The following is a 144,179-nucleotide window of genomic DNA, read 5'->3' as shown; positions in this document are numbered from 1 at the left end:
TGTAGTCGGTACTGTAAACGATTAGCAAATGTGGCTATCAGGCCATCTATTATTTTGCTGCTAATGTATGGATTCCTAAGCCTAGTGTCTATACCTAAAAAGATGTCAAGTTTAAAAACTTTGCCATAGTTACAGAACCCTGTTCATGATCACTTCCCTTTCCTCATTACCACTTAAATCAATATGGTACTAATGATAAAAAATATGTTTTCTAGAAAGTTATAACAAAAACTATATTCTGAATATTTTCATATATCACCATTAATAATTAAAACTGTAAGTGAAATAATTGGTTATCTGTCCATAGTGTTTGAATGTACTCAAAGTGCCTTTCTCCTTATATAATGTGTTTACAGTCAAAGGAGGGATTTAAACTGAATTGTTTCCCTATGGAATGTAAATGTTGACAACTGGTTATTGCATTTTCCCTCATTTCCTTATCTTTTCACAGCACAAATATTCTGTGTACAGTTTCTAACACATTGTCCTCACAAATACTGTCAGTTTGATTTAAGAAAGGAAAGATCTTTTCAACTACATTGCCTGGAATAATATAGAGGGATTTTTTCCATCATGTAAAAACTTTAAACTACAAGGGAATGCAGCTGTGTCATATAGTAGAACAGAGCAACTACTTAGTTGCAAGACCAGTAATGCCTTAATATTATGGTCAAAGCTCCATTTTCCCTACTGTCAAGGGCAGAAACATTTGTGACCTTATTTTAATGTCTGTTTCAGGTGCACTACCTTGATATTGAATAACTTGACCACAAATTTATTCAATAAACAAGTCTGCATGAGCAACAAATTCTTTCTGAAAGTGGGTGAGATTAGAATTTCTCTCTTCAGTATTTTGAGAAATTATCTCCACCCAGTCACTTGGTAACACATGAAGAATTTGGGAAAGGTGAAGGGGTAGAGCACTGTGAATACAAACCTGCACCTTTCAGCTGAGAACTTAATAAACTGAATATAGATTACCCCAGATAAAATGGAATCAAGCTTCCTAACTGCCTATAATTTTCTAATCTGTATTAGAAAAGAACAGAGAAAAACAGGAAGTTCGGTGAGAAAAGACATAAATGAATGAAAAGAAAGAGGGAGGGAACAAAACATACATCAAATCTCAGCTGGCTTGACTTCATGCAGATCCACTGACATAAATGAAGTTTCTTCACTTGAAGCCAGCAGACAAATTCCAAGACCAGATAATAATGATCTTTTTTATTCTTGAGTAGTTAAAAGAGATGTTGGTGTTTTGTTGTGATTATAGGCATTTCTAAGCAATTCATAGAGTTTAAGGCCAAGCAGAATAATTAGGTCTCCTACTCTGACCTTCTGGATAACCCAGGCCAGAAAATTTCATTCCATGCTCCCTGTATTTAGCCCTACTCAGATGGTAAAATATTTGAGAATCATATTGACCCTTTGCCTTAGCTTAGCACTAGGAGCTCACATTGAGCTGTTTGCCATTATGGCCCCTAACTCCTTTTCAGTTACAGAATATTAGAAATGTAGAGTTAGAAAGGACTTCCACAGGTCATCCAGTCCATTCCTCTGCTCTGAGGAAGGATAAAGGGATTGAGTATGCCTAGCCTTTCCCTGGGTTATGTTTTTTCTAACACATTCTTGAAATTCTCTAATGATAGGGATTCTATAACCTTCCAACACAGCCTATGCCAATCTTTGGCTATCCGTATAGATAAAGACTTTCCTAATATCTAACATAAAACTCCCTTGCTGAAGATGATGATGATGATGATGATGACAACCTCCATATTCAGTGAAGGTAAGGCAGGAAAACAAGTAATTGCCTTTCTCTTCATATCAACCATCTTGTCCTGCCCACCCCACTCCCCAATCTTTTCCAGATTAAACAAGTCAGGTTCTTTTAACCTGTCCTCATAGGTCTTGTTTACTAACCTCTTGTCATTTATGCTGCTCTTCTCTAGACTCTCCAATGTTTCTACATCCCTCTCAAATGTGGTACCTCAAAACTGAACACATTACTCTTAATAAGCCTCACCCATGCCAAAAAGAATGGAATAATTACCTTCTACTTAATACATCTCAGAATAACTTGCATCTTTTTTTCAATAGCATCATACTGTTGATTCCTATCCAGTGTTATCCATTATATCTCCCAGATTATTTTCTGTTCCCTACCCAGTTATTCCTCACTGTGTATTTGTGCATTTGATTTTTTCTTCCGAACTGTAGCACTCAGTATTGTCCTTATTAAATTTCATCTTGTTAATTTAAAACCATCTCTTCAACTTATCAAGGTCATTTTGAATTCTAATCCTGACCTCCCAAGTATTGGTAGCCCTTCCCAGTTTAGTATAATCTGTGTAACAGGCTTCCAGTAAACACTGTTAGAGGGTAGAAAGGGCCCTTAGAGACTAGGAAGGGCCACTGCCTAGTGGGGAGAGGAGCAGAGGTTCAAGGGTGGGAAAGGACAGCAGTTAAGGATAGCCAGCTATGAGGATTACACACCAGCATAGAGTTAAGGATAATGATGCAGAGGCAAGGGATGGTGCCAATAAAAATGGACAGCCAAGAAGAGAAGACTGCCCCCAAAGGGCACAGAGAGAGAGGGAGCAAGAGGACAGTGAGGGACAGGAAAGAGCCCTGACCTGGAGAATAAGGAACATAGAACTGATTACGACACAGCTCCACTGCACTGGGAGCTGAGAGCAAGGATTCTACTTACCGTGGTGGCTGGCTGTGGTCAATTTTCTCCCATCAAAGGCATGGCAAGTGAGTTGCTGAATCAGTCAGGGAGAGACAACACCCTGTAACAATCTGCAAATTTTGTAAGTGTACTCTATCCCCATAACTCATCCAAATCATTAATGAAATTATAAAGAGTACTGGATCCAAGACAATCCGCTCTTGAACATAACTTAACATATCTTTCTGTTTGACAGTGAGATACTGGGTGCGTTTTCATGTGTGCATTTATACATGCATATCTACACATGTGCATCTACATGTGCATGCCCATAGTGCACAGTACATATGGCGACCTATACTGACTTGAACATAAATTTGATACCTGCATTATGCAGGTATCAAATTACACCTGATTAGTTACTACGCCATAATGCATGTGTAGATGCCTTACTGTGCAGTAACACTGTGGTTGAGGACTGACTTGGGACTAACTTTAATCTGAAGTTAGTTTACACACAGTGTTAATGTGATTTAATGCCTGCACGTCTAGACCCTGGTCTATTCTTTCTTACTGCAAAGTAAATTTAAGTCAGAATAAATGCACGTGTAGACATGCCCACTGACTAGTTTTCAACCAATTGTGCATATCCATCTTGCGATAATGTCATCATTTGTTAGGACAAAATCCCCCTCACTCATCATTTCATCAGTCATTGAACTGCTTAATTCATATAATAAAGGGAAAAAAGACACAAAGGGAGTGTCTAGACAAGTGCACACGTACCTTTTACAGCATCTGAAGCTACTTTAAGAGGTGGGGATGGGCTGTGGATATGTGGGAGAACTGTAGGGAGGGGGGGTTGGTCAGGAGGCATGGGTACCTTGCAGGGCCAACAGTCCCCGCCCCCTGCCCACAGCAGCAGCAGCCATTGGGCCCTCAGGGCCCACTGCGGCTAGAGCCCCACATGGTGTGGTGAGGCCCCAGCTACCTCAGAACCAGTGCCACCTGTGCTGCTTGTTGCGAGTCCATCCCAGCTCGGTGTGACATGGCATGGGGCTGTATGCCTTCAGACAGTCCCTGGGCCACTTGGGCTGTCACCTGGGGCCTGGGGCCACTTGCAGGGACTACGTGTCACACGAAGCTGGGTCCTGCCTCCACAGGCCCCATTCACCAATGGGCTAGGCCAGTTCCATAATCATTCTGAATTATTATAGAATTTTAAAATAAATAGTATATTGCTTTCGTTCCAAAATCTCAGTACACAGGGCACAGAGATGCATTTTTGTGGCTGTAGTAGTTGGGCCTCTTTAACACTGGAAGGATAATGCATTTATGGCTCCACTTGCAACAGGGTCTATAGGAACTGGGGAGCTAGCAAGAGAGTTTAGTTGGCTTCAGGTACTTTAGGATGTAGGATTTCCTATGAATTTAATATTGGATGGTTCCTAGTGGGAAGAGAGGCTGAGCAGTGATCCAATAGAGGGCTAATGAATGCAGAACAGCTGTCTGAGACACTGTGGCATGGAGGACTGAAACTGAGAAGGCTGGAGACTACAGATTGTGGGCATTGACAAGTAAGGCTGTGGTCCAGGGGTCTTGGAGAGCTGTGGATGAAATGTAGCCTGTAGAGCAATACTTTAGAACCCTACACAGGAAGCTGGTCAAATAGACGAGTTGAGATGACAGCTGGTGCAGTGGTGGGGGGGAATGGGTCACTGACCAGCAGATGTTTGTTTAGATACTATATCACAGGCTGTGTGATATGAAATACAGACTTCTCAGATTTTAGTACTTCTGGATGTTTCAATCTGGTGCAGAACTACTAGGCATTACTACACTGACTTGAGCCAGACTGCTGTGGTGAGGTTATGGGTGGTTATGGTTATGGTGGCAGTGGAGAAGCAGGGAAAGGGAAGAGAGAGTAATCTGAAACATCTTAAATCCTTAATAATTGGAAATGTTCATGTTTTTACTATGTTATCTTTTTATTCATCCATTCCCATTGTATAATTGCAAGATAAGAATTCTCAAAATACACTTTACTTTCTTAACTAAAGCAAAAAAAAGTATTAAAGCTAGTAAAATACAACCTGATCTAGTTTTAAGAAAGGCAAACAATAATATTTTCAAGTATTTTACCACCATTAGTAAATGTTGGCTTTCTCTTTGAATGTATTTTATCTAGGGAACCATCTGGGTATAATAGCTGCAAGGAAATCATTTTCAAGCCATTTAAAAGGCAGCAATGTGCTGCCATCTAGTAGAAGTTAACCAACTACTTTCTTGAAAACTGAGACAAGAACATGGAATTGTGAAGTTACTTTTCTAGTTGATGGCTTCCAAGTATATAAGAGATATGCATCAGGACCTGAGAGAAAGTCTGTTTACCAGGGCACCCCAAGGAAAGACAAGGACTAAGAGTCACAAACTGCTGGAAGACCATTTTAGACTGGACTTAAGGAAAAACTTCTTTACCATCCAAGTCTCCAGAGTCTGGAACAAACTCCCTCTGGAAGTGGTGCAAGCACCTACTCTGGATCCCTTTAAGAAATGCTTGGGTGCTTATCTTGTTGGGGTGATCTGACCCCAGCTGACTTCCTGCCCCTTGGGCAGGGGACTGAACACAATGATCTCGCAAGGTCTCTTCCAGCCCCACTAATGTCTATGAAAATAATGTTAAATCATAAAACCTTACACTTTACAGGACACAAGGTCTTAGCAAATATATGCAAATTTTTAATAATAAAATTACATTCTGAAAAAAGCTAAATGTACAGCAAACTTATGCTTATACCCTCTCCATAGCCATCCAAAATTTATAGGATTTTTTTTGGTAATATTTAGGATGATCAGAGTCTCATTATGTGTGAAACGGCTTTTCCCTAGATGATGATGGCAACGTAAGGGAATGTGAAATAGGAGGTGCATATTTAGCCACAACTATCCATCTCCGCTCTCCTTTCAAAGGAAACCAAAACATTTTGCAAACTGTGGACCTGAGCCCATGTTGAGCTCATTGGCACAGAATTCTCACTGCATGACGTTCAGTATAGAACAGGAGATTAAATGTAACTGGGACAAAATTCAATTCTGCTCCATGATAGCCTGGAGGTTTGAGATCAAACTCTTTACCTTTGTTATGCTATTGGAGTCTGTGGTATGATGCCAGATACTTTCCTATTTGTATCTAGACTCTAACTGGACAATCTATTTAATCTTATGTATTGAATTCTCATTCAGAGTTACTCTGAAGAGAAACTTATTAGTTTTACTGAAGTTACTCCAGGTTTGCATTAATATAATTGGCAGCATAATTTGGCCAGCAGTTTGCATGTAAATAATAAAGTCATGTTGATGATAAATTACCTATACTTCTTAACAGATATAATTTAAATTGGGGAAAAAAATGGATAGGCAGATCAACGATATATATATTTGCCTATATAACTTCTAGCCAGTACCCATCATCAATAGGGAGAGCACTTTAAGCAGCTTTATAGTGAAAGCACATCTCCATACCATGCATGGGAAACAAAAAACAGACATTCAACGGGTCTAGGCAAAGACTATTAATTCTATCCATTTTAATAGCTTGGCTTCCCACTAAACATTCTAAATAATGGATGAGGTCAGGTATGACAGCATACAGATAAAACTTCTATAATTTAATAGAGTCTGAGTACTGGAGACAGTGAAATGTCACTGTAGCTGCCTTTAAACCCCTATAAGGCTGTTAAGTCAGGTCAACACTGCTGCAGCAAAAATCCTGCTTCAGCAAATAGAAGGTAAATAGCTGGAAGCTTTTCCAAGTACTTCTATGATAGAGAGGTTTGCGACTGAGATACACTACTAGCTTTACATGGTGGTCCTTTCCATAATTCAGTATAGTCTCTAGAGTTGGTATTTACAGTATTCCCTCTAATTATCTTCAACAACAAAACATTTTTAAAAATACTTAAAATAAAAGTCAGTGGAATTTGTTCTCTTAACCCAATGATACTATGATACCCTTGAAAATACATCCACTTAATAGTGGAGGAACATCTACGTAGACTTAGTAGCAATTTCTGTAGAAATGAAATTGAAGATGCAGAGTATTTCACAAGAAGCGTCAAATTAAGAACTTTTTCTTTTTTACATCATCTTTCCTCCCATTTTCTGATGTGACACAAAATGGCATAACTGCCCAATTTTTTTTTTTTGTGGGCCAAAATCCAACAACAGGAAAAAGTCTCATGAGCTTCAATTTATACAATCTGCCTTTTTATTACTGACAACATGATCCAATCATATCAAAATCACATGTGCGTAACTGAATATTGATTAATATTCATTCTATCATGTACATTCATTTTATATAAACACATTCCAATGTAATCTTGTTCAAACCCAAAGCCTTTATTTTAAAATAAGCATAAGAGATTTGTGTCTCTTCCTTTACTTCATATTTAGACATCTATTTGGCTACATAGCTGCCTCTTTCTTGAAGACCTACACTGCTAGGGGCTTTCCCCCAACCTTAGACCATTGCCATAGAACTGTCAGGTGCAGACCTTATTGAAGGGAGACACTTTCACAAAAAGAAAAATCCTCTAAACATTTTGCAGTGTTGTGGCCATTCTATTTGAGAATCTCAAGTTGCAGAACTGGATTCTACCTATTAATGGTGGCCTGAAGATACCCCCCGAGTGAAGCTGTCGACACACTATTTAATCTTGCCAGATTACCAGACTTCAGAGCATTTCCCATTGTGTTAGGAGGACTGGCATGGAGCCAGCATCACATCTTACCTAGTCTACCTAGTAGACTGGGTCTCTGCCCACGACCTGTGGATTGTGTAGACTTGGTTTCTTGCTTCCTTTATCTCTCCTTGTTGTGATCATCGTAATCATCCCATATCTCTCAAATTGATCATCAAGGCAGCTACAGCCAGAAAGCAGCTTCGGCAGCATGACACCAGTGGATAGAGTGAATTAAACACTGGATTATTACAGAGTTTCCAAATGGATGGCTCTTGTCTCCTAGGGAGCATCCAGACAAGCGCGCACGTGCCTGTTCCCCACCTCAAACCCCTTTCAGGCGGGGCAACAGGCACATGCGGGAATGAAAAAATGTTTCCCGGGCTGAATAGTGTACTATTCCCAGGTTGGCGATAGGGTACACTTATAAAATTTGCAGACTGTTACAGGGTGTTGTCTCTCCCTGTCCAACTTGGTGACTCATCTGCCATGCCTTTGATAGGAGAAAATTGATAAATGAATCCCACGTGAGTTACAAATCAGGTGGTCCTTGTATGCACTATTTTGATAGCCATTTTGTTTATTAGTTTTTCTAGACCAGACAATGAATAACTGAGAAACAGAAGTAACTGAAACTATCCCTGTCACTGGGGAACCCATCCAGGTTGGGACTCGCTCCTTCCTTACTAATTTGCCTCTTCAGGTGGGTCAGTCTTGTTTCCTGAACTGTCTTTGCCACAGCCAGCCACCACGGTAAGTAGAATCCTTGCTCTCAGCTCCCAGTGCAGTGGAGCTGTGTCGTAATCAGTTCTATGTTCCTCATCCTCCAGGTCAGGGCTCTTTCCTGTCCCTCACTGTCCTCTTGCTCCCTCTCTCTCTGTGCCCTTTGGGGGCAGTCTTCTTGGCTGTCCATTTTTATTGGCACCATCCCTTGCCTCTGCATCATTATCCTTAACTAGTGAGCCTTAGGGATCTGGGCCCAGCCAGGCTGGGCTGCAGAGGGGCCCCAGGACCCGGCTGGGCCTGGAACACAGTCCCTGCATGCCACATTGGGTCCTGTCACCATGGGCCCAACCGGGCTGGGCTGCAGAGGGGCCCAGGACCTGGGGCCCTGTGGGGGATACCGGCTGTGGCCTTCCATGGTATAGCTGGGTACCCTGAGCAAGGGGGCCTCCAGGGTGCCTGGGTCCCTGGGCAGGGGTCTGGGACCCTGTGGGGGATAGGGGCTGCGGCCCTCCAGGGGGGAGCTGGGACCCTGAGTGGGTGGGGGGGGCATTCCATGTGCTGCCCCCACAGGCAGCAGCCCCCACACAAGGTCCCCCACACCCACAGTGCCCCCAGCAATTGCCCCACTCCTACCCACAGACCAACCCACATCACTCCACATCCATCCACCCACCTTCCCCCACACCCCTTATCACCCCCTTTCTACAAACACCACATCCCCCATCACACATCCATCATATATGAAGAAAATCAAAAGCACAGATCAACACATAAGTATTTAGATTTTAATTTTTCATGATGATAGAGACACTGGTAGGCTTCCAAATTGCTTTAACACTGTAAATATACCAATAAAGCATTACCCAACTTATCAATGTCTCTCTCTCTCTAGATATATGTATGTGTGTTTGTAGCTTTTTTTTTGTTTTAAATGTGGAAGAACATGGATTTGGGGGTATTTTAAAAAATGGATTTGGGATGGTGCTGTAGCAGTCCAGCTGGCACAAGGGGTAGTGTCCACAGGTATCAATTGGCCAGGCCCCAGAAGCTCCAGAGAGCGAGTAGCCCCCAGTTGCTTGCCAAGGCAGCTTTTTGTATCGATGGGGCCAGGACAGGGTAGTTTTTTATACTGCTGGGGACACCACAGTTCAGCACTCTCACAAGGTGCATGGTCCCCCAACAGGGGGTTCATCCCCCACACAAGAGGCACGGCCCCCCAACAGGGGCCAAATGGCCCCCACTTGGATACCACACCCCCTGCAAGGCCCACATGCCCCACCCCAGAACCCTGATTGCTGTCCCACCTGGTCCCATCCCCTACCAGCTGCTGCAACCCCACCCAGCCCCAACCCCCAACTCCCCCAGACCCCCCCAATGGCTTCCCCACCCAGCACTGCCCCCCAACCTGCACCCCCAGGCCCCCAAGGCTAATCCCACAACCCCAGGCACCATCACTTAAAAAAAACGCAGGGAAAAACATGGAAATAATAAGCCTCTGCTTATCTTAGAAGTGGGAGGGGGGCTCCAGGGCCTCCTGGGAGAGCCCCCCAGGCAGCACAGGACAGTGAGGGGCAGCAGAGCCCTGGCTGGGGCCACTGGGGGTGTCACCCTGGCCCACACTCTGTGGGTGGGGCCCCAGTCAACAGACAGCAGCTCCAACTGCCAGTAAGTACCGGATTTTCTTGTTTTGCAGGGGGCAAGATGGGGGAGGTTTGGCGGGATGGGGCCAGTTCCGGCAGGGCTCAGGGAGTTTGTGGTGCAAGTTTGCAGCATGGGGAACATTGTTTTGTTCCTGCACATGCCTGTTGCCCTGCCTCAAAGGGGTTTGAGGCAGGACAACAGGCACGTGTGTGCTCATGTGGACGCGCCGATGGAGTCTTCTCCCCTCAAATTCTAAGCTGTTTAAAACTATTCAAGCTGATTAGTGAGTGCTTCAGTTCTGAGTTCTCCTTGGATTACTTGGAAGTGATCCTATGTGATCTTTATTTGCTCCTTTAAAGTCTGATATAAGATCCAGATTGCTTACAAAATCAAGAATTCATTGGTTCAGAACAGTCAAACATTTGAAATTATCATACCTTTTGGTGTCATGATGATAACTTTGTTTTTGCTAACGTGTCACTAACTTTTATTTCATCTTGGCATGTTATAAACTACACCTTCTCCCACCCGCATAGGGAGCATAGTTTTATGATGCAAAAACAAACTATACAATACAGTGTTTTTTCCTCTCTTTAGTTGAATCCTTTTATTCTAATTGGTGACAGGTATTACATGAGACCATTTAAACTAATAACTGTCAAAGAGAAAGTTGGATCAGCATGGAAAGAGAGCTCTCTTGTAAGAAAATGACTTCTTGTCAATGGCTTCGTTTCAACATTTAATGTGCACGAGCCAACAATCAATCAGGGATATCTCTCAAAAGCATATAGCTGTCACTGAGGACACCTCAACACCTGGAAAATCATTGAGCCATAAGTTTCAGTTGTTTGTATTACGAATTGGAATAATCAGTCTACCTAAAACGACCTTTCTTAGCATGATTTGAATATGAGGGGCAACATCATTTTTTTCTCTTGCTTTGGACACTATTCATTTGGCATTATTCATCTCAGACCATAAAGAGTGCAATATTAATACTTGTGTATTAAGTAACTATACACCAGCATAGTTTTCCACATGACATATAAGTAACTAATATTCATATTTCCACATAGCATCTTTTAATGGCTGAATGGTTCAGAAAAGATGAACAACAGCAATAATGAAGCAAATTTCAGTTAAGCAATAACTTTTTAAAAAAAAAATTACAACAGGGTTTTTTGCTGTCACATAAGTAATTATTTGTAGACGTTAACCTTATACTTAATATATATGACTAATTGTGTTTTGATGTGGCGGCTGAAACAAAAAACATGTTTGATTTTTTTTTTAAATCAGCACAGCTAAGTACAGACAGTTAAGATGCACTAGAGGGAATGGCTTCAATCTATGCGGGTTTCTGTAAGCTACGTAGACTGGATCAGGAGAGAACACACACTTCTCCTTTGGTGCTGCGGGCAAGGGGCAGAAAACAGATGCCTGCACTGGTCAAGGCCAGAAGCCGGGATGTGCTCCCACATACTTCCCAGTGTTCTGGACATTGCTAAGGGTAGCCGAGACTAGCCGAGCCAAGGCCACCCCCAATTGACTACAGGAACATGCCCCCACCTCCTTGCTGGCACCGTGGACCCTCCTTGCACCAAGGCTTAGGCTTCCAGAGCAGGTCCTGGCATACCTGGCAGCCTGGCCGGTGGCAGCATGGGAGAAGCCAGAGCTGGGAGGAGGGGAGTGCAGGGAGGGAACTGAGGCTTCAGCTTTGTCAGACCTCAATCTCTCTGTCCAGCCTCAGCTTCCAGCTACAGCAGACCAGGGGGTGGTGGAGGGGATTGAGAGCCCACATAAACCCTTCCCTCAGGGTCTGTTCAGTCCTGGCTGAGTTAGCATTCAGCCTGGAGCTAGTTGTGGTGCCTGAGGGAAGCCAAGCTGCCCACTTCCCGCAAGGTTCACACAGCTTTGGCTGGGCTAGCAGGCAGCCTAGAGCTGGCAGGGGTCGTGTGGGGAGCCTCAGGGTCCACACAGCCCTGGCTCAGCCAGCAGGAAGCCTAGAGCTGATGGGGGAAGCCAACAGGGACCATGAGGAAAGTGTCTGTATTAGCTCTCCCCATGCTCCCACCCTGCCAGCTCTGGGCTGCATGATGGCCAAGCTGGGGCTACACAGACTCTGAGGGAGGGCTCCCGGTTGGCTCCCCCTCTGCCCTCCTTCCCCCTGCCCCCAGCTCCTGGCTGCATGCTGGCCAAGCCAGAGTTGTGTAGTCCCTGAGGAAATGGTCGGTGTTGGTTCCCCACACTGCCCCCTGCTGTTATCTTGTCCAGCACTGAGTTTGTAGCCTTATATTGCCCATTTTAAAAGTTCATCAAACTTGCTATCCATGGCACTACCACCAAGATACGTCCTAAGTTTCAGAGTCATTTTTTTTACTATAAGGGTTCTATGAACTCTCTAACATTAGAGTCAGGGGACACTCAAGCTAAACCAGAAAAAAACCGGAAAAAAACAATTCTAAAATAACTTCCATTGTCCTTTTAGTCAATCAATTCCTTATCTCCATTGGGAGTCCAGCAAAATCTGTATCATCCATGCATTCCTGCACAATGTCTATGATATCACTTACTGTATATCCTGAACTTCCTCTGGAAAAAATCACTTCAGCTAACCAGGCAATGGCTGATTCCTTCTTAAAAGGCCCTACTCTCTTTTAAATAGCACAGACTCATTCTGCTATCAAGGGAACAATAGTGTGGGTGTCTCAATAACATGGGCATTACCTCTTGTCCCAGGTCTGACAACCTCCTTGCTCTGAATCAGAGTTATAAATGCTCCCATCACTTTTACTGGCACCTGCGATTGCAGTATAAGAGGCACCATCTCTTTGCAGACAACTGGATCACCACTATGCTTTGTCTTATAGCTGAAGCTGCTGCCACAACTTGCAACATACTCATCCAAAGATTCCTCATCACTACTCATCAACCTTTTCCTTACTTCTTCAGCTATTACCTGCAAGCCTTTAAAAACTCTAACTTCTTTTTGTAACCTCCTGGCTTTCTTATTGCAGTTACAATGATCTCACTTGCAAGACCTAAACGTCTTCTCTTTTCTCAACCAGTGGCAGTGTGTAAGGGATGCACGTGCACCCCATGACAGCCAGCATTCCCCTAGTGCCCCCCCGAGCGTGCCAGCCAGGGAGTGGGAGTGCCAGGAGAAGCACCCCTGGCACTTCTAGGCACACCCCTGGTCCTTCTAGGCATGCCGCTGGCACTTCTGGGTGGGTGCGATCAGCCACAGGTGGACCACCTCCCCGGTCGCTGACTGGCCTCTGTGAGGGTAAGTGGCCCCTCCTGACTCAGGAGGCACCAGTTGCCCATGTTCTCAACTCTCTATATGCTGTTTGCATGTCTTCATTCTGTGCCTTCCAGTGAGCACAGTCAAACTCTAAGATTTCAGCTTTCTTTTGCAAACCTCTCACTTAATTTCCTAATTTTACTATCCTATAGGCTGCTGCCCTGTAATGAGCTCACCTTGTTCCTCATCCTCTCAATTTCTACTTCATGCTCCCTTTTACCCAACTCTAATCTCTCTTCAACTTCACCAACCCTATCATGCCTCCTTTTAACTTCCTGAGCCATGCTCACCAATACCAAAACATCAGTCTAAAGTGAACACCCACAATCCTAAACCTTTGCACAGAATCAGCACATCTGGCTTACTGCCAACGCTAATTATTATGCAAATAACCTAACGTTAATAGGCCACACCCACTCAGGGGACACCAGTCTATTAACTCATCAATATTTAAACTAGAAATCACTAATGAATTTATATTGGACTGGACTGGCAAGTAATTAAAATACTAAGGTGAAAAGAGTGTTCAAGAGTGATAAACCATCTCATCTTACTCATCCACTCCCTTCATGCTCCAGCCTCATCAAGTTTTGTATCAAGCACATACTTGGATCATATAATGTCCAATCAAATTCTCTTTTACCTTATGCAGCCTGCAACAATTCCCATCATCAAACTTTGCATCAAACACTCGCTCAGACAATGTCCTATCCAATCAAATGCCTGTGCACATGCTACCACACTACTGCAACCAGCACCATACCTTGCACTTAGCAGTCAACACACAGATACTTGCCACTACACATGCTCCACAGCAAAACAAGGTCACTTGTGTCAGCAAAGGGCAAGAGTTCACTTTTGTTAGAATAATCTTAACTGAACTGACTACTGCACATGCACAGTAGAAAATCTTACATACTCAAACAGCACCTATAACAACTTAGGCAGGGGATTTCTCCAGTGGACTAAAAAGTGCTCTTATCACTGGGGGCTGCAAGGTAACATAAGTCAGGAGGAGATGTGGGACAGAAGTTCAATAGACTGGTTTAACCTAAGTCAGTTAAGTCTGATACTACATTCACCCAAGTTTATCTTAAAGTGTGTTTGGCCATTTTGAAACAGGTTTATGTGCACTGAACTTCTGTTCTGTTACCTGTTTAAACCACTTTACAATCACTTATACCAGTTTGTGTAATGTGTGGCTGTAGCCCATGAAACTAATTCTAATCAAACTAAAAAATATCTGCTTCGAATGAAGCATCATTTGACCTAAAACTAAATGTTCCTCAGTAATTTTAATACTAGTGACGGGCAAAATTGACAAGAGTTTGTCCATGGAGTGAGTCTCTGTTTTGTCCTCTAGGTCAAGGAGAGATTAAGCGGAAAGCGCTGCCCCAAAAATGCCTAGAACATGTAAGGCAGGTCTCCTTGCTCTATATCAGGAAGAATAGAAGCTGAAAATGTCTCCCATAGTCTCAATGAGTGTCCTAACTCCTAGGATACAAGACATACAGGAGATGTTTTTTTCCTATCATCTCACCATTATGAATGGTGCACAAGTCCCTCCAAATTTGTTTTGTTAGAAAATTTGCCAAATTCAACCTGAAGCCATGGATACCTCTGTTTCCCAAAAATACTTTCTGAGAGTGAGAAAGAAAGAAATACTTTCTGGGAGGAGTTGAGCAAGGTTCTCTATCTGTTACCCTTTCCTTCAGCTCTTCTGAACCATTAATAAATAAACAATCTAGCAAGCCAGAATGTCTTAAAAAGGCAACTCTGAGAGGCTTCATGAACATTCACTGCATCATGTAGTAACTAGTAAATACTCAAGGATTTAGAGCACTATTGTACTTTTAGTCATGATCTATTCTCAGGTTCCTTGAACTCAATAGGGGTCTAAGGAGAAACTCGTATTTCACTTTGCATGCCTAAGTGGCAGTTACCCAACCACAAAACAGCCAAATTTGAGGGATGTATACACAGCTAGTGATCCAATTCTCTGTTGAGTGTGGATGCATAAATGTCCACATACTCAGTATGCTGTGCTCTGGCCAAGCTGGTACATGACTCAGTATAAAAATAAACCGTGCTTTTAATGATCACAAGATAAAGAGCAGTGGGGGAGTTTGTATTCCAACAGAAAAAGAGGTGTGGGAAGGACATAAACCAGAAACCCCACCATCTCATTGTGTCACATTTTCTAGCTTGTTCTCTTCTTCCTGGTTCCACGTATCTTTCCACGTATCTTTCGCCTGTAAACTTCAAGAGGCTACTAGATAAGGCCTAACCTGTGGCCTGGTGCTTGGAGTACTGTGTTAAGAAATTAGAGACATTCAAGTTCAAATCCTTTCAGGAGGAGGGTGTTAAAAACATATGGAAAGTTGCCCTAGCCACTATGGTATTGAGTTAAAATACAGGAAGGCCATCTTCCTCCTCCAGTATCTAACACCTGCTAGACACAGTTTTTACTGGGTAGAATTCTGTGATTTACTTTTGTCCAGCATATATGCCACATACCTACCCAGCCAGAGTACAGCTTACATGTTTAATAGCCACCCATCATGTAGAATAAGATCACAGATTTGGAGAAGTTCTAAAAACCATGGGTGACTGGTGCCACCTTAGTCGAGGGTGGGGGGGCCCTGTGGCCAATCTCACCAATGAAAAGGGAGGGTCCCCCACAGCTGATCGCAAAGTGCCCACAACTGTTTTTGAGACCACCACGGCACTCCCGCTCCCCAGCCAGCACTTGCAGGGGGGACAACAACGCTCCCACCCGCCACCCCTGCCCATTGCCTGAGCAGTAAGTGCAGGCAGTCAGGAGGTGCACCGGCACTCTCAGGGGGCGCATGTGCACCCCCATGTACCCCCTATGCATTGCCACAGCTAAAAACAGTAGCTACATGGCTGGAAAGCTGTCACTTAGAAGTGTAAAGTGAAATAGCCTTCTGCCTCAGCTGTTCATTTCTATGCCTTCTATGTAAAAGCAATAGCAGAAGTAAAGTGCTTAGGGAATCTTTGATGCTTTTCTTTTTTGGGGGTAGAAATTTTCTACTTAAGAGTTGGTTTAGAAGACTTGTTGTGTATCTATTTTTTTAACATTAAAAATCTCTCACTCTTCCACAATTCAGTTTCTAACCCTTCACTTTGTGGAGAGGGTCTCTCCTCTTCTGAACTATTATAAGTGCCTCAAAGTCCAGATACTCCATCTAGTTTTATTTTTTATGTCATACATTATGTCATTATTTAATATGATACGCATTGTGCTTACAGAGAAAACAATATATTACATTGAGCCTTCTTGGTTTACACAAATGAATCTTCTCTTACGCCTTGGCCCCTCTTCTAGCCTGGGATAGAGCTATACAATTTTTTTCCACTCTTAGATGGAGTCCTATTTTCAATTCCCTGTGATTGACAGTGACTTATTTAGCAACTGAAGTTCTTTCCCCCCCAAAAAACAACAGTGGTAGCAGTAACCAAAGTATGGGAAACAATGTTAAATAAAGCCATAGGTACTATTTATAGTTCCTGTTTTCTCCACAGCCCTTATTGGTGTGTCCAGACGAGCGTGTACGTGCCTGTTGCCCCACCTCAAACCCCTTTGAGGCAGGGCAACAGACATGTGTGGGAATGAAAAAAATGTTTCCCACACTGCAAAATTGTATATCCAGGGCTCTAAAAAAATCAATCCGCAATACGGCAGAGCAAGGCACAGTTCAACACTTGGACTGAGCATCTGGTTTTGGCCCAAGCATCTCTTTTGTGTTTCTGCTGCCCCCGGTGCTGTCCAAGGTAAGTTATGGGAGGAGGGGAATCATGGGTGTTGGGGAGGTGAGGGGTGGCAAGGGAATGTGGAGAGGGGTTTGGAGAGTGGTGGGGAGGGATGTCCTTGGGGCTACAGGGGGTGGAGTGGGGGAGGATCTAGCACAGATCCCTGAGGCTCACTAGTGTGGCTTTGCACTGGAGTGGGTTGCACGGCTCTAGGAGGCGTACACAGGAGCTGTGCCTCCCGAAGCCCTCTGACCCACACCAGTGCAAGGCCAAACTAATGAGCCACATTGGGCTGGACCAAGTCCTTACCCCTCCGCAGGTACAGGGGGCAGAGGCAGGAGCTGGCCCTGGGCCCTGGCCCATGATGACAGGAGCCAGCATGGCATGCTGGGCCCTTCCTATAGATGCAAGACCTGACCCAGCATGCAGCAACCGTGCAGAGATGAGCCAGGTCTTGCTGGCCCTGGGGTGCTTGTGCCATCCCAGGGCCAGCTTATGCTGTCTGGCCCGGCCCGGCCCGTCCTGCCAGCCGCACATAGCTCATGTTCCCGTGCCCAGCCTGGCACACGGAAACTCTGCAGAACTGAGCTGGGTCCTGCTGGCCTTGGGGCTGCTCATGCTGCCCGGCTGCCAGGTGGTATAAGCAGCCCCAGGGCCAGCAGGACCCAGCTCAGCTCTGTGCGGTCACCACACACCAGGCCAGGTCCTGCAGCTATAGGAAGGGTCTGGCCATGGAAGGACCTGGCACGGCATGGGGAAACCACATGCTGCACCGGCTCCTGTCAGCGTGGGCCAGGCCCCAGGGCTGGCTCCCACCTCTGCCTCCTGTACCTGTGGGGTGGTGAGGACCTGGCCCCTCCCCATGTGGCTCAATAGTCTGGCCTTGCACCAGAGCAGGTCACAGGGCTCCAGGAGGTGCAGCTTCTGTGCACACCTCCCAGAGCCATGCAACCCGCTCCAGTGCAAAGCCACACTAATGACCCTGAGGAGGCTGGGCCCAGCCTGGGTGGACTGCAGAGGGGACCCAGGACCCAGCTGGACCTGGCATGTGGTCCCTGCATGCTGCACTGGGTCCTGCTGCCACAAGACCAGCTCAGCTGGGTGGCAAGAGCAGCCCCATGGCCAGCAGAACCAGGCTGGGTTTGGCGCATGGCCTCCTAGCTGCTGCTGTTAAAGGTTAGTTATGGGCCCTGGGCAGGGGAGCTGTGGTCCTCCAGGGTAGACCTGAGACCCTGGGTAAGGGGGCTTCCAGGGTTCCTGGGACCCTGGGCAGGGGGGGCTGGTACCCTGTGGGAGATAGGGGGCTGTGGCCCTCCAGGGGGGAATCTTGGACCCTGGTGGGGGGGCATTCCATGTGCTGTGTGGGGGAGGTTGCACCCTGTGGGGGCCAGGGGACCCACCCCTCCTGAGCAGACCCCACACAAGTTCCCCCACACCCACAGTGCCCCACTTCTACCCACAAACCAACCCACATCCCTCCACATCCACCCACCACCTTCTCCCATATCCCTTCCCACCACCTTCCTGCAAAGACCACATCTACCCATCACACACCCATCATGTGTGAAGAAAACCAAAAGCACAGATCAACACATAGGTATTTAGAATTTATTTTTTCATGATGACAGAGACACTGGTAGGCTTCCAAATTGGCCAGGCCCCAGAAGCTCCAGAGAGAGAGTAGTCCCCAGTTGCTTGCCAAGGCAGCTTTTTGTATAGATGGGGCCAGGACAGAGTAACTTTTTATACTGCTGGGAACAGCGCAGGTGCTGGCCCTGGCCTCTAGCTCCCCCTGGCTGCAGATCTGAGAGGAGCCAGGCAGGATTTTTTTACCCCAAGTGGCACAATTTGCTCCACACCAAAGTGCATGTCCGAGCACATCCACTGAGGCAAAAAGCCCTGGCTCAGATTTGCATCACTTCTATTTGAGTTGCTACAAACGCACATGCTTGCATGTGTGAATGCACCCCCCCAATGGCTGCCTCACCCAGCCCCACCCCCTGCTCCCCCAGACGTCCCAAAGAGTGCCCCATCCTCCAACTTGCAACCCCAGGCACCATCACTTTAAAAAAAAAACAGAAAAAGAACAGAAAAAATGGGGGAAAAAAGCCTCTGCTTACCTTAGAAGCAGTGGGGGCGGGCTCCAGGGCCTCCTGGCAGAGCCTCCTGAGGTGGCACAGGACAGAAGAGGGGCAGGAGAGCCCTGCACTGGGGCTGCTGGGGCTGTCAGCCTGCCCTGTACTCTGCAGGTAGGGTCCCAGTCAGCCACATGGCAGTTGGAGCTGTCAGTAAGTGCTGGGGGGGGGGGGTTGTTTGTTTTAAAGTATGGGGTGGTAAGGGGAGGGATGGGGAGGTTTGGGGAGATGGTGCCAGCCAGGGCAGGGGTCAGGGGCCTTGGGGGGGCTGGCAGGGGAAGGGGCCAGCCCTGACAGCGGTTGGGAGTCTTGGGGGAGCTGGCAGGGGGAGGGGCCAGCCCTGGCAGCAATTGGGGGTTTGGGGGGGCTGGCAGGGGGAGGGTTCAGCCTCAGCAGGGGTTGAGAGGGGGCTGGCAGGGGGAGGAGCCAGCTCCGGGGTGGTCAGGAGGCTCAGGGGGTCTGGTGGGGGGAGGGGCTATCCGCAGCAGGGGTTGGGGGGCTCGGGGGGCTGGCAGGGGAGACGCTGGCCACGGCAGGGGTCAAGGGCCTGGGGGGGCTGGCGAGGGAGTTGGGGCTGGGGAACTGGTGGGGCCAGTGGAGGTTCCCCCCACAGTCCCCTCCTCCCTCCTCCAGCCCCCCCTACCCCTTACTCACCGGCATTGGAGCTCTGGTGCTGAAACACGTGGCCTGGTCAGCTGCATGTTTCAGTACCGTGGCTAAGGGCCAACCATAGAGACACTCTAGCGGTCAGAGCATCTCTGTGGAGTCAGATTTTCTCCCTGCGCTGCATATTTTTGTTCCTGCACATGCCTGTTGCCCCACCTCAACAGGGTTTGAGGTGGGGAAGAGACACGTGTGCACTCATGTGGACGTGCCCCATGAGGCTAAAATGCATCCATAGAAAAATGTTTTTCTTTTAACCCAGTAACTTCAACTCATTGACTAAATCACATATAGATTACATAAAAAACTACATGACATTATTCTTAAATTGTTACCTAATATCACTGTATATTACATCATAAACAATAGATTACTGTAGTGTTTTTAACTTTTCGTGATTCTTTTTTAAAGAACTATTTTGGAAACTGTCAAGACTACATAATATGTTATATAAACTTCAAAATTAAAAGTACTGTAATAATTGTGTTTGGAACAATAAATAAATGGAAAGCAAAGGTCTCAATATTGCATCACAGCTAACTGATGATAAAAAATTGTGATCATATCTCTGTATCTATTACAGAGCCCAGTGCAAGGAATGATTTTCTCTTCCAAAGATCTCAGATCTAACAACACTCCCATCAGTATATTTTACATGCTGGATGAGGTTTTCTACTCTGGTACTACAAGCAGCCTCTTAATTCTAACACTGTTTGTCCCTTCTATGTTGTCTACTGCCTGATTCCTCATACCTCTACTCCAGCTGTAAAATGCAACCCTGCCTTTTCCACCCCCTCACTCTTTTCAGTGTATGTGTCAGGTAGCTATTTTAGTCTTTCCCCTGCTTGTCCCTTCTGACTATATTTTTGTGACATCTAAGTCAGGTATCCAATGACCAAGTTACATATTCTTTTACTGATATTTATGCATGTAAACTGTAGTCAGTGGGACTGCATAAGTGAGTGCTACTCAACATAATTATGAGTGGTAGAACTGCAGCCTGAATTTGGAAAATGATGCATGAAAAAAATGTTGCTGAACTAAAGGTCAAGATCTTCTACGTATAATTACCCAAGAGTAACTTAGGGCCCATATATGTGGGATGTTTACTGCACAGTAGATTAATTAGCTCTGCAGTAAACATCTCTTGTCTACATGTGTGGCCTTATTACGCTACAGGAAACCAATTAACTGGGCAGCAGGGTAGTACTTGTAAATACAAGCACTGTCCTGCTGCAGAGTTGTTGTTTTTTTGCACAGCAGTGTATATGTAGACACTGATGGAGCTGGCTAGGGCATGAGGGTACTTCAGTGTGGGTATTGCCTGCTGGCTAGCCCTGTACTGGAGCACCCTTGTGCCACATGAACATCAAAAAATAAAAGTACCCTCTTACCCTCTGCAGCACACTGAGTCAAGTCAGACCAGCCTCAGGCTATCAGGCTGAGCCTCAGGGCCCGCTGCCAGCTGGCATTGCTCTAACCTGGCTCAACATGTTGCATTCCCAGGCACACACTCAAATGGTGCACAGGAGCAATTAAGTCCAGCATGATATACACCAAAGTTTAATGCTGCATGCTAATAGCACATGTAGATGAGCCCTATGATTTAAGGAAATCAGTTAAAATATTGTAAATTCAGATATGTTGTGAAATAGCTCTTTAAAAAAGCAGTTCTAAAAAAACTACAACATTCGCACTTTTAAAATATACATAAGAGCAACAACAAACTTAGTTTTAGAATGAATTAGCTTTAAAGTCCCTCCAAAGTACATTAATTTTTTCTTCACTAAAAATTTACACAAAAGCCACCCTGCATAAACATCAGCTACATTTTTCCCGGAGAAACATTCTTATGGCTGCAGTAGTCAGTCAATTAAAAAGTACACCTACACTTCTAATTCCTTCACTTTTTTCTGTATTTTTAAAGTTTTAAGGGCTTGAGTCTATGCTTTTGGTACAGTCCAAATAGCACAGATGCCAACAAATGACATCTTATTCTTATCACTTTACTATTCTTAACAAGACAAAAGGACAGTCTGAACTAAATGTTGAATTAGTGCCAGAGATGAGTGGGACAGTGTTCTCAACACATCTAAGTACTACATATCAACTTTCCAAAGCTTATTCCTATAATACAGTAGCTGTGGAGATAAGTAAGCAATAAACCTGCTATATTACATCTATGCAACACTTGGTCTGGGCTAGTAAGGTAATCTTCACTTGACAAACTTTCAAATTCTAAGGCTTTTCCTGGAATTCTAGATATCAAAGGATGTCAGAAGTAACACAGTGTTCCACGACTGGAAACATATAATTGTCATGAGCAAGAGCTAAATCATAAAACAGAACTCTTAACTCTTTACTGCTGATCTAAATGAAATAGATAGAAATGAAATAAATACAAAGAAATGAAATTAATAGAAATGAAATAAATTGAATGAGCTTTAGTTCATGCATCCCTGCTGCCATTTTTAAGTGCGGGGACACTGATACATGAGATTCTGTGGTGCTTTAGTTAGAGTGCCTAATTAAAGTGCTGCCCCCGGACCACAAGTATTTCTAATTAAAGTACCATCCCCAGAGCATGTGTAAAAGTGTCCATAGATTCTAAGCAAGGGAAGGAATAACTTGTGAGGACAAGGATTTGGTTTTACTTATAAATCATCTGTTCCATTATTTAGAAAAAGAGAATAGCTGGTCAAGAGTAGTTTCTTCACAAGCCAGGTTTTATGTAAAGTAGTGCTAAAAATAAAAATAGCTCCAAACAACTGAGATAAAAGTAAAACCTAGTCTAAACAATAGTTGCAAAAAACAACTTATCAGCTAACAGGAAAAAAGCTTATTAATAAAAGCACATTTTATTGTCTTAAATACATATACTCCCAGAAAGAACTCTTATAAAATCAAAAATAAATGAGAATAACTGTAAAATGTGCACAACTATAACATAAATTATCAAATAAAAAAATAACAAAGTGAATATATCATTATGTAGTCATTTATGGTTAATGGAGAGTGAGAAAGTGAGAAGAGAAAAATATACACTGGGGAGAGAAATATGTCATTGGAAATCATAGCCAGATTGTCAAAAAAATACAACAGTATGAAGTAGCATGTTCCATAATGACTGATGCCCCTCTTGTGGATGAATGAGGGTGTGCCGAAAATAAATGAGGAAAGATACTTGATCACTTAAATTCAGATTCGTAGGAAATAACAGAATTTGCCAAGGCAAGCACTGGAATTCTGGAATCTGGGTTTGGAACCAGAATTATTAGAAAACTGCTAACACAATAAGTCCCTCACTACTGCTAAGCCCATGTGTAACCTCCTCTCCTGGCAGAAATCCAAATATTCATCCAGCAGCCCAGAAAGGTACTTAATTATGACAATACAGTAACAGGAAGGAATTCTCACAGATCCAGGAAGCATAAGCTATCAGGAGTATCAATAGTAAGCATATGGGAAGACCATAAGAGCCCATTTAGTAGGTCAGACCATAGGTCCATCTTGCCTGGTATCCAGTATCACACTGGCAGAGAGTGGGTGGTGAAAGGGAGAGTGAACAGTGTATGACTATGGCTTTTTCCACTGTTCCTTATTCTGAGGCTGCACCTCTAATTCTTATATTCAGTTAGTTACTGATGTACCTTTTGTACAAGAAGTTGTCCAACCCCTTTTTGAATCTGGTTAAAAGGTATGATCCCTCAAGACCGTCATATTAAGGTAGCTCTGGCAATGTGGCTAGCTATTTTTTTTTAGTACTTCAGGTGCTCCTTTTCTTGGCCAGGCTGAAAGTCCCATCACATTTAGTGCTACCAGAAGGTAAGCTAGCAGTGAACAGACCTCAAGCATCAAGGTGGTTGGCAGCTTATCCATTAGGGCTGTGCAAAGCTTCAGTTGCTGATACAGTTCACCAGAGATTCAGCCCAATTTGGTCACTGAATCTCCAAACCTGAATTGAATCAGGGGGCCCTTTAATCTCTCTGAATCAAACTGAAACCTTCTGAATCAATTCAGAGAGATTTGGAAAGATTCAACAATTTGGACATAGACACAGCTTGAAAAGTTTTTTCTACATACCTCAAGGTACCAGGCAGCTTGTCAAAGCTGTGATGGTGGGGTAGATGGAGCATCCCACAGGAGCACTGGGGGTTCCCCGTGTGCTGAGCAGCAGACCTGGAAGTGGACCAGAAGCACTTCCAGTCCACTTCTAGGTCCACCAGGGAGCGCAGTAGGGAGACCTTCCACCTTCCCCTGCGTTGGTGACTGGTTCCTCCTGGGTCTGGGGGGCACCCAGCCCCCCCCCCCCGTGGCCGATCGCTGAGGTGGGGGGGAAGGGACAGGGCCCAGTGTGCTCAGTGGTGGACCCGGAAGTGGACCAGAAGTATTTCCTGTCCACAGTCTTGAGCACACAGGGGGGGCACACTCCTGTGGGAATCTCCAGCCACCCCACCATTACAGCATTCACAAGTCATGCCTGGTACCTTGAGGTATGTAGAAAAAATATTTAAAGCTGTGTCTATGGCCAAATCTCTGATTCTGTGAATCAGTATCAAATCTTCAAGTTCAGATTTGGCCAAATCAAATCTGGACAGTGATCTGAATCAATTAGTCAAATCACTGTCCCTGATTCAGGCTGAATCCAAATCAAATATGGCCTGTTTTGCACACCCCTATTGTCCATAGTGTCAAGTTTGTCTGCATGTGGATATTGTGTATGGATGAATTACAAGTAGGTTGTTTAAAAATAAGCATATTCTAAGACTAATAAAAAAAGTGAGCAACTGTACAAAACCTTAATAATAAGGCATTTCATGTAATATAATACTGTCACCTAAATATGGTTAATTTTGTGAAAATAAACTAGGATTGTTGAGATTTTTTTAATTAATATGGATTTAAAATTACTTTTTTTCGCTCCCTGAGCCCTTCTTCCATCTGAATGGAGAGAAAAGAGGAAACAGTTCTCTGAATCTCCAAATGATCCTGTCATGAATTAATTGCATAACTGTGCTCAGGCAGGACCCATTGCCATGACATCTGGCCACTTTAACAGTTAAAGCCTATATACAGTAAAATAATCTTTTACAGAGACAATAATGTTAAAAGAATAAATTGCAAGCCTGCTGAGAATCAAAGTTCTGCATAAACAGACATATACCTTGAACTGTGCCCCACTACTTCAAAATTTACCAGGTTAATCAGAACATTTTAAAATTCTACAAATTATACTCTTGGCTCCATGTAGATTATATTAAATTTCATTTAGAGAAATAACCCATGAGTACATGGGTCTTCAAAGAAACTAACCTGGGCCTTGTTGTGAAAATCAGTTAAAAAACTTATTAATCTAACCTTATGTTAAACTTGAATCCCATACCCCATATCCACAAAACAATGTTCAGTGGAAACTTCTGAACAAATCTATTTAGGCAGTTTTTTAAGGATGTATGTAACTGCTAACTTGGAGTATTTAACTGACGAAAACAAATAGATTTGACAAGGAGTACAAAACAACATTTTATTACAGTTGTTAATCAGCTCTTTCTAACAGTCATTATTTACTTCATTTTCTGTTTTACCAAGACCAGTGTAGCTATCATCAGTACAAATGTATCTTTGGAAAGATCTCTATATTCAGAAATTATGGGAGTTCTGTACATCCTGTACTTTCTGAAGATTTTTCAGTCATAAACAGCAAGAACCTAAAAAAAAAAAAAGGATTTAGGTGCCATTTAAACAAAGCAGCCCAAACTTATGATCTACCCAAACTTCAGAGCTTTTAAAATTCCACTTCTCTCTATACCTAGAGATGCTAGGTTTTGACAATGTGGAGCAAATCAGCACCTAGTCAAACCCCTTTGAGGCGGGGCAACAAGCACATGCGGGAACGAAAAAATGTTCTATGTGCTGCAGATTTGCAGCATGGGGAGAAAATTAGACCTCTGGATATCCAGGGGTCTAAAAAAATCAAAGTTTAAAAAACCAGGGCAGGCAACTGGAGGCTGAGTCCTCCACAGAGACTCTCTGGCTGCCAGAGCATCTCTCTGGTTGGCCCCTCACCCTGGTGCTGAAACATGCAGGCCACGTGTTTCAAGACCAGGGCTCCAGTGGCAGTAAGTAAGGGGTCAGGGGGCTGGAGAAGGGGAAAGGGGACTATGGGGGGACCCCTGATGGCCCCTTCCCCCCAACAGCCCCCCCAAGGCTCCCAACCCATGTCCTGCCCAGTCCCACCTCCCTCCAGCCCCCTGAGACCACTGAACCCTGCTCTGGCTGGCCCCTCCCCCTGCCAGCCCCCCCCGAGGCCCCCCACATCTGCCTTGGCCAGCCCCCTTCCCCAATAGTTTAAATCCCTCCCCGCCCCACCCCATAGTTTAAAAAAACAACCCCCGCCTGGCACTTACCTACAGTCTGGCTGCTGCCTGACTGACTGGAGCCCTGCCCACACAGTGAAAGGCAGGGTGACAGCCCCAGCAGCCTGAGTCCAGGCCCTGCTGCCCCCCGCTGTCTTGTGCTGCCCGGGGAGCTCTGCCAGGAGGCCCTGGAGCCCCCCCACCCCTGCTTCGAAAGTAAGAAGAGGCTTTTTTTTCCCATTTTTTTCTGTTTTTTTCTGGGGGGGTTTAAGTGGCAGTGCCTGGGGTTGTGGGGGTAGCCGTGGAGGCTGGGGGTGCAAGTTGGGGAGTGGGGCTGGGTGAGGCAGCCATTGGGGGAATGGGGCCAGCTGGGAGAGCAATTGGGGGGCTGGGGTGAGGCATGAGGGCCTTTCAGGTGCTGTGGTAGCCTCTGTGGGGGCCATTTGGCCCACATTGAAGGACCAAACCCCTTGTGTGGGGGCTGAAACCCCTGTTGGGGGGACAAACCCCTTGTGTGGGGGCCGAATCCCCTGTTCAGGGGTTGTACCCCTTTTGTGGGGGCTGAACCCCTGTTGGGGGTATGAACCCTGTGTTGGGGGGGCTGTAACCTCTGTGTGGGGGCCATCGCCCCTGTAGGAGGGCAGCAAAATATGTATTCATGAATTCACAAAACATGTATTTAGAGTTCACTTTATTATTATAAGAGACTTGTTTTAACAGTGGAGATATATCAATAAAACATTGTCCAACTGATCACTGTCTCTGTCTTGCTCTCTCTTTCTCTTTATAGTGGTCTTTTGTTTTACTTGTGGAGGAACATGGATTTCAGGGTATTTTACAGAGTGACTTTGGGATTATTTTATCAGGTATTTTTCAGTTTTCTAATAGGGAACACTAGAATTCCTGCTAGAAAGGCCAGTGACAGGACCCTACTTGCTCAGAGCTGGCACCTTGGTCCTATCTGGCTGTGGTTGACCTCTTAGCCAGATGGGACCAGGAGGACATGCTTTGACAGTTCAAAGCAGGCCACCACACCCAGAACGTCTTCTGGACAATAGCTGCCCAGATGGCTGGGCAGGCGGTACACACGGCAGCAGTGCCACACAGAGGCCAACCCTGCAACCACAGGCTACTGGCAGCTGGCCCAGAGGGCAGATGCCTCTACTGGCTGTGCAGTCCCCATCCGGGTCTGGCAGGTGCACAACAGGTCACAGCCAGGCAGCAGCCCTCACTGCCAGACTGCTGCAGTGGGTAGAGGGTGCAGGCATCTCTCAGGGCTGCTTCAGCAGTCCAGCTGACACAAGAGGTAGTGTCCCCAGGTACCAATTGGCTGGGTTCCAGAAGCTCCTGAGAGCAAGTAGCCCTGAGCTACTTGCCAGGACAGCTTTTTATACTGCTGGGGCCAAGACAGGGCAGCTTTTTATACTGCTAGGGACAGCACAGGTGCTGGCCCAGGGCTGTAGCTCCCCCTGGCTTCAGATCCAGGAGGAACCAGGAATGGTTATTTTGCCTCAAATGGCACAGTTTCCTCCACAACAAAGTGCATGTCTGAGCATGTGCACTGAAGTAAAAAGCCCCAGCTCAAATTTGCAGCGCTTCTATTTGAGCTGCTGCAAGCACACAGGCTGTATGTGTGGGCGCACCCAGTTTGTGCAAATCTGTTTAGGATCCAAATTTAGGCCTTCCTCAGAATTTTCCCCAAAATCTTGATTCAATAGGCAGGCAAGGTTCTTTGAGTAGATATGATATCCTTTATTAGACCAACTGAGTAGCTGGGAGAAAGTTATTGGCAAGCTTTTGAATGCAATCATCCTTCATCATGCATAGGGAGTCTCTACTGTTCTGAGACTGCAAGAAATGAGAGAAGCTAAAAGTGTGGCAGGATGTCAGTGAGAATGTAATTGGTAGAAATGAGGATGATAAAATGTAAAGCAGAGAAGGGAGGGGGAAGAAAGCAGAGAAAAAAGCTAAAGGGGACATTTCAGTGATAGACTACAAGGTAGAAAAGAGGCTGTCAACTAAAAAGTTAATAGTTGGAGATCTGGAAAACAGGATGAGAGAAGCTGAAAATGTGAGAGGATGTAGTGAAAATATAAATAGGTAAAAAAGGAGAAACAAAAGATAAAGCAGGGGAGGGAGAGCAAAGGAAGTGGTGGTGAGGGGGAACGCCAAAGTGAAACACTATGGTGGTAATAATACAAGGTAAGAAAAAGGCTCTCAGTGAAGAAGGAAATAGTAGGAAATCAGGGAGGCAAACAGCAGAAAAGTAGGGGAAGGGAGAAAAGGTGGGGAAAAAGAAGAATGTAAGAGGTCACATCTGCCAAGTACCTGGTGAATCAGGTGTCAGGCAGGTTGTAGTATGTCATAAAACCAATGTCTGTATTGAGTCCATGATTTTTAGTATCCAGTAGATTTATGAAGTAAAGTTCATAGGCTCATCTACAGAAGGTGTTTTGTAAGTTCCCTTTGAGGATCAGAGCTCCCTTTGAGGAGAGGGAGTGACTGCCCTATTAGAAGTGTGCACCCACAGGTAGTTGGGTATTCTTGTCTCTGATAGATTTTTGATGCATTCATTGTGGTGCGCAGTTGTTGTTTGGTTTCTCCTCCATATTTTCCATCAGGGCATTTGGTGCACTGGATAAGATATATAACATCTCGGTGCAGCTATAAAATCTAGGAATGGTGATGGTTTTGTTGTGGGATGTAGTTTTTGTGGGGGTGGTGGAAATGTGTTGGCAGGTTTTGCATTTCTTGTCCTGGCATAGTCTGGATCCATTCAATGTGGTTTGGGTGATAAGGAGTTTGCTTCTGATGATGAGGTTAGTGAGGTTCAGAGCTTGTTTAAAGGCTGATGATTAAATGGGTGATTTTTGAACAATCTCTTTAAGAGAGGGGTCTTCTAGTATGAGTTGCAATTGTTTGAGGATTTTCTGTGTAGGTTCCAGGGAACGGTGATATGTCACAGTTAATGGTGTACGATTTGCGGGGATTTTCTTTTTGTACTGCAGCGAATCTTCTCATGGTATCCATGTGGTTCTTTCAAAAGTATGATCTATCTCTCTGGAGGAGTGTCCTTGATGGCTGAAGACCCTTTTGAGATTTGAGGTGGCTGTCCTGGGTATTCTCCTTGCTGCAAATTCAGTGGTATAGGAGAGCTTGGCTGTATGTTACAGCTTTCTTGGTGTGTCTTGGGTAATTGCTGGTTCTGTGTATATATGTATGTTGGTCCATGGGTTTCTTATATATGGTGGTTTGAATTTTTCCATCTTGAATATTGAGCATAGTGTCCAGAAAGGAAACGTTGGTGTTAGAGTAGTCAAGTGATAGTCTAATGGAGTAGTGAGGATTGTTGAATTTTTGGTGGAAACTGGTCAGAGACTGCAGAGCTTTGGTCCAAATGACAAAGATGTCATCTGTGTATTTCAGGTATAGTAAGGGTTTGATGGTGCGGTTCTTGAGGAAGTCTTCTTCTAGGTGGGCCATAAAAGGGTTGATTTGGTATTCTCAACGCATGCCAAGGGCCAATCTCCAAGTTCAGGTTTCACATGAAATGCAGTGGCTGCCCCTTTTTTTTTAAATATGGCAGCAAGGGAAGAAGCCAACCCCTTTTATATAATAGCCTAGTAGTTAAAGCACTTATCTAGGATATGAGGGACTGGGATTCAGCCCCCTCCTCAATGTAAGTAGTTCAAACTAGGGCAAGCTCCAGGAGAAGTGGGAGCTAGTAACCACCAGGCTATGAGCTGCTCAAGGGATGGGGTGGGGGTGCAACAAGGGGGTATCCAGTGGGGCAGGCAGTTGCTGGGTAAGGTCTGGAGGAGAAGGCAAAACACAGTCAGCAGGGAAGAGTGGCAGATTGCTCAATCAAGTCTTTAAAGGGGATAATAGGAAACCCCTACACCTAGTGCTAAGCAGGAGTATTGCATGGGTGAATTTTGAGTAGTGAGACTGGTGATGGATAGAACAGCACCTGAAACCTGTTGCAAGGGGAGGAGGAGTCAAGTTACCAGAGGGAAGAGGAATAAAAAGCTGTATGAGCTTGCCTCAAGAGCTAGGGGTTCAGTTTGGCCCTGACCTCTGCAAAGAGAAGAGCTCCCAGAAAACTTTTGTTGTATTTCCTTAACTGTAGGATCCATAGTCTACTTTGGTTTTCCAAATTTAGAATCTCCTACCTTTCAGGTCACTTTGAAAGAAGGTTTGGTGTCCCTCCCCATCCCCAGGCAGAGAAGGGTAACTTGATGAGTTTAAGTGATAGGAGACCTTGAGTTAATTAAGGAGAGTTATGGTTTTTTGTACTTGGATTTCTTTTCTGATGGTCTGCCTGGATTTAAATCATGTTTGAACATGGATGTTATCCTAGCAAACAAAATTAATTATTTTGGGAGCCAGTAGAAATGTATTAGCTTTCTTGAGTAGTTCACACGGACCATAAAGATGCTGTGCCTCCCAGTGTTGCATAGTGTGTTTTAACAACACACAATAAAGACTTTTGTAACATGGTCCTTAATGGAATGAAGAGGACCCTAGAACCTCATTCTGCCTTGATTTTTTTTTTCCAGATTTGTTCTTTACTGCTAAATTAAGAACAAATATGAGCCTGGAACCCTGCAGACTAAAGGGATAGCTCTTCATACAAAATTTAAAAGCATTAACGGCAAACCCTTTACCGCCCTTATGGTACAACTAGATTTGGCAATGGTTATCAATAGGACCATCACCGCTTGATAATATGATACCGTTTATGCTTGTAATCACCACATGACTCTCTCTTGTGGTTGCTATGGTTTTTCTGAAAAAGTAGAAAACAACTTGTACCCAAACAGTGCAAGAAATAATTGCATTAAACCAGGGGGTTTGTAGCTTTTCTACTACATGCTTTTGATGTACTTTATACTATTACATGATGGAGTCAGTTTAATCGGCATTGTAGGTTAATACATTTATTCTCATTCAGAACAGCGATACTTTAAGCATTCAAGTGATTAATACTGCTCATGTTGGGAAGGTATAAGGGTTGGTGGGGTTTTATGGCAGGTGAGGGGTTTAGGTTGCATGGTTCAAGAGTGTGGACTGAAATGCAGACAGGACTTATGCTGTAACACAGAATCCAAATGAGATGGAAAATGTATCCGTGCTACTCTTCAGCTTAGGAAATGGGAATGCCTGGGAATTGATGGAGAGACATTGACCAGTGGTTTATACAAACAACCTATTCTTTGTCCTTATAGGGTTTTCAAAGAGAGAGAAATAGTTAATGGGATTAATGTAGAAAAATACATTCAGTAGTGCTGGCTAAATTGGAATGGAACAAAACTAGACGTTTAAGATGATGTTTTCAGTCCTATTGTTACAGATAGCAAGACTTTTCGAAAGTTTAGATCTATATGGCAAAGTGTATCAACTGTTGAAGGAATACTAGCTGGTTCTCTTCTCAGTTCCACTGTTAGCAGTCAAAAAATAACTCCATCTGAGTCAAGCTTCAAAATAGCATGAGAGGAGACTAAAGCCCTGTAAAGGTGCTGAAGGGTTTCCTCAGAGCTTGCAAGCTCAGTCATGGTGCTTGCACTCTTGGGACAAAGATCTGCAGCACGCTGTGCACACAAAATGCATGCACGTGACTGGACAGCTGTAATGCCAAGGCAGGAAGCCTGGGAAAAAACAGGGGAGACTAGCTGGGGAGAGGGTAGCTGAAGCTGTGTGGAGAAGGGCTGCTTCTGAGGGGGCTGCTACCAGGAGAATTGCTTCTGAGAGGATGACTGGCAGGAGAATTGTGAATGAGTGAGCTGCTGCTGGGGGCAGAGGAGCCACTAGCTGCTAATGAGTACCCAGGATTGCCTGGTGTCCTTTCCTAAAGGAGCAGAGGTTGTGCAAATGGGTTCCCCTTCCCACTCTTAAGATCCCTGGGTGCAGGGAGTCCTTCGGAGGGAATCAGGAACAGGGGTTGCTAGAGGAGGTTTTCTGGGAGAGCTAGAGAAAGCAGCAGGGAATCATGTCTGTGGGAGCTCCGGCAGAGAGCTCAATAAAGTACAGCTGAGAAGGGGCACTCCAGGTGAGCTGCCTTGGGAAGTGCCTGGGGAATGGTGTGATTGATGATCCATGGCAGGCATCCAGGAAGGACTGGACAAGGAAAGAAACTCAGGTCTCTGGAGCAGCCACACCTGAGGTCCTGACAGGAACCCCGTCTTCTGTCCAGATGACGGCATCGCCACCCCACTTCTGATGCAGAGCAAGCGCTGCTCCCCGGGGCTTCACTGCAGCCGCTCCACAGTGGGCTACTTTGCTGAAGGCAGAGTGATTTTGTGGGGACCTGGCTGATTAAGTGTATATACCTGTTATTAGTTGCCTGAGTGTTTAAAGTTGATAATATAATTGCTTTTGTTATATGATAAGTCTTTTCTTTATCTGCTGGTATAGATTATTGAGCTCATTGAAAATATGTTGTTGTTTTGAAAATATGGGATGTTGAATTTGTCAGTCTCTCAGTTATTATTGTAACTAATAAATTATAGTAAACAGTTATTTAATGTGTGGTCTGGTGCGAGGAGGCGCACGGGAGAGCATTCCAATGAGTAGTGCTCCCAGCCTGTAGATGGACTGGGAGTAGACCGAGACCTATTGGCACCCTAGGATCCCAAAAATTTGGACATGGTTGCAAGTAGTGCCACCACCAGGGTTGCAGCCTTAAGTTCATAAAATGTTGCTTGTATTTTTCAGAAGAGCCCTATTTTTCATAAATGAAATATAGTATCACTGGTTTGTAATGTCATGAGAAATAAAGCTAGTGGTAGAGCCACCAAGCATGTGCTGACAGAAGTTATTTATATTTCAGTAATTAACTATGAAGAAGTACAAGTTGTTAGCATTATTAATAGCTCGAATAATTAATCCTTAAATTGTTGCAGCCCTCGCTGCACATATTAGCATATAATAGTGTATCTCAGGAGCCATGTGGAAGTCTTGGACTTGTATGAGCAATACTTGACAGAAATGTTGGATTTTTCTTTGCAAATGAAGTGTCCCCTCAAGTTAATTTAAATACTGCTTGGAAGGAAAAAGCATTTGGATTGTTATGCAAGTGTTAAAGTAGTAGGGATTTAATACAGTGACAGGCCAAAGATTCAGACAACTGAAAAATGGAGTCTACCACTGGCCCAAAAAGGAAAAAAAAAAAAACAGAAAAAGCTGGTGGTTGAGAACTTTGCTATATATTTGCATGACTCAAAGGATAAAAGTAAGAATTAGAGCTGAACAAAACCCACTGAGTGACTTCTCTGTGCTACATGAACTGCAGGATCTGGGGGGAGAACTAAGTCCTTTTGCTTTGCCAAGAAACCACATTTTAAATTTGAGGTATGCATGCAATTATGTCTTCACCTCAGGTCCTGGGATCCAAAACCTTACTGTTGCTATCAGGGTCCTCTCTCCATAGATCTTCATTGCTTCCAGCACCGGTAAGTATTGCACTGACAGACACTATAGAGAAAACACAGGTCTGACAAATTTAAAACTGTACAATACTACATGACTTTTTAGATTCAAGAGCTTTTTAATCCAAAAAGGTCTAAAACATGCCTCAGTAGATGCAAAGCACCTCTTGCAAAGTACCAGCTTTCACTCCATTTTTTGACTATGGAAAAAAAAATACCGCAATTTTTCTGTTGCAAAGAGTTCAGAAAGACCACAATAGATCAGAATGTTTTTGACACTATAGAATCCTGTCTGAAATATCTTGTGAATTGTCTGTTGGTGTTTGCACCCATGGTGCCCTTTAAAAGGAGTTTGCAGCATGTGACAACACCCTGGTTGTGAATCACTGCCTTACAGGGAACTTCAACACATCTGATTGCTACTACTGTAACATACTTCTTGTACCTTGGTACTGCAACTGGATGACTCTGTACTTACTCCAAGACACAGCAGTTGAATATAAATTTGAATAGCATTCAATCTCATAACATTTGAATTCTCAGCCTGGAAAAAAACAGCTCCATTAGCACATTGAGTTAGCATGTGGTACTTACAGACCAGTACTGAGAAAGTGACATGAAAGTTGATAGATCAAACCTCACCTGGAGCATTTGACTATTTGCAGATGGCAAGTGTGAAGTCCTTCACTTGGATGGAATAATCCCATGTATCAGTACAGGCTGCAGGATGACTTGCTGAGCAGCAGTTCTGCAGGAAAGGACCTGTGGGTTACAGTGGACAATAAGCTGAATATAAGCCAGCAGTGTGTCCTTCTTGCCAAGAAGACTGGTTGCACTGGCAGGTGTATTGCCAGTAGCTCAAGGGAAGTGATTATTCACCCTCTACTCAGCACTGTTGAGGCCAGATCTGGAGTCCTTTGTTCAATTTTGGGCCTCCCACTACAGAAAGGTTGTGGACAAATTGGAGAGAGTCCAATAGGAGGGCAACAAAATGGTGAGAGGGCTGGGGGACATGAATTATGTGGAGAAACTGAGGGAACTGGGCTTATTTAGTCTAGAGAAGTGGAAACTGAGAAGGGATTTAATAACAGGCTTCAACTACCTGGTGGGGAGGTTGCAAGAACTCAACTGTTCTCAGTGGTGGCAGATGACAGAACAGGGAGAAAGGTCTCAAGTTGCAGCAAAGGAAGTTTAGGTTAGATATTAGGAAGAATTTTCTCATTAGGAAGTTAGTAAAATACTGGAGCAGGTTACCCAGGGAGGAGGTGGAAGGTGCATCCTTGGAGGTTTTCAAATCCCAGCTAAAGAAAGCTTTGGCTCGGATGGTCTAATTGGGGATGGTCCTGCTTTGAGCAGGGTGTTGGACTAGATGACTTCCCAAGATCCCTTCTAACCCTAACTTCTATGATTTAAATCTTCCTTTCTATGGCTATATACCAACTGAGGGTCTGGGCTGTAGGTGGTTAACTTTATATCCTCTCCTCCTTTTTTCTCTTTTACTCTCCTTCACACAAAACAAGCCTGAGTTATATATTTGCTCTCCCTTCCCTTTAGTTCTAATTTAGAGCAAGGGCTGCACAATGCAGTGGTCTTCTGAATGGGATTGGGTTGCCCAGTAATTTTTTTTGCTTACACTGTGCAAATTTTGGTGGGGGGGTTAGGATTTGTGCATTTGGATTCACTAGCAGTGTGACTGTCAGGTTTTGGGGATTTTTCCTGTTTCTTAAGGAACTGAATGTATCCTTTCAGAACAGAATTTAAAGAGTTTGGCAATACACAATATTAAAGGTGCTAGTAATGAAAAGAAAATACAACATTTTCAGTCTCAAAGAAATTAATTTAGAAACTAAAAACAATTTAATCCTTTAAAATGATTGTTTTTATTTAAGCCTTTTACCTTGATGGCATCAAAGCAAATATTTAATAATTAATTTAGTCTTTATCTCAAAACACTGGAATAAAAATAGATCTGGTAGACAAACTGAGGGGTTTATCAAAAGACAGCATAATTAGACACATGCTCAGAAACACCAGATATCCCAAAGAAGACTATATTGACAAACTATTGTGAAAGTCAGTTGTCAAGATTGTTTATAGATGTATGAAAGGGATAAGAACTGAAAAACCACAAGGGAAAACATTATTACAGTAAAGGAATTAGAGAAATGATAATGGTTTCATACAAAATCAATTTCAAATTTGTTCTTCTGCATATTCTGTTTCTCTCTTCCCTTGTTGGTTGTTATTACTGGGTACATTTGCATCAAAAGTGGATGTTTAGATGAGTTCATCTGTTCCTGCTGTTTATTCTTTGATATACTCATTTCTAAAAAGTGCAATTATGCAGCCATTTTCACAACCACATAACAATGTTACATGTAGCTTCTTGATTCAAGGCCTAAGTACAGACAGTCAGGGGTGTTAGGGGGAGGTTAAATTCGTTCAAAATGGCTGCCTAATATTAGGTAGCTCAGAATAGGGGGGCTAGCAAAGGGGGTGGGAGGCCAGCAGGCTGGAGGGAATTGGGTGTCCACCAACCTATGGAGGCATGACCCATGAGAGGTCATAAGGCATAATCTGCAGGTGGGGTGGAAGTGGCGGGTACAACCTGTGGGGGATGCAGAGAAAGCATGACTTGTGGGTATGGTGGGGGAGGGCAGACAGAACCCACAAGGGGTGAAGAGGCAGGCATGACCCATGGCAGAGGCGGGGACAGATGCAATCCACAGGGTTTTGTGGGGATCTGATGGGGTTGCGGAGGCTCGTGGGCTCCATGAGGGATTGGAATCTGGGGGCCACTTTTAACCCCCCACCCCTGCCCTGCAATACTCCCCTGACAAGTCTAAACCCTCGTTGCTCCCACCCCTCCCCCCACTGGGACTTACTTGCTTGGCTCCATCAGCAGATAGTGGCTGGATTTTCCCAGTCCCAGGGCTACGCAGGGGAAGTGTACAGAAGTGCCATGCACCGGTTTGACCTAAATTGAATAGTTTGATATTACATTGATCCAGGTTTATCTTAATGTAGATTCTACAATTTTTAGACACGTTTGTAAGCATGGCACTTCTGTACAGTTACAGGTAATCCACTTATTGCCAGTCACCGAGACCAGGTCTGTAAGTGTAAGGTCAGCATTGGGACAAGCTAAGTTTAAATCAGGTAGCCATTTTGAACTCGATCTAACCTCCCCAGATGTCTATGCTTATCTTAGATCATTCCATTAATCTGAAGCAGAAACAGTCCATACCTGTCACAGAGTGATGTTATAAATATGAGAACAGGAGAATCTATGAACTTCAGAATAGAATGTTTTATTAAATTAGTTCAGTCCATTACTTACCTTAACTTTGTTAGAGGACCAACACTTAACAATTAACTTTTCATCTTATTCTGATTAATTGGCAATTAATCATGGAGCAATTAATTCCCAATTTTCGAAGACTAAATGTATCTACGTAGGTAATATCCTATATTTATTATAAGCAGCAGGCAAAAACAAAACTGAATAGCTAGAAAGAAAAATGATCTAGGGAAACTTTGCAAAACAGGAAATGGACCACAGAATGAAAAAAAAAAAATTGGAGAAGCCACTCCCTTAAACATAATTTGTTGCTGTTTTATTTTATTGCTGCCATAACCAATGATAATGTAATTGTCTAATATTTCTCTCTCTTGCTGGTTGTTTATCACCAACAATATGATTCCTGCAAAAAAATTTTCAAAGCTGTTACCTCATACTGCAAATACAATGCTAAGAACATATGTCCAGTTTTTCAGTATTACCCACTGTACTTTTGGCAGTTTGTTTGCTGATGATGCATCACTCATGACGATACAATCTTCTTGAAGAATTTTTTTCCCATTTCCCCTTCCTGAAGGTTTTGCTTCCTCTTTCCCTGAAGACTCAAATGGATATGACCTTTTAAGAATTAGGGAACTGCTGTAGTAATTCCTACTACCAGCTGTGAAGTGGATGGAGCCCAAGCATATTAACCACACTTACTAAGAAAATGATGTAGACTACTCAGTGTCATAATTCCTTGCCCATAAGAAAATGTATATTGGGACATATTGAGTAATGGTAGTATGGAGCTTTGAAAAGTGTATGAGAAGGTAAATTATTTGTTGCTGCTACATTGTTTCTTTTGATCCATATAGAATATTTTTTAGACAATTGCTCTGAATGTGTTTGTAAAGGATTGACAAGAAGGGTGTCCAGAGCATCTGGATGCCCTTTTATATTAATCTAGTAAAAATCCATATTTTTCCTAAAATGAATTGCATTGTTTTCAGCGAGACAAAAGGGAGAGTAAGATACAGCTGAACATAAGGGCCATTTTAAAACATGCTCCAGGACCAGGGAGGGGGAGAAAGGGTCACTTTAATTAGAGCAGTTCGAAGAGCTGCTTTAATTAAAGTGCCCAGAGTGTCTTGTACACCAGTGTCCCTGCTCTTCAAAATGGTGGCAGGGGGCACTTTAAAGCTTGTTGAACAAGCTCTAGTTAAAGCAACCCCACCACCGTTTGGAAGCGTGGGGACCTGGAAGCTGGCTGAAGCATGGTAATTATCATGCTCCAGCAGACTTGGTTAATCAAGTCTTCTCCAATGCTCTGTAATTACAGCATGTCAGAGCAACCTCCTGGCTTGTGTCTAGGCACCGAAGACTGCCAGAACTGGGTCTAAGTGAGTAGAATTCTGTCTAACCTTTTATTTCCAACAATTGTAAAAGAAAGCTGAAGGAATGTGCTATCCCTCATCTTCTGAGGAGAGTTTGTTGAATGTCATATTCCAAATGCATGGAAGTGGAAACAGACATCCAGAAGGGGCATAGGGGGCTGGTATAGTAGTGCAGATGTACCCCTTCCTCCTCCCCTACCCCTGCTGTTACCTCTCAGCTCCGTGTTCTTGGGGAACCCAGGCACAGGTCGCAGCCTGACTCACAAAAAACTCTCCCCCTCCCCACCTTGGCCTGAACAAGAACTGATTAGAGGAAGGACTTACAAAAGACAACGAAGATGCAGCGGGAGATGCGCCTAAAGCCCTCCAGACAGGGGTGACAAGAGTGAAGCAGCTCCCCATGTCTCATTTGCATCCAAGATGGACCCAGATGACAACTCATTTAAATGGAAGATGGGACAGGAAAGCATCTTCATTACCATTCAGGGTGGAAAACAGATTTCAAGGCAAGGACTGCACTGAATTCTGGAATCAGAAAAGCAGCGGACAACTGCATGATGGGGAATCCTTGCTCCAAACGCTAATCAACCCACATCTACACACACCCAGCTCAGCATTTATCAGACCGGTTCTAGTAATGACTCCTCTATTGGTATTCAAAACACTGAATCTTCCTGTCTGTACTGTGAGCTCCCTCAGAGTAATGCTACCCATTGCCAGGAGTGATCAGTTCCTATTATCCAGCATAGGAACCAATGTTTACCCCTGAACAAACCTAGGGCTCTCCCTTGAGCCATTGTTAGTTCTCTACAAAAAACCCAACCCAAGCTCAAGTTTCTGTCCTGGTGCTTGGATCCAAAGTTGCACCAGTTCCACTCCTTTTCTGCCTGGAATCTCTCCACTGTTCGTGCTGAGGACTCTGCCTGTCTCCCAGCTCCAACAACACCTGGGAACCTCGACTGGTTCAAGCTTCACTGAGTGGTGAGACCCCAGCTCTCTCTCTTTCTCTCCCTCTCCCTCGCTGACTCCAAGAACCTGATTTTTATTCTCTTATTCCAGGCACAAACATGACTTTTGCTAATTGAACTCAAGCTAGACTTCCCAAAACCCTAATTGAAACTATGTAATATTGTAAATGTTTAGTTGTCTCTGTCTTGCATGGCTATTATTACTGGTATCATAAATTCATATACCTGGCAATAAATAACTTTTATGACCAAGCTCTTGCTATACTTTTTCTACGAACCTCACCTACTCTTTCTTCCCCTCGACCTCCCCACTTGCTCTGCAGCAACGCTTCTTTTATCTAAGCCAAAGATCCCTGTAATGCTCAAACCCACAGTGGGGTCTGATCATCAAGGGGGTTACTACTAGGACAGTTAGGGCAAAAGACTGGGACATGCTGAGTTTGAGACACATAAGGGGATCAGCTTGTACAGGCTGATTGACCCATTTGGCTCAGACATGCACTAATGAACTGATTGCTGGCCCATGAGGGTGTCAACTGACACCAGCCAGATTCAGAGGTATTCTGTTCACCTGTGTGCTTGTGTCTGACTGCATTTTATTGTTACCTTAATGAACTGATTCCTGGAATATGAGGGTGTCAGCCTGTATATTCTGATCAACCCAGCCAGGTCAGGTGTGTCACGTTAATCCCTGTTCGTGTGTGTGTGTGTGTGTGTGTGTGTGTGTGTGTGTGTGTGACTAACTTAGTGGATGGAGGACCCTAGCCCCATTGAAACTGAGTGCTGCAAGATGGTTCCATTGGGGGTGAGGACTTGCAGAAGGGAGAGATACAGCTCCATATAGAAACACAAGTAGCACATTGACAGAATTACAGAGACCCCTGGAAATGTATCCCTAATAAATGAGCACACCCGAACGTGACAGGCAAATCTGGTAACACTGCTTCTTGGCTTTTGATTCCTGTCCACCCAAAGTTTAAAATCTGACAGTGGCAGCAGCACTTTTATTCATAGATTCTAGGGTTGGAAGGGACTTCAACAGATCGTTGAGTCCAACCCCCTGCCTAGGCAGGAAAGAGTACTGGGGTCAGATGACCCCATCCAGATGCCTACCCAGCCTTCTCTTAAAGACCCCCCAGGTAAGGGAAAGCACCACCTGCCTTGGAAGCCCATTCCAAATTTTGGCCTCCCTTACCATGAAGAAGTTTTTCTAATATCTATCTTAAATCTGCTCTCTGTCAGTCTGTGACCATTCCTTGTTCCCCCAAAGGTGCCCTGGTGACCAGAGAATCTCCGATCCCTTGCTGCATCCCCCTAATGAATTTGTAGGTGGGCACAATATCACCTCTCAGCCTTCTCTTGTGGAGGCGGAAAAGGTCCAGGTCCCTCAGTCTCTCCTCACGGGGCTTGTCCTGTAAGCCCCTGACCATATGGGTGGCCCTCCTCTGGACTGTCTCGAGTCTATAAACTTCATTCTTAAAGTACATTACCCAAAACAGGATGCAGTACTCCAACTGTGGTCTGACCAATACCGCACAGAGGGGAGATATCACCTCCTTGGTTCTATTCATCATGCATCTGCTGATGCATGATAAAGTGTGGTTAGGTTTGCTGATGATTTTGTCACGCTGACAACTCATGTTCATCTTGAAGTCCACTATGACTCCAAGATCCCTTTCCACTTCTGTGCTGCTGAGAGGGTCACTTCCCAGCCAGTGGGCATGCTGGATATTTATGCACCCTAGGTGCAGCACTCTGCATTTGTCCTTGTTGTACTGCATCCTATTTTGTACTGCCCACTTTTCTAACCTGTCCAGGTCTGCCTGCAACCGTTCCCTACCCTCCAGAGCATGCACTTCACCCCATAAATTTAGTATCATCCACAAACTTGGACAGAGTACACTTCATACCCACATTCAAGTCACTGATGAAGATATTGAAGAGTGCAGGTCCAAGGACCAAACCCTGCCAGATCCTACTACCTACATCCTTCCAGGTCGATTCAGCTGCAGGGAGAGAGTCATTTGATTTGATGGCTCATAATCTGCCTGATTCCTGCTAAATTCTTCATTTCACAGGTATTAACAACCCTCTCTCCTCTTCTATGTTATTGAGGTTCTACTTATCAAGCTATTCCTTCTTCCGTAATTCTGCTGTCTGTTGCCAGGACTGATATTTGTTCTGGTAATGTAAGTCCAATTTCAGAGCCCTGCAGACTGTTTTTAACTCTAGCTAAAGGATGTGTGTAGACAAAACAGGGGCCATAAATTGAAGTAGTGGGTTTTAAAAAACACCACTTCAATTTAGGGTTTATTAACCCCCTATGTCATGCACACACCCCCTCTGGCTCTGGTCCATTTTAATCTAGCTGGGTTTTTCTGCCCAAGGTCCACTGCACCAAAACCCCAGACTCCCAGGCCACATCTTGCCTCTCAGTCTGAGCCCGCTGGCCCTCTGGATGTACCTTTCAGGGCTTTGGACTTGCAGCCCCTCAGTCTCTGCTGCCAGACACTCAGTCTTCCAGCACACAAAAGTCCTTCTGCAGTGTTTGGGTTTCTGCCCCACACCATCCACTGGGCTTCAAACCCTGGAAATTCCCTGTGCTGGATGCCCTTGTAGTACTCAGTGGCCTCCAATCCTTCCCTTACAGCCAAACCAGTCCTCTGGTGTAAGCATAAATCCATACAGAAGTGTGCACTCCCAAAATCCAAAGTTCTTTGGTCAGGATTAGTCTCACCCCATGGTAGTCCCAACCCAAAGGCCTCATGCACTTACCACTTGCTGCTCACAATGCTGGGTTTCTTCCATTCTTCTGTGGCCCAGTCCTTCCTCTGGAGGCAACCCAGCCCAGCTCCTTCCTGGAGCTCTGCTGCCTGAGACTCCTATGGCCAGACTGCTCCTTCTGAGCCAGGCCCTGGACTTATGGGCCCCTCCGTGGGTCACCTCCACCTAATCATTGCCTGCACGTAGGGTGAATAGCCATTTTTTTAAGGCCCCCTCTGCCATTACAAGTCTGTTCAAGGGGCTGGGGCTGGCCAGTGGGCCCTGGACTCCCTTCCCCTCTCAGTAATGGGGCAAGGACCCCGTTATAGCTCCCACTGTCAAAATCCTAGATCTACCTATGTGAATGAGTATTTCAACACAGGTACACTGTGAACAACTTCTTTTGCAAATCCAATCCTTTGTCTTCACAAGTTGTCTGTGAAGAAAGTGTGATCATTACATGCAAATACATTACTGTTCTCTTGCTTTTGTATATAAAATAGCCATTGCTTCCCATTTTCTTTAAGATACCTGTTGAATCTAATATGGAACATACACATTTATTTACTTATGTAGGTTATTTTTCATGGCAGATTTCCTGTCAACCTGAGAGATTAGGCAAGAAAACCAAAACATCTGTGACATTAATAACTTAGGACCCTGTTCCACCTTGCATTCAGCCACACAAATGTTGTTCCTTGACAATACTAGCTGAGTTGTGAGCAGTCGCACCCAGACGGCAGAGGTGTTGAAGGCCAGGCATGCAAGTTAACCCTTCCCTGCCTGCTTCATCAGGACAGACAGCATGAGCCGCCACAAGTAAATGGGGAGGGGGGCAGCGCGTGGGGTTCTGGGACCTGCAGGAGTGTGGAGAAGTGGGCCTGATCTGGGCCACTGATGGCGGAGGGGAGGAGGCCAGTAAGTGATTAGCATGAATCAAAGTCAGTCCTGCCCTGGGGTGGTATAACTTTCAGTCACATAAGAAGTGCTTTAAAACAGTTTCAGGTGTTAAGAACTCTAAGAGCCACCAAAATTACTGTATAACAAGGTCCTTAATTACTTTCATTGCAGTGCATCCCATGCATTTGAGGCCAGAAAGTGGCTGTTCTCAACAATAATCTGGAGTGTATTTTCAAATAAGGCTTCTAGTGCTATTACCTCAAAAATGTTATTATAACAATAATTACAGTTTATTATAGGTTTTTCATATCTGTTTTCCTCAAATGAATTGTAGCAGGCAGTAATTTTTGTTTCTGCATGTGCACCATAGTAATGTGAACTGATGAATAAAAATGAGAGTATTAGATTTTGAAATCTATGTGAATATTTCTTGTTTCAAGTTGTCTTTAAAAATCTTATTCTGAACAGGCAAATATATTTAAAAAATTGTTTCAGAGGTTATAAAATCCCTTATAAAAGAGAAGAAAACTAGTCTTGGCTATATCAGGTAACAGGAAAAGTTTTTGTGATTCCTTGATACAACACTATGGACCAATATCTGATGCACTTAGGCATGCATCTGGACCTGCTCTGTAATGAATAATGGATCTTGACTCTGTTACTGGGATGTTTAAACTATAAAAATATTGGTTTAGTTTAATAGGATGATATGAATAAAAGCAGGAAGGAAAAAGAAGCATTGTTTTTAAACAGCTCTTGAATCATTGCCAGGAAATAAGAAAAGTATAGAAGTAGAAAAGGACTAGATCTAGATATAGCTATTCAAACAGTAAAAGCATGGAAGACTAAAACTATCTGAAAATTCAAGTTGAATATAATTAATAATCTTGGCTCAAAAAGGGGCGGGGCATTGAGGAAAAGAAAATTCAAGGCATCTTGTTCTGAAAATGTCCAAAACATTTGGATTCAAAAGAATTTTGCATTTTGAAAGTGACCATATTTTAAAAGAAAGGTGCCAAGAGTAAATAATGTGGGAATGAAACAAAACACATGCAATGTTTTAGATGCAACTAACACAAAATATTGAGAGTTATTTCTTTATGATTTGCACATAGCAACCAAATGGAGCCAGGGGAAAGGCAAGGAAGGGAAGAAGACCACATGGTTCACACCTCTTGCTCAGGTTTTTATTATTATTATTGTATTTTATTTATTTCTGTGTCAGGTTTTTAAAAAGGGACAGTCTCTCAAGAGAAGTGGCAGTTGTGTCTTTCTCTCAGACTTGAACACAGAGTACCCACCAGTGGTTTCTATATAAATTGCCCCAGGGGGATGGGAAACCCTTATATGACATTGTCTATATTCATGTCTGTTCTTTTTTTCCTAATACTTTGTTCTAGCTCTTAATTATATAAGAACTCTTTTTTTTTTTCTTTTTTTTTTTTTATAAGGGAAAACGTTGGAGAATACTGAGAATTTCTCCTACCTGGTAGTTGCCTTTCCTAAGTAAACATAGATAATGATATTCAACATCAAATAAAAACTGTTAGTGCTGCCTTTGGCCATCTACAAAATTGTGTTTTTGATCATGACATCTGGATCCAAACCAAACTTCCCATCTGCTAGGCTGTTGTCATCCCTACCCCCTAGTGTGGGTATGAAACTTGGATGGGATATAAGAAGCACCTGAAAACTTTGGAATATTACCATCAGTAATGTCTTTGGAAAATCCTCCATAGCAATTGGAAGGCAGAAGAATGGATGCCAGCATTCTAGCTCAAGCAGACACCACGAGCATTGTAACCATGTTTTAAAAGCACCAGCTCCTTCGGACATGATGTCTTTAGGATCTCTGACAACTGGCTTTCAAAACGTGTCCTATGCTCCCAACTCACCGCTCTAGAGGTGGGCACAAGAAGAAATTCAAGGATGCCTTGAAAGCCAATCTGAAGGAATGCAATATTAAGGTCAGTACCTGGGAGACTGGATCACTGAATTGTCCCCAGTGATGTACAAGGCATTTATCATTTTAAGCAAACTCACCTCACTATGACAAAGGGAGAGACCTGTGATCTGATATTACTGGGATGTTCTTTCTCCTCCCAGAACTATTTGCCATGTCTGCAGTTGAATATGTAGATTTCTGGTTAGCAGGGATCCTGGATTTCTCTGATTTAAAATAATCCACAATTTTTGGTGAATAACATAACCCCAAATCCACATTTTTTTATGATTTAAATGCAACACCTTATATATAAATAAAAATAAAATATTCTAGCAGGACAAAACTCTACTGGAGCCACTGAACTTACTCTTGCCTCCAGAATCTTTGCATAAAAACTACCGCTATACTATCGGAGAAAAACCAACAAAGAACATGTGCTCCTGTGCTCAGCTGGCCTGTGAGGCTAGATAGACCTTCCTTTTGCACTAACTTGTACTGGAAACAGGGGTGGCTCAAGATGGCCCTAGGATCAGGAGACTGCAAATGTGATTTTGTGACCATGCTGGCCTCTACCTCACTCTGTTGTGGCTCACAGCTCACCAAGTGATGGCATCTCCATCCACTGTCCATAGTCCTCATGAGACCTGATGTAGTGGTGCTTTAGTTTAACTCTCTCACTAAGGTACACTTTGATGCCACATTTTTCAGAATATCAAGGTCCCCTAAAACATGAGTCTTTGGTGTAACCCCCAACCTTTTATGTAGGCCCTGTCATCTGGATAGTCTCCCTGGGTGCCTGTGCATGTGTGGGATCCCTGCTCTGACATGTTCTGATTAGACTAGATTAATTGAGTCTGCTGGAGTATTCTAATTAGAATGCTTCAGCAGCCTCACCATCATGTGTACTCAGTGTCCCCACCTTTCAAAATGGAAGTGGAGGTGCTTTAACTAAAGTTCATTGAACAAGTTGTAGTTAAAGTACCCCCTGTCACCATTTGGGCCCAGTTCTGACATTTAGATGTATATCTAACCAGAAGCTGCCTTAATGTCTTTGGCTGCAATCTGGTTTTTCATGCAGAGAAAGAAGCAGAGTCCTGGCTGGGCTAGATCTCTGCTTTGTTTACCTTCCCTTTCCATGTCTGATACCAGTTGCAGGATTAGCAGGATGGGACTAATTGTGCCACATGTTCTCATGACTAGGTCCACCAGGCAGGTGTGAAGCCTACGCCTCCTTATAGGCTTATTTACTTGCAGCCAGTATCACAGATAGCTGCTTGTTGCAGTACTCATGGTACTTAGAGGAGTCTCAGTTTTGCTAGTATTAGGATTTAAACCCCTGATTTAATGAGTAGGTGTAGGAGCAGCTTCTGTCCTGTCATTCAGAATTATGGGAAGAATTAACAGAAAAAACACGGTACCTCTGTGCAGTTGGAAACTGTATAACTCTTGTGCAATGCAAATTGATCCATGGAGCATACAAAATGTTTATACTTTTTATGAAATTATGGTATTCTATTAAATCATTTCACCTAAATTCATCTTACCATTTTAATAATTAGATTCATTAAAAACAATGAGCTCAAAAATTAAATGAAATTTCTTTTTAAAAAGGACAGGTAGGATATACAATTAAATAATGCAGTTAACTAAAACACAGGTATCCACCAACTCCATGCATATGTAATTGGTGATGGTGTCTTCCCCGCCCCCCCGCCACCAAGTGTGCATAACCTTAATATTCAAAAATTTTGTTTTCCACTTTTGATTAAATTAGTTTTAGTTCTATCCAAAACTAGAAGTTATCAGAAAGCAACTTGCATTTAATAAAGAGAAAAACAGATAAAAGTATGTAAGTGCTGAACTCTCCTTTAATGTACACTATGGGCCAGATGCCCAGCTTTTATAGTTCATTAAAAGTCCATTGAAAAGCTTTGTGAAATTGGACCAGCTGAGGGTTGGGGCTTATATCTATTCTGCATCCTTCCAAGCAATTTAATCCAAAAAAAATTAAAATAGTATAGGACAGGAGTGCTTTACCTCTGGCCTGTGGGCCACATATGGCCTCCAGAGCCTTAGAATCTGACCTGCAGAATTCCCCACAGCCTAGGCAACGTGTCCAGGGTACATGGGAGTGCATGTGCATCCCCTGAGAGTGCTAGTGCCCCCCCTGAGAACAAGAGCTTTTGGCTTAGGCAACAGGAGAGGGGGGCAGGCAGAGCACTGGTGACTCCCCCTGAGAAGTGCCCCCCCTACCCGACACCACCATGGCCACCTGCAGATGGTCCCCAGTTGGCCCACGCTTGTCACCAATGCCCACATCACCACCTGTGGGTGGTTGCCCTACCCCTCCAGTCTCAGGAGGCATGAGTCGCCTGTGTCTCACAGGTTGGAAAAGCTGGCAGTTGGGGATCAGTAGCAGTACTGCCATCGCTCCCCACTGCCAAAATCACAAGCCTCACAAAGCAGGGTAGACCTGGGTCATGTCCCTTCCTCCCCTGACAAGACCAGATCAGAGCCAAGCCACACCTTCACACAGACATGTTAGGACTGGGATGACCCACTTCTCCTCACAGACCTAGGCCATGCTCCCTTCCCCCTGCCCCCTCATCCCTGCAATGGAGCTGGGCCACATACCTTTCCCTCTGCATGGCCAGGTTGGACCTGGGTCATGCTCACAACCCCTGCACAGCTGGTTCAGAACTGAGCCACACCCCTTCCCTCCTCCAGCCTGCAGGGCTGGTCCATGCACCCTTCCCTCTGCCTGGCCAGGTTGGGGCCAGCCCCACCCCTCTTCCACCATGAGGTTGGATTAGAACCAGGCTGCCCACTTTACCACCCCCTACCCCCTGCAGATGAGGCCTAGCCTGATCCAGCCCATGGAGGCTTTCAACCAAAAAAGGTTGAGTAGCACTGGTATAGGCTAAACAAGTCCACAAGGTTTTGTTAGCATTCTTAATTCAGGGTTTGTTTTGAGCTGTGTATCACAGCCCTTAAGGAATCACACAATTCTGGAACATCTTGACAAGGAGTAATATACACTACCTGCAATAATAATGGTAACACATCAGTGTACCCATGGCATCTCAAGAGCAGAACCTCTGACTGAGCTGTGTTTGGTCCAAGATTTGAGTGGAATGGACAAAAAAAAATCTTTTATGGACAGGCATAACAATTATATTGATATCAAGGGATACTGATACAAGCCGTTACTGTTATATCTGTCTGATTCTGTAATGATGCAAGTGTAACAAAAGCCCTGTAAGCTTAACCCTGCTTCATTGAGAGCCAAAGTTAGGGTGATTTAGCTAATCACTTCAGGATCATGCCCATCAACAGTTATAGCAGGGTGGGCAATATATGGCTTGCAGGCTGAATCCAACTTATGGAGGGGCTTTGTCTGGACTGCAGCAGGTCCCTTGGTCCCACCTGGTGCAGGCACTATGCCATGGTGCATGGACATGCAGCAGGGTGGGGCAGCTCCGTGGCTGGATGCCTTTCTAGGCAGCTCAGGTGGTGGTGGTTCCTTCCCATTGCCACTGTCACTGGCCACAACCCTGTGGCCCCAGTGGGGACCCATACACACACAGCCCCAACCCACCCTGCCCCTGCTCCAGACATGCCTGCTCACTAAACAGCAGCAGCAGCAGCACTGGCTAAGGAGAAACTGCTCCCAGAGCACGGGGAAAAAAACATCTCCCTCATCACCACTGCCCAGCACTCCCCAAAATATATTTTTTAAAAAGAATTAAAATATACTTTGTGGATGTTTGAGCCTTAGTATATAATTTTTTTTCCTAGTTCCAAGATCGCAAATTCCCTTCCCAAAAGGAGTACGTCTGGGGTGAGGGGAGGGACTTCCAGAAAGAGTGTTAGGGGGCAGGAATTCCAGGCCCAAGATGGTGACCAGGGGGTGGGGCACCTGTCAAGGGGTGGGGCTACCCTTGCAGCCCTCGACAGCTCACCAAAACTCGTTAAGCAACAGAAACAATTGCTTTCCCCTAAGTTATAGCATCACACTTGCTGTGTACACCCCCTCTCCACCCCCTCTTCCCCCCTTTTAAAGCAGCTAGAAACATAGGCTTATCTATACCATGTAGCACACTGTCAAGTATCGCCGTCCACAGTGGGCCTGACAGACGCCACCTAGGCTGTTATCAGCTATAATTGGGGATCTTACACGCGTATGTTTCGCCTGCCATGACTTGATGTTAATGGAGTTGGTTCAGATACCTTCATGTGTAGTCCAATTATGAGTCTCACCGGCGTCCCGCGAGGTCCCAAGTTTCTGAGGGCTCTGCCACCCCTACACCCTCGCCCGTTCCACCGGGAGGTGGCCAGCCAATTGGTCCGGCCACGTGTCCTCAGTTCCTCTCAAACAAACAACAAAAGAAAGGTCAAAAGGAAAACACAAAAATAGAGAAGGCTCTCCTGGCCTGTGTCGCTGCTTTGGCTGTCTGCAGCCACACTCGAAATCAAACCTGACCTTCGTCGGGTCAGTCTCTCTTGTTGGTTCCCTGAGAGCCCCTTGTAGAGCTTGCCATGATTTCTCTTAACAAAATAAGTCTGTACTATTGTCTTGTGCCACTATTACATGTTCTACAGTACCCCAAAGTCAATTGTGCCCTTCTGTTATGGTTATTACGGTACCCTTCTCTGTGGGGCTTAGCCAGCTCCTGCGGGTAAACAAACAGTTCTGCTCCCCTCAGGGACCAGCAAACTGGGTTCCAAACCCCTGCTGGGGTTTTGCGCTCTGCCAGAGGCTCCTACCAGCACTCAACGTTGCTTTTACAGTTCCCTACAGCCTCTACCAGCTTGCTCCACCCCCTCCTCCTCCTCCTCTTTCCGGTTCTGCATTGTTGCTTCCTGCCTGTCCTGGGCTCTTCGTTACACTGGCGGGGGAATTATCGGCCCCTCCCTTCCCGACACACCTGGGTAAGGGGAATCTCTGCTGGGCTCCTTGGGGCTGTAGACCCGGGGCCACTAAACCTTTGATTAGCCCATAAGTCTTGGAGCCTGGTGGCTCCTTCTCTCTCTCACACACACTTTTGCATACCTCTAAATCACAGGGCAGCAAACAGTCAGTTTGCTCCCTGGTTTGAGACATGGCTTCTCTAACCACCAACTACACCACATGCAACAAACCCATGCAGCTCTTTTAACCCTCTGTTATCACAAGAGTTTCTGCCTCCTCTCCCAGCATGACTAATTTTTGTTTATGCATCTGCTTCCATTAGCTCTGTGCCAGTGAGAAAGTACCCCAAAGTCATCAGCTGTTATGATATGGTTATACAGGACATAAAGTGGTGATTTGCAGGTGTGGCAGGAAGCTACATTTGTTTCTCCCCAAAATCTCTGTGCTGTGACAATGTGATTAGGACGGGCCCAGCAGAGGAGACACACCCTTACCCTCTCTCTTTAGGTAACCTGAGCTGGCTACATTCCTGAGTGAGGGGGGAAACCTGCTCCCTCTGCCTATGTGACTGGTATTAGCTACCCGGGTGAGGGGCTTCTACCTGGTGGGCTAGAGTCTGCCTGGCAACTAGTGATGTAGTTCAAATTGGTTGGCCGACAGCCAACCAGAGCTGGCCTCCACTGGACCAGGTGAATGAGGTCACAGGGGCTATAAGTTAAGACTGCCCAGGAGGAGGGGGGCAGGAGCCATGTGGGGGACTCAGACTTAGAGAGGAGCTTTCCCATCTGAAATTGGCTCCCGCTCCCATAACTCATGAGCTGGGAATGGCTTGCCTCCAGACGGGATCTCCAACAGCCTCTGGATGATGCTTGTGAGTAAGCTACTCAAGATCTGGTTAGATATATAGCTGGCAGTAAGTCAGATGCATGATCAAAAGCCAGACTGTTTTGCTGTATGGGATTTCTATGATATTGCTCTATCTTGTACCCTATTTTCACCCTACCCCTGTAATTAATAAAGTTCTCCTTTGTGACCGGTGTAGGAGAGTTATTGAGGTGTGGGTCTAAATTATGCCTAAGAAGCCGCTTAGATCTGCGGACTAAGGGAGACTTTCCTTTTTGGCCCCTGACTTGGGGAAATGCCCCAAGTGCCTGTACTGGGTCAAGTACCCATTGGCCTGTTAGGTCTGTGTTTTCCTGAGGACACAGGGCCGGTAGAGTCCCTTCTCGGGGTGGTGGCAGCTTACGTTAGCCCCAGGCTAGCGAGTGCGCTCCAGGAAGGGGGTCAGCTGGACACGAGTCACCCCTAGGGAGGCACTTGGAGCCTGGAAGGTGGTTGGGTGCAGTGAGGTGGGTGGCTCAATGCAGGAGCACCCCCTACTAGCCCACCACAGCAGATACTACTTTTTGCTTTTTTCAGATGCATTATCAAAAAATCCTTTTTCTAAATAAAAGCTGAAGGACTTAAGCATGTGCCTTATGATCCTTTGCTGAATTTTTGCTTTAGCAAGGGCAGGGAGGAAACTATGCACAGAAAAAATGTTATTCAAAAGGAAGTACTTCCTCCTAAAACAGGCTCAGAATTTAAGACAAACACTCCATCACCCCACTTGTACACTTTGCGCTCAACTTTGCCAGTTTGTGAAAGTGATGAATGCTAATGCACTATGTATTTGTGATTGGCAGCATTAGGAATTAATCTAAAACATGTTTCTAATGCTAAAGAATGTAGATCTCTCTCTGACACATTCCCCAACTACGAATCTGAAGCAATTAAAAATAGCTGATCTTCTATGTAATAAAAGAAAGGATGTATGGTGGAAACTCACATGTGCAGTACACTTCAGTACAATGGTTTTATTTAATTCCCCCAAGTTTAATTATCTGATTTTTGCACTTCTATTGTGCTACTTTTTGCAATCCTTTGTAATAATTTTAACTTAATAAAAGTGATTTTTAACTTAATAAAAGTAATTTTTAAGAATCTTGAGTGGTACTGAACCAAGAGATATAACATCACATAACTTATTTGATAATTTTATCTGACTGAATTTTAACATTTTTTCCCCCTTGCTATTACTGCAGTTTCTGTTCTTTGGGTCACTAAAGGGCAAATTCACCCATCAACTAAATCTATTGGCTTCAGTGTTAGAGAACCCAGGATGAATTTGACTCTATAATTTTAGTTCTCTGTAGCTCATTTTAGAATATAATTGGGCTTTTTACCTTTTTATTGAAGTCCTGCTGTGAGTTAAATTATTGAAATTGTTCATGACTTGAACTGACAAAGCTTTTAAAAAAATGTAGCCATGTAAGTTCATAAAAATACAAAGAAGTCAAACCAGTAGTGTAATTGTATACAAAAAAGCCATGTTTTATATCCAAATACAAATGAAAACTTTTCTGAACTTCTCAGGCTTCCTCAGACTTTTCCTGTTCAACTTACATTCCTCTTAGATTCTTTCTTCTTCTAGACATATTGCTTCACCCTTACTTTTTTCAATTGCTGGTGTCACTGTCAACTGTTCTGTTGTCTGGTGTTAGTCTCCAGCTGTAATGCAGTACACTCAGATAGGAGAGTGGCTCTGCATCACTTCCTGATGAGATTTACAGTCGGTCATAGGGAGCCAAAATCTCAGCTGATGTAAACTCACATCTCATCACGGGGTTAAGCTGAGTAATGCAGACTTACATTAGGATTTAACCTTTTATTTTAAATTCAAATTAGGAATAAGGACATGTATTCATTGCCTCTGGTGTTCTCTCAGGAGCACCATGATGAAGTGAACCTCTCTCACATGTTCCTGTTCTCACAGAAAATCCCCAAAATAAGGCAATATGGCCTCTATAGAACAGAGCTGAGCATGTACCTGCCACCACTCTTAGGTAGGGCCTCTTTCTCTTAGGCATGTTTACTGGCATCCGAAGGAGATTGGATGACTTGTAAAAGATATGTTGTGCCTCAGTCCCCAAATAAATGGAACTGGTAGTGTCCACTTAATTATTAGAGGTAAGAATAAATGCCTCCACAGTGGGAATTCTTGTATAAACTTCTGTAGGTCTGTGTTAGATAGGTGGTCAGATGAGATGATTATAATGGCCCCTGCTGCCCTTTCAAGCTATGAATCTAGAGCATAAGCATTGCCGAAAACATGAGAGAGGTACTTTAATGTAATCTTTTAATTGAATTCAATTTGGTGAATAAATTTTAAGCTGATACACACAGTAGGTTTTGAGATTTACTTTAAAGTGTTCTCCCATGCTAATTAAATCTTAAAAGTATTTGGCTGGTTTTCCTAGAGATTAGTTCTTGGCTATAAGTGCTAACAGGAAATGATTTAATTCCTCTTTCTGAATCTGCTTTAATAATAATGTTACAATTTAACAATATATTTCTGTGTCTAACCTATCCTAAGATGCAGGGCAATGCAGATTGACCTTGAGAAGCAGGGCCATAGCCATTATCTGAGATCTCTCATATTTCTTATACGTCTAGTTTGGGGCATAATGTGCTAATTGCAGTGGAACACTTTATTGGCCTAATATTGAACAGACCTAAGGTGGGCAAGATTAAATTACAAATAAAGACATAATGTATATTTCAAGGAAGTTTTTGAGATGTCCAAGCAGTGGGTCAGTGAAAGCGGCAGCATGTTATTATAGGGACACTCATCAGGCCAATTTGATCTTCATCCATTCTGTCTCTGCTCAGCCAATTTCTGTCGTGAGCAGCTGAGTCATTCCCATGTTAATTTCCCAAATATATCTCAGAATCCTGTATGCTGGCTTCTCTGGTTACCAATTTTGTGGCCAAAGCATAATTGTGGACAGTTCTGAATGGAAAAAAGGGATTTATTACAGTCCTGTGGTCAATTTGCTATAGAAAATTGAAAATACTGCATGGAAGTCAGGAGGCTGCTACTGGGTTTTTTACTGTATTGATAGAGTAGCAAGTTTATACTGTCTACATGTGTTACATTTAAAAGTGTTTTGGAGTGGGAAAAACAATACTGCAAGTTATTTTCTTGGCAAGTTTCTCCTGAAAAACAAGAACTTAAATAAGGCAAATTCAGTCACACGAATGGGAGCTTCAATAATGTACAAGTCAGTTGGTGCAGCAGGTGCTCTGCACGTACAAAAACAAGCTTTCTTTAAGCAGCTTCCATAAGTGGTTTTAACAGTACCATAACTAAGCAGGGGAGAGCTAAAATAGAAACCGTTGTGCTGTGCAGGCCCAGCCATCACCACTTCTGCCAGCATCCTGTCTACAGCTGCTGCCCTGTGAGCTGCCACTGCGCAACATACAGAACTGCCCAGGCATACCTCTGGGTCTCAAGGACCTGGGTGTCTGTGAACAAACTGTCACTAAATGTTTTCTGACACAGCTGCAAGAAGTGCACTGTGGGAGATGGGGTACTAAATAGTAGATCCCCCCGCCATTCACATTGACTGGAATCCTCCTATTTCAGCTTTCCCATCCTTTTATCTGTTTTAGCTTCCTAGTGATTCCACCTAGGAGTGCATCAGTCAGGAAAGGCACACTAATCAAGTCATCAAAACATTCTGTCTTGCTTGTTTTTCATTTACATAGCCTCCAGGAAACAGGGATAAAACATTAAAGGTTGTAGTATACAATCTTTTAGTATCGATCTACTGAGAAGGTCCCTTCTTAATAGGCTGAGGGAGTCAAACATATTTGCAGGCTTTGCCCAGAAACTAGAACGGCTAAAAACCAGGTTTTTATTTTGTTCGTTTTAATTGAAGCTGCATGACCATTTAAAAAACCCAAACTGCTTTACAGGTGGGTAAAAAATCCCAAATCATGCTTGTTCTGGCCAGGTCTACACAAGATACTGACTATGCAGTTGTTACTGTGAAGTCATTTAGTACTTGCATACACAAGTACTAAGTACTAAATGACTATGCAATAACTGGAGTTACTGCACAGCAGTGTCTCCGAATGGCTTTTTTGGTGATGCTGACTGTGTAGTAGCTTGTTACTACTGGGTAGTAGCATTGCATCATGTTTCAAGCCACACAATGCTACTGCACAGTAGTAACAAGCTACTGCTGAATCAGTATTTTATGTAGACACAGCCCCCATGTTCATATTTGATCTCAGGCAGACTGAAATGTAAGTATTTGTGTTGTCTGAAAAAGTTCAATAAGCAAATGTTTTTGTAAACAAGCTTTTGGCAATCACAGTCAACAATTTACTGCCAGCACTTCACTAGATAAATGACCTTACAGTTTGGGTATGGACACATGAAGAATTATGCAATTCAACAAGGCAAATTGGAAAAGACTTACTGCTCGTGAATATGCCACAGCTGATCTGCAGTAGCTGTTTGTGTGTCCAAGACTATCTGAAGCATGTGCAGCTTCCCAGGAGGGCCATAGCCCTGTTAGCTTTCATTTAACTCCAGAAAGAGCAAGCAGATTAAATGGCTGCAGCAGACTCCACTGTACTGTAAAAAATGTTTCCACTTTAAAACTGTAAAAACATTTCTCTGTCTATGCTCTTCAATATTCAACATGTGCAACTAACTCTTCCTCATTAACATCTATATCCAGGTAAACTGACTCTTGATAATAAAATTCATGTGGTATGGGCCAAAACCTTCCCCAGTTAACCAGTACTATAAATGAAAAAATGAAAAATATGAGATCTCTCATATTTCTTATACGTCTAGTTTGGGGCATAATGTGCTAATTGCAGTGGAACACTTTATTAACCTAATATTGAATAGACCTAAGGTGGGCAAGATTAAATCACAGTAACATAACAATAGAACTTGACAAAATAATATTTAAATATCAAAATAAAAAGCAAAGCTAGCTTATTCAGACATGGTTCTACTTGTTTTTCTGCCTTTGAACTTCTTGGGCTGAGGATTTACTTTCATCTTCAATATGCTAACATAGTCCAGACTGTTCTTTTATGCAGTTTCCAAAAAATAAACATCTTTGACTGCTCAGTGAGTGAAGATAAGATTTACATACACTTACATTTTATGGGAACAGGATTTTAGAAAATAACTAGCCAATGCATCAAATTTAGATGATCAGATCAGTGTCAAATCATAATTGTGAACATGGTTTATCTGCTGGCTTTTTGGTTTGTTTGTTTCTTAATAAGGAAAGAAACTGCTCAATAGCACAAATTTATTTAAATCCTCAGACAGTCTGGGGAGTGATAACAAGTAAAAATTAGACTTATGTCAACTGCGTATAGATAAAAAAGAAATATATTTGGATTGTGGTAGTTGGAGACCCAAAATATTTTTAGGTCACCTAATGTAATTCATCTCCTGACAGTGCAAGACGACTCTATGCAACATACTACTGTATATATTCTGTGTCTCTGTACAGTTTAGTTTTACATTCCACAACCAAAAGAGCTTCCATCATTCTTCCAGAGCAAATGGGCAGAGTTTGAATAGCACATTTTTTTTCTTCGTTATTACCATACATTACAGGTATTTTCTATGAAATGTGGCTTGAATCATAGAAACATAGGGCTGGAAAGGACCTTGAGAGGTCATCTAGTCCGACCCCTGCCTCAGGCAGGAGCATTCCTCTTCAAACCATCCTATACAATTCCATTATCTAACCTCTTATCAAAATTACAAAGTCAATCCTGACACAACAAAAGACATAGCACCCTAATCTTCCTCAGGTAAAGCAGGGGTCACAGCACTTCATGCCCTTTTACTGCAAAGCTTGTTTAAAATATGCTCAAGCAATACAAGGAAGAGGACCATGTCCCCTGCTGCAGGCGAAGGTAAAAGCCCCCACAGTCCATACCAATATGACCATGGGGTAAAATTCCTTCCTGACCCTAAATAGGGTGATTGGTCTGACCCTGAGCAGAGGGGCAGGATCCTCTAGTCAGGAATCTCCGGGTTTAAGTCTCGGCAGCAGTATTGGTACACCCCAGTCAAAATGCCCAGCTTTGGCTACAGCCAACACCCAACGTCTCTGAGGAAGGCTTTAAAAAATCCTGCCATATGTAGCAGCAGGAGCTGAAAAAATTCCCTCCTGGCCCTGTACAGCAACCAGCAAAGCCTAGAAGCATGGAAAGTACCAGTAGCAAAACATAGGCATAAATCATATGCTTAGATCACCCCTGACCAATGCCTATCCAGCCTCTTCTTGAATATTCCCAGTGATGGAGATTCCACTTTTTCCCTAGGCAGTCTATTGCACCACCTCACTCTTCTAACAATGAAGAAGTTTTTCTGGGTATCCAGTCTAAACTTACTTCACTGCAACTTCCAGACAATTCCATGTCCTGCTCTCTGCAGCAAGAGAGAAAAGGTATTTTCCCCTCTTCTTGTAAGTATTGTAAAACTGCTGCCATGTGCTTAAGATGCCTTTTCCACAAGCTGAACATACTTAGCTCCTTCTCCTTGTATGACTTGCTTTCCAAACCCTTTATCTTTTTTGTCACGGTCTCCAAACCCTTTCTAACTTCTCTATATCCTTTTTCAAAACTTGGAGCCCAGCACTGCACACCATACTCTAGATGAGGCCCAACCAGTGTCAAGTAGACACTATCAGTTTCCATGTCTTGCACCAAGGATGGCCATCATAGAGGACAGTCTTGTTGTCCTCTGTCCTCTATTGATTCAACAGAAAAATAGGGGACGTAAAGGCACTGGGTTTTTATCAACAGAGGACAAAGTAGCAGAAAACCAGAATGTCCTCTATGATGACTACCCTACTTGCACCTAATGCATCTATTGATGCAGTCCAAAACTTTGTTTGCCTTTTGTGCAAATTCAAGTGGGATTCATTAAGGAGTAGCAGTGCAAATGTAGACACAACATGGGTGAAAAGGCTGCCCTCAGCAAGCTAGGGCTGCGGGCTAGGAATCTTTCCTGCTCCAGGGCTGAGCTGCCCCAGTGCAGATCCTGTCTGCAGGTTATAAAAGTCTTCAGACATTTTGTGCCCTGGGGCACACAACTCAAGCAGCCTGAGGGCACTGCAGGCCTTGTGTGTCCCCCTGGGCAGGCCACAGCCCTGCTCTGCTTGCATGGCTGGACTCATGCACTGCCACACAGCTGCCAGAGAAGTGCTGTCAGAGCCAGCTGTGTGCTGCAGGCTGCTGCAGCCCCTGGCTAGGCCTGTCAGCACCCCAGGGCCACCTGCAGGCAGCTTCTGGGCAGCACAGCCAGTGCCACCTGCCTGCAGTGTGCCCCCGGCAGCCTGCCCTGTGTCTGCAGGTGCTGCGGGGCATTGCATCTACTGCACAGCTGCCAGTCTTTTGCCATGACCCTGTGCTGGGTGGTGCTAGCAGTTGCCCATGGCCAGTAACACCAAGACAACCACATGGGGGCCCAGAGAGCTGGTGCAGGACCCAGCATGGCTTCATCCTCCCCATCCAGGCCTTGGGCCATAGACATGCACACACCCATGCCCTCCAACCAAGGCCCCAACTTGAGCCAGGAGACTGGCAACCTCATGGTGCACTGGGGTAAGATGGACGTGCTATGCCAGTTTGAGTGGGCTGGGTGCTCCAACACCCACATTTATGAGGTCTTCTCAGGCCAGATAAGGAACCGATGGCATTCTCCTGCCCTGGCCCCTGCCCTCTGCCTGTGCCCCTGCCACCCCTCCCTGCCTGACCTATCTGTACTCCCCCGGTCTCATCTTGCCCCCCCACAGCACACAGGGAGGCCGGACACTGTGCAGAACTTTATTGAGCAGCCCATACCCCCACAGCTAGGAAGACATGGGCTTCTCACACACCCAGGCATGCATCAATCCTGGCAGTGATGTCCTTCTTGGCAGTGGGAGGCAGGGAAGTGTAGTGCAGAAACAGGTAGTCCTCAAGGTGGTGGCAAAGGTTCTGGGGAAGCCTGGGCTGTCCCCCATGCTGCCATAGCTTAGGGTCCCACACCAGGTGCACAGGTGCACCCAGGGCACCATGGTGGTCAGCAGCAGAAGGTCATATTGGGTTGGGCACCCCTTAGCCCACACAAACAGCTCATCATGCACCACCTGGACCACAGCAGGGGCACACTTAGCGTGCATCAGCAGTGCAGCGGGGGGCTGGTCTTGGGGCACCTCCCTGGATAGGCCCACTTCAGGGAGGCTTGGGATGTGGTCAGTTCCTCATTCCAATTATCTGGGAGCCCCATCAACCCTAGCCCAGGCACCATGGGTTGGGCAGCATCTCAGCAGAGAGGTTGGCCTGAAGAGAGAAAGAGGGGGCAGTGGGGTCTGGAGCCATAGCAGCAGGTGCTTCCAGAAGCTTGGCCTATCCCACCCTGAGGATGGGGTAGGGGAAGCTGGGTGCCTACGAAAAGCACCCAATGGAACACTGGCCCCAGGGAAGTATGCAGTGATGGCAAGCTTGGCTGGAAAGTGGCCTGGGTCATGTGGAAGCCATTGAGCCACTGCTTATTGTCCTAGGTCTGCTGGACAATGTGCAGCCACCAGTGCTCTTTGTTGTAATAGGACCAGAGGCAATAGAGTTGGAGGCCCAGAAGGGCAATGGTAGCCCCAGTGATGGCATCATAGAACCCCTCAGTATCCTTGGTGGTGACAGCTATGCGGCTGCAGCTCTGGGACAGCATGCTGCAGCCAGGCAGGCAGTTGCTGGTAATGTGGGAGCCAGGAAAAGTAAGGTAGTCATAAGCCAGGTGGTGGTCAGCATGGTGGGCCAGTAGAGCCAGCGTGGTGGCCATTAGCAGTGTAGAACACTAGTCATCATCTCCAGGGCCAGGGGCTGGCACAGCCATAGCGCAGGGAGTCAGAGTGGCCAAGTAGAAAGCTACCATGTGCTGTCCCTGCACTTGGCACGCTGGTCTGAGCAAGGAAGAGGCTGGTCAGAGAACAGAGAACTGGGATGACTTTTAAAGAGGGCTGCTAGGTACTGTCAGCTGCAGCTGGAGCCTAGAGCATTCCCCTGAGTGGTCGCAGGAGCCCCTTGCAGGGCTGCAGGGAACTGGGTGCATATCTGATCTGTAATCCTGCAGATGTAGATACCTACTAAAAAATCCTTACTCCATCTTAGTTTACACCAGAGTAAATCTGGGTCAGAGTAAATGCATATGTAGACATGTCCAGTGTAAGCAAAGCTAAATAGGTACAGATATATATGCAAAAAAATGGTATTTTGTAGCTCTCTTTATATATATATATATATGAGAGAGAGATGCAAAATACCATTTTTTTGCACATAGATGGAATGGATATATAGATGTAAATATAGATATAGCTAAAGATGCAAAATATATAGATATAGATATATAAGCCCACTGGAAGATGGGGAGACTACTGCCACTGCTGGCCTGCTGAGCAACCCTTGCAAAGTCAGCAGGCCAAGGCACTTAATGGAGCCCACCCCTGCCCCAGCCCTGGTACAATCTGTGGGCAAGGCAAAAGCCTCCAAGAGGACACTTGCCTGCCTGTACACAAATGCCAGGAGCTTGGGGAATAAGCAGAAGGAACTCATCCCTCTTGAAGTGCGGCGCCCAGAACTGGATAGAGTACTCCAGCTGTGGCCTGACCAGTGCTGCATAGAGGGGGAGGATCACCTCTTTGGACTTGCTTGAGAAGCATCAGTGGATGCAGGAGGTGCAGTTGGCCTTCCTGATTGCATCCGCACACTGCCAGCCCACGTTCATCTTGGAGTCAGTGATGACTCCAAGATCCTTTTCCACTTCTGTACTGACAAGAAGGGAGTTCCCCAGCCTGTAGGTATGGTGCCGGTTGTTCCTCCCCAGGTGCATCACTTTGCACTTGTCGGTGTTGAATCCCATCCTATTCTCGTCCACCCACCTATCTAGGTCCGATTGTAACTTATTTCTCCCTTCTAGCATGCCCACATCCCCCCACATCTTAGTGTCATCAGCAAATTTGAACAGGGTGCTTTTTACCACTTTGTCCAAGTGGCTGATGAAGATGTTGAACAGTGCAGGCCCAAGGACCGAGCCCTGCGGAACCCCACTGCCCACATCCCTCCAGGCCGAAAATGACCCATCCACCACCACTCTCTGGGTGTGGCCCTCCAGCCAGTTGGCGACCCAATTGACTCTGTGGGTGTTGACACCACAGTCCCCCAGTTTCTTAATGAGAACAGGGTGAGAGACAGTGTCGAAGGCCTTCCGAAAGTCCAGGAAGACTATGTCCACTGCTACCCTTGCATCTAATGATTTGGTGATCTGATCATAGAAGGCCACCAGGTTGGTCTGACAGGACCTGCCACTAATGAACCCATGTTGGTTACCCCTAAGCATGACCTCCTAAGCTGATGTTGGTGACCAGGGTGGATGACTGGAGACCCTCTAGGTTAAAATCTGTGGGGAACATGGTACAGGGGACACAACAGTGGGAGTCTACTACAGACCTCCCACCCAAAATCAAGAGCTTGACCAGGAGTTCGCCCAGGACCTGGCTAAGGTCACATGGAGCTGGAAGCAAACCAGGAATGCCAAGGCTACAACTGAACTCCAACTAGCTTTGAGCATCAAGGACAATAAAAAGTCCTTTTTCAGATATGTGGGGAGTCAGAGGAAAAGCAAGGGCAATGTTGGACCCCTGCTAAACCAGATGGGGCAACTGACAACTGACCCCCAGGAAAAAGTCAACCTATTAAATGTGTACTTTGCATCGGTCTTTCTTCAGTCCCATGGGACACCCATGCCCACTATGGGATGGGGAGGTCTGGATGAGGGAGATTCCCTGCTCTCCATCAATGCTGACCAAGTGAAGGAACACCTTGAGAGACTGGATACCTTCAAGTCATCTGGCCCTGACAATCTACACCCCAGGGTACTCAAGGAGCTGGCGAGCATCATAGCCCAGCCTCTGGCATGGATCTTTGAGAACTTCTGGCGCTCTGGTGCAGTGCCCAAAGACTGGAAGAAGGCCTATCTTCAAGAAAGGGAGGAAAGTGAATCTGGCTAACTGTAGGCCCATTATCCTGACTTTTATCCCGGGGAAAATCTTAGAAAAGTTTATTAAAGAGGCCATCCTTAATGGACTGGCCAATGCCAACATCCTGAGGGGTAGCCAGCACGGGTTTGTTGCAGGTAGGTCTTGCTTGACCAATCTCATTTCCTTCTATGACCAGGTGACCTATCACCTGGACAAGGGAGAAGAGATTGATGTCATATATCTTGACTTCAAAAAAGCCTTCAATCTGGTATCCCATGATGACCTTTTGGTAAAACTGACCAATTGTGGCCTTGGGTCCACCACGATCCACTGGCTGGGAAACTGGCTTCATGGTTGGACACAGAGGGTAGTAATTAACGGAGTCAATCATCATGGTGCCCTGTGACCAGTGGGGTCCCCCAAGGCTCTGTCCTTGGACCCATACTGTTCAACATCTTCATTAATGATGTGGACACTAGAGTCAGAAATAGACTGGCCAAGTTTGCTGATGACACCAAACTTTGGGGCAAATCATTCATACCAGAAGACAGGAGGGCGATCCAGGCTGACCTGGACAAGCTCAGCAAATGGGCGGATGAGAACCTGATGGTGTTAAATACTGAAAAATGCAAGGTTCTCCACCTTGGGAGGAAAAACCTGCACCATGCTTATGCTCAGCAGTGCTACGCTGGCTAGCATTATGGAAGAAAGAGACTTGGGGGTCATCAATGATCACAAGATGAACATGAGCCTGCAATGCAATGCTGTAGCTAGTAAAATGACCAAAACACTGGCTTGCATCCATAGATGCTTCTCAAGCAAATCCTGGGACGTCATTCTCCCCTTGTACTCGGCCTTGGTGAGGTCGCAGCTCGAGTATTGCATCCAGTGTTGGGCCCCACAATTCAAAAAGGATGTGGAGAATCTTGAGAGAGTCCAGAGAAGAGCCACCCACATGATCAAAGGTCAGGAAAACAGACCTTACAACGACAGGCTGAGAGCCATGGGACTCTTTAGCTTGGAAAAGCACAGGCTCGGGGTGACCTGATGGCCACCTCTAAGTTTATCGGGATGATCACCAGTATCTGGGGGAATGTTTTTTCACCAGAGCGCCCCAAGGGATGATGCGGTCGAACAGTTATAAACTACTGCAAGACCATTTCAGGCTGGACATAAGGAAGAATTTCTTTACTGTCTGAGCCCCCAAGGTCTGGAAAAGCCTGCCATCAGAGGTGGTTCAAGGACCTACATTGAACACCCTCGAGAGTAAATTGGATGCTTATCTTGCTGGGATCCTATGACCCCACCTGACTTCCTGCCCTTTGGGTGGGAGGCTGGACTTGATGATCATCCGAGGTCCCTTCCAGCCCTAATGTCTATGAAATCTATGAAATATGAAATCTATGATATATATCTATACTAGCTAATTGCCTGTCAAGAATGATGGCAGGAACAAAGGGGACAGAGGAAGGATGAGGGCAGTGTCATGCTGCCACAACCCTACGCCACTGCCACCTCCAGAGCACTCTGTCCCCTTTGTCTCCACTGTCATGGCAACGCTGTATTCCCACCATCATTTCCCTCCCCCTCACTCCACATCTAGCTCCATGCCATTCCCCCGAACTCTGCCCCTGCCATCATGGCGGCACTCTGTCCCCACCGTTATTCTTGATGTGCAATTTGCATCATGTGCAGCAGTGGCTGAAGCCACAACCCACCAGGAGCCACGCCTCCCAAGAGCATTATGGACAGCCACACAGACAGACAGACTAAGCACTTTATATATATATATATATATAGAATCTATCTATATACAGAGAGAGAGAGAGAGAGAGAGAGATGCAAAATACCATATTTTTTTTGCATACAGCATATCCCTGCATATAGTATGCCTTGTTTTGTAAAGATAGCCGAAAGGGCAAAAAATATTGTTCTTTCTGGTAACTAAGTAGCAACAGCTAGGGATCTGAATCAGCACCCAAGCCTGCTGCCAGCCTCATGTATCAGATAGGGCCCATGGATTGACTTTAAATGCTAAGTCTGGGGTCATGTGCCAAGTCCAACCTTACACTTTGGCTCACTAGATCTGGGGCTGTGCATCGAGGCCTGATTCAGCACACTGGCTCTGCTGGGGTCACATACGTGCTCCAACACCATCAGGCCTCAACATTGGGCCTGATCTAGCAAGCTCACGTTTGGGTTGCACAGTGGAGCCTCTTCCAGTAGCTACTGTTGGAACCATACAGCAGTGCCCATCCATCACAATGCTTCTGCTGGGGCTATAAGCTGGCTCCAGGACCATGTGCTGTGTCTGACCCAAAGTACTAGGTCTGACCAGAAACCCATCCTTGATACTGTCCTGATACTCAATAATGATGTGATAGTAAGCAGGGGAAGGGAAGAAGAAGTGGCAGGGTTAACTGCCATGGCTTCCAGAGCTGCATCATTTAATTAAAACATGGCTCAACTCTCCACCCTCACCCTTCCCCACACATTTCCAGACTTTTGGGCATGAACGTTGTGTGCCTCCTGAGGCTGGGGGGGCATGGCAACCACCCACAGGAGGCAGCAGCAGCAGTGGGGGCGTGGTGGGAGTGAATGGGGAGCTCCTGCAGGAGGCTGCAGCAGGGTCAGTGGTGAAGGGGCGGGGAGGTAGCAAATGCCAACCAGTGATTGGTAACCACCCACAAACCCCTCCGGCAGCATTGGTCATCAGCAATCAGCGACCACCTGCAGATGCTGCCGGTGGTGTTGGCAGCAAGGAGGGGTGGCCAGCAGTGACTGCCTGCAGGTACCACCAGCAGCGGCAGTGGTGGCCAATCTCAGGGGGTTCACCTTCAATCTCAGGGTGTGCACGTGCACCCTCATACAACCTCTACATATCACCAGTGCTTTTGGGGAATGCTTTTACTCCCATATAATGTGCACCTCAGTATTTCCCACCTGGTTTTGGGGAGAAAATTGAGGTGTATGTAAGAAAATATGATATAAGCATTTATTGAACATGTTTAATTCTGTTTTAGAATATTTATGCACAAAAGAAAAAAAAGTGCTATTTATTTACTGTAGCTCCATAAGCTCATATAAGGCCCCTGGCATATGTTACAATTGCGGTACAGTTAATGTACTAACCATACCAAAAATAGCAACAGTGCTACACATTCAGCTGATTTTTGGCACCATAACATGGCAAACCAGCTATAAGATGTTCCACAAATTATGTGGAACATCTTTGTGGCTTATTTGTATAGCACCATAAATTGAATGTATTAATTGTATAATACCATAAAATGACAGTCAGCTGATTGGGTGGGGATTGGCTCTGATCCAGATGCCAAAATTGACTGCCAGGCAAATAGGTTGCAATGTTCCCTGGAAGGAGGAGCTGAAGGGCTGTGGTCACTCACAGCCTGGCTACCCTCATGCATAGCAGCCTTTCAAACTTTACCCTGGTATCCCTGGGGGAACTTCAGGGCAAGGCAATTTAAATTGCTGGGCTGTGGGGATCCAAACCAAACCCACGTTTTTTAGACTTCCCAGGGCACAGAGACTCCAGGATAGGGGAGAGGCCCTTCAATCTTGTAGTCCAAGTTCCCTAGGACTTCAAAAAGATGGGCTGTCCTGGGGCTGAGGCGATGATCAGCTAAACAAAACCCAGGACTATGGGGGCCAGAACCAACAATTAGCTAATTGTTGGGTCCATTCTGGGTCTCAAACCAACCCAGCACTGCTGGGGCCAGTCTGATGATCAGCTGATTGTTGGACCCAGCCCTGATGGGGCTGGAACCTACTGGGAGCTGGTGACAGAATCCCTGGGTCCATGGCTGAGCCACCCCCTGCTCAATCTGCAGGACTGGGCTGAAAGCAGCTCAGCAGTGATATAACTGGAATCTGAGGAGAACAGATGGCAGAGGAGAACAGATATCTAGCATGGCAAGAGATGCAATGATTGGGATGGGGCATAAAATTCCTCCATTCCCAAAGCACGCTAATGTTTTAATATCTGTCTGGGGCCACGGCCTACAGGTAGTGTACGTCTACTGTTGAATGACAATTTTAAAAGTACGCTATTAGTGGTTTAATGTTACGCTATGGAAAAATGCAATAGATCTTTGAGCATCATTTTTCTGATTGAATATATAGATAAATAACTGCATATCATAAAAAGTGGCATGATTGACACCTTTTTTCTTCCATTTATTCTTGCCAAGTACGTAGGCTTAGCAATACTTCCGAAAACATTGAAGGTATAGTCATTTTCTTGACTGCAGCTTCATTAATTGTTTTGTCATCTTTATTCTCCAAGCTTAACTTCTTGGGTGATGTTTGGAAATTGGTGTAAATAACAGTACCGTGTTTCTTCTTGTGTAGGATGATCATTGTCTGTGGCACTGTATCAATTGTAGTCTTCTGGCAACATTACTGCTGGCAAAGCAACATCCACATTATCCTCAGAAGCAATTTCAAACCCTTCATTTTGCATGTCAATCATTTCCTTAACGAAGCCAATGAATTGATAGCAGTTAGCAATAGTTGGACCCTAATTTTGCTCCTGGGTTGTTTTTTTGCTTATTGTGTAGAATCCAATAGAAACTTTTTTTTCTGGAGAGCTGGGTTGTAGTTCTACTGGTTCCACTATTAGGCATAATCAAAACGTGGTGATTTACATTGTTTCATAAAGTTTGCCATGCTGTCTTGATTCATTAGCTGGCTAAAAGATGAGGTGTTTGGTAGCAGACAAACAAGACTTCTTTGTCTTCTTTGTCACCCAACATTAATATTTCCCAGTTATTCTGCTCTCCTGATATTTTCTGTTTTTCTCAGCTGGTCTCTGCAGATCTTTCCTTCCAACCATATTTTATTTATTCACAGGACACTAACTTACACTGGGATTTTTACTTCCTCCAATAACCACTTGCTCTTGTTTCTAACCATATTAGTGGCAAGCTAAAGAGTCACTCTTTTTTTTCCTTTTTTTTTTTTTTTTGCTATTTTAGATCATATCATAGCTGAATTTTTAAATAATAACATTCCATCTGGAATGTTCTTACAGTACAACCCAGTCTCAATATTTAATATTAAAAATGTCAAAAAGCTTATAAACCTGGATGAGAGCTGAGAGAATGTCAATAATTCATTGCTCAGCAACAAAATCATTAACATCTTGCCTTTCCCCCTTTTGCTTCTTGAGTTTAATCAAATAGTATTCTTTCTGTCTTTTGAGCCACCTATTTGTTGCTTTGAAACCTGCAAGATCTGAGCGTTATGCTACATGACTGGCTATGGGGGACCACTAATAGAAACATGTCTGGTATGAGCTTGTCTAAATCAGGTCAGAAGAGCCTCCATAGGCTGTATTCTATTTTCTCAGTTTTCTCTGACACTTGCTTTTAGGACAGACATTGTTCTGCCATTCACCTAAGATCATGTTTTTAACAGAATTATAGAAAAGTAGAGGTGAAAGGGACCTTAGAAGGCCATCTAGTCTAATCCCCTGTGCAGGGCAGGGTCATTCCTACTTACACCATCTTAGAAAAGTGTGTGTCCAAACAGATGTTTGTTTTTCAGGGTCCAGAAATTTGGTTTCTGTCAGCACCATGTCTTTATCCAATTTGATGTCGTCTGCTTTTATTTTCTACTTTTCTCATTACTTCCATTCACGCTATTAACAACAGTGTTTTATCCTTATTCTAATATTATAAAAGCTTAAGCCTGTCTGTCTGTCTATAATGCTTTATTCACATTCTGATTGACTGATGGAAACAGCCAGTCAGAGTGCTCCAAGTGTTGAGGTGCACTGCCATGATTCTGAAGCTATGCCAAGGACCAAACAGAGGGTGGGGAAGGTGAGGCCAGCAGCACTGGCCTACTCCCTGCAAAAGGCAGAACAGCAGCAGCATGGGGCATGACAGCCACACCTGTCCTGCAGGCACCCACCTTAGAGCCCTGGAGGTGCAGGTGAGGGAGCTCCAGGAGGAGGTTAGCAGGCTGAGGAAAATCAGGGAGGCAAAGGAGGAAATTGACAGATATTTTCTTTCCCTGCAGGGTTGTACGACCAAGGAGGATGCACCTCAGGATGAGCCCTCCACTGCTAAGTGGCTGACGGTCACCTCCTGTGCCAGGGCTGCTCGAAACATGGCAGCGCCAGTTCCTCCAGTCCAGCTGGAGAACAGGTATGAAGCCCTGGCAGCCCAGGAGGAGGAGGAAGGAGAGGACGAAACCAGGGAGGAGGCAACTCCACGCTCACCGCGTCCTGTGCAAGCTGAAGGAGGCAAGAAGGCCAGGAGAAAGAAGTGTCGTGTGATCGTCATTGGTGACTCCATCCAGAGAGGTACGGAGGGCCCCATCTGTTGCCGGGACCCCTCAGCACGCGAGGTATACTGCCATAGTTTCATAGTTTCATAGTAGCTGGAGTCGGAAGGGACCTAGGTAGATCATCTAATCCGACCCCCTGCCTTGGCAGGAAAGAGCACCGGGGTCAGATGACCCCGGCAAGGTGCTCATCTAACTTCCTTTTAAAAATCCCTAGGCTAGGAGCCTGCACCACTTCCCCTGGAAGCTGGTTCCAGGCCCTAGCCGCCCTGACTGTGAAGTAGCGCCTCCTAATATCTAATCTAAACTTACCCTCCGCCAGCTTGTGACCGTTATTCCTGGTCACTCCTGGCAGCGCACGGGGGAACAGGGACTCCCCCAATACCTGCTGATCCCCCCTGACCAGTTTGTAGCAGGCCACAAGGTCCCCCCTTAACCTTCTCTTGTGGAGGCTAAACAGGTTCAGGTCCCGTAGCCTCTCCTCATAAGGCTTGCCCTGCTGACCCCTGATCATACGAGTGGCCCTCCTCTGAACTCTTTCCATATCGTCCACGTCCCTCTTGAAGTGTGGCGCCCAGAACTGGACGCAGTACTCCAGCTGCGGCCTGACCAGTGCCGCATAGAGGGGGAGGATCACCTCCCTGGACCTGCTCGAGATGCATCTGTGGATGCATGACAGGGTACGGTTGGCCTTCTTGACTGCCTCCCCACACTGCCGGCCCATGTTCATCGTGGAGTCAATGACGACTCCAAGATCCTTTTCCGTCTCCGTGCTGGCAAGAGGGGAGTTCCCCAACCTGTAAGTGTGGTGCCGGTTCTTCCTCCCCATGTGCAACACCTTGCACTTATCAGTGTTAAACCCCATCCTATTCTCATCCGCCCACCGTTGCAACCTGTCAAGGTCAGCTTGTAGCCTATTGCACCCTTCTAGTGCACCCACATCCCCCCACATCTTAGTGTCATCAGCAAACTTGAACAGGGTGCTTTCTACCCCCTCATCCAAGTCACTGATGAAGATGTTGAACAGTGCGGGCCCGAGGACCGAGCCCTGCGGAACCCCACTGCCCACGTCCTTCCAGGTCGAGAAGAACCCATCCACTACCACCCTCTGGGTGCGGCCCTCCAACCAGTTGGCGACCCATTTGACCGTGTGGGCATCGACACCACAGTCTCCCAGCTTTTTGATGAGGACAGGGTGAGAGACAGTGTCGAAAGCCTTCCGGAAGTCCAAAAAGACTACATCCACAGCAACCCCTGCGTCTAATGATTTGGTGACCTGATCGTAAAAGGCCACCAGGTTGGTCTGACAAGACCTGCCACTGATGAACCCATGTTGGTTGCCCCTGAGCATGCATTCCCCCGCAAGGCCCTCCTGGATGTGTGCCAGGATAATTTTTTCAAAGAGCTTACCCGGGATTGAGGTAAGACTAACTGGCCTGTAATTTCCCGGGTCCTCTTTTTTTCCCTTTTTGAAGATAGGGACCACATTGGCCCTCTTCCAGTCCTCCGGCACCTCGCCAGAGCACCACAAGTGCTCATAGAGCCGCGCCAGGGGTCCCGCAATGACCTCGGCCAGTTCCTGTAGAACCCTAGGGTGAAGATCGTCCGGACCAGCGGACTTGAACACGTCCAGCCTCTCCAGAAGTACCCTAACTAACTCCTCGCTAACCCCTGGCCCAGGCGTGTCTCTCTCGGGGCCCGAGGGGGGCCCAGCAGGGAGGTGGCTGAACTGGTCCCTACTTAGGAAGACAGAGGCAAAGAAATCGTTAAATATGTTAGCTTTGTCATCTGGCGTGATGACTAAGTTGCCCATCGTGTCCTGCAGGGGCCCCACATTACCCGGGATCCTCTTTTTACCCCCTATGTATTTGAAGAAGGACTTCTTATTGTCCTTAATCTGGGAAGCTAGTCCTATCTCCATCTCTGCCTTGGCCTTCCTGACTGCCCCCCTACATCCTCGGGCGACTGTAACATAGTCCTTCTTGGTGATGACCCCATCTCTCCATTGGGTTTATGCCTCCCTTTTAGCAAGGAGACATTCCCGGATGCTCTTAGTGAGCCATGGGGGTTTATGTGCCCTCCTGCTCCCTTTGACCCTTGTTGGGATTACCTCCCTTTGGGCATGGAGGATCGTCTCCTTAAGGAGCAACCACTCACCTTCGACATCTGATTCCCTTCCCCTCTGGGTCCTCAGAGCTTCCCCAACGATCCTTCTTAGCTTGTTGAAGTCAGCCCTCCTAAAGTCTAGGGCTGTTGCCTTGCTGCAGCCCTTTGCCACCTTACGCTGGATGGTGAATTCCAGCAAGCGATGATCACTGTCTCCCAGGTGGCCCATCACCCGCAGCCCCCTCACCAGGTCATCACCCGTGGCCAGCACCAGGTTCAACAAGGCGTCTCCCCTGGTGGGACTGTGCACCTCCTGGGTTAGATGGAGGTCCTGCACTCTGGCTAAGAACCGACGTGAGCGATCAGACTTGGCTGACTGCTCCTCCCAGCAGATGTCTGGGAAGTTGAGGTCCCCCATGATGACCACATCCTTAGCCCTCACTGCCTCTGTAAGCTGACCTAAGAATTCCTGGTCGAGCTCTTCTCCCTGGTTGGGAGGTCTATAGTAGACTCCCACCGTTAAGTCTCTCTCCCCTGGACTGCCTTTTACTCTAACCCAGAGCACCTCAGAGTGCCCCCCCTCTACCCCCTTGCTAATTAACGAGGAAGTATATTCCTCCTTGATGTAGAGTGCTACTCCTCCACCTTTCCTTCCTATCCTGTCCTTCCTGTATAGCCTGTAGCTCTTGACACTCACCGCCCAGTCATGCGATGAGTCCCACCACGTTTCTGTGATCCCTACTATGTCAGGGCTGGTGACCTGGAGCAAGGATTCAGGATGTGAAAGGTATGCTCCAAACCATAATCCAGCCCACCAATTATTACCCCATGGTCCTAGTCTATGTGGGCACTAACAATGCGGCCAGGAAGAGCCGTGATCACCTGATGGAGGACTACCATGCTCTGGGGTGCGTGCTGAAGGAGATGGGCGCACAGGTGGTTTTCTCTTCTATCCTGCCAGTGAGTGGACAAGGCAGACAGCATGAAACGTGCATCGTGGAGACCAACTGGCAGCTACAGGAATGGTGCTTTGAGGAGGGCTTTGGCTTCCTCAGCCATGACTGGCACATCACGATGAGAGACATGCTAGGATGGGATAGGCTCCACCTTTCCCCTAAAGGTAATCGTGTGTTCTCTTCTAGGTTGGCGGATCTCCTCCGGTGGGCTTTAAACTAGGCTCATTGGGGGAAGGGGAAGATGAGGGCGGAGGAAACATCAGACTGCCAGACCAAACAGCACCCACAACTACAGCCCAGCCCAGACCAACGAGCGAAGCGAATAAACAGGTAAGAGATAGGGGCCAGGGTAACGCTGGGACTAGGGGGTCAGTACATACATCCACAGGAGGCCTCAAATGCCTCTACACAAACACTCATAGTATGGGTAACAAGCAGGAGGAACTCACCCTCCTGCTGGCTGACACCAGCCTGGACATAGTGGGGATTACGGAAACGTGGTGGGATGCAATGAATGATTGGGCGGTGAATGTCAAGGGCTATAGACTGTACAGGAGGGACAGGATAGGAAAGAGAGGTGGGGGCGTGGCACTCTATATTAAGGAGGAATACACATCCTCATCAATTAGCAAGGAGTCAGGGGAGGGGCACTCTGAAGTGCTTTGGGTTAGAGTACAAGGCAGTCGAGGGGAAAGAGACTTAACAGTGGGAGTCTACTACAGACCTCCCAACCAGAGAGAAGAGCTTGACCAGGAATTCTTGGGTCAGCTCACAGAGGTAGTGAAGGCTAAGGATGTGGTAGTCATGGGGGACCTGAACTTCCCAGACATCTGCTGGGAAGAGCAGTCAGCCAGGTCTGACTGCTCACGTAGGTTCTTGGCCAGAGTGCAGGACCTCCATCTAACCCAGGAGGTTCACAGCCCCACCAGGGGAGACGCCTTGTTGGACCTAGTGCTGGCCACGGATGATGACCTGGTGAGGGGGCTGCGGGTGCTCGACCACCTGGGCGACAGCGATCATCGCCTGCTGGAATTCGCCATCCAGCGCAAGGTGGCAAAGGCATGCAATAAGGCAGCGGCCCTAGATTTTAGGAGGGCAAACTTCAACGAGCTCAGGAGGATAGTTGGAGAAGCGCTGAGGTCCCGGAGGGGAGGGGAGCTAGGTGTCCAAGGAGCGTGGTCACTCCTTAAGGAGACGATCCTCCAAGCCCAAAGAAAGGTAATCCCAATGAGGATCAAAGGGAGCAGGAGAGCACACAAGCCCCCATGGCTCACCAAAAGCATCCGGGAATGTCTCCTTGCTAAAAAGGAGGCTTACACCCAATGGAAAGAAGGGGTCATCACCAGGGAGGACTATTTTGCAGTTGTTCGGGGATATAGGGGGGTAGTTAGGAAGGCCAAGGCAGAGATGGAACTGGGACTAGCTTCCCAGATTAAGGACAATAAGAAGTCCTTTTTTAAATACATAGGGGTAAAAAGAAGGTCCCAGGTAATGTGGGGCCCTTGCAGGACACGTTGGGAAACTTACGCGTCACACCGGACGCCAAACCTAACACGTTCAATGATTTCTTTCCCTCCGTCTTCCCATCTCCCTGCTGGGCCCCCCTCGGGTTCTGGGGGAGGCACACCTGGGCCACAGGTTAGCGAGAATTTATTAGGGAGCTTTTGGAGGGGTTGGACGTATTCAAGTCAGCCGGTCTGGACGATCTCCACCCTAGAGGACCAAGGGAATTAGCTGAGGTCATTGCAAGTCCCCTGGCATGGCTTTACGAGCACTCGTGGTGCTCTGGTGTGGTGCCAGAGGCCTGGAAGAGGGCCAATGTGGTTCCCATCTTCAAAAAAGGCAGGAGAGAGGACGCAGGAAACTATAGGCCGGTTAGTCTTACCTCAATCCTAGGCAAGCTGTTTGAGAAAATTATGCTGGCACACATCCACGAGGGGCCAGCAGGGAACTGCATGCTAAGGGGCAACCAACATGGGTTCATCAGTGGCAGGTCCTGTCAGACCAACCTGGTGGCCTTTTACAATCTGATCACCAGATCATTAGATGCAGGAGTAGCAGTGGATATAGTCTTCCTGGACTTCCGGACGGCTTTTGACACTGTCCCTCACCCCGTTCTCATTAAGAAACTGGGGGACTGTGGTGTCGACACCCACACAGTCAAATGGGTTGCCAACTGGCTGGTGGGCCACACCCAGAGGGTGGTAGTGGATGGGTCCTTCTCAGCCTGGAAGGACATGGGCAGTGGGGTCCCCCAGGGCTCGGTCCTCGGGCCTGCACAGTTCAACATCTTCATCAGTGATTTGGACGATGGGGTAAAAAGCACCCTGTTCAAATTTGCTGATAACACTAAGATGTGGGGGGGGTGTGGGCACACTGGAAGGATGCAACAGGCTACAATCAGACCTAGACAGGTTACAAGGGTGAGCGGATGAGAATAGGATGGGTTTCAACACAGACAAGTGCAAGGTGATGCATCTGGGGAGGAACAACCGGCACCATACCTACAGGTTAGGGAACTCCCCTCTTGTCAGCACAGAGGCGGAAAGGGATCTGGGGGTCATCGTTGACTCCAAGATGAACATGGGCCGGCAGTGGGGGGAGGCAGTTAGGAAGGCCAACCGCACCCTGTCATGCATCCACAGATGCATCTCGAGCAAGTCCAAGGAGGTGATCCTCCCCCTCTATGCGGCACTGGTCAGGCTGCAGTTGGAGTACTGCGTCTAGTTCTGGGCGCCACACTTCAAGAGGGATGTCGACAGCATGGAGAGGGTCCAGAGGAGGGCCACTCGCATGACCAGAGGACAGCAGGACAGGCCCTATGAGGAGAGGCTACGGGACCTGAACGTGTTCAGCCTCCAAAAGAGAAGGCTGAGGGGGGATCTCGTGGCCTGTTATAAACTAGTCAGCGGGGATCACCAGGCATTGGTGGAAGTCCCTGTTCCCCCGAGCACCGCCAGGAGTGACCAGGAATAATGGTCCAAGCTGGCAGAGGGTAGGTTTAGGTTAGATATCAGGAGGCGCTACTTCACGGTCAGGGCGGCTAGGGTCTAGTACTAACTTCCAAGAGAAGTGGTGCAGGCTCCTACCCTGGGGGTTTTTAAGAGGAGGTTAGATGAACATCTTGCTGGGGTCATTTGACCCCAGTATTCTTTCCTGCCATGGCAGGGGGTCAGACTAGATGATCTGCTCAGGTCCCTTCCGACCCTAGAAACTATGAAACTATTAGATGGCAGCACTCCATCCCAGCCCCCTCCCCATCATTCTTGATGGGAAATTGGCTAGTAGTTAGATATTTTTAAAGTACATGAATGTCAGTGAGAGAAATCTAAATGTTATTTAAGCTTGAGCCTGTATTATCTCCTGTTATCATCAGAGGAGCACCAATACATTGGTCCAATATCAGATTGGCACCAATATGAAGAAAATTGAGTGTATCAGAAATCGGCCTGATGGAGCCAATAATTTGGCTGATAAATGTCTGTGCATGTGCCAAGCTGCAGTGCAGCATGTAGACAGCAAGGAGTACAGCCCGGCAGCATGGAGAGCTGCATGCAGCTGGTAAGTCTGTTGGAAGGGGAGAGGGGAGGGAAGGGGCATGGTGACGGAGGGAGTGGGGTTTGAGCTGGGGCAAGCACTGCCCAGCTAGGGTGGGGCAGGGAGGGATTCGTGCGAGACAGAACTGCCGCTCATTTGGGGGGCACAGGTCCTACTGTTGTGAGCACACTGGGGGGTGGGGATGTGCCCCTGGATCTGCATGGGGCATGGGTGGGGTGGGCTGCATCCATGAGCTGGGACTACACTGGACCCTTCTTGGTGTGGGGAGGGAAGGGGGAGTGGTTTGGGCTGGGGTGCGCTTGGGATGGGTGGTGGCAGTGCTAGGAGGGGGCTACAGGGGTGCTACAGTGAATTTAGGTGGGGCTGTGGCCTCCCTGTAACCTCCCTCCTAGTGCTGCTGCCTCCTGCACCAAACACAGCTGCTGGCTCAGCCCTGGCCCCAGCCAACAGATGCGGCCCACCCTGCCCATGCCCTGCACAGATCTGGGGGCACACGCCCCCTGTACTGTCTTGGGATGATTGTAGCAGCAAGAGCCCACCCCAGCATTCCCCCATAGTTTCATAGTTTCATAGTTTGTAGGGTCAGAAGGGTCGTGAGCAGATCATCGAATCTGACCCCTTGCCATGGCAGGAAAGAGTACTGGGGTCAAACGACCCCAACAGGGTGTTCATCTAACTTCCACTTAAAGACCCCCAGGGTAGGAGCCAGCACCATTCTCTTGGAAGTTGGTTCCAGATCCTAGCCACCCTGACAGTGAAGTAGCACCTCCTGATATCTAGTCTGAATCTACCCTCTGCCAGCTTGTGACCATTATTCCTAGTCACTCCTGGTAGTGCTCCGGGGAACAGGGACTCCCTCAATGCCTGCTGGTCCCCTCTGACTAGTTTGTAAAAGGCCACTAGATGCCCCCTCAGCCTTCTCTTTTGGAGGCTGAACAGGTTCAGGTCCCGTAGCCTCTTCTCATAGGGCCTGCCCTTCTGCCCCCGATCATGTGAGTGGCCCTCCTCTGGACCCTCTCCATGTTGTCCACATCCCTCTTGAAGTGCGATGCTCAGAACTGGACGCAGTACTCCAACTGAGGCCTGACCAGTGCTGCATAGAGGGGGAGGATCACCTCCTTGGACCTGCTTGAGATGCATCTGTTGGATGCATGACAAGGTGTGGTTGGCTTTCTTAACTGCCTCCCCCCACTGCTGGCCCATGTTCATCTTGGCATCAATGATGACTCCAAAATCCTTTTCTGCCTCTGTACTGATGAGAACAGAGCTCCCCAGCCTGTAGGTATAATGCTGGTTCTTCCTCCCCAGGTGCATCACCTTGCACTTGTCAGTGTTGAATCCCATCCAATTCTCCTCCGCCCACCCCTGTAACCTGTCTAGGTCTGATTGCAGCCTGTTCCTCCCTTCTATCATACCCACATCCCCCCACATCTTAGTGTCATCAGCAAATTTGAACAGGGTGCTTTTTACCCCTTTGTCCAAGTCACTGATGATGGTATTGAACAGTGCGGGCCCGAGGACTGAGCCCTGCAGAACCCCACTGCCCACATCCCTCCAGGTCGAAAATGACCCATCCACCACCACTCTCTGGGTGCGACCCTCCAGCCAGTTGGTGACCCATTTGATTGTGTAGGTGTCGACACCACAGTCCCCCAGTTTCTTAATGAGAACGGGGTGAGAGACAGTGTCAAAAGCCTTCCAGAAGTCCAGGAAGACTATGTTCACTACTACTCCTGCATCTAAGGATTTGTTTCCAGGGCGTAGAAGGCCACCAGGTTGGTTTGACAGGACCTGCCTCTAATGAATCCATGTAGGTTGCCCCTAAGCATAATCTCCCCTACTGGCCCCTCATGTGCCAGAATAATTCTCTGAAAAAGCTTGCCCAGGATTGAGGTAAGACTAACTGGCCTATAGCTTCCTGGGTCCTCCTTCCTCCCCTTTTTGAAGACAGGAACCACATTGGCCCTCTTCCAGTCCTCTGGCACCACACCAGAGCACCACGAGTGCTTGTAAAGCCATGCCGGGGATCCCGCAATGACCTCAGCTAATTCCCTTGGTCCTCTAGGGTGGAGATCATCCAGACCAGCTGATTTGAATACTTCCAGGACCTCCAGAAGTTCCCTAACTAGTTCCTCACTAACCCTTGGCCTAAATGTGCCTCCTCTGGGATCTGAGGGGGGCCCGGAAGGGGGGTGGCTGTTCCGGTCCCTGCTCAGGAAAATGGAGGCTAAGAAATCATTAAATATGTTAGTTTTGTCGTCTGGTGTGACGACCAAATTTCCTAGCATGTCCTGCAGGGACATGTTACCCCACGTTACCCGGAAGCTTCTTTTTGCCCCTTACGTATTTAAAAAAGGACTTCTTGTTGTCCTTGATCTGAGAACCTAGTCCCAGTTCCATCTCCACCTTGGTCTTCCTGACTGCCCCCCTGCATCCCCGAGCAACTGCTGTATAATCCTCCCTGGTGATGGCTCCTCCCTTCCATTGGATGTATGCCTCCCTTTTAGCTAGGACACAATCCCAGATTCTTTTGGTGAGCCACTGGGGCTTTTACACTCTCCTGCCCCCTTTGATCCATGTTGGGATTACCTCCCTTTGGGCCTGGAGGATCGTCTCCTTAAGGAGCGACCACTCTTCTTGGACACCTGGCTCCCCTCCCCTCCGGGACCTCAGTGCTTCCCTGACTACTCTCCTTAGCTCATTGAAGTCTACCCTCTTGAAATCTAGGGCTGCAGCCTCACCATAAGCCTTTGCCACCTTGTGCTGGATGGTGAATTCCAGCAAGCAATGATCACTGTCACCCAGGTGGTCGAGCACCCGCAGCCCCCTCACCAGGTCATCACTAGTGGCCAGCACCAGGTCCAAAAAGGCATCTCCCCTGGTGGGGCTGTGAACCTCCTGGGTTAGATGGAGGTCCTGCATTCTGGCTAGGAACCTACGTGAGCGGTCAGACCTGGCTGACTGCTCTTCCCAGCAGATGTCTGGAAAGTTCAGGTCACCCATGATGACCATGTCCTTTGACCTAACTACCTCCGTGAGCTGACTTAAGAATTCGTGGTCTAGCTCTTCCCCTTGGTTGGTTGGGCTGTAGTAGGCCCCCACCATTTAATCTCTTTCCCCTTGACTGCCTTGTATTCTAACCCAGAGCACTTCAGAGTGCCCGTCCTCTGATTCTTTGCTAATTGATGAGGATGTATATTCCTCCTTAATGTAGAACGCCATGCCCCCACCTTTCCTCCCAGTCCTATCCCTCCTGTACAGCCTGTAGCCCTTGATATTCACCATCCAATCATGCATTGGGTCCCACCAGATTTCAGTGAGCCCCACTATGTCCGGATTGGTGTCAGCTAGCAGGAGGGTAAGTTCCTCTTGCTTGTTTCCCAAGCTTGTTTATTACGAGGATTTGTGTAGAGACATGAGCCTCAGATGAGCTGTGGCTCCATCCTGCACCTGCCCTGTCCCAGCTGGACAGCGCCTGCCCCAGCCCCTGTCCCAGCTCCAGCCCCACTCCTCCCTCACCGCAGGGGCCTTGGTCTGCATCCCCACATCCCTTCCCTCCCCTCTCCCACAACAGACTTACCAGCTGCACACAGCTCTCCACACTGTATCAGAAACCAGACTGGGATTGGCCAATACGCCTCCTTAAAAATCAGATATCGGTATCAGACCCAAAAATCTGTATTGGTGCACCCCTAGTTATCATTATCATTTTTTCTAAATGTTTCTTTGGTGAACGCAGAACACTGTTCCAGTCAAAAAGCCAAAATGCAGGTGCTTCATGGCCACTGTTAAACTGCTAGTTTTAGAACAAGAAGTGTTATTAAAGGTTCTACAGTTACTACTTTGACAGCTGCTTCCCCTTCACTATTTCTAGTACCAATTATTATGAATTTAAACCAAGTAAAGCTGCTTTACAAACAAGAGAATGGGACCATAGGATGCAATGCAATTGAGTAGTTTATCTGCATATTTATTGGTTAAGTGCATAACAAATGTATGTATAAAGTAACCAATGGCAAAAAGAAAAACTGATTTGAAGTCATGTTACATGAAGTTAAGCAAATTATGCATTTACTGTTAGACCCCCAACTCCATCCACTGCCCAACGACTAGAGAGACAGCAGTCCAACTGCCCATAGATCCCATAGATCCTGTTGCTCATTAGCCAGAGCACAGCAGGGAGCAAACACCAGCACACATTGCTCGCAACAGCTTTATTCAGAATGGAGACAGCTTCAGGCCAGCTCTCTCACCAATAGAATATGGGGAGCCACACTGAACAACAGTTTTTTCCAATATTTATACACCTTGCTTCATAGATATTTACCCTGCCTTGTTCCACCTCTGGTTCCACCCATTTCTCCTCCCATTTCAAGCCCCTCCTTTGTTTACTGTTCATTCCATTAACATAAAATTGCCTATGCATTCCTTCATTTACATGCCTCTCCTAAGAGCGCATGCTTAATACCATGAACTCAGATACTCTCGGTCACTTGCTGGTTCTTTCTTGTTCTTTGCTGATTTCAGCACCATCGCCAAGGTTTGGCTTACATCTTATATCCTGAAGATAGCTGGTGGGCTGCATCTTGTTCTTACATAGCAAATCATACATTTTACACACTATCCGTTTTGTTAGGAGACTGTTTGCTTAAGCATTTTCAAAGTTAGTTGCTTTTAATATATCAGCTAGCCTTGTGTAGCAGCTTTTTGCTGAGACACAGACAAAAGCCTTCATTCAGCTGCACACTCACCACCCTCAGATTCCATACTGTTACCCCAACATCCAAAATCCATATCATTACCCTAACATTTACCTGGTATGACTGTAAGTGTAGCTGACAATTTTGGTGATAAACTAAAATATATTCTCTATTTGATGTCATCTTATGTATATTGAAACCCACTGCTTTACCATCTATAGTGTCATTGTAGTAGTTGGGTTTTTGATGAGCAAAAGTAAACCAGGTTGCAATGCAATTTGCTTCTAGTATTGACACTTCAGTTATATAAAAATGAAGAATTCACAATAATGATTTTGGTGGAGAAACTATTTAAATAAATATAATTATGTACACTCTGAGTCGCTTATCAAGATTAGTTGGTTACTAATGCTTGAGGATGTACATGTAGAAAGATAAGGTCCCTGGCTTTCTTATAGTCCTGTTTTTAATACATCTAAGTATTTCTTGTTTTCACCTTCCTCTAAAGCAAAGGATATTGGCCACAGCTGGAAATGGAAATTTGGCTTTTGTGTGATGATGCCTGGTGGGAGCATCCTGTTCATGAGTTCAGAGACACACTATTCACCCTACTTGGGGTCAAAAATAAATCCCTCACCCTTGGTCAAACTAACAAGGTTTTTTTTGCTTTTCTCTTTAAAGCACGGCATGATGCTCTACATAGGATCATAGAATCAATGAGTTGGAAGGGACCTAGACAGATCATCTGGTTCTACCCCCTGCCATGGGCAGGAAGAAGCACTGGGGGTGGCAGGGGTCATAAGACCCCAGCCAGGTGCCTATCCAGTCTCCTCTTGAAGATCTCCAGGGAAGGTGAGAGCACCACCTCTCTAGGAAGCCTATTCCAGGCTCTGGCCACCCTTACCATGAAGTAGTTCTTCCTAATATCTAACCTAAACCTATCCTCCCTCAGCTTGTGGCCATTGTTCCTGGTGACTCCAAGGGGGCCCCTGGTGAACAGACTTTCCCCAAGTCCCTGCTGCTGGCCCCTGATAAAGTTGTAGGCAGCCACAAGATCCCCCCTCAGTCTCCTCTTGTGGAGACTGAAGAGATTCACGTCCTTCAGCCTCTCCTCATAGGACTGGCCACGGAGGCCCTCCTCTGGACCCTCTCCAGGTTCTTCACATCCTTCTTGAAGTGCAGCACCCAGAACTGGACACAGTACTCCAGCTGCAGCTTGACCAACGCCACATAGAGGGGGAGCAAGACCTCTCTGGACCTGTTAGTGATGCCCCTGTTGATGCAACACAGGGTGCAGTTGGCTCTGCCTATTGCTTTGTCGTATTGGCGACTCATATTCATCCTGGAGGCAATCCCTACTCAAAGATCTCTCTCTGCCTCTGTGCTGCTGAGAGGGTCAGCCCCTAAACTATAACCATACTGTTGGTTCCCTCTCCCCAGGTGCAGCACTCTGCACTTGTCCTTGTTGAACCGCATCCTGTTCAGATCCGCCCACTTCTCTAACCTATCCAGGTCTGCCTGGATGCGGTCCCTGCCTGCTGGTGTATTCACTTTACCCCACAGCTTGGTGTCATCAGCGAACTTGAACAAGGTGCTCTCCACACCCTCATCCAGGTCACTAATGAAGATGTTGAAAAGCACCGGCCCAAGGACTGAGCCCTGGGGACTCCGCTGCCCACCCACTCCCAGGTCGACATCGACCCGTCCACCACCACCCTCTGGGTGCACCCCTGGAGCCAGTTTGACACCCATGTGACTGTGCATTCGTCAATGCCGCAGTCCCTCAGCTTGCCCACCAGAATTGGGTGGGTCACTGTGTTGAAGGCCTTCTGGAAGTCCAAGAAGATGGATCATCTCAGCACGTTTTACCTAACCTAACGTACTGACTGCCATACTTGCCCAACAGTGGCAAGGGATTGATAGTAGGGGTGTGCAAAGTGGGCCCTATTCAATTCAGATTCAGCCCGGATCAGAGTCAGTGATTCGATTAATTGATTAGGATCACTGTCTCCAACTTGATTTGGCTAAATCGGAATCTGAAGATTTGATGCTGATTCAGAGAATCAGCAATTCAGACATAGAAACAGCTTTAAAAGTTTTTTCTTCATGCCTTGAGGTAGCAAGCATGTCTCTTGATCACTGCAATGTTGGGGCACTTGGAGCATCCCACAGGAGTGCAAAGGGTGGGGCCCTCCACATGCTCAGTGGCAAACCTGGAAGTGGACCAAAAGTACTTCTGGTCCACTTCTAAGTCTGCCAGAAAGCATGCTGGAGGGCTCCCCCATGCCTCCACAGCTCAGCAATGGGATGAAGGGGGAACCCGGGTGCCACCCCAGACCCAGGAGTCACCCGTCGCTGAGCCAGGGAGGATGCAGAGCAGGCCCCAGCACACTCCCTGGTGGACCCAGAAGTGGACTAGAAGTGCTTCTGGTCCACTTCCAGGTATGCTGCTGAGTGTGCTGGGGAGCCCTCCATGCTTCTGTGGAACACTTCATGTGTCCCAGCATCACAGTATTCACAAGCCTCTGCTACCTAGACGTATGTAGAAAAAAACATTTAAAGCTGTATCTATGTCCGAATTTCTGGATCTTTCCAAATCTCTCTGAATTGATTTGGAGGATTACGATTTGATTTGGAGAGATTAAAGGGTCCTCTGATTCGATCTGGATTTGAAGATTTGGCCACCAAATCAGGCCGAGTCTCTGCCAAATCAAATCAGGGACTAAAGCTTCACACAGCCCTAATTGATAGTGCTTGTCTCCCTTGCGGCAGGTTGCAGTTTGCTTTGAGGCTGCCGTGTACAGGGGAGCCAAAGTAGAAGAGTTTATGGACTTTTCTGGACAAATTGTTCCCAGCAAAAGCAGGGGTCTGGACTTGATGGCCCAGTTGGGCTTCTCCTACTCCTATGTTCTTAAGGCCTCCTCCATTGCCATTTCTGGTTGATCAGCTCCCATCTTCAGTAGAAATTCTTTTTCTTAATACAGATGCTATTAGATTTCATCTGAGTTTTATTACCCCAGAACTTAAGATAGTAGTGCTTTTCAGGCAGTGCTTTCAGTATAAGTCACTGTCACCTCTGTGCTAGCCAATTCCTTATTTGCCTCATAATTAACTGCCATCTTCTACAGATAAACTAATAATTTCCCCATGTGGCAGTGTATTGAGTGTTTTACGAGGGTTCTATGATCTGATGTCCTATGGTTGCCACAATTTTAATCAGAATTACAAATGAATGTGAAGCAATTAAACAAGCAAAATGAACTCTGTCCACTACAGCAGTCAGTACAGCTTTAAAAGAAAAAGTAGTAAAAGGTACTTCAGAAATTTGGAAATGAAACTTCTTCTCAGTGTCTTTTTTTCCCCACAGGGCATGGTTCCTTCATAGTATGATTCATGCTAAGGTAAATAAAGCATTTCAGTTGACCTCTATATATTGACAGAGGAGTCACTAAGCAGCTGCACATATAGCCTTAGGTGTCAGTACCTTGAAGGTTGCATGAGATTCAAAAGAAAAAGTTCAGGGGTCCCTCTAGCCCATCAGATTACTCTGGAAAAAAGCACCTATGGGAGTCATGTGACTGGTGTAGGTAAAGCACACTGGAGTACGATGTGGCTCACGTTAATCCAGCTGCCTTTGATTCCCCAACCCAAATGACCATGTATTCCCTTTCAGCTGAATTGGACATGATAAAAGCTGTAGCATGGATCTCAGCTCTGTTAACCCATCCTTCATTTATATAGACAGGAACAGCCAGTTGAACAGTATAGTTGTAAGCCTCCTCTATCACAGCTATTACACTACCCTAAGAAATACGTTGTGCATGATAGGATGCAATAAACATGTCTGAATTGTACTCAGAGGTACCTATGGGTGGAAAATGACTGTAAAAACTCCCAAAATATTACTTTTTTCATGCAGACCATATCTGCAGCAAAGGCCTTTAGACCCATGATCCAAACATGTTTGTTCATCTGTTGGCTGAGATATCAGGTCAATGATATCCTGTGAAACTAGGATGATGTAACATTTACTATGGGAATAATTATACTAATGAGTTTGTTCAGTCTCTGAGTATGCCCAGTATGATCTAGATCAGGAGTCAGCAACCTACAGCTCATGGGGCATAACTGACCCCCCAAGTAATTGATGACTCCACAGGCCAGATGCAGCAGCAACTTGGGGGCAAGGGATGATGTTGGTGGCAATTCAGCAGGTCATCATCAGCAATGCAGGGTGGGGGTGGGGGGAGGAGGGAAGGAAGAGGGGTGGTAGCAGCAGCTGGGTCCAAAGCAGTGGCCTGCCTACAGAGTGAGCTCTGTCATTTTGGCCCACTATTCCTAGAAGGTTGCTAATTCCTGCTTTAGATAGTTCCAGAAATCTCAGCAAAGTCAGTCTGAGTTTGGGACTTAAAAATGAGACTTTTTATGACACGTGTATGTTTATGATTATTCAGAGCAGCCACCACAATTTCTATAATAGTGTACTTGTCTATAATGGTTTACCATAATAGTATGTGCTTTTGGTTTAAAATTGAATACTCTTTCCATGCTATTGTAAAATCACTGAGAAATCCAAGCTGGCTCCACATGTTCATCAGGCAATATAGGGAAATTTATCAAGGATAAATGCTACCTAAACTAATTCTAAGCTTTATATGCTCAGTTTTCAAATCTGTGCTTTTGGTTAGCCTCTAATATATTTTCCCATGTTTCTAATATCAGAACCAGAAAAACTAACATCTTTCTTTCTCTTATAACTTAAATGTCACAATCCTAACGTCAAGAGTCATGGTTTGCATGCATCTTAATGAGCATTAAATAAAGGTGCTTTCCATATTAGCCTGAAATATCAAGAGGAAAGCTGCAGTTAAATGCACATTGCTTATGACAAAACATACAAGCACTAACATGGCAAACCACGTTACATATTTTGAATTAACATAATGGTTAATAAGCCTACAATTAAAAAAATTACTGCAGAATTTATACTGATTCTTTCTTTAATTAGTTTTTTTCATAATTATGGCTCTGACACAAAATCTTTAATATTACTGCTTCAAAAAATGAACTTACTAATTAATTTTTTCCACTTTTGACAGATTAAACCCATAAAAACAAAAACTTTCATAATTGCAGGTTTCTTCTGCACCCATATGGCTGTCAAACTCTTTCCCAACATGAAACCCCTGTTCTAATCCTAGCATTTCAAGATGAGCAAATTAGCTCAGTTCTTATAGTCTGTCTGCTTCCCTCTGGCTCCTTTAGAACATTCTCTCCAAGTTACAGTACAGGCAGTTTTTCTAATTTGCACTCTGAAATGTCATGTAGAGTCTCTGACAAAATCTTCTGTCAAATAAGTTTCCCAGAGTGCCTCAGAACTAATTACAAGTGTGATACCACTGCATTTTGTTGCATCTTAAAGCATGTTCTTTTCTAATAGAAATTTGACTTGTAGAGCTATAATTTAATGTGCCTAGCTGTTGTCTCAAATGAGTTTTATCAACTGGCTTGCCTAATGAAGTTCAACTGCAAAAATTATGAATGATCAGACAAGAACAATTCAATTATTACAGATAAAAAGGAGAAATCCAATCTTGTTCATCAACATACAAGGTGCATCTACAGATGCACTTTAGTACAGTTGACTAATTAGATCCATAGTAAAACATCACTGTTTACACATGCAGTGGTATTAGGGCCCAGTAAATTTAATTAAGTCTGCTATAAAATAGTCAAGGACAGTACTACTTTACAGCAAAGTAATTAAGTGTGCTAAAACGCGTGTGTAGATGGCACCAGGAGCTGGCTGGGTCCCCAAGGTGCTAAAGTGCAAGGGCTGCCTACCACACAACTCTGCACTTTAGGATTCTTGTGTCTCAGCCAGCCCCTCCGCTGCCCACTGCTACCATCTGGAGTCTTGGGATGACCTCCCAAGCCTGCTGCCAGTCTAGGGCTGCTCCACCCCAGCTCAAACTGCTGATTTACCAGGTGCATGTATAGATGCTGCCTCTGGGAGCAGAGGAATCCAGCTCTAACAGCTCCAGAATTTATCGTGTCATGTTAATTTTATGTGCAGATGAATCCACAGTAAACTAAGATTAGGGAAAATGAGGCATATGCCAATTAGCTATAATATGAGGCCTTTGCCCACAATTTGGCACCCATAATGTAGTGAATATAATGTATACTTATAGCAAAAGCTCAAAGTGTAAAGAGTAACTGAGAGATGTTGTTTTACACACTAATTAGATTTTATACATCATTTAAGAAGCTCTAAATCCCATCTGTTTTAACATCTGCAAAGTATATACCACAATAATTGAAAAGGAGACAGTAATAGCCAAGAAAGGTGTGCTACAAAGGATATGGCATAGTGGCACTATAAGTGAAGTTAGCCAGCCTTGGGCCGTGAAACTCCTGAGGGCAAGTAGCCACATGAAATGTATCTGTAGCATGGATGAAATGCAGGGTGAGCAATAGGTGTTTTTTCCTGTCTACAGCACCAAGCAAAATCTTTGCAGTAAATTTTAAAATGTAACTTCTAACATCATAAACTATTTTTATAGATGGTGAGACAAATTCAGCCCTGTAGTAACCTATCTGAAGTCAACTGAGTTGTGACCCTTTATAGCATGATTGAATTTGGCCTTTTGTTTCATCCCTAATAAGTTTTAAGAGGTTTAACATCCATCCTACAAGTGATGCCAAGTCTCTTCTTATGCAATACTACAATAGCTAAGATGGTCTTAGTAGAGAGCATTTTTGTTTAATTGCAAGGGGACTATGGGCAGAACATTTTAGACAAAGGCTCACAAATTGAAAGTAGCTTTCCCTTTTGGTATGATAAACTCAAATAAAAATGGTCTCCCTACAGTTATAAAGAGCAGGTATGGCAGGGGAGAGATTAAGAGGGTAGAGAACACTTATTTTAAAAAAGCAAAGAAAATTAAGGGCTATATCTGCAAAACTGCAGGAAGAAGAGAAAGGAAAAAATAGATGCATTTGAAATACGTTACTTCTCATGCTTTTGAGATATGTTACTTACCAGAGCAGCACAGTCTTAAAAATAACCCATGCAAAAATTCTCAGAACTAAAGGTCACTGGCTCTGATGGCACTGCCAATGTGGCAGTTATTAAAGCACTGGCTTGGGACTTTTAGATGTCCTGAAGTCCACTTAAAGGTGAATAATCACTTCCCTTGTTCTGCTAATTACTTCCCTCAATCTTGCAGCTAAAGATTTTTAATCAGTCACATTTTATGATAATGAGACTATATCAATACCTTAATGGGAACATATGAGTTCATTAGGAACTGAATCATTTTGACTAATTCTTAACTTTTGGGGCTCCAGAATTTTGAGAAGGTCTGCAATTTATTTAGTTCCTTCTTAACAAAGTAGTAACCTGGAGAGTTTATTTTTCAGGTACAGTGCTTCTTCATTATTTTTTTCATGATCAATTATCTGAGAAAATTAGAAGAGTCAGAGCACTTAAAAATCAAAAATGAAAGAGAAGCAAAGGCATAGATGACAGACAATAAATGTCAAGCTAATTTGAAGGAAAATACTTTTTAAGATAGTTTCTTCCAATCTTGACAACACTTGCTGTTTAGAATTAACTTCAATAATTCATGATTCCTGAAAGGACTAGTTGTAATTTCAGCATGTCCATAACATGGAAGTAAGGTTCTCAGACTAATGCTTTAGCCAGATAACTACATTCTAATAAAGCATGCAAAACAATGCATCCATTCAACAGTCTATAGCAGGGGAGGATCCAGCCTGTCGGGGGTGCCCACTTATTGATTGGATTTGGCTCACGGCTGCCCCTGTGACACTCCATATGGGACCAAGACATGCCCATGGCAGCCTGTACCACACTCCAGTCCACACCTGCCGGCTCTGGTCTGAGCCAGCATGCACAGCTTCCAACAGGGCTGCACCCAATGCAGTTACAGTCACCTGTGGGAGTGCTGACTCGACGTGCCACAGGTCATATATTCATAGATTGTTAGGGCTGGAAGGGACCTTGTAGATCATCAGGTCTAGTCCCCCTGCACTAGACAGGAAAAGACAACTGGGGTCAAATGACCCCAGCAAGGTGACTGTCCAGTCTTCTTTTAAAGATTTCCAGGGTAGGTGACTGCACCACCACTGGAGGGAATTTATTCCAGTGTCTGGACACCCTGACTGTGAAGGAGTCTTTTTCCTGGAACTGAGCCTGAAGCCACCTTCCAGGAGTTTGTATCAGTTGCTCCTGGTCTTCCCCAGGGGTGCCCTGGTGAACAGCTGTTCACTGAGTTCTTGATGTACTCCCCTGATGTAGCAGTAAGCCGCTACCAGATCCCCTCTCAGCCTTCCCTGGAAAAGACTGCAATATCATCAAAACTTCTGAAGTGGCAGCTCCTCCTCCTGTTTCTACTATGCCTCTCCAGGCAAGAAGGAAGCTTCAGTCAGGCAGCTTCTGCCCCAGTGTGTGGGGCTCCAGCTCCTGGCTGCCTTCCAGCCACTCCACTCCCAGCATATGCATCCAAGTGGGTGGAAGGCAGCCAGGAGCTTGAGCCAGAGCCCCACATGCTGGTGCAGGAGCCACCTGGCTGAAGCTTCCTCCCTGCTCAGAGCAGTGCAACAGGAGCAGAAAGAAGAGCCACTGCTGGAGGCAAGGGGAGCCAAGTAACACCTGGGTGGCTACAGCCACACTGGGAGCAGCCCCTCCAGTAAGATGTGTGAACTGTCTGGGGCTGGACTGGTGGGCATGGACTCAAATGCAGTGCAGACTGCTCTGGGTGGGGCTCAGCCTCATGTGGACCACTGTGGGGGCAGTTGAAAACCACAATGCCCAGACAAACTCTGCTGCATGTGCCCCCTGCCCCCTCCTCTCTCCTTTCACCCCTTACTGGCTCCCAGGACCTAGCACTCAGGCAGCCCACACACACACATGCATGAGCCCCCCTGCCCTCTCCACACATCCCCCATATCCCCCACAACCCTGCTCAGGGCATGGGCATGCAGGGAGTGGATCATAGCTCTACCCCAGGCCCTGGTCCATGCTATCACTGCCTTGTAACCCACCCCTTGATCCTGGCTTCGTCCACCTGTCCTGCTCCTGAACACTGCTCCCCACATACCTGCAGCCCAACTCCACACAGGGAATTGTGGTAAGTTGTTGCAGTGGCGGAAGGGAGGGCAAGGGGGGGAGGGGCAGGGTGCTAACCCAGCCTGCCACAAGTTGTCAAAACTTCCTATGTGGGTCCCAGGCCCAAATAATTGTCCACCCCAGTGTATAGCCAGGAAATGAGATGATAAACATGGATCAGATGCATAGGGATGAGGCTGTCTGGTCAAGTTTGAAGTAATGTTGATTGGCTAGAATGTGAAAAAAATCCTCCAGATAACTGCAATGTATGATAGTTTATTCTATTGTATTGTGAGGAAACTATAAAAAAGATATGATGCCTCACAAATGTGGTGTTAGTCATCTGCTTTTTGTGCAACCAAGTGAACCGTTCCCATGCCAAAAGATGTTTAGGACACGTGCTTGTGAAATGAGATAGCAAGGAAAAATATCTATCTAATTATCTATGCATAAAGGAAATCTATCTTTCAAGTCCAAATGCAGTTTATGTCAATTAAGAATAGCTTTAATGCCATCTGAAAAGACTGCAATATCCTTCCATTTATTACTTATGCCACATTCTTTAAGAGGATTTTGTTTTGTCTTTAGAGAAGCCATCACTGGCTGTTATTTGAAGCTCCAAAATCCAACCTAAAATGAGTAGCACAGAAAGAATACAATAGCACCCAGAATCTTCACAGGGTTATGTTCCCTTAGCCCACTGTCAAGATGAGATTTTGAGAACTACCTGAGGGTATGTATATATAGTCAAAGCAAACAGTTGCATGGGAGTGCTGAAGTACTCCTTCTGATTGGTGCATCTTTTATTTTAAAAGATGGCACTTCTCCAATCAGCTGCTGAGGCTGCTGATGAGTTCCAGCTGATGGGAGAAATGGATGCCTATTGAAACAAAACTCTGAGGCAAACAATTGAGTGATACATCCATAATTTGAGTGATACAACCCACATCAAATTAAGTGGCTTATGAGCCATACTTATATGTATAACTTATTCACTCTGTTTGAATTAATCACACGCTTTAATAAATGACTGGTCCATTCTGATTGAGAACTGACACAGAGTGTCAGTTCACAGGAAATAAATTATCCCTTGGACAGATAAAAAGTGTTATCATTTTAAATTGGCTGAATAAAGGAGAAAGCTGGTTTAAAAGTAAGAAAGCAGAAATATTTTTATGGATCAGGATCAGTTTGTCATACTTGTTTTATAAAGTAAATATGTAAGCCCCTCTGACATGATTCCACATTCCCTTTGTCTCAAACTACTAGGTATGTGGGGTGCATTCCCATCTTCCTCATAGTTCTGTCATTTGCTCTAGCTTAGTGAAGAGGCTAAGTCAAAACACAGCTCCCAATAGTTTCTGAAATTATATTTGTCAAGAGGGAGAGAAGTGAATTATTAAAATATTTCTTGCCTAACCAGATTCAGGGATCCCAAGAATCTTGTGAGATCCTTAGCTTAGTTTTGGAGAGAGAAAAAAAATTAGATAACCTGTGAATAGCTATCCACAATAATTATCCAAAGCAGGTCTCCAAGCATTTTTGTAGATTCACTCTCATTATAGTCAAACTTATTGTTAACTTTTCCATGTCTTTGGGTATGTATATATACGCAGATTGATGTTTTATCATTTCACATGCCAGAAAATATATAATGCAGAATATTTAAAGAACTAATTAGTCGAATATATAGAAAAGTTGCACAGCAGAGAACAAAGAGCAACCCAAATGTCACATCCATTTCTTGGTACATTGATCATGTTAGTCACCTACAAGACACTGAGTACATCTACACATGATGCTAGTTGCTGTAGCAATGCACTACAGCAATGTAGCATCCACAGACATCTACACATGACCAAATGCTACTTTGCTGCAGTGAGGCACTGTCCCAGTACAGTGAGCTGCTACAGCAAATAACTGCTAAAAATAATCATGCACCATATGTACAGCGCAGTACAGGCTGTTACTGCGCTGTGATATAGTACTTCCAAAAGGAAGTACTAAATCATGGCACAGTAACAACATTGCCATAGCAACACATATAGACACACCCAGTGCTATGGAAGAGCCCATAGAGGATCTTTGTTAGTGTTCTCTATGGTAAGTCTATTGCTGTGAACTCCGAATTATCTAAAGACAGGACTGGGAGGAAAGGCAGGGGGATTGCCCTTTATGTCAAAGAGCAACTCACATCATCAAGAACTAGCTTTGGGGCGGAGGAAGGTAAGGCAGAGACACTGTGGGTCAAACTTCAAGGGGGGCAAGGCGAAAGGGATCTTACGATGGGTGTCTACTATAGACCACCCTGCCAAGGGGTTGAGTTGACCAGAATTTCTCAGTACATCTTATGGAGGCAATTAGGTCTAGGGACATCATTGTCATGGGGGACCTAAACTACCCAGACATCTGCTGGGAGGAGCAGTCAGGCAGGTCTGACTGTTCTTGTAGGTTCCTAGCTGAAATACAGGACCTCCACCTTATCCAGGAGGTGCACAGCCCACTAGCAGAGATGCCTTGCTGGATCTGGTCTTAGCCACTGGGGATGACCTGGTGAGGGGACTGCAGGTCCTTGTCCACTTGAGTGACAGTGATCATCACCTGCTGGAATTCACCATCCAGTGCAGGATGTTGAGGGCTTGTACCAACACTACAGCCCCTGACTTCAGAAGGGCCAACTTCAACAAATTTAGGAGATTAGTGGGGGGAGGCACTGAGGACCCAAAAGGGAGTCCATGAGGGATGGTCGTACCTTAAGAGGATGATCCTCCAGGCTCAGAGGGTGATAGTCCCAAGAGAAAGAAGTGGGGTAAGAGTGCTCTGAAACCCCCATGGCTCAGCAATGGCATTCGAGAATACCTGAGGGCCAAAAGGGAGGCGTATACCCAGTGGAAGGGAGGGGCTATCACCAAGGAGGAATACTTCTCCTTGGCCCGCGAGGGTAGGAGGGCTATCTGGAAGGCCAAGGTGGGGATGGAGCTCAGGCTAGTGACCAGGATTAAGGACAACAAAAAGTCCTTCTTCAAATACATTGGGAGTAAGAAGAGGGCACTGGGTAATGTAGGGCCCCTGCTAGACTCAAATGGTAATCCTGTGGCTATGCCAGATGAGAGCCAACATTTTTAACAAGTTCTTTACCTCTGTTTTCTTGGACAGGGACCAGGACAGCTGTCCCACCACACGTAGGGGCAATCTTGGGGATAGCACTTCCAGGCCTTGGGTCTGCATAGATGTAGTTAGGGATCTTCTGGAAGGGCTGGATGTTTTTAAATCTGCGGGCCCTGATGCCCTCCACCCACGGGTGTTGAGAGAGCTGGTGGAGGTGCGCCCCATCACCTCCCTCAGTCTTCTCTTCTCTAGACTAAATAAACCCAGTTCCCTCAGTCTTTCCTCATAAGTCATGTCCCCCAGCCTCCTCCTCATTTTTGTTCCCCGCCGCTGGACTCTCCAATTTGTCCACACCCTTTCTGTAGTGGGGGGCCCAAAACTGAACTCAGGACCACAGATGTGGCCTCACCAGTGCTAAATAGAGGGGAATAAATCACTTCCCTTGACCTACTGGCAACACACCTACCAATACAGCCCAGTATGCTGTTAGCCTTCTTGGCAACAAGGGCACGCTGCTGGTTCATATTCAGCTTATTGTCCACTGTAAGCCCCCAGTCCTTTTCTGCAGAGCTGCTGCCCAGCCAGTCGCCCCCCAGCCTGTACCAGTGCATGGGATTGTTCTGCCATAAGTGCAGGACTTTACACTTCTCCTTACTGAACCTCATAAACTTCCTTTTGACCTAATCCTCCAATTTGTCTAGGTCACTTTGTATCCTATCCCTACCCTCCAGCATATCTACTGCTCCCCCCAGCTTGATGTCATCTAAAAACTTACTAAGAGTGCACTCTATGCCATCTTCCAGGCCCTTGATGAAGACATTGAACAAAATTGGCCCCAGAATTGACCTCTGGGGCACTTCACTTGACACTGGCTGCCAACTAGACATCGAGCCATTGATTCTACTCTCTGAGCCTGCTGCTCCAGCCAATTTTCTATCCACCTTAGTTTATTCATCCAGCCCATACTTCCTTAGATTGCCTGCAAGGATGCTGTGGGAGACTATATCAAAAGCCTTGCTAAAGACAAAGTACACCACATAGACCACTCTCCACACATCTACAGAGCCAGTTACCTCATCATAGAAGGCAATCAGGTTGATTAGGCATGACTTGCCTTGGTGAATCCATGCTGACTATTCCTAATCACCTTCTTCTCCCCCAAGTGCTTAGAAATGGATTCCTTGAGGATTTGCTCCATGATTTGCCCAGGGACTGAGGTGAGGCTGACTGGTCTGTAGTTCCATGGATCCTTTTTCTTCTCTTTCGTAAATATGGGCACTATGTCTCCCCTTTTCCAATCATCCAAAACCTCTCCTGATCGCCAGAACTTTTCAAAGATGATGACCAATGATTTTGCAATCAAATCATTCAACTTCCTCAACACCCTGAGGTGCATCCTTTCTGGCCCCATGGACTTGTACACATTCAGCTTTTCTAAGTAGTCTTTAACCTGGTCGTCCAGCACTGAAGGCTGCTCACCTCCTCCCCAAACTGTCCTGTCCAGTTCAGTAGTCTGGGAGTTGAACTTGCCTGTGAAGACTGAGGCAAAAAAGGCATTGAGCCCTTCAGCCTTTTCTGCATCCTCTGTCACAAGGTGGCCTCCCCATTCAGTAAGGGACCCACACTTTCCCTGATCCTCCTTTTGCTACCAAGATACTTGTAGAAACCCTTCTTGTTACCCTTCATATCCCTTGCTAGCTGCACCTCCAATTGTACTTTGGCCTTCCTCACTTCATCCCTGCATGTCCAAACAATATTCTTCCCTAGTTATTTGTCCAAGTATCGACTTTATATAAGCTTCCTTTTTTGTGATTTAGTTTACTGAAGAGTTCCCTGCTAAGGCAAGCTGGTCTTCTGTCATACTTGCTAGTCTTTCTGCACATAGGGGTGGTTTGTTCCTGCCCTCTCAGAAAGGCTTCTTTGAAGTAAAGCCAGCTCTCCTAAACACCTCTCCCCCTCAGACTAGATTCCCAAAGGATCCTACCCATGAGTTCCTTGAGTAAGTCAAAGTCTGCTTTTCTGAAGCCCAGGTTCCTTACTTGTCTGCTCTCCATGCTTCTTTTCCTCAGGATCCTGAACTCAATCATCTCATGGTTACTGCTGTCCAAGTTGCCATCCACTTCTACGTTCCCCACCAATTCTTCCCTGTTTGTGAGCAGGAGGTCAAGAAGAGCATAACCCCTAGTTGACTGCTCCAGCATTTGCAGCAGGAAGTTGTCTCTAATACTCTCCAAAAAACTTCCAGGATTTCCTGCACACTGCAGTATTGCCCTACCAGCAGATGTCAGGGTGATTGAAGTCCCCCATCAGAACCATGGCCTGTGACCAGGAAATTTCCTAGCTGTTTAAACTAGCTGTTTAAAAAGCCTCATCCACCACTTCCTCCTGGTCTGGTGGTCTATAGCAGACACCCTCCACAATATCACCCTTGTTGCTCTCCCCTCTGACCCTAACCGAGAGACTCACAACAAGCCCATCTCCAGTTTCATACTGGAGCTTTGAGCAATCATATAGCTCTTTAACATAAAGCGCAACACCTCCTCCTCTTCTCCCCTGCCTGTCCTTCCTGAACAATTTGTACCCATCCATGACAGTGCTCCAGTCATGCAACCTATCCCACCAAGTTTCTGTTATTTCAATCACATCATAGTTCCCTGACTGTGCAAGGACTTCCAATCCTTCCTGCTTGTTTCCCAGGCTCCATGCACTTGTGTACTGGCACCTGAGGTAACTAGTTGATTGCCCTGATTTCTCAGAAAGTATGAGAGCATGTCCCCTGTTGCCCACTCCTGCTTGCTCTTCCTCCAGGTCTCAACACTTTCCCACTTACCTCAAGACTTTGGTCTCCAGCCCCTGGTAAACATAGTTTAAATTCCTCCTCATTAGGTTAGTGAGCCTGTCTGCAAAGACGCTCTTCCCCCTCTTCGTCTGTGAAAACAAAAGGAAGGAAAGTACTTAGGGAATAAATTGTCATAGCTACCAATTAAATATCTTTTTAGTTCCCAATTTAAGAAAAAATACCAAATTACAGACACATTTACAAGAAAACAATCTATATGGTACATATACAACTTTTTATTTCCATTTTTTTAGATGAAGAAGAAATATTTCATTTTTAAGTGAAATTCAGAGCAATACAGTATGTTCTTGTCTCAACATTTAAATGTCTTCCTTTCAGAATCTTTAACACTGAGGTTTGGGAAAAGTTGTACCTGCAGTGCTAATCCAAAGTATCTGGAAAGGTATGAGCTTGCTCTTCAGGAGCCTAGTAGCATTCTGTAATCTGTCAATGGTTTCCTACATTGTCTCCTTCTCAATTGAATAATGTATATTAATTATAATACTTATCAAGTATGACTATATCAAGAACAGGTTATAGACCTTATAATCCAACTAATTTGGGTGATCTATGACTTTTTATTAACTTTTTATTGTTAATAAAACAAAACTTTGATTTTCCCCTATTTAATCCTCCCAGTACAGGGACATCCCCTATACCAAAACCCAGAATTCTATACCAATTAAAATCATCTAGCATGAAACCCTAACCTCAGAGAAGCCAATGGAGATTTATCATTGATTCTCAAATTCACATTTGCCCTCATCTGCTAATCAGATGATGATCTGATTATTTCCATTCACGAGCATTTGCCTGAATCTATTTGAAATGGACTCTCTTGCTTCTTTTTGGTGTCTTCTGCCTTTCTGTATTCCTTGATCATTTTCCTGAACATAGTAAGTACTTAGTGGCTTGTCAGCCTTTCTAACAGTATCTTTTCATAATCATTTGAAATGTCGGTAAGCATCTTGGAAATATGTAACTGTTGAAAAAGATTTATAGACCTAAGCAGTTCTAAGCAGCAATAAAGACCAGTATAATCATTCAGCCTGTATTTCTGCAAAGCAGTCTGCATCATTTTACCAAGGCCTTCCTGTTTGGAGACTACTAACTTATGATACTTCATCTAAAGTGGGGCTATCTAAATGGTGACCTTCAAATTATATCATAGCCAGTGGGGCTGGAAATTCTGCAACAGCATAAGCAGTATCAGAGGGCAGGTCTACATATGATGTTTTGTCACCATAGCAACACGGTCCCTCATTATAGTGCTCTGCTACGGTGACATAGCAGCTAAAAAAAACTGTGTGCAGCTGCTACAATGGAGTGCAGGCTGTTACTGCATAGTAAGAATGGCACAATATGGCCACATGTAGACACACCCATTGCTAACCCCCCATTGCTGCCAAAGTTGCTATGTTGATGAGGCCAAGAGCCAGGGGGTTAACACCAATGCTGCTTGTACTGATGCACAATTCTGGGGTCAAGAACCCTGTTGGAGATGCCTTTAGGCAGTGGCGGGGCAAGCAGCACTAACCCCCTCAGTGCCGATTGTCCCACTGCCAAATTTCCAAGTCAAGACTGCATTTCGACATTGGAGCAAGAAGTGGTGCACAGTCAGCGTGCAGAGGTTAATGCCACTGTCACTCACCCCAGAACAGCAAGTGTGTCATGTGGCCTACAAGAAGCCCCACAATCCTGCCAGTCTGCCCACCCAAAGCCCTGACCTGGAGCATATGGCATCACCTATGTGAGATACTGTACCCCAGTGGTGATGTGTAGGGGGTGCATGGGGTGTAACTGTACCCCCTAAGAGCTTTGGTGCACCCCCTGACAGCCAGCGCTCCTCAGTTAGGCAACAGGGTAGCAGGGGCAGGTGGGAGAGCTGGTGCCCCCCCCCACTAGTGCCGGCCGGGGAGTGGGGGCACCAGGAGAAGTGCTACTGGCACTTCCGGGAGCACCGCTCGTGCTTCCAGGTCGGTGCAATCAACTGCAGAGAACCTTCCCCACAGTCACTGACTGGCCCTGGTCGCTAACTGCCCCCCACCCCGACTCAGGAGGTACCAGTTGCCCATGCTGTGCCTCACCTTTTAGATAAAAAAGGCAGGAGGAAAGAGAACTATGTATGGTAGCTTAAAATTGTCTTTGCACACACCCAATTATGCCAGATTTAGGAGTTTGAGAGGCTCCCCTCCTTCCAACTATTCCCTCTCTCCCCAGAATAACTTAGCCCTGAAAAACTATGTATTACAGCAGTTTCTGTGAGCTGCCCTATTTGCTGCACTACCAGCCAGAGTATTTTCAGTGTTCTGTGCTTCAGCCTCATCTTTAAGCTCTAGCCCCAGACATATGTCAGCATCTAGTCCCAACCTCCTTAAGTCTCTCACTGAAAAGTGTTTCCTAGCCTAAAAGTTTCTTGTAGCTCTTGTGTAAGCTCTCTCCAAATTTTTAAATATCTTTTATGAAGTCAGGGCTTTAAAATTGGACACACTGGGCCTGTCCAAATGAGTGCACACATGCAGTTTGCAGCACCACAGAGCTATCTGTGGCACCACAAACTGGATGTGCTGCACATGCACACATTCAGTGCGGCATTATTTTTTTGATACCAGGATCCCTCAGTGTCAAAAAAATTGCACCAGAAGAAAGTGAGGCAGTACATATGCAGCAGCATAGGCCCGAAACTGAAGCCTGGCATGCAGATCACCAGTGTGACAGCCCAAGGAGGCCCCCACGACTCCAGGTAAAGTTGCTGGAACCAGCGCAGATGCTGACCCCAGCCTCCCCACTGTACCTGGGGCAACTTGCCAGGTGCATGCAGAGTAGCAGCAGCCCAAATACGTGCCCATGCTATTTGTTCCTGGGAGAAAACAGTGTGTGCTCATCTGGACACACCCAATATTTCAGGAGTGGTTTTATCAATGCTATTCAGAGTTAATTCTCATTCTGCACTTGCAGTTCCTCCATTTGGCTTTGTAGCTTCAGTATTACCCTGGGTGCTTCAATACATCTGGTTGACTAATGTGATCCTTATGTTGTTTTCATACCCACTGCTTTTCAGGATACAGTCTTCATGATCCTAATTGCATCAACTGTGACTTGCATTGCTTGTTCCAAGATGTCCAACTTTGGCCTTGGCTCTGTTAAAATACGTGTTTGATTGCATCCAATTTACCAAAACAACAGATTGCTCTATGTCAGTGACCTGTCTTCCTCGTTATACATCAGTTTGCTAGGGACTGTTATCTGTTAACTTTATCAGCAAAGATTTTAAGGTTTTTTTTTCTAGACCCCTCAAAAAATTATTTAATGGCAGTGGTTCAAGAGCAAATCCTTGCCAAACGCTTAGTATACCTTGTTTATAGATTCTTTACAAATCACATAATGAAATGTTAGTTTTTTAATCTGCTTATTTGTTGTGTTGGCTATTTGCCGAAGAACAATCTTAGCTGAAAAGAGGGAAACAACCTTCACCAAAAATTTCTATAGTGATGCTTTTGGTTGTAGTTTTCCTTAGATTTCTGTACTTGAAAGCATCCAAAAACCAGGCACTTCTCAGGTATGGCTTTATAAGTGTGAGAAGACTTCTTGAGGGGGATCCATGCTCACAGACTGCCTCAGAGGAATCAGGATTAAATCTTGTATGAATCTTATAATAAAAAAAATCTACATTTGATAACCTAGGCAAGATTCCTACCAAAAAACAAACTGAGATCGAAAAGCGACTCAAAGTTTCTACATCAGAAGAGTCTTATTTCAGATGTATGAGGGGAGATGTAGTTCTTCTGAACTGTTCTCCAACAATTAATGGCATAGATATATAATATAAGCTATGTGTTTGCTTTTTACTAATTTTATTAATTCCATTAGTTTTCTCACTAGAAAATGAACTTGAGACCTGCTAATGAAGAGAGATTCATATACTTCAGATGCAAATATTGTGTATGTTGTTTTCAACTTCTTCAAAGCCAAAGGAAAGTTAATATACCAGTAAATAAAGACCTAGTCAGCTCTTGGCAAAGGCCTGGATTCAAGTTTTGCTATAATGTTGCTGATATGTTTATGGCTAGAAGGAAACTAAGCTAATAACTATGCTTAAATGCAGAGAGACTAGTCATAATTAGGGTGACCAAATGACCGTATGTCCTGGTTTATCCAGGACCATTCTGGATTTCAGAGGCTGGTCCTAGCCAGCTGGTGAGAATTATAATGGGTGTCCTGGAAATGCAGGTGCACGGGGCACAATTTGGTCAGGAGTCAGAGCAGCACAGAGTAGCTCAGATTTTCTTATAGTCAGCCTATTCATAATACGTGATGTATTGGATTAGAACTATAGACCACTGTGCTGTGTTAAACGAACACAAGTTGGAGATGGATGTAACATTTAAAGCATTTCAAAATTCAGTCGCATGTTAAAGTGCTTCAAAAATGCAGTGTTTCAGCTATGGACAGACTTACGTCTCCCTCCCTGATGCATTGCCTTGCACGCTCACCAGGCAGGAGGCGGGACAAGGGGCTGCAGCAAACACTTGACACCACTGCTGGGGAAAGGGAGTGGGGAGGAAAACAAAGCAGGTGGTCAGTGTGGTCTCCTAGGAACTGTGGCTCCATTCGTCTTCCCAAAGGGGGGTTAGGGAGATCAAAGTCAATGTAAATGAGTGATATCCTTTCCAGATCACTTCCATTTTTCCAGAGCACCCTTCACAAAAACGAGTAGACCAGATACAAAGAAATATGTGGGGACTGGAAGTCAGAGTACAAGAATCCTAGCTGAGGCAGGAGAGATGCAGGGGAGCCCAAGGGAGGAGAAGCACAGGGTCTCAGTTCTGGTAGTGGAGTGCAGGGCCTGCAGCAGGGAGGTGTTATGGGAGAGTGGAAGCAGAACGGACAGAAGAGTGCTCACTGACATGCTGCTGCATGCTCCCTGCCTTCCTCAAGCACTCCAGACAGTCTGCATCTGCAACAGGAAGCACTTCGTTTTGAAGCACTTTTAAATGCTAGGGAGTTACTTCCTTCAGAATTAGTTTTGTAGCATTTCTGCCATGTTTGGAGGGCTTCAAAGAGCATGCACCTCTGCCTGGCTCATCCTTCTGAAGCACCTCAAAAGACTTTGAAGCACTTCAAGCATTATGTCTGTACACACCCTAAGGGAAATTGCACAAACATTAAATTTATACCCTTAAAAACAGATTGTTTGTCCCGTTCTACATTTAAAAAATTAAACAAATCCATTACAATAATTATATTTAGGAAACTTGCTTCATAAGCTGATGAAATCCCAGAAAAGCAGTTTCAGCACTTCTGAAAAGTGCTGACTCAGATCCCACACTACTTAAAGCAGAACTGCCAGTTTTGAAGAAATTGCAGTAAAGGGTTCTCACTCCCACTTATGCCAAATAAAATTGCATTCTTGCAGAGGTGGTTCTTAACAGAAATCTCCCCCATTACTTGGCTAACTTTCTTTGGTATCTGTGATATTCTAAATGCATTTATACCAATATTTAGAAAGTATATTATGATAGCAAATATCCCTGCTCCTAGTTCTATTCAGGTTTCTACTACTCCCGGAATATCTGCTCTCTACCCTTCCTATTGAAGCTGTTCCACTGATAATAAAAGATTTCAAGAAGTATTAGATCAGAGAAACAGAGGTGGGGGAAAGCAGAAACAAGCATAATTTTCTAGTCTGCTGCTTAGAGGAATTACCTCCAAGAAGCAAGTGTTGGATTCATGTCTCTGTGCCACAAACTACTTTAGTATTTTCTCCAGTAACTGCACAATATAAGCAGGTAAGTGTGCACATAAAGAGGTCTTGCAGCAGGATTTTGGACCCAAGATTCCCTTTGCATATGAAGTTCCTAGACTAGAGGCTTCTCTTCTGGTCCAATGAATCTTGATTTTTTTTTTTCCCTAGTGGGTAGAACAACTTCCTAGAAAGGGATGAGTGCATCATCCCTTGTTCACTGATGCCGGGATAGCTGATAGCCTTGTGGTTGAAGTACAAATATCTTCTTACAATCTTATTTCAATCCTCTCAGGCAGAGGAGGGAATTAAAACTACATCTCCCCCACCCTCAATATGTTCTCTAGCAACAGAGAAGCTATAGGAAAGGCTGGCTGTGGCTCCTCCTTCAGCTGTATTTTAAAAAGCAGGAGTCACTGCTGCACTTTTTAAAGAAAGGCCTTAGACTCTTACCCACATGAGAGCTTTCAGAACTGCAAATCCTGTGTAAAAAGAGGCACACACTGAATAGGGTACATTTAAGCTCCATAGTTTTCTGAGTTTTGTAGATCCATTCTGTGCTTCCCCATACATTATAAGGAAGCTAACAGCTCATATTCATCTTGTGGTCAGTCATGACCCCCAAGTCCCTTTCAGCCATTGTGCTAGCAAGTGTAGTGCTGCCAAGCCTATAAGCATGCTGCGGGTTTTTCTTCCCAAGGTGGGGTACCTTGCATTTTTCGGAGTTGAAGGCCATCAGGTTTTCATTCACCCATTTTCCGAGCCTGTCAAGGTTGGCTTGGATCACCATCCTGTCCTCAGGTATAGATGCTTTTCCTCAAAGTTTGGTGTCATCAGTGACCGTAGCCAGTTAATTTCTGAGACCAATGTCCACAGCATTAATGCGGATGTTGAAAAGGATCTGTTGTGCCTCCAGATGTGTCTTCACCAGTGCAGGAGAGAGAGGAATAATTACTTCCATCAATCTGCTGACAATGTTCCTACTAATGCAGCCCGATATACTGTTAGCCTTCTTGGCAACAAAGGCACACTGCTGACTCATATCCATTCACCAATGCCTTGAAATTGCATCATCCAAACAGATTGGATATCTGGAAAAACTTCTTAACTGCTAGAACAGTGAGGCAGTGGAATAGACTGCATAGGGAAGTTGTGGACTACATCACTGGAGGTATTCAAGAAGAGGTTGGACAGCAATTGGTCAGGGATGATCTAGGCATAGATATGCTTATGTTCTACAATGAGTATTCTCCATGTTTCTGGGCTTTGCTGGTTGCTCCCCTCCTTTTCTGCTCTGTGTCAATGTTTTTTTAAGCCTTCCCAGAAGCATTGGGAGTTGGCTATACCCAAGACCAAGGACTTTGACTGGAGTGTTCCAATGATCCTGCTGGGACCAAAGCTAGAGGTGCCTGGATAGATGGTCTTGCCCCTGTGCTCAAGGTCCAATCGGTTGTCATATTTGGGGTCAGGAAGAAATTGTTCCCCATGGTCAGATAGGTATGAACTGTGTGGTTTTTTTCTTTCCTCTGTAGCGGGAAGCATGGTCCTCTACCAGGGTTCTCTTGAGCATATATTGACAGCATTTTATAGAAGCAGGACACTGGCTACTGTGGTTCTCCTGCTTTACTTGTGACAGGCTAGGGTGTTAGGCATTGGCAATGTGTAGGGGGTGCATGCAGGTACACGTGCACCCCCTGAGATTGCTGGTGAACCCCTGAAAGAAGCACTGCCAATGCTGCTGGAAGTGCCTGCAGGCAGTCACCACTCACCAACCTCCCCCCCCCGCCGCCACCGACACTGGTGGTCTATGGGTGGTCACTGACTCCCAGTTGGGGCTCACCACTCCCTCGACAACTGACACTGCCATGGCCACCTGAAGAAGCTCCCTGCTCACCACCACCATGTCCCCACTACTGCTGCCTGCAGGCAGTCGCCATGTCCCCCCCATCTCCCGCCTCCAGAGGCATGCGTCATTCACGTTGTTAGGTCTATGATGTGTCATGTTTGACAGTAGTCTTACATAAAGTTTATATTATAGTTTGTATGGGATAGTTTGGATAGTGACGATCCTGTCTCAGGCAGGGGGTTGGACTAGATGACCATAGTAGGTACCTTCCAGCCCTGCTTTTCTGTGACTGTAACTCTATGTCTCTACGGAAATGGAACCTTCATCATTGTCATCGTCTTCCTTCAGCAGTGCAAACTGTATACTTACTCCCAGAGCCCAATCATTTGCTATTTCGCAGCAAGGGTAAAACCTCACATGATATCAATAGATCAATGCAGGGAATTTCACTTAATTCAAATTTCCTGGCTCTTTGGAGGAAATCTCAAATTGAAGAATGAATTGCCCCAAAGATATTAGTTCATAGAAGAAGTTATTGCTCCTATGATTTATGAGGATAGATTAATTAGATATCTGCAGTTTCTACAATCAGTGGCTAAAATGTATGTGCTAGATAACTATTAAAACAATCTACAAATATTTGAAATACATAAAAGCCAAGAAAGGAGAAAGATTATTGAATATGAGTTACAGGCATATCATTTAGAGTAATAGGATAAAAGTCAATGGCAACACGCAGTGGGTGCACATGGGTGTATGTGCACCCCCTGAGATTGGCTGTGTACCCCCTGGAAACACCAACCGCAAAACCAGAAGTGCTGATTGAAGTGCACTCCTGGTTTTGTTGCTGGTGATTTCAGGCTCAGCAATTGGCCTCTGGGGGACCTTCCTGCCTGCTCCCACCAGTGATTTTGTATTCCCCCAGACTTGGGAGGCACCAGTCGCCCATGATAAAAGTAGATATTTTGACTGAATAAGAAAAAGCTTCCTGATTGTACCTCTGAGCCTGCTATTCCACATTGATTTCTATAGCTGCAAGGATCTTTGTCACTAGATCTTTGTGGCAGGGATGGGGGTAGCCTATAGACTGTAAGACCTGTCCTCCAAAGCTGACAGACCCCAAGCACAGGATAAGATCCACTGGAGCTATGCTACCAGGGACACTACTCTGCTGAGATTTCCACTTCCTTCTTGAGGTCTCCCTAGAGGGCCTCCTCAAAAATGATAATGTAACCCCTGTCCTACTGACCAGTGCAGAGGCAGGAGGCTGTGAAACCTCTGGGATGAATCCCAAACCACAATAAAAGGCCTCTGGATGATCTGGAAGCAGGAAGAGGAACAGTGCTAAGGGGACATAATCTGGCTTAATGTAAACTACATGTGGAACAGTATTCTGAAGGAACTGTTGAGTGCCTCCATGCATAAGGCATTTAACATCAGACCAGAGCATGGATAAGAAAGCACATGTACATTAAGGACAAAACCTGTGCTTATGAGAAAAAGGACTAGGTGACCCAACAGCACACTGATGCTTTTACTTGTATTATTGCATGAATGGTGGTATTCTCCAAATACTGATTCTTTCATCTTAACAGCTCACCCCATCTATCTTTAGTTCACTTGGTACAGTCTTCTAATATATTAATACAAGACCAGGATATCTTAATTCACATTCTGCTGTTTCTAAATTTCTAGAGAAGTAACAGTTAGATTTCTTTTCTCTGCTGCCTTTCAGCTTCTCAGTGCTCAGTTGAAATTAAATATGAGGATTTGTACTCTGTCTCTGTGGCTGGGCACCAGGGACAGTTATTGCACACAGGGCATGTTGCTGTGCTATGGTTGGTGCCTGAGGCAGCTGTCCCAGTCATCTTACCCTTGTTAAATCACTGCTCTATAATCTGTTATTGGCAAGGAAATACAGTAGCTATGTGTAGTGTGCATTAATGACATCCATATACATGCTCTAGGGGGGACGGGAACACTTTACATAGAGCGGGTCCGAGAGCCACTCTGATTAAAACGCCCAGAGCATCTCATGGATCAGTGTCCCCATGCTTCAAAATGGTGGTGGGGATGTTTTATCTAAAGCTCATTCAATGAGTTTTAGATAACGTGCCCCCATGGCCATTTTGAAGCGTGGGAACACTGACACATGAAACGCAAAGGCTGGCTGGAGCACGGTAAATACTACGTTCCAGCAGCCTTGATTAATCTAGCATGTAATTACAGCACATCGGAGTAGTCTCCGCACTTGTGTATAGGCACCCTAGGTTTTTTATATTTAGATTTATGTGCATCTCCTAGAAATAGTTTTTGACAGCAAACATGCTGCCAGGTAGATTAAGTAGCAATAATAATATCTGTGGGATCCTTGCTTACAAAGATAAAATTATAGATTTTATATAAATTATTTATTTATCACAAGATAAGGGATTTTAAAAATTAAATTAACTCAATTATCTTATTATATTTAATCATATTTTGGTCTCAGTAGCATATGACCTTTCCTGCATGCATCCTAACCACAATTTTTTCTGGAAAGATCTTACTTAATGAGTTTTAGACATTTTCCACGATAGTTTCTAATAATTTTCTCAGTACATCCCAGGATATTTTTAAAACACAAACATGTATTGGTTGCTAAATGCTCATGCTTGTAAAGAGTTTCCATCTAATTAAAAAGATGATTTTCCTTTCTTTAATAGGTTTGGTCCAGCTGAGTCACCATGTGGGTTTCAGCACTTCATTTAGTGCAGGGACTTTGTAACAAGCAGTTCAACAACAGATGTACCATTTCATCTGATCTTTTCAAATGCTCTTGGATGTTTGTTTAGTGACAAACCAGTCAAAACTTTTCAAGAGTGTAATGGCAATTTTTGATCCTTTTCTCCATTTTTAAGTCCTTAAAGAAAAAAAAATTAATGAAGGATCTCTTTTACCTTTGCTAGGCAAAAAGGGACTGTTTTACTGTTCACTGTACTTAGTGTTTAAAAGCTTTACTAGTCAGCTCCATAGAAATAATTTCCCATTCATACAAAATTCATTTAGTAAATATCAATTTCACTATAAACTTAATAAAATCTGATAGCATTGAAAATACTTGCTTGATTTTGGTACCACTGGAACACAGGAGCAAAAAAAAACCCCAACACTTTCATACATTCTGAATCTGTCCTGATTCCAATATAATGAAACACATACTGAAATATAATAGGGTACTAATGAAATAACTTTTGACATGTATAGAGTTTTATAGGGAATTGGATCCTTGGTAGAAGCTGCTCAATCATCTTTTAGAAAGCTTTAATGTTTAAATAGCATTCAGAGGTATGGTTGAAATACATAGAGAAGCTAATCATTTTCTGCTAAAGGTTATAGAACTTTTACAATAAGAACATGTTGCTAGTTGTCCTACTAGCCAATATTACTGATTCAGTAGAAAAACTGACACAGTGGGCATGTCTATATGTGCTATTAATAAACTTTGGTGGAGTTTGCATCAGAGTTTATGGCTCCCAGGCATTGCATTACACATGACCATGGGACCGCAGCACAATAAGCCAGATCGGAGCGGCCCTGGCTGACCCCAGGGGGGTCAGCTTGTTAGCCTGGGGCTACTCCAACCCAACTCAACATGCTGCGAAGGGGCTGGCTGGGACACAGGGGTGCTCCAGTACAGGGCTAATTGGCAGGTAGCCCCCACACTGAAGCACCCTCGTGCCCCAGCCAGACCTGTTAGCATCTACGTGAGCATTGTGGTGCACTAAATAACGTCGGCACAGGATAGTACTTGTGTTTACAAGTAGTAACCTAGTGGCATTTATTAGTTTACTGAAGTCTAATGGGGCCTGAGATTTAACACCAGAGCTAATTAGGCAACTCCACAGTAAATGTCTCATGTATGTCTTCAAGAAAGCCAGAACTTAGATCTAAAAACAAGTGCTAAAAAAACAGTGGACAAGGTATGGGTTGTTTAAATAGAGTCCAAAGTAGGGCCATAATCTGGAATTTTGTCAAACATATTCTAGTGTGACATAATCTCTAGATCACTGAGGTAGGTTACATGTGCTACAAGGATTTTATTCTCTGTTCCTAACTGTTGCCACACAAATTTTCTTTTGTTTTGTTTTCTCTTCTCTCTAGCTAGAAGAAGCACAAGAAAGACAACCCTTACTAACCCCCAAAATCAGCATACCCAATGAACTACTTCCTAGTGAAAACTAATAAGGAAATGCTAATGACAGCAATGAGTCCCAGCTGCAGGATCCCAACTCTCCATCTACTTGGGATCTATAGCCTGGTATCCACTGCTGAAGATAGGCATCTTCTGACTGTTTAATGTAAACTACAGAAACAGTCCTACAAGGAGGGACCAGAATCTGTCTAAGCAAGTGACCTAACCACTAAACTATGGTCATATATTCTTTCATTCTCTCTTCCCCCACCCATGCCAAAACATATTGCTTTCCTTTTGCTACTGTGACACAGTTTATATAGGTGTGGGGAGTGACTCACTCAGCCTAGCAAATCAACTGATATTTATGACTGGAGATCTGGGTTTCCCACTGAAAAATGGAGAAAACCATGGATTCCCTGTTTTTATTGAAGAAAACATGGATTTCCCCCTTTAGCAGAGAAATCTGCAGATTCTCCACTTTCACAAAGAGCTCTTTCAGGGTGGCACAATTCCAGCCTGCAAGAGCTGATTACAGAAAGGGTGGGAGACCCTCAGCCCTGCCCAGAGGGGGAGGGAGAAGGGGAAAGTCTGGGCTCAGGCTCACCCTTCGTCCTTCACCCCTGGAGCCTGGAGATAAGAGGGACTTGGGGGTTGTGGGGCAGGGCTGGGAAAGGTGGCTGGGGGCTGAGGGAACAGGGGGCACCACCAGCCCCATGTGGCACACTGCAGCACCTCCCTGCCCCCTATCTCAGCCCACTCCCAAAAGCAGGACCAGGGGATGAGGGCAGGGGTGCTCCTCTGTGGACCACACACACACCAGCTGGCTTGAGGGGGATTTCATACATGGAGGCTGCCACACCCCACACTGCCTTCTTGCAGCCAGCCCCATGGCTTTGTGGGCAAGCGATGTGGGGTGTGGTGTTGTGATGGCTGCCACATGTGGGCCGCACACATGCTGCCTGGCTGGGTGGCCAGGGGGGGCTTGCGTGCAGCAGCTGCAACCACACTGCTGCTGCCACCCCACGGTTGGCTACATGGCTTCATGGCCATGGCTCCACAGTGGTGGCAAGGGATGGTGGCTGTGAGGGGGGGCTCACGTGTGGCGGCCACCACTGATGCTGCTTGCCTCTGGAGCCATACCCATGGTGGCAGTCACTGCATCTGAAACCTCTCCATGCCACCGCTGCTGCTGCGAAGCCATGTCTGTGGAGTTGTGTGGCTGGTTGCAGGGCAGCAGCAGCAGTGTGGTGGTGTGTGAGCCCCCTCATCTGTGAACACAGCTCCTTAGATAAGCAGCAGCCGTGGCACAGGATGGTGGTGGTGGTGGCTGCGTGCTACCTGGCTGGCCAGCAGGGGTGGGGGGGGTTGCACACCGTGGATGCTACCACCTCACACCACCACTGCCCTTTGTCTGCAGAGCCTGACCTGCAGACAGGGGGTCTGGAGTGAAACAGCTGCCTCCACATGGGCACGGCTCCACAAGCAAGCAGCAGCAGAGGCAGCTGCCACATGCGAGCTTCACCCCCAGCTGGCACATACCCACCACCACCCTGCACTGCCGCAGAGCCTTGCAGCTGGCTGTGGGGCATAAGCAGCGGTGTAGTGGCAGCCACTGCATGCAAGCCCTCCCCTCCCAGGTGCCATATATGCAGCCCACACGTGGTGGCTGCCACCACAACACCACTGCCATACCCTGGGCCACTTGCCCACAAAGCTGTGTAGCTGGCCGTGGGATGGCAGCACAGAATGCAGCAGCAGAGTTGTGGTGGCGGCCTCTGTGTGTGAACCCCCCATCATGCCAACAAGCATGTGTGCAGCCCGCAGAAGGGCACCCCAGCCCTGCTTCTGGGAGTGGACACAGGGGCATGCTCTCCCCACTTCTTGATCTGCCCCCCCAAGCACCTTCCCTTTCCCCCTGCCTTGCCCTGTCCCTTTCCCCCACACACACTTACCTACTTGGGTGGGTGTCAGTGTCTGTGCATGCATGTGTGCCTGTGTGTGTGTGTCTGGGGGGACTGTTGTGAGGTACTGAGAGGCATCAGTGGGGCTGAGGAGGCTGTGGAGGGGAATGAGGGTCATCAGCAGAGCTGGGGGGTTGTGGGGGGGCTTAAATTTTTATCATGGATTTTAGGTTTTTAATCAGAGATTTTTCAGTTTCTAATCAGAGAAAACCAGGTTCCCCATTTATGACACTCTAACAGGAGTTCTGAGTTTGAACCCCTCCCCATCTCAGGCTGAGAAGTATTTTTAATCTGGTTTTCCTACTTCCTCGGTGAGTGCTAAAGAACATGAGAAACTTCAGTCAGAAAGTCATGTGCCTTATGGAGCATACAGGCCACATAGCCACAGAGTCAGGCTTGCAGCAGCTCAGTAAGAATTTGCAATATCAAAATTGTCAATTTAGGTATCTAAGTCTCCCCTAAATTCCACTTTAGGCACACAAATTCTTGATGAGATCTGACCTGTAGTCTCCCTGCATCAGTGCTGTAATATTGTCCACTTTATAGATAAATACCTAAGAATTGTCAGGCACAGTTCTTTGGGTAGATGTGATATCTTTTATTAGACTAATTGAGTAGTTAGAAGAAAGTTCTTTGTAAGCTTTCCAGTGCAGTCACCCTTCTTCAGGCATAGGAAGTCTCTGGTGTTCTGAGACTCCAAGGAAAGAGAGAAGCTAAAAGTGTGACATGAAGTCAGTAAGAATATAAATAGGTAGAAATTAGGAAAACAGAAGATAGAGCAGGGAAGGGAGCAGGGACTAAAGTGGAGGGGAAAAAACAAAAGTGAATAAGGGAAACTCTACAGTACTGGTAATGCAGGGTAGAAAAGAGGCTTACTTTGAAAAAGTAAATAGCTGGAAATTAGGAAGACAAAGGGCAGAAAAAGGAAGGAAGGCGAGGGGAGAGGAAGAAACGTGGAGGCGGGGAAGAAAAGTGTAAGACGTCAGGTCTGGCAGGTATCTGGTGAATCAGATGTCAGGCCGGTTGTAATGTGTCATAAATCCAGTGTCTCTATTGAGTCCATGATTTTTTGTATCCAGTAGATTTATGAAGTGAAGTTTGTAGGTACATCTATGAAAGGTGTTTTGTAAGTTCCTTTTGAGGATTAGAACTGAGAGATCAGAGAGGGAATGATTGCAAAATGCTTAGATATTACTATGGTAATGGAAGCCACATAATTGGTGTCAAAACCTTATTTCTTCAGATGGAGGAGGATGACAAAAACTTGGACTGTTTGTAAATCTGATTCTTTTCTCCATATAGGTCTCTTGAGAACCTTATAAACCAAATGCAACAAGAAAAATACTTCCATCTCATTATACATAATTGCAACAAGCTTAGCAGACAGTATGTGAAATAATAGGTGTCAAAATATGAAATTCCAAGAACTTGATGTTTTTAAATTCACAAAACAGAACAATGTAAACAATTTTAAAATACAATTTTTCATATATCTACTGTAATAACACTCAGGAAAACAAACATGTGTAAAACAGTTTACACAGAGATGAAAAATCCTTACAGTATGGACTGTCATTCCAGTGAGAGAATATAAAAAAGAGAAGTGGAGTGCTGATGTAATGCAGAACAGCTGACACACAATAGCTCTTCATATGTGTGCAATCAGGGACAGATCTAAGAGTTTGACAAGTATAGGTGGTGTGGTTCATCATCACATACAACACAACATACATTTTTCTCCAGGTAAAAACAACCTAATAGATTTACGCATGCACTATGGGCCTAGGACTATGTTGTTCAGCTTAAGATCAAAGCAAAAACAAACAGAAGTTAATTGGAATGTGAGTTAATTTGCCATATCATATATTAAAAACAGAACAAACTAGTAGGGCTGTGCAGAGCAGGTAATATTCAATTTGACAGCCATGTCAAATATTAAATCGGGATCCGCTTTGATTTGCTGTCTCCTTCCAGTCAAAGCGGGTCTGCTTCGAGTCCAGGTCAAAGCTCAGTTGAATAGTCAAGCTGCTTCGACTTCCCCACAGGCTATAACGGGGAAGGATGAAGCAGGCTATAACTTTGGCATTTCTTGTCTAATCTTGATGAAACTTGCCGGAATGGTAGCTCCTGGAGAGCCCACAAAGCATGCCAACTTTCAACAAGATAGGTTCAGGGGGTTCAGAGAAACAACACCTCAAATTCTTGAGAGAAAACCTCCTGTGACTTTTGTCTGGAAAGCCACAAGGAGCTCAAAACTGCAGGCTCGCTAGCCCCTGAGGAGCCCACAAAGCCTGCCAACTTTCACAGTGATAGGTGCAGGGGTTTGGGGGAAACTGCACCTTAGGCTGTTGACAGACAAAACTTGTGATCCAGATGGAGGGAGGAGGGCAGCATAGCTCCATCTGCACCTGGTGCTTGGGGACCCCCAGCAGCAGGAGGTTCACCTTGAGGAACACAAGCTGTTCCACCAAACCAGGAACAAGCAGGTGTGGAGGGGTGTCACAACTTCCGCAGCCATGCTGAACACCCTCTCGCTTGGCACACTGGTCGGTGGACAGGACAGGTATTCCCGGGCAACTGTGGCCAGATCAGGCCACCTTCAGGCTGCGGGTTCCCCAGTAGGCCAAGGTGTCGCAGTCCAGGGGCTCCACAGGCTCGGCAAGATGTGAGGGCTGTCTGCCTGATCCTGGGGTCTGGTGGGTCTGGACCCCCCAATGTTTGCCATGACCTTAGCCTATATTGGCAGTGCCTGTGGTGGAGGGGAAGACTGGCTCATGGATGGGCAGCTGGGTTCAGGCAGTGGATCCCCCTGTCCCACTTCCCCCTGCCTCTGCCGTTCTGCCTCCTTCACTTTCTTAATAAGTACCTCCCTCCAGTGACTCAGTATCTCGCTGCCACATATGGTGCCCTTCACCCTTGGGTCACAGTTGGCAGCCAGCATATGCACTGTGTTGGGCCCCAAGGGTTCAAGACTTTTCCTAAGGCCCTCCTTCAGCTGCCTTACCAGTGCCTGCACATCTGGTGAAAGCGGCCTGCCCCAGCCAGGAGCACTGGCCACCAGGAAGCTCTCCATTTGGCTATGAAGCTCTTTCACTATGGGGACCACCTGGCTGAGGAAGGAATCAGCAGCAGCACTGAGGGTCTCAGTGGCCTCGAGGAAGGGCTTGAGGACCAGCAGGATCTGGGAGATGGCATCCCACTCAGCTTTGGTCAGGGGGCTGCTGATCCCGATCTCCCCAAGCAAGGCCAGCTCATGGATGGCCTTCTGTTGCTCCACCAGCCTCTCGAGCATCAGGTTTGTGGAGTCCCACCGAGTCTCCACATCCTGGATGAGTCTGTGCTGCAGGGCATTTAGCTCTGCTCGTTTGTCCTGCAGCATCTTGCCTCCCTTGATGCTCCGGTGGAAGCAGCCTGCCACCTTCCTATATCTGGAAATGAGCCTGCTGGTGTTGCTGGCGCCATCTCCAGCAGCCCTGTCCCCCTCCAAGGCATCCCTCACAATCAGATGTAAATTGTGTGCCACACAGTGAATACCAGCAAAGTTGGCATCACAGACTGCCTTGACCATATTGGCCCTATTGTCGGTGACCATGAAGCCGCAGGTGAGCTCAGCCTGCCCAACGCCCAGCCACCCCTGCACCATGCGGTTCATGGCCCGCCTTACCTCTGCTGCTGTGTGGGACTCATCCATCACCTTGGCGTGAAGGAGAGCTCACCGACGGCCTGAGTGGTCACACTAGTGACCTGTGAGGGAGAGGTACGCATGATCTCTACCCCGGCTGCTCCAGATGTCCAAGGTGAAGTGTACCGTCACCTGCAGATCTGCCTTGTGCAGCTCCTCCGTCAAGTGCTCCCTGCATGCTTCGTATAGGGAGAGCACCACTGTCCTGCTGAAGGTGGTGCATGCAGGCACCTGGTAGGATGGACAGCAGTGCCAGGAGCTGCCTGAACCCTGGCTGCTCAACAAAGGTGAAGGGCTGGCCATCCAGAGCAAGCATCTCCCCAATAGTCTGGGTGACCTTGCTCGCATTTGCAACTGGTCCCATTTGCCCCCAATGTTCCAGGGTGCCCTGCCTCTGCTGTGGGGGGATGGGGGCTGTGGAGGGAGCTGGGCCATTCCTGTGGCAAAGGGGTTGTACCTGTGGAGATGATTCAGCGTCCCTGAGGTGGTCATGTGCTTTGTTCCCTTGCCCCAGCTGATTTTGGCTTAGCAGTGCATGCGGATGGCAAACGCGGGATCATATGCCAGTTCATAATGATCCCAGACCATGCTAGTAGTAGGCCTTTCTCTCTGGCACGTGGGTGCATCTGTGGATGCTGCTGAACTCTCCTCCTCTTCAGCAGTCAGAGGCACAGCAAGGGAAAGAGCAGACTCAGCTGAGCCGCTTGCCTTCATGTGCACAGAGGCACCTTCTGAAGTGCCTTCTGGGAAAGACATCATGGCTTGAATGGAAAAAACCTGAGGGGTGTTGAGCACAAACTCGACTGATTCCCTCTCCTTCCCCAGAACTTCCCTTGCCAGGGCACCGAGATCCAGATCCAGCGCTAGCTCTTCTGGCGCTGAAGGCTCAGCATCGGCAGTGACACGGGTGGAGTGCGCTGCTGGGCTGGTTGCAGTTATGGTGGGAGAGGTTGTGGCTGCTGTGTCTGGACATGACAGAGTCTCGGGCACAGGCAGTGGCTCTGGTGGCACTGCTGCTCCCCTCTCTTTACTGCCTGTAGCAGCCTCATCACTTGTAGCAGGAGGAAAGAGGCTGCGTCTGAGTTTGGTGGGGGGAGAAACTGCGGCTCTCCCGCTTGCAACCCCCTTGCTCCCCTTCGTGCAGGCTGGCCAGTGTGGCCACCTGCCTTTCCACCCCGCTTCATAATGTGTTCCTTCGTATGTAAACTGGAACCTCTAAGTGTGCTGTGCACCACGGATTAGATTTCTGGATGTTATGTATATGTGTTTGTGTGTGTAGATAATATATTGAGAAGCCTTGGTGTGGTAGAAAGAATGAATGGTGTATAAAAAAATATATATAAACTAAATTTCTATATATAGATTAGATCCTAGGGTACTACTAACCCTATTCAATGTAAGCGTAAACTAATATGAAAAGTAGCTATAAAATAAAAGCACCAAGTTCTCAGAAATCCCTGTTGCTAGCATCGCAAGCAGGGAATCTGAAGATCAGGGCTTCCAGCCGCCGTGGTCTGACGCAGAGGTGGTGAGGAACACCAGCAGCTCAGTAACTGACCCCAAGGCAGAAAGCAGAGGAGCTGAAAAACTGCTGCCTTTTATGCATTTTCTCTGGGCCTCCCCCAGAGCACTGGGAGTGGAAGGGACCTTACAGAATGCTGACAGGTCACTGGCCAGCCACACATGTCAGTCATGAAAGCACTCCTTCCCCCCTCCCCCTTCCTCCCCTTACTTTCCCTTTTCCACCCCCCACCCCCACAGGGAATCCAGTATAGGCCCTGCTGTTAATATTTGACTCGCACTGTTAGTATTCGACTTCCGGTATTCAATTTGATAGCTATTCGACCAGTTGCTATTCGACTCGACTTTCACTTTTCAAGTTCGAATATGTCGAATATTTGTCGAATCGACTATTATGTCAAAGCTTTGCACAGCCCTACAAACTAGGCAAAACATACTCAGGTTGTTGTTTCTTTAGTCCTGTTGTCATTAGAATTAAATTTATATCTCTTGCAGATACATAGAACAAAATCAAGCCTTCTTCAGCATTTTGCCGGTGCTTCCAGTGTTTCACTGAAAGTTAATGTTCACCTGAGTTATTGCTTCCACACCTGAGTTAATGTTTTTAACTAAAGCTGAAACTGGTCTGCAGGGCTGTGAAATAGTTCACCCTGATAATGTAGCCTCTAACAGACAGTGGAAATAATGGCTTCATTGGTGGAATATCAAGACCATTAAAAAAGTAGAGAGAATCATTAACACCTGTGAAATAAAGTGTTTAGAAGGAATGCAATACATTATAATGACTGAGTCATCCAGTCAAGTATCTCTTTCCCTTATGCCTGAGTAGAAATGCTGTGCCACTGCCAGACAGTTTGTTTTAAACCTTTGGTAGATCAGGAATCAAAGGGGGCAAGAGGGGACAACTTCACAACTGCACCTGGATCTGCCCCTGCCTGTAATTACCCTGAAGGAAATTAAAGCTAAAATGAGGCAGCTTAGACTTGGTTCATTCAGGGTGAATCTACCTGTTCTAGCTTTCACTTACCATAGAGTAATTATAGGCACATAAATTGTTATTGCAGGTCATCTGTTCTGTGTTAAATCACCTCCACCTGTTAAATCATAGAAAATTAGGGTTGGAAGGGACCTTAGGAGGTCATCTAGTCCAACCCCCTGCTCAAAGCAGGACTATTCCCAACTAGATCATTACAGCCAGGGGTTTGTAAAGCCAAGCCTTAAAAATTTCCAAGGATGGAATTTCCACCACCTCTCTAAATAACCCATTCCTGTGCTTCACAACACCTCTCTGAGCAATTTTCCTAATATCTAACCTAAATTTCCATTGCTGCAACTTGAGACCATTGCTTCTTGATCTATAATCTACCACCACTAAGAACAGTCTTAGGATGAGGGGGTTAAAAGCACCCTGTTCAAATTTGCTGATCACACTAAGATGTGGGGGGACGTGGGCACACTAGAGGGAAGCATCAGGCTTCAATCAGACCTAGACAGGCTACAAGGGTGGGTGGATGTGAATAGGATGGGATTCAATACAGGCAAGTGCAAGGTGATGCACCTGGGGAGGAACAACTGGCACCATACCTACAGGCTGGGGAACTCCCCTCTTGTCAGCACGGAGGCAGAAAAGGATCTTGGAGTCATCATTGACTCCAAGATAAACATGGGCCGGCAGTGTGGGGAGGCAGTCAGGAAGGCCAACCGCACCTTGTCATGCATCCACAGATGCATCTTGAGCAGGTCCAAGGAGGCGATCCTCCCCCTCTATGCAGCACTGGTCAGGCCACAATTGGAGTACTGTGTCCAGTTCTGGGCGCTGCACTTCAAGAGGGGTGTCGACAGCATGGAGAGGGTCCAGAGGAGGGCCACTCGCATGATCAGGGGGCAGCAGGGCAGGCCCTATGAGGAGAGGCTACGGGACCTGAACCTGTTCAACCTCCAAAAGAGAAGGCTGAGGGGGGATCTAGTGGCCTGTTATAAATTAGTCGGGGGGATCATCAGGCATTGGGGGAGTCACTGTTCCCCCAAGCACCGCCAGGAGTGACCAGGAATAACGGTCACAAGCTGGCAGAGGGCAGATTTAGGCTGGATATCAGGAAGCACTACTTCACGGTCAGGGCGGCTAGGGTCTGGAACCAACTTCCAAGAGAGGTGGTCCTGGCTCCTACCCTGAGGGTTTTTAAGAGGAGGTTAGATGAACATCTTGCTGTGGTCATTTGACCCCAGTATTATTTCCTGCTGTGGTGGGGGGTCGGAGTAGATGATCTACTCAGGTCCCTTCCGACCCTAGAAACTATGAAACTATGAAACTCCCATCCTCTTTGGACACACTCTACAGGTAGTCGAAGGCTGCTATCAAATCCCCCCTCAGTCTTCTCTTCTGCAGACTAAATATGCCCAGTTCCCTCAGCCTCTCCTCAGAAGTCAGTCCCCTAACAATTTTCATTGCCCTCCACTGGACTCTATCCAACTTGTCAACATCCTTTCTGTAAAGGGACCCAAAACTTGACACAGTACTTCAGCTGTGCCTCACCAGTGCTAAATAGAGGGGAATAAATATTTATTTGCTGGCAACACTCCTAATCCAGCCCAGTATGCTGTTAGCCTTCTTGGCAACAAAGAAACACTGTAGACTTATATTCATCTTATTGCCCACTGTAACCCCCAAATTTTTTCCTCCAGAGTTGCTACTTAGCCAGTCAGCCCCCAGCCTGTACTGATGCATGAGACTTTTCAGTCGTAAGTGCAGGATTTTGCACTTGTCCTTGTTGAATCTCATGAGATTCTTTTCTGGTCCAATCCTCCAATTTGTTTAGGACTGAATCCTAACCCTACTCTTCAGCATATCTACTACTTTCCCCAGCTTGGTCTCATCCACAAACTTGCCTAGGATGCAATCACTCCCATTTTCCAGATTATTAATGAAGATATTGAACATAACTGGCCACAGGACTGACCCCTACTGCACTTCATTTTATATACCTCAGGCCAGTGATCATTACCATTTAAGCCCAATGATCCAGCCAACTTTCTATCCTCCTTACAGTCCATTCATCCAAACCATACTTCCTTAAGTTGCTTGCAAGAAAGCTGTGGAAAACCATATCAAAAACCTTGCTAGAGTCAATATCACATCCACTTTTGACCCACATCCACAGAGCCAGTCATATCATAGAAGGCAATCAGGTTGGTCAGGCATTACTTGCTCTTAGAGAATCCATGCTGATTGCTCCTAATCAATTTCTTCTCTTCCAATGGCTTAGAAATGCATTCCTTGTGATCTGCTCCATGGTTTTTCCAAGACTGAGATGAGGATGAGTGGTCTGTAGTTTCAAGGATCCTCTTCCTTCCCTTTCTTAAAGATGGGTACTATATGCAATCATCTGGGACCTCCTCCAAACATCATGAGTTTTTAAAGATAAGGCCCAGAGGCTCTGCAATCACATCATTCAACTCCCTCAGCACCCTAGGACCTTGCATCCAGCCCTGTGGATTTATACATGTCCAGCTTTTCTAAATAGTCCCTAACCTGTTCTTTCACCACTGAGGGCTGCTTACCTTCTCCTGAAACTGTGCTGCCTGGTGCAGTAATCTGGGAGCTGACCAAAATCATTCTAAGTTGGTTCTTTTGTACATGCTTTAGAATTTCTAGTGAAGAGACCATTAGCTCATCTAGTCTGCCCTCCTGCATATTACAGGCATTTACATTTCATTAACTCCTGTATTGAGTCCCACAACATGTTTGATTAATGCATTTCCTTCAAGAATGCATTGAATCCTTAACTGAAGACATCGAGTGATAGAAAATTCATCCCTTCCCTTGGTACTTCATTCCAATTGCTTTCACTGTTAAAAAATTATCGTCTTATTTCTAATTTGAATTTATTTGGTTTCAGTTTCCAGCCGTTGGTTCTCATTAAGACTATTTCTACTAGATTATGGGACCATTTAGCACCTGCTATTTTCTCCCTAGAAAGGTACTTATACACCTCTCAATCTTATTTTATAAAGTGAACAAAATGAGCCCTTTAAATCTCTCACTGTAAATATAGATGTGTTCCTCTGTCATAATGTACAGACAGAAGTGAAGCTCCCAGCTGTAACTAAGAATAATTTCTGGAAAGTGTTCTGAGTTACAGCATTACTCCAGACCAAACAGAAGTTCACTGTTGGTTTCTCAGGGGAGGGTTCCAGCTGGAAGCCTACATCCAGTGTCTCCTATAGACATGTGTGGAGCCTGCTCCAGCATATCAAAGGATGTTCAATTAATCGAGTCTCCTGTAGCTCAGAAATTGATGTGCTCTGACTGCCTTCCATGTCACATATATCAGCATCCCACACTGAAAAACAGTGGCAGGGCACTTTGAAAATAAACATGTTCAATGAGCTTTAGCTCAAAGTCACCCACTGCCATTTTTTCAGCATGGGGACACATGGGGACGCTGATACACATGATGCACAGACACCTTTAATTAGAGCAGCTCGCTAATTAAAGCGCCCCGTGCCACATCCCAAACACATATAAAAATGCTCCTAGTTCTCATAGAAATGGCCACAGCTCTCTGCCACTGCCTGCTGTTTTCAAAATAGGAGGGGAGAAAGGCAGTTCAGAGGGAGCTCGTGCTTGGGGCTCCCAAGCCAGTGCTGAAGGGTGAGGTGGGTGAACTGGAGTCCCCCCACCTCAAGGGGGCTCCAACACATCCACCCCACCCTCCAGGGGGAACTGAAAAAACCCAGACTGAACTCCCTCCACTCCCTTTCCCCACTTCCATTCTGAAAACAGCAACAGGCTGGGAGCTCCACAGATACAAATTACAGAAGATGCTACATTTTCAAATGTTTTCATCTGTACCTCATGCAATGACGGGTCAGATTTTCACTTCATTGGCCATTTCTGAAGCTGTTTGCAGCCATGCACTTATGCTTGGTCACAACTAGAAACTGTTTTCTGTGGCCAGCTCAGACAAAAATTGCCACTTCTGTCTGCATCCGTAATATTATTTTTGTAGTTCCTCTCCATTTTTTCTACATCCTTTTAAAAATTAAACCCCACTTACAGATTTAAAGTTTACAGTAACTGTTTTTGCCATAGCATGCTCTCATGTCAAACTGGTTGCTTACTATGAACTCTATGTCATTTTTCAGGTCACACTTCCAGGATCTTGCCTCCTTTCTACCTCCTGTAGCACATTTCCATAGCTTAGAACTCAGCTTGCATTGCAGGAAAAGCCTAACAAGCATTTTCTGTGCCTTGAACAGTAGAGGCACCCAGGATTGTGGTAGCGGCTGGCAGGTGGGCTGGCAACAGCAGTTGCTGCCATTCTTATACCTCACAAAGTCAGTATCCAGGCCTGGTGCCCTGCTTGCCCATTCTTGTAATCTGCATTGAAGAATACACTGCATAATTTCATTTTGGACATTTGTTTTTTCCCTCTCCCCCTTTTACCTCAGACTTCATATCTAAAGTCAGAAGCTTCCCAACGATTTGGTACAGAGCTTCTCTTTTCTTAGGGCAGAAAGAGAGAGAGAGAAAAATTTCTTTCTGTATTTTTTACTTCCTCAATAATTATATCACTGTATAAGAACTTTTATCTTACTTTCCCACTTGGAATACCAGAATCCTGTTTGCATGATATCAGGCATATTTCAAACAATGTCTGTGCTCACATGGATTTTTTTCAGGGTAAGGTTTGGATATCAACATGGTTTCTATGTTGAACGCCCATGGCAGGGGGTCAGATTTGATGATCTGCTCAGATTCCTTCTGACCCTACCAACTATGAAACTAATGCTGATAGGAGGGAGATTTCTTTCTTGGACTTCCACCATTTGTAATGATTTTTTAATTCCATTCATGTTGTTTGTGGACTTATATTATGGCCTCATCTAGACATTCAGGCTAGGTAAAGACATTCAAAAGGCCCTGAGGCAGAATCAATGTAAACTACATGGATTTTGGTAAGTGATGTATTTTACATTGATAGTGAACAGAACACACATTCACCCTTTGTTGGGGAGGGGAATCTTAAATCAGGTTCCACCATTTTTAAATGAATCTGTGTGTCCTGAACTTCTATTCTGTTATGGGTATAGACCAGTTTCTGATCATTTTGTACCAGTAAAAATGTAATGTCTGTACCTCAGTTCCTAGTGAGAGAGTTGCTGCTCTTCCAGGGTAATCTGCAAGTATACACATGTCCAGGCTTTTTATCCCAGAGTTAAAATGGCCAATTCAGGAAAAAATAACCTGGAAATGAAAGCAGGCTGAAGAGTAAATTTTTCCAATAGAACTGAATAGCATGTTCTATTGGATAACATGCAGAACAAGGAGAAGGGTTTAAAAAATGAGGCAATAACCAGCCACTAGGGAATTAATGTAAACAAAAACCGAGTATGAATCATGATCACTGGGACCCCAGAGCTGAAGACTTGCTTGCTCTATCCTGAGATGATAAGTTCCTCTTAGGAACATATTTGTGATTTTATTTCTAAGAAACAAAAAATAGTTCTTGCTTTGTAACTTGATCATTTCCATCATTCTTAGCCTGAAAGAAAATATTTTGTGTTTTCCACTGAAGTGAGGAAACACTCAATAGTAGCATCTAAAGTGATAATGTTTATTGCTGTAGCTTGTTAAATTATGCAGCAGAGGCCCATTAGTTCTGACCTATTGGAAGACACAAGTAAGTTGCTTGCATCGCCAGTAGGGCTCTGCAAACCTTTGGTAACTGATTCAATTGGGAGGAGATTTGGTCCGATTCGGTGGCTGAATCTCTGAATCCAAATCGAATCAGGAGACCCATTAATTTCTCCAAATCAAATTGGAAGCCTCCAATTCTATTCAAAGAGATTCAGAGAGATCTGACTACTTGGACATAGACACAGCTTTTTCTGTTTTTTTGACATACTACAAAGTACCAGGTGGGTCATAAACGCTGAGCTGTTGGGGCAGATGGAGTGTCCCATGGGAGCATGGGGAGGTCCCCAGCATGCTCAGCAGTGGACCTGGAAGTGAATCAGAAGCACTTCCAATCCATTTCTGGGTCCACCACCATGGAGTGCATGGGGGACCCTCCCACTGCCCCCCACCTCGGCGACTGGTGCCTCCTGGGTCGGGGGGGCACCTGGGGTCCCTCCACAGCTGATTGCCAAGCTGAAGGGGTGCGGGGGAGTCCACCACTAAGCATGTGGGTCCCCCCTGCACTCCTGTGGGATGGTCCATCTGCTCCACTGTCTCAACGTTCATGAGCCATGCCTGGTACCTCGAGGTATGTAGAAAAAACATATAAAGCTTTGTCTATGGCCAAATCGGTGATTCTCCAAATCAGAATCGAATCTTCAGATTTGGATTCAGCCAAATTGAACTGAGACACTGATATGAATCAGTGAATTGAATCACTGTTCCCTGAATTGGGCCAAATCTGAATCTGTATTAAATATGGCCCACTTCCCACACCCCTAATTGCCACACCATTGAAGCAAAACTAAATCTATGGCAGTAGAGTTCAATGGCATAAGATACGGAGTAATTTGCATGGTAGAGTTGCCCCTGTATGTCTTTTGGTATGGATTAATGGTAATGGTGATTTAAAGGCATTGCTAGAAACTATGGCCAACTGATAAATAATTCCCCTAACACAGTAACAGCCTGTAAGCAAGTTGATAAGCCAGCTGCCTTGCAGGTTAGCTTTGCTCCTTTGGGAGCTGCTCAACCAGCCCTTTAAACACAAAAACAGCACCAAACAAATAAACTCACAAATAAAACATTTAGCCCTTCTCTGAGTGGTAGGAGAAGCATTTTAGCTTTAACCTAATACCATAACATGGCCCCTTCTGGTTAGCAAGCTTATCTGAGATCCACTCCCCCAGCTCACTGCTCTCTCCTCTAGGTTTTTAACTGTTAATGCGATGCTCGCTTATTAGCTAAATGCCTATACCTGGCCTTCTGGTATAGGGTTGTCTGTTCCCTTTTGAAGGGCAAAACCATACTGTTATACAGACCCTGTGTCAGGAAAAGATAATTAAAGATGTACCATTTTTGTCAACTCAAGTTATGGCAACAGGGAAGTTTAACTGACAGTGTTGCTTTAAAAGATTTTCACTTCAGAAGTGTGTTAAAGAAAATGTTTTTGCATTGTTTTACAATATCTCTTTACAGAGATCTGAACTAAGAAATTACTCAGTCCTAGCTGATCATGATTTCTGCAAAGACAGAGTATGGTTTCTTCTGTCTGCACTAAAATTAGCTAAGCAGTAAATATTGCATTTTAAATTACAGATTTAAAATGGCTAGATACCAATATAGTTAGGATTATTATAGGTTGATATTTTGTTTCAGAAGCAATTAAGAGCTTTGCCTTACCATGCTAGGCACTATCCAAGCACAAAGAAAGATATGGATCCTTCCTTGAATGGCTTACAGTCTAAGCAATCAAGTAACACCCTTAGGAGATAGGGGAAGGGTATGAGGAAGAGGGATATAAATAAGTAATACCTTTTTTAAAAATATCTTTTCATATTTCTTCCTATAAACAGATCAAAGGTGTTTTTCAATTCCTTTTTTTTTGCCTCTTACTGACTGGTATATGTCTTTAGAAGAGAGTGAAAGTGAAAGCATGGCTCAAATTAACTCAAAGGAGGTACTATGTAGGCTCGTCAACACAAGATGCTACATCAATGCGGTTATGTAGCATTGGTGGGCATGAAGTATGGCACTGATGCTTATTGCTACTGCACAGTAGAAATGAGCTACTGTACAGTAGGGTCAGAAACAAAAACATGTGCCACCGGACTGCACAGAAATGGCAGTTACTGCACCATCATTTAGCTTCAGCAAGTACTAAATGACTGCGCAGTAACAACTGCACAGTCAGAGGCATACGTAACAACTGTGTGAGGCATGCCCTGTGAGTAAGGGGTGTCATAAGAAGAAGGCACACTAAGGTGCAAAGCATCATTGCAGAACAGCGGGTAGAAAGAGCAACCTAAATGGGAAGTTTGCCAACAAATATTATGCTTAAAACTGATGTTGGTTAAAAAAAACAAACCTTATGATTTTCCATAAGTGTCAACCACAGTAGACATCTAAAGAATGGAACAGTAATTACTTGATGATTAAACAGAATGGGGAATTCTTATTATAAATAAATCACTTGCCATGAAAGATCCATCTTTAGTTACATGGGAAGTTTGACTAAAAAAAGAAGAGGTAAATAACTCCAGGGTTACATGTTGGTCTGCACAGAAAGAATTTCTGAGTGAAATTAAAACTGTAAAAATATATTACGATTTCTTTTTTACTACCACATGTTTAACACTGATGTACTTTTCTCAAAGCAAGGAAAGATTTGGGTATGGCAGGAAGGGGCTTTGCTTGCTTCTCAAAGAAACCTATGTTCATACAAAAAAACTTGTGAGATTCAAAACTCACCCTTGAACTTGCTCTTCGAAACCTCTCTCCAGGTTTGCAACAACTAGTAAAAATGAGAGGGGAAAAAAGTTGCAAGGTTCTTGCAAAGTTTCAGAGGCTACCACTGTGCTGCTTTGTGTTCTTTCTGAGAGTCATACACAAAGATATACAGGAGATCCTGGATACATCAGAGGGGTTTGTGAAGTCTTCAGGAATACACAGACTCACAGCAAACAGCTCTCTGGAGCCACTGAGGAGCTCCAACTGATTGGACAAGTGGTGTTGAAGTAAAAGCTGCAGCAAACAGCTGAGTAGCTCATTCTTAATTAATGGCTTGGATACAGCTCCTCAGCCACAAATGACAACAAACTAATGAACTCCCATCCTCCCTGAGGCACCAAAGTTTGCAATGGAATGCAATGGGTCCCCTACCCCATTAGTGAAGGAGTGAGGGAACCAACAATCAGCTGGCTGGCTCCAGATTCCTGAACAAACTGATAGTGGCAGAGGGCCCTTGAATAAAATGGCCACCCACCCTAGGTGTGGGGTGTAAAAAGTGGGTCAGGTGACCCAGACAGACACGTACAAGCCTAGGACCTGAAGTGAGGTGTGCAGTCTGACTCTTCAGTCTTGAGGAAGCAGAGCAGGGCCTAACTGGACTAGGAAGAAGGACTCCAGCCTGCAGGGAAGCTACAGGAAGCCTCCGTACCACCAAGCAGCCAAAGAAAAGTATTTTGGGGGCTTTGCATGGTATTTTTGCCATAGTGCAGTGTTAACTCAGGATGGGGAACCTTTTGTTTGAGAGCAGATGCTTGTATTTTTTTCATTTGTGTTTAAATTCTGGAAAACCGGGCTGTAACTGTAGGGGTGGAGGAGGCCAACAATAAAGATACCCCTTTGAAGGATCTAGCGGTGCAGTTAATGGAAGGACTTTAGTGTTGAACAATAAAGACTTGGGGTGCAAGCCAGAGCCCATGAGGGTGAGACCAGGGGCCCAGGTGCCTATGGTCCTAAGGCTATGGACCTCAGGCAGTGGGGTCCAACCAAGTGAAATGGGCCAAGGCCAGGGGGCCTCAGCCCAGACAAGGGCCGAACACCCCAAGCCCCCTGCCCTCTAGAGGCAGCCTCCTTGTCCAATCATAACATCAAGGCATGGCAGGTGAGACAACAGGCTAGGACCCTGAGAGGCCAGAGGTGGCATGCAAGTCAGGCAAGCAAGGCCAGAGGGGCCAAGCAAGGCAGATGCCAGGGGTGCGACTGCTGCCCCAGCACTTGACCTGCTACATGGATTCAAATGTGTGTAGTGTCCCCACATCAGTACAGACCACATCATCACTGGATTTAATAACAAGGAGTAGAACATCCAAGGTTCATTCAGCTTATCCCTTCCAGAAATACATGACATCACTTGCTTACAATGGCCATTTGCTGTCTATATTGGACAGACAAGGTAATGCCTAGGGATAAGAATGAATGAACATCAATCTGACATCAGCTGCAGAAAGACACAAAAGCTGTGCAAGAACACATCAAGCTCCCTGCACACTCTATTGCTGACCTCAGTTTCACTGTTCTTAGGCATAAAAAAATTAAAAATAAGTTTGAATGGGAAATTTCAGAACAAGAAATCATCCACAAACTGGAATGTGTTTTTGGAGGTACAATTTAAACACGGACTACAGATGGTCTTATCTCATTACCTGAATTAGCTTTTGTGCCTCCTTTATTCTTATGGGTTCTTTGCTTGTATGCCTTTTATAGCATTTCCCTTCACTTTCCACATCCCTCTTCCTCCTGCTTTCCTACTTGTTGTATTCTAATCACTCCATCCACTCCATACTTTCCTCTATACTGTCCTTGCACAGCATCTAAGTGAACTTGTGTTCATGAAAGCTTGTGCTCTCTCTCTCCCCCTCTCTCTCTCTCTCTCTCTCTTCCTCTCTCTCTCTTTCTCATTGGTGATATGTAGGGAGTGCACATAGTGTATGTGCACCCCCTGAGATCAGCCGTACACCCCCTTGAAGTGCCAGCCGTGAAATGGAAAGTGCCAGAAGTGCCAGTGGTTGGTGATCAAGCACTGGAGGGACCCCCCCATTGGTGATCTGGTGCTCCCCGAGACTCAGGAGGCACCCATCACCCTGCTTTCTCTCTCTGTAGATATATCGATATATAGATATATTTTTTGATTAGTATATAAATGTGCATATCTACCCTGCCTTCATTCTTAATTTGCCAACTACTGTGAACTAAGCAGGTTGTAAATTACTCATATATGAATGACCTGAGTTCTATGGTATTAACAAGCACATAGATGATGCATAGGGAGGAACGGGAAGCATGTACCCCCCCCGAGATTGGCCCTCATTGGCCAGGGAGTGGGGAATGCCAGCCAGTGCCCTGCCTGAGAAGTGCTGGCAGCACTTCCGGTTTTGCTGCCAGCAGATCCAGGATCAGTGATCGGGTGCTGCAGGACCCCGCCCTCCCCCTAGTCAGCAACTGGCTGCTAGGGGACCCAACCCCAGTTGATGATTGGCTGCTGGTGCCCCCACACAGTCAGGAGGCACCAGTCACCCATGAACAAGCATATAGATTAAAAAGCATCCAGGCAGCCACAATGTTGAGTTTTGGGGAGTTTTTGGGGGGTTTGTCTTGCATTGGTCAAGATTTTTTGCAGATGCTTAATCCTTTTAAGACAGGTTTCATATTATAATCAGAACTATTTTTGCCTTTGTTGAAATCTTTTTTTAGCCATAGTGGGTGCATCTACACATGCAATTAATGAGAAGCAATACACTCCAGAGCAGTTTGAACTACAGGAAACTTCCTCCATTTACAGCATCTACACATCCACTGGGGTGGAGCAGGCCTCCTGTTAGCTGGGCTGACTGGAAGCAATTTACATCCCCACTCAGCATCTACACATGCAATTAATTACTGCATTGTAAAATACTACTGTCCCTGACATGATCAGGGACAGTACTATCTTACTGCAGAGTTAAGTAGTTTACTACTCCCTAATACAAGCTCACATATAGACAGTGATGCTTTGCTGTGGAGCTAATTAGTCTACTCATCAGTAAAGTGCATACATACACTCAATGGCAGCATCCACAAAAGTGTGTAGACATTTGTTTCCCCGGGGACAAAAAGCAGTGGCACACCTTATGCCACTGCTACTTGTCCCTGGGGAACACCTGTGCCACGTGCCTTCTGGTGCACAGCAGGTTACCCCGGGTGGGGTAGGAGAGGCTGCCGCCAGCAACTGTGCTGGCCCCCAGCAGCCTTACCTGAGAGGCCTGGGGACTCAAGGATCTGCAATTGTAGTGATCCTGCTGCTCTGAGCTTGGTCAGGAGTGTAGCTCCAACCAGCCAAGCTCTAGTTTTGAGCAAGATGTGCTGCCCCTGCATGTGCTGCCCTCCTTTTTTTTTGCATATTTTGGACTCTGGAATCTCCTGGTGTCAACCCCTCCCCCCGCCCCCCCCCCACTGCTACCATGTAGTGTGGGGGACACCTACATGTGCAATGTGTGGTACCACAGGCAGTTCACATGGCTGCGCTCATCTGGATGTGGCCAATGTGAACAAAAACTCCATGAAAATGTGTTTTATATTATCTATGAGAAATCCAAGAAGGTAACATGTTTCAAAAAGTAAAGTTAACAAGTCTTATTGTTGAAAAAAGAAATAAGAATAGGGGAGTACAGTTCGTTATATGTAAATCCAGTTTCTGGATTTTAACTGCTACTTGAGAATATTGTGTGCTTTTCTGAGGCATCGGATCAGACGAAATTCTAATCTGGTTGTATGCAGCATTTCCTGGGTTTTTGTATTATTTGCATCCAATCCACAATTTTTTAATTGGAAAAAAAGTCTATCTTATTATACGAAGACCATAAAGATATTTGGGACATCTGGGATATCCAAGGCATTGCCCACCTCCTCCCTGCTAAGTCAGTGGCAGTGGCAAAGGCTAGCAGGCAGGGGCACAGGTGCAATCCAGCAGGGAAGTAGAACTATGTGGTTTACTATGCTGCTTCTCCTCCCTGCCATGCCCCTGCAATTCTGGGATCCTCATTTTAATTTTCACCAACCAGCTGAGACTGGCCTTCAAAAACCAGGACATATGGTCACCCTAAGCTTATATAGCAGAAGGAATTAAAACAGTTTGGGAGAAGCTAGAAAATTGGTCAGGAAAAGGACTATTCTCTCTGAAAAGAAGACCCTGCATCTACCACTACCAGTCATCTGCTCCAGAATTTTGCTTGACTACAGTAAGGACTGTAGCTTAAAAGAAGAATAGTATCTCCCTTTCAATGCTTCAGTTTGTAGCACGTTACTTTTTGTGGGTTTTGTAATTTTTCTCCATTCAGTTCAGGATCTCCTTTTTCTGTAAGGCAAATGATCTGAAAATGCACACACTTTCCTTTTCTATAGCAGGGGTTGAGAACCAGGGGTATGCGTACCCATGGGGCTACTTGGGAAATCCCCAGGGGGTATGCGGCTGCGGGATGGAGAAGCAGGAGGCAGGGCCACCAGCACTTTGCATTGCTTGTGGTGCCATATACCACTGGCACTTTTGTTTTCACTGGTGCCATGCACCTTTGGCACTTTTGCCATCGTCTGCCACCAGCACTTCCAGTTTCACTGCCTCTCCCCCCACCTCCATCATTGATCGGCCACCAGGGAACCACCACCTTCCTCTTGTCAATTGGCTGCTGGGGGAACCCCCACCCACCCACCCCACTTGTCAATTGGCTGCTTCTTCACCAGCTGTTATAGCCAGTTGAAAACCTCTATTCTATAGGAATTGCTCATCTACTTTCTTTAAAGCAAAACCTATTTGCCTTGACAAAAGTAGCTCTGCAGATATTTAAATACCACCTTCCTCAGGTTTCTTGAATTCCACTGAACCAGTATATGGCTGTTGAAGGTATTGATTTTAAAGTATGTCTAATCTTCAAGTCATTTATCACTGTCTTTCATCTGAATGAAGATAGTATATTGCGTAACAGGCCCCAGCAGGCTGCAGCAATGCGTATGTGGGATAAACAAAGATTTTCATTCTTCCTGCTGCATTATAGCAAAATAATTAAAAGTAATGTTTTAAATAGTCTTGCGATATTATCACAATCTGTCATTATATCTTTATTCACTTTCTGATCTGCCAGGGAAATCATACTGGAAAAAGAGGTTGTGTCGCACATTTAAGAAAATGCTTCATGATTTTCTGGTACATGTAAGATAGAATTCTGTCTGGGATTATGCCTGCCATACAGTACAGACCTGTACATGTAAACTGAGTATGTGCAGCAGGCTACACACAGGCAGAGATGTGTTCTTTGGGAATGTGTACCTGGATCTAAGTCCTGAAAACCCATTACTAGCAGGTGTTAGACTCAGGAGGAGGAGGATGCTCCCATATTTTAGTTCTAGTAGCTCAGTGGGTAGAGACCTTGCCCAGAAAAGTATAAACTTGGGTTCTAGGTTTCTCTCACCCAGAAGTGGAGATTTAACCCTGTATCTCTCTGAATTCCCATTCCAGTTTTGTCAGCACCAACCCACAGTTTAGGCCCTGGGTTTTAGCCTGGACCCTTGCTCCCAGTAAGGCAGAAACTTCCTTACTGCACTGTCCTCCATCCATTTCATCCAATGACAAAAGGCAGTGGCTCACCCTCAAAAAGACTTTGGGAGAGGGTTCTGGCCTGTGGTATAGTGGTTAGAGAACTGTGCTGGGAAATTATAGAGATATAAATTTGAATCTTCCAGTGGAGGAGTGCTAGAATCTGGGTTTCTTGCTTCCTTGGCACATACCCTAATAATTCAGCTACTGGAGTTAAAACACAGAAGAGCCTCTTTCCTTCTTTTCCCACCCCATCATTTTTCCTATTTTGCACTCAGATATACATGTACCTGGGCTATACATGCACACACAGCTGTAGAATATACTGGAACCTGCCTTTGACATGTTTGTAACATTTCTTACTATTGAACAATATGTCTTTTGCTACTACAAATAGTGACTCCCTTCCCAGTGTTGATGAACCTGAGGTCCTACTCCACTGAATTCAGCAGCAAGGGACAGGAGAGGATGAACGGCAACAGCAGCACTCACCTACTGGACTCTGGAGCTGTGTGAAATCAGAGGCTCTGGCCAGACCACATCGTGAGAGCTCACATGCAACAAACCCAAAGGGGGGTGTAACTGCACCCCCATGCCCACTCTGAATCGGACCCTGATAGTGTGTCAAATTAAATTCAGGGTCACTTCTGTGCTAATTTTGCTAAAGCAATACATTGAATTCTATGTCAGTAAGATCTGTTTTATACAGCTCCAATACCTTTGTTTTTGCTTAACGTACAAACCATTTGTATCCTTATACAATCTCATTTAACTTTGAAACATCATTTCATTAAAAAGTACAAAGAAGAGATACCATCTATGAATTCTCCTGGTAACTACACATATGCAATACAGCAGTTGAAATAATAGTGAAATGGGAGTTACAAGTAACAGTTATTAGCTCCAGTGTTGTGTCAATTAATCACTAGCTCTTGGGTCTAAAGATACATTTAGTGATGACTGCTGGTTCCATGACATGATAGTACTCTCAGTATAGCATTATTAAGTGAAATTACCACTTCATCCAGCCACAAAGGCTTCATAGGAAATTCCTTACATAATTTGATCCTTTTCATTCCCTTCCACACTGGTCCCCATGTAGGACAATCTAAGTCACACAGCCATTGAACTGATGACTAAGTTACCCACAGTTATATCACAGATACCATACATTAATTTAATACCCTCTCAGGAATTATTTTTAGCAACACTAAGTACAGAAATAGGCTTCATGAATCTTTGAACATCTTTATTATTATTATCACTTAAGACAGTATCTCATTGCCCCTGCCATTTTCCCTGCTGGAATTCTGGTACTACCTGTAGAATATTATTTCTATCTTTGGGTTTATTGGGGTTTTTTATGTGTGTTTTTGTTCCTGGTCACTAAGTAACCAGGTGTTACCAAGTACAGTCTATTTGTGTGTGTGCGTGCGTGTGTGCATGTGTTTGTTCATTGCCAGTTTTACCAGTCAAGTTCTTAAGAACATTTAATATATTTTAAAGAGAAAATTATTAGGTTAGCCATGTGCATACCTCTACTTCAGGATACAAGATACCAGAGGCCTGGTGAAAATGGGTGCCAAGTTGTATAGGCATATATGTGAAATCAAAATCTATCACTGAGATTGAAGATCTGTCCTGGTTTCCCAGTAATCTAGGATGAGAGAAAGAGCAGTCTGTCATAAATAGCACTTTCCACTAGGGCTGTGTGACACTTCGGTCACTGATTGGTTTTGACAGAGATTCGGCCTGATTCGTCGGCCAAACCTCCAAATCCAAATCAAATCCGGAGACCCTTTAATCTTTCTGAATCAAGTCAGAACCCTCCAAATTGATTCGGAGAGATTCAGAGAGATTTGATGATTCAGATGTAGACACAGCTTTAAATGATTTTTCTACATACTCCTAGATACCAGGCAGCTTGTAAATGCTGAGATACTGGGGCAGATGGATCGTCCCATGAGAGTGCAGGGGGGTCCCCAGCGTTCTCAGTGTTGGACCCAGAAGTGGACCAGAACACTGGTGCCTCCTGGGTCTGAGAGGGCACACAGGGTCCCCCACAGCTGATTGCTGAGCCAGGGGACACGGGGGGGTGGGAGCCACACTCCTACAGGATGCTCCACCCACCCCATCATCTCAGTATTCACAAGTCTCACCTGGTACCTCGAGGTATGTAGAAAACACATTTAAAGGTGTGTCTATGGCCAGATCATTGATTCTCTGAATGAGCATCAAATCTTCAGATTCGAATTTGGCCAAATCGAATCGGGACAGTGACCTGAATCAACTAATCCCTGTTCCCTGATTCGGCCGAATTCGTAGTTTACGACCCCGGCTAGGTGATTGTCTAGTCTCCTTTTGAAGATCCCCAGGGTAGGAGCAAGCACCACTTCTTAGGAAGTTGGTTCCAGCTCCTAGCCACCCTGACTGTGAAGTAGTGCCTCCTGATGTCTAGCCTGAACCTACTCTCAGTCTGCTTATGGCCGTTATTCCTTGTAACTCCCAGTAGTACTCGGGGGAACAGGGACCTCTCCCATTGCCTGCTAGTCCCCCTTGACAAGTTTGTAGGTGGTCACCAAATCCCCTTTCAGCCTTCTCTTGTGGAGGCTGAACAGGTTCAGGTCCCATAGTCTTTCCTTATGGAACCTGCCTTGCTACCCCCTGATCATGTGAGTGGCCCTCCTCTGGACCCTCTCTATGCTATCTACATCCCTCCTGAAGTGCAGCACCCAGAACTGGATGCAGTGCTCCAACTGTGGCCTGACCAATGTCGCATAGAGAGGGACGATCACCTCCTTGGACCTACTCGTGATGCATCTATGGATGAATGACAAGATGTGGTTAGCCTTCCTGACTGCGTCCCCACATTGGCGGCCCATGTTCATTTTGGAATCAATGATGACTCCAAGATCCTTTTCTGCCTCTGTGCTGACGAGAAGGGAGTACGAGGAAGGTATGCTGCTGGTTTTTCCTCCCCAGGTGCAATACTTTGCACTTGTCCATATTGAAACCTATTTTGTTCTCATCCGCCCACCTCTGTAACCTGTCCAGATATAGTTGTAGCCTGTCCCTATCTTCTACTATGCTCACTTCTCCCAACATCTTAGTGTCATCTGAGATCTTGAACAAGGTGCTTTCCACCCCCTTGTCCAAGTTGCCGATGAAGATACTGAACAGTGGGGGGCTGAGGACCGAGCCCTGGGGAACCCCACTGCCCACGTCCTTCCAGATCAAAAATGACCCATCCCCTACCACTCTCTGGGTGCAGCCCTCCAGCCAATTTGTGACCCATCTGACTGTGTAGGCATCAATACCACAGTCACCTAATTTTTTAATCAGGAAGGGGTGAGAAACAGTGTCAAAGGCCTTCCTAAAGTCCAGGAAGACTACACTTACCATGACACCCGAGTCCAGGGCTTTTGTGACCTGGCCATAGAAGGCAACCAGTTTGGTCTGATATGACCTACCTCTAATGAACCCATGCTGATTGCCTGTAAGCATAATTTCCCCTGCTGTTCCCTTGCAGACGTGCTTCTGGATAATTTTCTCAAAGAGTTTCCCCAGGACCAAGGTAAGACTAATAGGCCTATAGTTCCTGGGTTCTCTTTCCTCCCTTTTTTGAAAATGGGGACCACATTGTCCTTTTTCCAGTCCTCTAGCACCTCTCCAGAGCACCATGAGTGCTTGTAAAGCTGTGCCAGGGGTCTTGCAATGACCTCTGCCAGTTCCCTCAGTACTCTGGGGTGGAGATCATCAGGACCTGCTGATTTGAACATGTCTAGTCCCTCCAGAAGTTCCCTGACTAGGTCGTCACTGACCCTCGGCCTGGCTGCACCTTCCCAGGGTCTGTCCGGATTCCCAGTGTGGGGGATGTCCCTGTCCCGGCTCAGAAAAATGGAAGAAAAGAAACTGTTAAGGAGAAGATGTCACAGAGGTATTACTGAGACTCATCTGGCCCTGTGACTGCTATCCCATGCTGCTCAGCCATGTGGGCAACAATGATGCTTGCAGGAGAGACCATTAGCAGATCAAAAGTGACTACAAGGCTCTGGGTGCAAAAGAATAGGGGATGGGGGCTCAGGTAGAGCTCTCTTCAATCCTTCCAGTCAAGGGAAAGGGCCTGGGCAGGAGTGGGTACAACCTGCAGATCAATGCCTGGATGCAGGTGGTGCCACCATCAGGGCTTTGGCTTCTTTGACCATGGAATGATGTTCCAAGAAGAAGGATCGCTGGGGAGAGACGGAATGCACCTGATGAAAAGAGCAAAGAGCATCTTTGCAGACAGGCTCACTAACCTAGTGAGGATGGCTTTAAAATAGGTTCACTGGAGGATATAGGCCAAAGCCTTGAGGTAAGTTGGGAAATGGGTGACCTGGAGAAAGAGCAAGCAGAAGTGGGGAAAAGGGGAGGTGTTCTCATTCTTCCTGAGAAATCAGGGCAATCAACTAGTTATCCCAGGTGTCTGTACATGAATGCATGGAGCCTGGGAAACAAGCTGAAATATCTGAAAGTCCTTGTACAGTCATGGAACTATGATGTAATTGGGATAACAGAGACTTGGTGGGATAGCTCACATGACTGGAACACTGCCATGAATGAATACAGATTGTTCAGGAAGGACAGGCAGGGAAGAGCAGGAGGAGGAGTTGCATTTTATGTAAAAGACCCACATGACTGCTCACAGCTCCAATATGAAATTGGAGATAAACCTGTTGAAAGTCTCTGGGTTAGGGTCAGAGGAGAGCACAACAAGTGTGATGTCATGGTGGGGGTCTGCTATAGAACACCACACCAGGACAAAGTGGTAGATGAAGCTTTCTTCAAAGAGCAGGTGGAAGTTTCCCAGTCATAGGCTCTGATTCTCATGGGGGACTTCTGCCTAATTTAAAGTCCTCCTCACTAGGTTAGCAAGCCTGTCTGCAAAGATGCTCTTACCTCTCTTCATCAGGTGCATTCCACCTCTTTCCAGCAATCCTTCTTCTTGGAACATCATCCCATGGTAAAATAAGCCAAAGCCCTGCTGGTGATTCCACCTGTGCAGCCAGGCATTGATCTGCAGATTACACCCGCTCCTGCTAGGAGGGCAATACAGCAGTGTGCAGGCAATCCAGGAAGTTTTTGGAGAATGTTGGGGACAACTTCTTGATGCAAGTGCTGAAGTGGCCAACTAAGGTCTGTGGTCTTCCTGACCTGGTTCACACAAACAGGGAAGAAGTTGTGGGGAATGTGGATGGCAACTTGGGCAGCACCAACCACAGAGTTCAGGAGTTCAGGATCCTGAGGAAAGGAAGGGTGGAGACCAGCAAAGTAAGGATCCTGGACTTAAGAAAAGCAGATTTTGACCCACTCAGGGAACTCATGGGCAGGATCCATTGGGAAGCCAGTCTGAAGGAAGAGGAGTCCAGGAGAACTGACTGAACTGGGGAGGAAACCTAGTGATAGAGGATGCAGAAAAGACTAAAATACTCAATGTCTTTTTCACCTCAGTCTTTGCAGACAAGGTCAGCTCCCAGACTACTATACCTAGTACCACAGTTTGAGGTGGAGGTGAGCAGCCAACAGTGTCTAAAGAACAGGTTAGGGACTATTTAGAAAAACCAGACATATACAAGTCCATGGGGCTGGATGGGATGACCCTAAAGGTGCTGAGGGAGTTGGCTGATGTGATTGCAGAGACATTGGCCATCCTCTTTGAAAACTCATGGCTATTAGGAGAGGTACCAGATATTTGGAAAATGGTAAGCATGGTGTCCATTTTTAAGAAAGGGGAAAAGAAGGATCCAGGGAGCTATAGACCAGTCAGCCTCACCTTAGTCCATGGAAAATTTATGGAGCAGGCCCTCAAGGAATCCATTTCTAAGCAGTTGGAGGAGAAGAAGGTTATTAGGAACAGTCAGCATGGATTCACCAAGGGCAAGTCACTCCTGACAACCTGATTGCTTTCTGGATGTGGGGAAATGAGTGGATGTGGTATACCTTGATTTTAGCAAGGCTTTTGATATGATTTCCAACAGCATTCTCACAGCAAAGTTAAGGAAGTATGACTGCATGCATGGACTGTAAGATGGATAAAAATCTGGCTGAAGCATCAGGCTCAGTGGGTAGAAATCAATGGCTTCATGTCTAGTTGGCAGCTGGTGTCAAGTTAAGTGTCCCAAGGGTCGGTCCTGGGGCCATTTTTGTTCAATATCTTCATCAATGACCTGGAAGATAACACAGAGTGCACCCTCAGCAAGTTTGCAGATGATGCCAAGCTGGGGGGAGTAGATGTGCTGGAACATAGGGATAGAATTAGAGTGACCAAGGACGAGCAAGAATTAACAATTATGAAACCACAGACTAAGGAGAGGAATGAATCAATACAGAACCGGGAACTCCTTGAAACTTCACTGTTAAAGGTACAGAAGCCCCAGTTTGAACTAACGAATGCTGGAGACCGACTCTTGGGACTGAATACTACCCAATCAATCACTCCCAGAGCCCTATTTGTCATGGCAGTGAATTAATCAAAATTCATCAACAGACTCCCGAGACTGCACATACTCGTGGACAAGACCCCTGGGACTGACAGCTGCCATCCAGCAGCCACCATGGGGGATGTCCCATGAGGTGAATGACCTCTGGATTGGGTAAACCCGAGAACTGGGGAGTCACCAAAGTCTGCCAGAGAGGGATAAAAGGCAGCGAAGAATGACCTCAAAGGTGTCCTCTTTGACCTGACCAGCACCCTACCTGTCCAGCCAGAAGGACCAGTCAGCAACCCACTTCTGAAGCAACATTGCACTGAAAGAAGCCTCGACTGGCCACCAACAGTGGGCTCCAGCACTTGGGGATAGGTATATCTTGACACCAGTGCTTAGTATTCATAGGTAGCTACTGGGATTGTGTATGTATGCATGAATGTGTGTGTTTGAGGGGATCATTCCCAAGGTTTATGATCTGACTTTTGCATCCATCTAATAAACTAGAATTTGATGATGATCCTGTGAGTTGTTCCTTTGTAGCCAACATTGTGGCCACAGCAGGGCCTAGCAGGCCTGCAGTTTTCACCCACCTGTGCCCCAGGACAGACACAATTACACAAGCACCCATGTCATGAGTTTTGCCTGTCAGCAGCTAGAGGTACAGAGCCCCAGAACCCAGAATCCCCTGCACATATCTCCTTGAAAGCTGGCAGACTTTGTGGCCTCTTCAAGCAGCTTTCACCCTACTGCACCTTAACACACACAGTGTCACCCATGTCACAAGTTCTGCTTATCTGCAGCTTGAGGTACAGTTTCCCCCAAACCCCTGCACTTATCTCCTTGAAACATGGCAGGCTTTATTCCTGTAGATGAGGCTACCATATCTACAAGTTTAATCCAAATCAGGCCAGAAATGACAAAGTTATAGGCTGTTTCAGCCTTCCCCATTATATCCTATGGGTGAAACATCAAAACAGCATTGAAACAGCAAAACATTTCAACTTGCCTCATTTTTTTTAAGAATGTTTTGACTAGATCCTCAGAATGGATCGAAACAGTATCGAAACAAAACTGGTGGCAAAATTTTGCACAGCCCTACTGAATATGAGCCAACAGTGTGACCTTGTTGCCTAGAAGACTAATGGTATACTGGGCTGCGTTGGTAGGAATGTTGCCATCAGGGCAAAGGAAGTAATTCTTCCCCTCTATTCAGCACTGGTGAGTCCACATCTGGAGTACTGTGTCTAGTTTTGGGCCCCCCACTATAGAAAGGATATGGATAAATTGGAGAGTGTCCAGCAGAGAGGACAATGAAAATGGTAAGGGACAGGCACACGACTTATGACTAGAAGCTGAGGGAGCTGGGCTTATATGGTCTAAAGAAGAAAAGGGGAGGGAATTTAATAGCAGCTTCAACTACCTTAATGGTGGTTCCAAAGAGGATGGAGCTAAACTGTTCTCAGTGGTGGCAGATGACAGAACAAGGAGCAGCAACGGAAGTTTAGGTTAGATATTAGGAAATTCTCACTAGAAAGGTCGTAAAACACTGGAACATATTATCCAGAGAGGATGTGGAATCTCCATCCTTGGAGATTATTAAGACCCAGCTAGACAAAGCCATGGCTGGGATGATCCAGTTGGGGATGGTCCTGCTTTGAGGCCTAGATGACCTCCTGAGGTCCCTTCCAATCCTAATTTTCTATTATTGTATCATACCACTTGGCATTATTTTTAATTATAATTTAAAATTTGTTGAGTTAATTTTATTTGCTAAGGGAGAAAAGGTGAATTGTATTTATATATTCATGATTACTTGAAGATAGCATTTATTGGAGTTATAAGCAGAGCTATAATAACCTCTTATGTTTTCTTTGGATGGGATCTGATTGAGAAATGGTACTCATATTCCAACATTGTAAAAGAAAAAGTAATGGCCAGAAGTGAATCTTGTCCTTGTAACTGACTCTCAGTGACAATCCACAGATCTAGTTAAGACTTGATAGATTCACTCAGAATTTGTAATTAACAGAACTCCAGAAAACTATTAGGGAAACAAGTTCCTCCTTCTAAAACTTTTGTTATTGTCATGGGAAACAAAATTTATAAAATAGCAAAGCAGTCCTCAGCAACTGGAAGAATAACCAAAGTTAATAATGAAGTAGGCTCATGCTTATGACAGAGGTAGAAACAAGGGCCTAGGGGAAAAAATACATTTCTAACAACATATGCAGCTGGATCCAATAGCTCTCCAACAGTGCAGCATGCTTCTAATGAACAGAACGAAAAATGGTTTCTGTGTATCCTGGCTGACACCTCTGGTCCTATGGTTTCTCGATCACAGACTCAGGAGAAACAACCTGAAATTTCTACTTAATGACTGCCTTATGACTTGTCTTAATATATATTTTATGCTGGGGTTCATGATGGTGTTCAACACTGAAGCTATTGTTGATTGCTACCTTGCATTTAAGCCAGAAGAAAATGGTTAAACAGCCATTTAGTTAGTAGTAGCAAGATCAATGGAAAAACACCATTCAAGGACTAGACAGTTTAATCACTTGGCTGGACCATGTAATCCAGACATGTTTCAAGGGTCTGGTACTAGACACAAGAACAGGGAAGTAATTTGATGATGTAGGTATTGAAGTGAGAGACAGAGAGGACCCAGTGGCAAGAGGAGTCACAGCAAAAACACCATAGAACCATATAGAAAAGACAAGAAGAAAGTCCCAGAGGCAGCTAGTGAAATTTTTGTAGTATGACCCTGGAGAAATGTTGGACCACTTTATCAATTTCTTCTCCTAACAGAAATAAGACCAAACATTTAATTTAACACCTTGGGTTAAAAGAGAACAATATCACCCAGGATGGCAATAGTATTTTGAGGATGGCCTGCAAAATGTTTTTCTATCACTTTGGCTCTCCCACAATGCTTAGTTGATTCCTCTCTGCCAGAATTATCACACCTATTGAATCAACATATACACCTAATTTATAGATAATTTTTGGATCTGTACCATCACTTCAATCCACTGTAAACATTTTAAGGCTCGCATAGCATAAAGTTTCAGAAATATCTTTTTAATGTTTGAAAGCAAGAGTTGTACTGAAGGTTTATTGGTAATTCAAGCTCTGTTGAGATTAGGGTAATATTTGCATGTTGTTCCCACCTCTTTAGAGATCTCAGCTAGGCACTGATCACTTTATATTTCCAAAAGATACATTTTACATTGTAGAAGCCAGAGCAGTGGGTAGAATTAAGGAAATATGTATTGCATCGTAGGTATACCAAAAGTTCTACAATACAATAATTTATGTTGTATCAGGATTATTCTTAGCAACTTTGGTTAGTAAAAGTGTAAGAAGTAGTCAAAATGATTATTTCAGTTGACCATGAATATTTCTAAGTTTCAAACTTTCATCCACAGAAAAATCTGTATAGTTCCAGGGTGTTTCTGCTGCAGCACCTATCTCTGCCTCCTGTGTCTTTCATGATCTGTTGTTAGAGAGCAGTCCAACTATATTTTGGAATTCAGAGCAGTGTCTGAAAAAGCTCATAAAGCAAGGTTAATATTATATCTAGTAAAGTACCGAAAAATATATTTTTGACTCCAAGAATTGGTCACATATTTGCTCATTATAACTTTCATAACCTTCTCTTTTTTGTTTTCCTGTCTCTCGGAATTCAGGCAGTGCATCCAGATTTATTGCTATCTCAGCAGTATCATTAAGGACACACTTTGAAACTTTTTTTTTTAGCATGCTACAATTTGCTTCAAGAAATATCTTGTGGGCAGACATTCCTGTTAGACAGTATCTTGCTGATGGAGTTCATTTTTAAAAAGCATGTTATACTAAACCAGAAGTCACACCATATATTTGTGAAACTGCAGTTCATTCCATACTGTGGCAATGCCTGTTGCAATGTGGTGGCTGGTAGAAACCCTTTAAGACACACTTGCCTAATATCCTACTTTTTTCATAAAATTGGCCTTATGCAATTGGGAAACTTAGTACCTGTCCACTGGAGTAATTCCCACAGTGAAGACAGCTAGAAACTATAATCCCTCTAAGGAAGAGTTTCTTAAAATATTGTAAGCAAAAGTAACACTGACTTAGTGTTAACTTTAATTCCTTCATAGGACTGGAGAGCAGGGGGAGCAGGAAGATACTCACTACTTTCGATCCCGGTTGTTCAATCTATGTGGATCCCCAGGCCTCTAGAGGATTTTCTGCTTGGTCTGAGACCTCATTTTATGGAGGGAATAAAAATTCCCTCTATGTCACCAGCCTCCTGAGACATTCCACCCTATTGAGCATTTGTAAGGCCTCCCCTGAAGCACTGTGTCTGGTTTGAAGCACCATGCTTCATTAAAGATGTGGGCAAATTAAAGACCAGTGACGAGTCACAAAAATGATGAGCAGATCATGAAACAACACTTCCGAGGAAAAGTTGGACAAACTGGGATCATTACCACAACATTCTCACAAGCAAGCTAAGGAAGTATTAGTTGGATGAATAGGCTGTAAAATGGACTGAAAACTGGCTGGACCATCAGGTTCAGAGAGTAGTAATCAACGGCTTGATATTTAGTTGGCAGCTGGTAGCTGAGGGGATTTAATAGCAACATTTAATAGCAGGAAAGCAAAGGATCCTGCTATTAAATGAGCTTTTGCTTTTATTAATAGCACCCTTTAATTACCTGAAGGATGGTTCCAAAAAGGTGGGAACTAGACCCTTCTCAGTGGTGGGAGATGACAGAACAAGAAGCAATGGTCTCAAATTGGTTCAAGACAGTTTTAAGTTAGATATTACATAGAGGGTAGTAAATCCTGGAACAGGTTACCCAGAAAAGTTGTGGAATCTCCATCTTCAGAGGTTTTTAAGGCCTGGCTCAAGAAAGTCCTGGCTAGAATGATCTGGTTGGGGATGGTCATACTTTAAGCAGGGGTTGGACTAGGTGACCTCATGAGGTCCCTTCCAACCCTAATTTTCTATGATTCTGTGATACTAGTCAGTCTGAAAAAGAGATCACTGAGGGCATATGAAAACCATCTTCAAATATCTGAAGAGTGGTTATGAAGAAGATAGTAATCAACCCTTCTCCGTGGCTCCAGCAGACAGGACAAGAAGTAATGATCTTAAATTACAAGAAGAGATATTTAGTTGGATATTAGGAAAAACTTTTGAACAATGAGGGTGCTTAAGAATTGGAATTGTCTATATAGAGAAATTTGGAAGTCTCCATCATGGGAAGATTTTAAAAGCAGGTTGGACAAGCACTTGCCTGGAATGGTTTTGACAGGAATGAGCCTTCTCTGAAAAGGGGTTGGACTAGATGACCTCCTAAGGTCTTCTTCATCCCTAATTTTCTATTATTCTAGTAATTTTTCTCAGCCCTTTAACAAGGAAATCCTATTTCTTTCACTTGTAAATAGAAAAAAATATATACATTAGAAAGCCATGAAATGCACCGGCATGTTTAGCAATAAAATATATGCTGCACTTTCAAGCAATTTAAATAAGTCTGAAAAAGTGTTCTGAAAATGATTAGGCTGTACATAAATCTTAATTTATTTTAAAAAACCTCCTATATGAACTAGTTATCTTTGTTAAGGGATTTCCGGTTATTAGCTAAATGTTAAATATAATTAAAATATTAATACAAATACATTTGTAAAGACTCTTTGCTGATAAATTAAGAAAATGTATTTGTTGTATAATGTTATTCTCATTAGTGGCATTAGAGGTGGCAACACCAAAAATCCTGAGAATAATTTTGCATGACAAGGTCATGATATTGCCTGACAACAGTAGCTTGTGCTTTCATAAATCAGGTTTATATGGAGTAATTATTTGGAAACAAATCAGGAACTGATGACTTTTATGTAGAATAATCCTTTGCAAAGAACTTTAAAGGACTGTAAAGGATTACATCCAACACCCACATCCAACATCCAACAGCCTCAAACTGGGAAGAGATGCTAAGCTACACACAGCACAGAATCCTCCAGGAAGAGTTCTGCCTTAGAGAAATAAAACTTCCCTAGGAACATGTGGAGTACATCCACTACTTATACCTTGGGGCTGTGGTGTGTACCTCCTGACTGAACAGTTGCCTTTTATTTAAGGAATGCTTTGATAAAGGTGAGTATAAGTAAGGATATTTGATCAATATTCCACTCTGTGGCTTGTGATTTCCAAGATAATGTGCTCTACTATTAGAATTAGGATCATCTAATTACAATATGCTCCCCCTCCCACTGCCCCTCTGATAGATAGTCACAAGATCAGTGATTAAAAGTCATTGAGTCAGAACAGGTCCAACTACCCCACCCCAAAGTACCCATTACAAGAGTATTCCCTTGAATGGCCTGGCCAACTGACTGGGTTAAACCAGCCTGTGAAGAAGGAAGGTTTCATAACTTGACACTAAGTATTGATAATCAAGCCCAACATGCAGGGGGAGTGGTAACTTTCAGGGGGGGAGAAATCCCTTGGAAGAAGAGAGAGACTCTGTGGGGAAAAAAGTGACACCAATATGGCTCCGAAGAGTTCTTTGGCTTGCCAAAAAATTATAAATAAATTAAGAGAAAAACGTATTTGAGTTAGCTTCTAGTGCAGTGCAGCCCAGCTTCAAAGTAGCTGGAGCCCACACACTCCCCCTCCCTTGCACTGCATGGGTGGATACTCCCTCACCCTAGTGTACTGCATATGGACAGGCATTTCCTCACCCCAATACATCATGAATGTGGGAATGGGCACCACTGCCCTAGTATGTGCCAAACCTCACCTGCAGCTCCCTGCAGACTCCTCCATGGCACTGTGCTACACAGGCATTCCAGGTTGCTGGCTCCTCTGGTACTTTGGGATGTACTGCACCATGCTACCATGCCCCTGGAAGCTGGGTCAGGCAGTGGATGCCAGGGCATGGAAGGGGAAGCCCTGAAACCCCAGCTGCTGCTGCTGGAGAAATGAAGACAGTGGCAGGCAGGTGAGAGCCCAGGGACTGCATGTTAACCCCTCATGGGCTGTATGTCATCCATGTGTGTGAGAGAGCCCCAGCCCCGAGCCGCCCCAGGAGCAGCGAAGCGGGTGCCACCGCGGTAATATACTGCCGGCAGCTGCGGAGCGTGGGCAGCGGTACAGGCGGTGCAGGCGCGGTGGGGCCGGCACCGCACGCAAACCACTGAGCGGACCTGACTACGGGGACGAGTCCCTCGTGGGCCCTCAGGGCGGGAAACTCAATTACCTCTCCCAGGTGTGCGGCGGCATCGGCGGGAACAAAAGCTGCACCGGAGCGGAGAGGAGAGGGACCGGAAGGGCTGGGAGGGCAACAGATCCCCAGCGGAAGCACGGAGCGGCGGGGGCTCGCCAACACGCGCCCTGCCCGTGTATTCTGGGGAAAGGGTAAGGCCCCTCAGGGGCAAGGCACCAGGGGCGGCAAGCCCCAAAGTCATTGGAGGCGGTTGTAAAGGCTGGGGGCTCCTCGCCCCAGCTGGAGGCCACTTGACCGGTAGCCGGGAGAAGTGGGCTACGGGCCCCGGCCACAGTGGCAGAAGGCGAAGCCGCCCAGACGGGGAAAGGACCCTACAGTGGCAGACGGCCAACCCCAACAGGGAGACGAAGGCCTCCTGAAAGAGAAGAGCGGGACTTGAGGGGAACCGGCAAGCACAAGGGACCCAGAGTCAGACGCCCCGTGGTGGGACTGGCTGTTCGGCTTGTGGGTTAATAACTTTGTATTTTGTACTCGAGGCATTGCCCCCCCCTCCTGAGAGGAGGCCGGAAGGCAACCCGGACTTGGTCCTGGAGGCCCGGGTGAGAGTGTAGGGGAGGAAGGAGCCCTCAAGGATTTCGGACTTGAATCGACTGGAGGTCCCACTTCCGGACATGCACGCGTCATACAAGACACACTGAACCAAGGAACCATCAAAGTCGTGGCAGGAGGACCTGGCACGGGCATCCCGGAGTGAGGGCCCAACTTGGAATTAGTGGACAACCATACACAGATGACTGAACAATTGAACTCGTTGACAGGCGCGTCAACAATGTGACACCCTCCTCCTAGCTGTCACCAGCCCTGACATAGTAGGGATCACAGAAACGTGGTGGGACTCATCGCATGACTGGGCGGTGAGTGTCAAGGGCTATAGGCTATACAGGAAGGACAGGATAGGAAGGAAAGGTGGAGGAGTAGCACTCTACATCAAGGAGGAATATACTTCCTCGTTAATTAGCATGGGGGTAGAGGGGGGGCACTCTGAGGTGCTCTGGGTTAGAGTAAAAGGCAGTCCAGGGGAGAGAGACTTAACGGTGGGAGTCTACTATAGACCTCCCAACCAGGGAGAAGAGCTCGACCTGGAATTCTTAGGTCAGCTTACAGAGGCAGTGAGGGCTAAGGATGTGGTCATCATGGGGGACCTAAACTTCCCAGACATCTGCTGGGAGGAGCAGTCAGCCAAGTCTGATCGCTCACGTCGGTTCTTAGCCAGACTGCAGGACCTCCATCTAACCCAGGAGGTGCACAGCCCCACCAGGGGAGACGCCTTGTTGGACCTAGTGCTGGCCACGGGTGATGACCTGGTGAGGGGGCTGCGGGTGATGGGCCACCTGGGAGACAGTGATCATCGCTTGCTGGAATTCACCATCCAGCGTAAGGTGGCAAAGGGCTGCAGCAAGGCAACAGCCCTAGACTTTAGGAGGGCTGACTTCAACAAGCTAAGGAGGATAGTTGGGGAAGCGCTGAGGACCCAGAGGGGAAGGGAATCAGATGTCGAAGGTGAGTGGTTGCTCCTTAAGGAGACGATCCTCCATGCCCAAAGGGAGGTAATCCCAACAAGGGTCAAAGGGAGCAGGAGGGCACATAAACCCCCATGGCTCACTAAGAGCATCCGGGAATGTCTCCTTGCTAAAAGGGAGGCATATACCCAATGGAGAGATGGGGTCATCGCCAAGAAGGACTATGTTATAGTCGCCCGAGGATGTAGGGGGGCAGTCAGGAGGGCCAAGGCAGAGTTGGAGATAGGACTAGCTTCCCGGATTAAGGACAATAAGAAGTCCTTCTTCAAATACATAGGGGGTAAAAAGAGGGTCCCGGGTAATGTGGGGCCCCTGCAGGACACGATGGGCAACTTAGTCATCACGCCAGATGACAAAGCTAACATATTTAACGATTTCTTTGCCTCTGTCTTCCTAAGTAGGGACCAGTTCAGCCACCTCCCTGCTGGGCCCCCCTCGGGCCCCGAGAGAGACACGCCTGGGCCAAGGGTTAGCGAGGAGTTAGTTAGGGTACTTCTGGAGAAGCTGGACGTGTTCAAGTCCGCTGGTCCGGACGATCTTCACCCTAGGGTTCTACAGGAACTGGCTGAGGTCATTGCGGGACCCCTGGCACGGCTCTATGAGCACTCGTGGTGCTCTGGCGAGGTGCCGGAGGACTGGAAGAGGGCCAATGTGGTCCCTATCTTCAAAAAGGGAAAAAAAGAGGACCCGGGAAATTACAGGCCAGTTAGTCTGACCTCAATCCCGGGTAAGCTCTTTGAAAA

At 45.5% G+C, this 144,179-nt stretch overlaps 2 long non-coding RNA genes across 2 annotated transcripts; both read right to left on the bottom strand.

The window, feature by feature from the left end:
• Window positions 1–33,100: 33,100 nt before the first annotated feature.
• On the bottom strand, window positions 33,101–94,289 carry LOC149875071 (uncharacterized). The gene is made up of 3 exons (XR_016440005.1): window positions 94,202–94,289; window positions 34,085–34,204; window positions 33,101–33,488 (listed from the first exon to the last, which is right to left on the bottom strand). It is a non-coding gene; the product is annotated as an uncharacterized LOC149875071 (long non-coding RNA).
• Window positions 94,290–108,531: 14,242 nt separating this feature from the next.
• Window positions 108,532–142,689, bottom strand: LOC149875070 (uncharacterized). The gene is made up of 3 exons (XR_016440004.1): window positions 141,890–142,689; window positions 141,431–141,603; window positions 108,532–109,252 (listed from the first exon to the last, which is right to left on the bottom strand). It is a non-coding gene; the product is annotated as an uncharacterized LOC149875070 (long non-coding RNA).
• Between the last annotated feature and the right edge of the window lie 1,490 nt (window positions 142,690–144,179).

Source organism: Crocodylus siamensis, chromosome 1 (genome assembly GCF_052110815.1).
Source record: "Crocodylus siamensis isolate JL-2025a chromosome 1, ASM5211081v1, whole genome shotgun sequence".
In the NCBI taxonomy this organism is placed as follows: domain Eukaryota; kingdom Metazoa; phylum Chordata; order Crocodylia; family Crocodylidae; genus Crocodylus; species Crocodylus siamensis.
The sequence above is the reverse complement of the archived record's forward strand: the minus strand, read 5'-3'. Positions and strand labels throughout refer to the sequence as shown.